Source organism: Apis mellifera, linkage group LG4 (assembly GCF_003254395.2).
Source record: "Apis mellifera strain DH4 linkage group LG4, Amel_HAv3.1, whole genome shotgun sequence".
NCBI classification, from domain to species: Eukaryota; Metazoa; Arthropoda; class Insecta; order Hymenoptera; family Apidae; genus Apis; species Apis mellifera.
In genome coordinates, this window is record NC_037641.1 from 11051958 (window position 1) to 11179547 (window position 127590).

Sequence of the window (127590 nt, forward strand, 5' to 3'; positions counted from 1 at the left end):
TTACAAATCCCGCGGCCCGTCCCGCCGCGTCATTTCCCTTAGACGATTATTATTATTCCTGGAATATTTCGTATTTCAACGAGCTCACGTTTCAAACTCAGTTCACAACGAGTCTCGTCCAATCTATTTGATCATCGTTTAATGAGAGGAACCGATTCCCGCTCGATCGAAGAACACCCTGTTCCCTTGTTCTTTCACAAAGCCACGCGTTCCTCACGCGTCTTTAACCGCGTGATTATCGCGCGTTTGTCACGACGCGTGGCGCTAATATCGCGCGCTCGGCCTCCACGCACGTTGGCAGCCTTTGATGCGCGGCAGGAATTCACGGCATTTGATCTGAATTAGTACACGCTTCTCCAACACGGTATGCGTATACCATCCAATTTCTCTTGGCTGCCATTCAACGCGCTTTCAACCGCGTGGATAAGTGCGTCGCGATAAACTTCAATTAGCGATATCAACCTTGACGATCGCGTTGTTAATTTATCGCGTCGACGCGTGCGGCGCTGTTGTCGCTCGCTGCTCTCCGCTGATCGTTCCGTTCGACGAAACGTTTCGTTTCCACAAAATAACGATGATAATAATGAACGAAACGAGGGGATAAGAAGAGAGAGAGTCATCGTTTGTATTTGAGATCGAAAAGTGGCAAATGGTAGCAAGCTAGGTTAATGGTGTGGTATCGAGCAATGACGTTGAACTAATTTATTGAGGTTAAAGCCTCACCTTGTCCATCTATCGTTTCGAAACGCAACGTAAACAACGGTCGAGTCGAGATTGTTGGATCGATTACTTTTACAACTCGATATATCGCGGATATTACTGTATATACCGTGTAATACCAACCCCTTTAACTCGCGAGACTCGCGTCCTGTCCATGGCTCATACAAATCTTTCCCCGGGGTACTTTATCTCAAAGAAGGCATCGCTCACTAGTCACGGGAAGTGGCTCTCGCAATCTTTTCCTTGAATGCCGGTCGCGAGTCCGCTCGACATTCACAGGATATTAAATGAAAACATTGGACGGTTTTTCTAGTCGGCGGAACTGCTACCTAATATTTGCCAAGAACGATATCGCAAAGGAACCATCAGCAGACACGCTTCTCTTCCTTTCTCTTTTTCCCTTTTCCTTTTCTTTCTCTTTCTCTTTTCTCTTTCCTTTCTTTCTTTCTTTCCCCGCTTGCTTACTCTCCAGCTCCCCAGGCCGAGGAATACCCAGTTCCACCGAAAGGGAGGGGGGAGAGGCCTAACTTATACCTCCCGGTTAAACGTAAAAATCTCTGGAGAGAGAGGGAGAGAGAGAGACTAGAGAAAAAAAGATCCGAAAGGAAGGAGGCACGGGAAATCGCATAAGACCGAGATACGCCTTAAAATAATCTTGCCATTTCGCTGGTACGCGCCGCATAATGCGGCACAGACAGCCACGGTACACTCGGCTCGAGCCGAATAAACCGAGAGATGAGCAGATTTTATCGCTATCAATTTACAATACGGCCCTACACCGGCCGCGCCACGACAGGTTTTACGGTCCTGTTCTGGTCAACTAACGCAAAACGGATCTTATCGACCGTACCTCCCGATTGTTTGCTCAAATAGAGAGCCAATTTTATGGTTTATACATTGCCGCGAGCTATGAAATGAAATGTTTTCATTTCCCTCGAATTAACGAAACATCCTGGACCCCTTTGGCTTTTTTTTTATTTATTTATTTGTTTGTTTTCTTCCTTTCTTTTTTCCTTTTTTTTTTACCCCTTCACCTCCTCCTCCTCCTCCTCCTCTTCTCTCTCCTTTTGTAATATTTTTCCGCTTTTGTTTTCGCTACTCGAAAAGCGTCGATTGGAAATTTTACGCGCAACAGATTAGCACGAGTCTGTCCCCCGCAAACGATCAAAGGGTCGAAACAATGGACAACGCGGAAGCGTACATATGCGTACATACATATATGCGTGCGTGTGTGCGTATTCGATCGAAATTTTATAATAGTCGGTACATCGGTCCATTTATCGACCGAAATGTTTTTTCGAGCGAATTCGTCCGTTCGCGGGGAAGAGGGACGAGCATGGAGCATGCAGCGAACGATGATCCGGCAAAACCATCATCGCATTTACGTATCGAATATCAAGACTCATCATCGGCAATCAACGCGCAACAAAATAGAACGATGTGGAGATTGGATCGATGGAGATGGAGATGGATAAACAACGAAACTCGTTACCCTGATTTATACGATCCGTAACGTAACGTTTCCATTGTTTCGCGTGCGAACATTGTATAATAAATCCGAATGAATATAAACTGGCCCGTTACGACATTGAATGCTGCACGGATCGAATACGTAAGGATTCGTTCGACGAATCCTCCGTTCTCTCGAACGTTTTCTTTGACGAACTTCGTTAATTATTTTCGCACTTCGGAAGCATGGCTACGAAAGTTTTCCTGTAAGTTGTCGAGTGGCTCGGTGCCACTCGGAAGAAGAGTGGGGGGGATAGGAAGATTATCAATGTTAACGATGCCATTCTCGATGGCGAGATATGGCGTCGTACGCCATACGAGTCTACGGGAGAGTGAAAGCACCGCGTATGTTGCCACGTGGGTTACCTGTAATTAAATCGACCGACCTCTCCCCCTCCCCCCCTCGACTAGACTCTTACCCGTTTATTAATTAACGCGTTACGTTACGAAATTATTACCATGCGATAAAAACCGTCTGGGGATGGGAGGAGGGGGTGGTATCGCGACGTTTTGTTCGGCGGTTATATATTTTCGATCGAAAATCTGGAAAATTGTAATTAATCATCGATGGTTAAATCCGGTACATGGTGGTTGTGTTTATTGCAAACGGCGCTTACACCATTCTAAAAGGTACACATGGAATTTTTCTCGACGGAGTGCAAACTCGAATGAAATTATAATTTTAATAATTTTCGCAATAATTGATATCCCTTCTCCTCGACGATTTGTTGGTGCACGTGTGGAGGGTGGGTGACTTGCTGGCGCAGAAAGTGACCGAGGACATGGATTGGGATGATCCAGTACGGTTGCAAACGTCTAAAAGTTTCTCGATCGATCCCTGTATTATCGGCTTAAAGCCGCCGATAGCGCACGCGCTTCGAAGAATCGCCTTCTGGATCGCCTTCTCGGCCTCTTTCCGCTCGTTCTTCATGTATTCGATCTCTTTCCGCAATTGATACACCTACGAACAGGTAATATTTCATCGAGATTCGCGAGGGGAGAATCGCGAATCGAGCCGATTGACTGATTTCGTTCCGATCCAAAAAATTCTGACCGAGCAACGAAAAAATCGTGGCTGGGTTGATTTCACGCGGAGTCGAGATTTCTTTTTTTTTTTTCTTTCTTTGCACGAATTCGACGAGCGAACGAATCCTGGAAAATCAGCCAAACGGTCGATGGACGGTCGAAAATCATATCTCACTTCGCATTCCAACTTTTGAATACGATTGCTCTCGCATTTCGGGCATCCTATAGTCGAAATTTTACGCTCCCTCTCCGGACACGTTTTCGGCATACATTTCGACAATTGTTTCGACACGCAGGCCGACACTTGCGGATATTTCACTTGAGATCGTTTCGAGGAGGGGATCTCCTGCCTTGCTAATTTTTTAGCTTCTGGACACGTCACCCGCCTTCCATTTTTTTGAGAACACGGTACATTTCGTATATATTTTCTAATCACTTGCTTTTGCGGGCATGATATTAATTGGGTTGGCATCGCCTTCCGTCGTTTCTATATGTCTACAAAAATTTTCAAATTTAATTTTGATACATGATTTCAAAGTTTGATCGGTCGAAGATTGAAGTCCATCGCGTGAATATGTCCCCTGTCGATAATTCGATGTGTCGCTCTCTCGAATCGTGTCAACGTCATGTTGATCCCCCCTTTATATGTAGAATTTTGTGTATGTACAGAAATGCGAATGTCCACGGAGAACGAAGATCTTTCTCATTTCTTGGTGTCCTTCTTCTTCGAGCTTTTCAACAATTTCATACGTATTTTCTTCTTGGCCTTCGCCCCATCGTCCGATACGTTCTTCGATCTCGATGCTGGGACAACATCCTCGTCCTCATCGTCATTCTCCGGCTTTTGCAAAGAAACACGCTTGCTCGTTTCAGGTTGCAGGCCGCGATTTAACGAAGGGAATTCACTGGCGACGCGCGTCGCGCCACTGAAAGCCGCCAGCCGGCTCTCGTATCCGATACTGTCGCGTTTCAATTTCGAATTCTCGTTCTCCAATCTAGCGATCTCTTTCTCCAGTTGCGCCATGCGTTTGTCCTTCTCGTTGATCTTCTTGATCTTCCTGTAGATCTTGCTGTTCCCCGTGGACATCGCCGGAAACGGTGTGGAATGAACGAGCCGGTGATTAAAATTGTTGTTGATGCCGGTGAGATCTGAGATCGATTACATTTTTCATGGCGGAAAAAGGTGTCGCCACCTGGCGCACCTTGGGGGGAAAAAACAATGAAAAATCCTCCAACGTGGCGAACGCCTGCTTGAAAGTCGTCTTTTATTGCGTTGCCAACCATGCCAAACTTCCATCCGAAATCAAATCCGTTTTAACTCTCGTAAATACACGTCACGCGTATTAAATATACACATTAAACGATATCACGCTTTTCGCGATATTGCGAAAGCGCGTTTTATTTTCCCCCTCGACGCGTATCCGCTCCTCGCGGATCCACCGGTGGCGAAGATGGAAAGAATGGGAGGTTGGTGTTCGTCGAAGGGGCAAATCCCTCATCTTCCGTCTGAATCGTCCGACTAAATGAAACGGGTCCTTCCTCCCTCTCCCTCGAAAACGTCGCAATATTTTTAACGCGACCCCGTGATAATAATAATAATAATAATAATAATAATAATATCTCGTTCACAAGCGAGAGACGGGAGAGAAATCGGTACTTTCCTCCCCGGATCTTTATTCCATTAAAAAAAGACCCGGCAGCTCTTTATATTTCCGAGCGGAAACTCCAGCCAGCCAGCCAGCCAGCCAGCCAGCTAGACAGATTCCGCTTTCCTCCCAATTCTTCTCACACTCTTCTCTTCCCTTCTGGTCGTTACTCCTTTTTTATCCGGATACCGTAACGACCTGTTGCCGTTACCGATATTGAGGATGCTTTAATGCAGACCTCGGCCGCATTAACGGCTCGAAATATCGTGGCGAGATTCAATTCGGAGAAAATAATTCGCGACTACCTTTAAATATTTATTAAAAGCAAAGCCGAGCCGAGTGGACGGATCCGGTTTTTCTTTTTTCTTTTTTTCTTTTCTACTTCCCTCGACCGTGAACTCGAGCACTCCTGAGCCTAGGTAAATAAATTTCCTCCGAATTCCGTTTATCGAATTTCTCGTCACACTCCCCCCTCCCCCTTGTTCAATTCCAACAACCCTTTGCAACAACACGACAGGAGCAGCAGCAGCGGGACGGTTGGGTTCGCCTTTCCTTATTGCCCGATCACCGATGCGTGTCGCGGTCCACGAAGGCTCGTCCTACTTTGTGGACACACATGGTAGACAGAGCGAAATTTATTTAACTCAATTAAGGAGGCCCGTCGAGAATGTTCGAGTGGCTGCACAGCCAATTGAAAGTTACACGTGTTTTTGTCAGCTCTCGTTTAACGGGAAAGCTTGAGGAGAAGAGGCGAGGTGAAACCAGATACGCCACAGTCGAGGCAGGAGTGATTAAAAAGAAGAGGAAGAAGGAGAGCGAACGAGGGAGGGAGGGTGTGTGCGTGCGTGTGTGTGCTCTGCAGTAAACGAGTAAATGTCCGCTCGAATAAGAAAACCCTCCCTCCCCCATCGACGACGAAGAAACCACCGAACGCGTCTCCTCTGTATATATATATATATATATATATATATATATATATATATATATATATATCTCGAGGAAGCGGATATACTGTTTCGAGATCGTCGCGTGAGAAGATCGATCGACTTTTCCCCTGCTTTTAATTAGTGACCCGTTAGGTAAAGGGATAACATTGTGCCGGGGTGAGAGTAATCAATTCGGGAAACGAGGCTTGGCGTGGTTTTACGAGCGCATAAAGGCTCGTAAATGAGGGACGAAACGTTCGAGAGGAGACGTAAAGGGATACGAGGTTTCGCCCGAACTTTCGAAATAATAATATATTAATGTGGGTCTTTCCATCTCTCAAAAAAATTTTGATTTTTTTCGATTCGATTCACGAACGAACGATCATTAAATTTTACGTATCGCGTAACGGGTTTTTCTATCAATTGATCCTACGGAAATCCAATTATTGCCGCATTTGCCACGATACGAATTGGACTTGGAGCGCTCGGGAGTTGCATCTATTTCGCATCAAGTGGAAGCCAATTTTGCAGTCCATGGCAATTGCGATCCCCTCCCCCTCTCGGGAGTTCGATAGCTCTCGGTTAAATTATTATAATGTCGAGTGAACAAAGCATAACTCGCCGGAAATTCTATGCTAATGAATTACGAAATCGAATCTCCTATCGAGTACGATAACGTTTGCCGCGGCAAATATTACTTTTGGCCTCCCTATTTAATTACCTTTGTTATCATAACGCGAATAATGTACTCCCTCGCGTTTCGAGGAAATTTTCATTGAACGTTGTAAGCGAGATTCTTTGATTGGTAATGGAGATGTTTAAAGAAAGAAAGAAAAAAAGAAAAAGAAAGAAAGAAAGAAAGAAAGAAAGGGGAAAAAAGAAAAAAAAATAACGTTGCTAAGATAGAGTCTTGACGGTAAGAGAGCGTTGTTGATATCCAGCTCCATCCTCTTCCGTACAACTCGTCAATTACGGAACACGTAATGAATGAGCGCCTTCATAATTCGCGAAAAAAACTTATCTCCTCGCCCCTTTAACGCATCAACGGGTGCCGTCAACAGGCGCCCGTACGCTTGGCTTAGCTCGGGACGTAGTAATGATTCTACGGAACAGAAGTAAATGTAGAAGACCCGCCACCTTCGTGTCTCCGCTATTTCTCGTCGCGACAGACCGTATAATGCGAGCACGACCGTGTCGCGACACAGAGAAAAAGAGAGAGAGAGAGAGAGCGAGCACGCGTATAGAATGTGTTTCACCGAAACCTCGTCTCGACGATCCTTGACTGAAATTCAGAAGTTGCGTTTTCTTCTCCTTTTTCCTCCCTATCGTTTCTTTCCCATTTCTGGTTTCCTCTTTCTTTCTTTCTTTTTTTCTTTCTTTTTTTTTCTCTTTTTCCCCCCTTCTTATTTTGCAAACATATAATAGTACTTACGCAGCAAACGATAAGGGTTTTATGCGTGAAAATATAACGCGAAGAAGGTGGGAGGTATATATACTTCCTCCCCCTCCTCCTCGGCCGTATTCACATTCAGAGACACGAACGTTATTAAAGATGCTTGTCGCGAGCGAAACCGAATCCCGGCTTAATGGATTCAACGCCGAAGGATCTCATTTATCCAACCGATGTGTAAGTGCGTGTTTTGATGGCGAACGGACGATACAGCGCACGATACGATACGTATAGAAGAAGGAGCAAAATTTCAGGGCGTTGCAAAAGTTTCTCCCGGGGGAGGAGCCCAATACGGGCGAGCTAGACTTCGTATCGTAATCCATGGACGTTTTGCCAGGAGGAGCGTGCGTACGCGGCCGCGTAATATTCCAAACGCGTTTATACTATATGCGTGCAATATGCAAGAACGTTCTCACGCATCTCTATATACCCTACGAACCTTCCCATTGCATCGTGCACTAATCACGGTAAAAGCCGTAGCTCGCGCCCGTTATATCCGTTATCCGGCTGTGTCTTGCCTTACTTAATGGAAATATGAGAGGCGTTACACTCGTCTGGTGACACGTCTATCCCGTTTTTTTTATTTCTAGTAATACCGCGGGGACATTGTTCTACAAACACGGCCACCGTTGTAGCAACGCGCCACACCGCGTCGACGTCTCCCGACTCGTCGTCTCGCGCCACCTTCGCCGCAGCCTATCCCAAATTGTATTCCCAAAAGTCGTACGCGACATGACCGACCAAGAGGGGCCAACGGTGCGATCGACAACCGATTCTCCTCGCCTATAATGGTGAAAAAACATATATCATCTATCGATCTGTCTAAACTTATCGGATATTTCCGCGCTAAAAATCTTTGTCACGATCCTGATTGTCGAGAGCGCGAATGATGCCAAAGCCAATTAAACGTGTGACGATCCTATGTCGTTTCAATTTTGCACAGCAATCGAGCGAATGTTTTCGAGGATTCGAGTACAGCTAGTCGCGTCCACCTGTGAGCAGTAGAGGGCAAATTGTGATTTATGCGGCCAACATGTTGCCGACTGACGAAAGAGAATTGTGGACGTAATGAGTTATGGTGAGTTGCGGCTTAATGCAAATATATGGTCCGTTGCCGTGTAATCAGCCAGTCGGTTGACATCCCGCGCGTGTGTCCACGACGGAAGAGAGCGCGTTTCAAATGTGTTCTGCGATCACGCTTTTTCTTTTCCTTCTTCTTTTTTCTCTCTCTCTATTCTTCTCCGTGCGAGAAATCGTTCGACGGAGGCGCATATACCCGATCGTCGGCCGCATTTCCGTTCCTTAATGTTCGTCGGCAATCACCGTCGCCTACCTACTTTTATCCATCCCGGGATCCCTCCATTCAAACAACATTGGCATATTTTCCGCGTAACTTCAAGGGTAAAGACCTAGGCGCCCCCTCGCTACTACATACTACAGAGAGTGCGCCTTATTGACGGCAACCCGTAGAGATCAAACACGAGGCGCCATGGTTACCGTGTTATTAATTCACAGATAATTTTCTCCACGCCTATTAGACGACGTTTATATTCTTACATTGATTAAATATTCGACAGACTGCGAATGACGCATGGAACACGCGTATCCTAAATTACACATTGATGTATTAAAGCATGCAGTTGGTAGACGTGATATGTAACGCGCATATATTTTTACGTTCGATTTATGACACGCGCATCTCCCCGCAAACTCGAAAAAACGCCTCGACGATTCGATAACAAAACCCGAACTAGTTTTCGAAGGGCGGCCGCGCAGTCTCCTCGATAGCAAGGGTTAGTCTAGGGCTGTGCGCTCGTTGAAACCAACCCTTGATAGGTGCACTTTTAGGGTAGCCCCCTACGCTAGTGACTGTGCTTCAAGCCTCGAGTACCCACCGAGACGCGCAAGAGCGAAGGGCTATTGCGTGTACCGACTGTGTCACGAGACGAGCCACATCCAAGATGAAATTTCAAATATGTACTATATGCTTTTATAATCCTTTTTTTTTTCTTTCTTTTCTTTAAGGAAAATCCGTTCACGCGAATTCTCGAGAAATTTCCACTTGATTAAACGCGGCAATCGCAAACGCGTTCAACTTAAATACTCGGTTGAAATTCTTTTATCGAACGGTCGAAACGGAAAGGAGTTTTTAGACAGGAAATCAGGTCAAAGGAACAGAAGATATATTTTTTTCATTCGGACGTTTTTCCCCGTACGGAAGCTATAAATTCGTTTCAATATTATTTCAATTCGGCACGGAGCCATGCACAAACGCGGTGCAAACTCTCGCTTTATGGTTGAAATATCCATACCGCAAATTTATTCTTTATGAGCCTTTATGACTGAAATATAAACGTTCCTCGCGTACGCACTACTTTATATATGGGCTGTCGAAGAGTATCGGCCAATGACACAACGCCACCCGTAAGGCTCGGCCTTTCAGCCGAGAATTGCCTATGCTTTTGCGCCGGAAGCACACATGTTTCAAAGGCGGTTCCTCCACAAAGGGCGGGGAAAAAACAGGGCCGCGACCGCCACGCTGGATTCCCATCTGTGACGGCAGCGTCGCCCTCGGAATCGCGGCGAGACGAAGAATTAGACGAAAATTACTTAATTCGTCGCTCTCGAAAGAGGGCGAACGAACTTTGAACTTTTGAATCGCGAGAGAAGGAAGCCGCGGTTTTTCGACAAAAGAGCATCTATCGATTCAGCATCGATCATCGGATTCGATTTCTCTCTTTACGAAGCCGCTTCGTAAATCCAATCCAATTCTGAACGATGCTGTTACACGTAAGAACACGTTTTTATCCTTAAAATTATCTCCATCTTGTTTCTTTGCGAAAGGAAGAATCCGGGAAATAAAAATTTTGTCGAATCATCGCCGATGTCGCAGTTTGTAAAAAAAGTGATGATAGGCGATCGTGCTAAACGCGCTACATCATTAACGCCATATATAAAAATGCTTCTGCAGTCCCTGTGCAGCCAGTTTTGCACGTTTCATCGAGCCGTGCGCGCGTGAAAAATAATAGCGTTCCGCCGCGGTGTACGCACACGCGGGGGAGGAAAAGGAGGGAAGGGAAAGGAATGAACGAGTTTAAATGACGGGGTAATTAAAAAACGGAACGTGAAATCAGGCGGGGTTACAGCTCATTAGTTTTCAGCGGCGGAGAACGATGACAGAGGCCGCGAAAATGCCGGTTGAATGCCGGATATAGCAGACGCGTTATGTCATCGGGCGCAACACGGCCGCGTGTACGTGTCCCGCGGCGGCGTTAATTGGCTCCGTGATGAATATTACAAAATACCGGCGGCTGAAAGGAGAATCACCGCTTTAATTACGACATAATGCGTGTCGGTCGAGCTTCTCCCGCGTGGAGCACGGGATACGCTTCCTTCTCACTCGCGTTACGCGACTACCGGCAACACCTTTCAACCGCTTTCATCAAATCGCTTAATATGGAAGTCGTTCAAGAAACTTCTCCCCTCCCCCTTCTAGTGGGATACGTTCAGGAGGAAGGACGAGATGCTGCCCAATTGTTTCGAGGATCGCGCGAAAATGGTAAAATCAAAGCACAGTGAAACGAGAGGTTTGCGAAAAAATTTTGAAAAATTGTAGGCTTTTCACTACGCCGATGCGGAGAAAAAGGGATTCTTGAGCAAACGGGAATATAAGATAGCGATGACGGCTGTTTTTGGATGCCGTCCGGAAAAAGTAAAATTTTATTTTTTAAAAGGTTAATTTTTCCCCCCCGAGAACGATTTATACCGATTTTCAGACGGAAGTGAAACAAGTGTTTCAATCTACCGATAAAATCTCATTCGAGGAGTTTAAGTTATGCGTGTCCAAGAAAAGTAATGCTGATGATTCGCACGTTGACGCGGAAGTGTTATTCACTTTATTGGATAAGGATTGTAGGTATCGATTATTATTTAAAAAAAAAAAATTTTTAAACGGTATTAAAAATGTTTCGTTGCAGATAAAGGATATTTAGTATTGGACGATTTCTATTCTGCAAGCAAATATGTGAATTTGAAAGTGTCAGTGACGGTGTGGCAAACGATATTCAAGGAATTAGATCGTTATAAAAAAGGATATATCGATTTCGACGAATTTTTACGTATATTACCTACAATAAGTTACAATGAGGTAGTCTGATTTAATACAAAGCTTAGACGTAATAAACGAATCAAATAAATTTCATATTTTATCACAATCTCATAAAACGTTTACTAAATTAATACATTGTTTATATCATCCTTATAGATTAAGATACAGTATTCTCATACGATCGTATGAAAATAATTATAATTTATAAGACAAAATGCAGATTTCTTAATGCATATTTCGTAATACCGCGTTTCATTATATATATATAAATATATATACAGTAAAAATAACTAATACTATGATATATTATAAAACTATATACTTATAAAAAATTTATCGCGTAAAAAAAAAATAAATATTTTAATCGGAAGATATATATATATATATACATAATCACGATTTTCATTCGTTATCTGAAAATTCTTGACTTAGAACCAAATGATAAAAATAGGAATCGATATTCTGAATCAATAAATTTGGTTCTTCGAATTCTAGAACTTCTCCATCTCCCATCACAAGAACTCTAAATGAAAAGAGTACATATTAAACATACTTATTTTGATTATAAATCGTAAAACTAACGTACCTATCACAATACATAATCGTTCTTATTCTATGTGCTATAGTCAATACTGTAGCAGTTTGGAAAGAAGATTTTATTGTCGCTTGAATGAATTTGTCTGTTTCTTGATCAACGTTTGCCGTTGCTTCATCGATACAGACTATCTACAAGAAAAAATTAATAATTGAAAATAATGCAAAATGTAGAATTTATTTTGTAATTGAAAAAAATTGATGAATACTTTAGCATTATGTAAAATTGCTCTAACCAAGCAGAACAATTGTCTTTGACCCGCGCTAAGATTACTACCATTTTCATCCAAACTAGCACCAAGCCCTCCTAATCGATAAACTAACGAATGAATTTTGCATTTCTCCAATGCTTTATATATGAGCAAATCAGGATACTGATTTAATGGATCAAGATTTTCTCGAATCGTACCCGAAAATAAAAATGGATTTTGAGGTATAATAGCCAATCGAGATCTGAAACCATTTGATTCCTTATTTCTAATTGCTGATAAGCAGATATTTTAAATCAAAATAATTAATTTAACATATCAGAAAATACCTTATTGCATTTAATTGTAAACTTTGTATATTCACATTATCGATTAATATGCTTCCAGAATTTATTTCCGTTAATCTAAATAATGAATTAAATAAAGAACTTTTTCCTGCACCTGTACGTCCAACAATTCCAATTTTTTCTGCAGGTCTTGTAACGAATGATACACTATTTAGAGATGGCACTAAATGCTCTCTAAAAGATTTAAAGATTGATTACAATACTGAATAATAGATTTCAATTAATTGCGTGTAATTAATTACCTGTATTTTAAAACAACATCCCTGAATTCAATTACACCCTGACTTGGCCAAGCATATGGTGGATTATCACCTTTTATAGTTTCTATAGGAACATTTTCTAAATATTGTTTTACACGTTCAACCGCAATCATTTCTCTTTCAGTTTCAGTAAATGCATTTACCACACCAGATAATAATCCAGTCACAGATAATGTGTAAGTAATAACGAGACCTATTAATCCAGGATCCGCAATGTTATATTGATGTTGTAAAACTGCTATATTGCTCACTCCCGCTAAAAGTGCCACTCCAATGAGTTGTAATCTTAATGCAAGCCATTGACTGACAGCAAATGATGCAAATTGTGTTTTTTGACTGATTTCTAGCAAAAGTTCATTTTCTTGTTTAAAACGAGCTACAGTTCGAAAAGCTCTAATAGTAGATAATCCATATAAAGTTTCATTAAAATTTGCATATAACGGTGAAAGTGCAGCACTAGATAGACGTTTCAACTCTCTTGATGTTAATCTGAAAAATGTTATTAAAGTAATATTATTAAAGTACATATTTTGAGACATGTATATATATATATATATATATATTCAATCAACATACCTATAATGATTTTGAATCCAATGATAAACTGGTATCAATGGTGCTAATACCAAAAGTATCCACGGTAATCCATAAGCTATAATAATAATTGTGGCAATCAAACCAAATAATTGAGCAAATAAAATATTAGCGATAAAGGGAAGACTATCATCAATTGTGTATATATCGGATGAAAATCTGTTTAGAATTCTACCAAATGGTTGTATGTCAAAAAATACAGCTTTAGCCTAAAAAAAAAATATTCTGTAAATTTTATTTTGATATTTTTTATTGTTATCAAATATTTTTTGTAAAATATATTTACTCGCACTATAATCTTTAAAAGCTGTTTGTGTATAGAAATTGCTGCTTGAATTCCGCCATATGCAAACATAAATGCTCTCATTAATGTGAATAATGTATTAAAGACAGCCAAAACTGTATATACAGTTAGATAATAATTAGTACTCATATTATAATCATCAAAAAAATATTCTAATCGCAAAGTTTTTGTGCTATCTGTGATATTAGTTACAGTTGTATTGGCATGAGTAACCCAATAAGATAGCCATAAATCCGTGACATTTTTCGAACTTTGCATTAAGAACATCGAAAGAATTATTGAAATTGCTAAATAGTAACCTATTGCTTTTATATAACAATTATATACTCCAAATCGTACTTTGCCTTTTTCTTTATATTCTTCATCAAGTAAAGGATCTCTTTCATCTTTATTTGCTTGATACATTTCTTTTGGTAAATCACTTATAGAAATGGTATTTAATTCAGATTCTATAGAATCTGAAGATAATAAATAATCTTCTAAATCAGATAAAACTTCACTTGGTTTACCCTGATTGATGATTTTGCCTTTTGACATTTCTATTACTAAATTTGCATACATTAAATATCGAGTCTGATGAGTACATAATAATCTTGTTTTAGTATTTAATAAACCCAGAATAACGTGTTTAAATATATAACTAGCAACTTTTGGATCTAAAGTCGCCAAAACATCATCTAATAAATAAATGTCTTTGTCGGCATATATAGCACGCGCTAAAGAAATTCTTGTCTTTTGACCACCACTCAATGTGTTTCCCGCTTCTCCAATCAATGTTAAATCTTTTTTAGGCAGAGAATTTAAATCAGCACTCAGAGCACATGCTTTTAAAATATTCCTGTTATATATAATATATAATAATGTTATACATATATATATAATTTTGTTTAAAATATATATTTATATATATATATATATATATATATATATATTTCATACACACATATATTACATAATTCAATACTTACTTATATCTATTATAATCATAAGATTTTCCAAAAAGAATGTTGTCTCGAATTGTACCACGTTGTAACCATGGATTTTGTTTTACATATGCAAAACCTTTTTCAATATCATTTACTCCTATTGTACCATGAACTTTAATTATTTCACCTAAAATACCATTTAAAAGTAATGATTTTCCACTACCTACTTCTCCCATAATACCAACCAAGTGTCCCTAAAATAAAATATATAATTTATAACATTTAATATTGTTAAAAAGCTAATTATTTTTTATTACCTTTGGAATTGAAATATTAATATCATATAGATTAAAAATATCATTATTTTCAAAACTGATAGTTTTTTTAGATTCTGAACTACCAGATGGGCTTAAAACACCTTTAGGTACATTAAGACCATTTTGTTCTATATTTGAATTTGAGTTTATACTAAATATTACATTTTGAAGCATTAAATCTATTCCAGATGGGGATTCTGAATAATATGATGACATGTCTGCATCTGGTAACTGTATTAAGTTGAATTAATTTAATACTTTTCAATAATTTTTAAAATCATAAAATAGAATTTTAACTTACATCTAACATTCTCTGAATTCTCTTAAGTGATACCCAAGCTTCTGTAAGACCATTCAAAACCCATGGAAATGCATTTAATGGAGCTATTAGCATATTTAATAATGCCATACTAGTAAATACTGTCTTTGCATCGAGTTTATTTCCAAGAAGTACATATGTAGCAAATGTTAATATAGAAATTAAGACAGGTGTTGTTGCCCAAAAGTAAACACATAAAGCATCAAGATATTTTCTACCACGCAAATATTTAATTTCATTTTCACGTAATTCTGATCAAAAATATAAAAATATAAAAAAATGAATAATCAAAAATATATTTATATTTTTCAAAGTATACTAACTTGATATATTTCGCAAAAAGTGATCTTCCCACACATTTAATTTAATAGTAGTTATTCCACGTAATATTTCTCCTATAAGTCTAACCCTTTGATCTTTACATTCCATTAATTTTGTACTAAATTTTCCAATTTGATTTGCTATTACTTTATTTATAGGTATAAGTACTATTGCAAAAATAATTCCAGCTAGAAATGAAACTCCTATTTGCTTATTCAAAAGATACAATGTTATAATTAACTGAAAAATACACAAATATAAAACATGAATATAAAATATAAAAATATAAAAAATATGAACAGCTTTTTAATGTTAAAATATAATATAATAAAGAATCACCTGTAATGGTATACTCCAAAATGCATGAAAACTTGCACAACTATTAACAACCCTATCATTATCTGTAGTCATAAAATTAACAATTTCACCAAAATTAAATTGTTGCTTAAGTTGCACATTTGAAGAATGTAAAATTTTTCTATATAACAATGTTACAACAGTAGAACGAATTTTTAAACCAACTACAGACATCCAAAATGTGAAATGAGTATTACAAAATGCTCCTAAATAAAGTAAAAATTATTATAAAAAGATTTCAACAAATATTAAAAATCATGACAAATTGTTAGTACTTGTTAGTACTTACCTATTAAAGCACTTACAAATATTAATGATGCATATAGATATCCATACATAATAGGTTCATTTTTATCTTCAATAAAACCAATTAATTTATTTAGTAATAATGGTCCCATAAATGAAGTGGAGTCAGCAATAAATTTTAATATTCCAACAGAATAAAACTCCCAACCAAAACATTTATGTAATAATTTAAATAAAGTTATTTTGTTTGTAATTATATGAACATGTGTTCCTAATGTTGATTCAGAATTTTCCAATGTATTAGTTGTATCATCAGCCTACAATATATTATTATATATTATAGAATATATTATTATGGATTTAAAAATTATTATTTTCATTCTTATATTTACCATATTTTGCAAATGCTTATTAATCTTCTGATTAATTGTATTAGTGCTAATATATTCTGGTAAGTCAAATAAATCATCTGAATGATTTAATAAGCCATGAACACCCTTTTCCATTAATGAATTTACCCAATGAAATATAAGCTTAGAAGTTGCAGTTGCATCCTCCATAGCAGTCCCAAGATATATTGGGTCCTGTTCTTCAGGAAACCTTACATACGAAGAATTAGGACTACTCAATAATGCAGTCCGTTCTCCTATCTATAAACATATTTTTCACTGACTTATGATATCTGTGTTTACTTAATAATTCATGATTTTAGATATCATAGTCAATTTAGTAATGTAGCAAATATATATTTAGTAACAGATGTTTGAAATCTCTTATACTGATAAGCAATTGGAAAATACTAATTATGATGATAATATTATGAACTAGTATAGTATATATTTTATGACTTACTTCATTATATTGAGATGATCTCATGTCTCGTAGACTATTGTGACCTGGTATCAGTGTTAAAGCATAAAGTATTAGTAGAGTGACTACAATAATACTAAATCCCAATGATAAATTTGGTAAAACATCATTTTGAGGATTATATTTGATATGACTTCTTAACAGCAATGAAGAAATAACAATTAATAGAAGTATTAATGCCCGAATTGAAACAGGACCACGTGGATTAAAATCTCTTCCTTTTTTTAAGCTTAATATAAAACAAAGATGAACAACCCATGCTAATCCCTCAGTACCTGCCACAAGATAATCAATAGGCTTGGCAGATGTTACTTTATTTTTGATTGTAGTAAATATTGGGTTGTACTCTTGTGCAGTAGTAATAACAGAAGATTGCGTTGTATTTTGAATACTGTTCTTTGGAAAAAGAATTGATTTTGCAATATCAATAGTATGATTCCATTCATCTTGAATTTGATGTAAGATATTTGAACTATTCATAGATAATAATTCTGGTTTTTTAGTTGAAGTCATAATATATTTCTGTATAGAATTATCGCTTGATGGATCAAGAACAGTATTAGTAACAATAATATATGCTCTGAGTATAGGAAGAATTACAAGGCATATTGTAATTATAATTCTTAAATTTATAAAATAATTAGAGCCATAATGACGTATAGAATATACATTTCTTTTTCCACAGTGATAAGCAGAAATTATAGCAATACAGGTTAAAACTGGAATCTGAAAAATATAAAATAAAAAGCATAATAATAAATATTCATATATATATATATATAAGTTTTTTGATATTGAATTACCTGAAGACAAAGTTGTTGAAAACAAACATCAAGATCATGTGTATTTGTATTTAAAGGTTTAATACCTCCATGATATCCACATAATTCTGTCCAATTCCATTTCCACATTTGTTCATCATTATTAATCAACCAATTATCCATCTTTTAAATCTACAAATAATCTCAGAATAAAAGAAACAATATGTAGCAACTTCTTAAAATAAGATAGAAATTTTGTTTTATTATCTCATAATAAGATAAGAGTATGAAATTTATGTTACACTTATTTAACATATTATTTAGTGCAATAATTATTATTTTACGAAATTTTTATCTATTATTTCAAATATAATATTTATTTGAAGAAAAATAAAATAATAAATGAAAGACATCCACAATAAATAACAGATTTGTCATAATATAAATATACTATAAGTACTTACTCATAAATATATATTTTAATTTATAGAACAATATATGTACACATACATGCATATGTATATATATGTATGTATTATATATAAATGTGTCTTAATATTTGTCACAGATTTCGATATATCATGTTTCAAATAGATAGGTTTACGTATCAACGCAAACTTATTGGTTAGGTTTTTGATGACAGTACCGATGACGCATGTTGTGTAAATTGTATAAGATTCATTAATTTAATAATAAAAACAAAAATATTGTATTAAAAATATTTTATATATTATTAATAAGTGCTGAGTTATAATATGTAAGATAACATTAATAAAAAAATTAATTATATTGATTTAATTATGCTGAGATTGTAATTATAAAATAAAATTTGGTTAACATGAATAAGAAAAAAGATGTACAAAATTATACATCAGAAATGATTGAAGATGATAAAAATAAAATTAGTGATAGGCAACTAATTGTTTCTAGTGAACAGGATAAAAATTTAGAAGAAGAATTATTGCGTTATGTAGCAAAGAGTAAGGCAATTTTTAAAAGTCAACAAAAAAATGATCCAGATTTAACTTTTGAAGAAAAATTAACAATTGCTCGTAATATTCTTCAAAAAAGTAATTGTTTATTTTTGTCTAAATTTGGTCATTATATGAAAAAAGAACATTTAAAATTATTTGAAAAAAGTAAAGATGAAGATTATGAAGTTGCTTATCATTTTAACAGATTACAAAGATATTTTAATAATTCAACAAGACAAACAGATGTTAGAAATAGAAGATATCAAGCATTAAAAACTTTAATAGAAGAAGGAGAATATTTTAGTGAATCTGAAATGATGAAAAGAAATCCATTGTTATATGAACATTTAATTGGACAATATATGACTGAAAAACAAAAGAAAATTAGAGATAATATAGATACTAAAAATATTACTTTTGTAAATTTATTGATGGAAAATATTGAAAGGGATAATTTAAAGAAAAAACAGAAATTACAAGAGGAAGAAGAACAAAATGTACTAGAAGAAAATGATTCAGATGAAGAGCAAATAGATATATGTGCTTCAAAGAATAATGAAAAAGAAGAATATTGGGGTAAAACATCTAATTTCAAAAATATAGTACAGCATAAAAATGAAACATTAAAAAATTTTCATTGTATTTCAAAGACAGAAAAACAAATACTTAAACAAGAGTTTGTAACAAACATGTATCAAAATTTTTTGGATGGAAAAGATACAGATTTTGATTATAGGTATTTATAAACATTTAATTTCATTAATGAAATAGTCTTTTATTATTTATATACGCATATATTTTATTTTTTTCTAGCACTGTTGATGATAATGAAACATATGATAATATAGATTTAAAAACCCAGGATGAAGAAGATAAATATTTTGATTCAGAATCACCTGAAACTATAAGACCAACTGAAGATCCAAATGAAATTGAAAGTGAGGATGAACTGGATATATATATGAAATCATTGAAGGTTAATTGATATTTCACAATTTATGATCAGTTCATATTAAAAGTTCTGATTCATAAATAGATTATTTATTCAATAGGAACAGGTTTCTACAGATAAACTCAAGCTTGGATAATCTTATATGTGACGAATACTCTCAGATGTAGTCTTATACATGTATATTAATTTAGACGCAATATTTATAAATAAAAATATATAAAAATTTAAATATCTATTTATTTTTTAAAATTAAAAACATAAGAAGTATATCAAAATAATATAAGTAAATTTTAAATATTCAATTTAGTGTAAATAAATTATTTCAATATTTATGATAAAATATATATTGATGTAGATTAATAATAAAAAAAATATATGTAATATATTTTTTAATAAAATTAATTTTTTTGTTGGAATAATATTATTTTCTCTGTTTAATATATATATAATAAGTATATATATAATAATCCGTAATCGTATAGAGTGCGTCATTTTCAACGGTGGGTGTTTCAAGTGCAGGAAACAAGTGTTTAGTTTTTTAAAAGAAAAAGAAAATGGTAAATATAAAATTAATTTCAAAAAGCATGTTAAACCCTTGCTTATAAAAAAAATTAATTGTACGCCAAATGAATTAAACAGAAATTTAAAGAATTATTCTTACCAAATTATTTCAATATCATGAAGGTTAATTTGTCGTAAAAATTTTAATGTTTATGTTTAACAATTCAATGAATATTTAAAGTTAATTTAACATTTCCTTTATTTTTTTCCAAATATAAAAAAAAAGATTTAATAATACTTTTTTTTTATTCAGTCACATTTTATAATAAAATTATAACCTTTAATTTTAATTTAAAACGTAATGTATTCAATATTATATTAAGAATTGAAAATTATAATATATCAAAAATATTTTAATTGCAAAATCTATTTATTACATTTAATACATTTTAACATGAATGGACTTTTTGCTTTTTGCATAATTTATGTAATATTTTTCTTTTATAAATATTAATTAGTTAGTTTATAATTGTAATATGAAGTAGAATAGTTTCTCTTTGCTTCTTTTTTTATCATGAAAGCATAAAATAGTGCATGCTTGCATTGAGTGGCTTACCTAGCATGGTACTACCTGGTGTTCCTGGTAGGTATCTTTATTTTTCTCACAGCCAATGACACCTGCTATAACTGGAGTTGAAGAACAAGAAAAACTACTTGAGGATGCAATTGGTGTAGTCAAAGTGCAAGCTTTTCAAATGAAACATTGTCTGGATAAATCCAAATTAATGGATGCATTAAAACATGCATCTACGATGTTAGGAGAACTTAGAACTTCTCTTTTAAGTCCAAAGAGTTATTATGAATTATGTATCCTTAATTTAAAAAAAAAAACTATGTAGGTTTCATAAAATATTTTTAATAATTTTTTTTATAATAAATTTTATTTTTTCTTACATATAATTTTAGATATGGCAATTACTGATGAATTAAGACATTTAGAACTTTATTTATTAGATGAATTTCAAAAAGGAAGAAAAGTTACAGATTTATATGAATTAGTACAATATGTTGGAAATATTGTACCTAGATTGTAAGTTTATTATAGATATATCATGGTAATATATCATGATAATATATTTTTCTTGTAATATTTAATATTGTTTTTTTAGATATTTACTCATCACAGTAGGATTAGTATATATCAAAACAACACCTGGCTTAAAAAGGGATCTACTAAGAGATTTAGTAGAAATGTGTAGAGGTGTTCAACATCCTTTAAGAGGTCTTTTCTTAAGAAATTATTTATTACAATGTACTCGTAATATTTTACCAGATGTTGCTGAAGAAGATGATGAAGATGGAAATGTATGTTTAGAAATGAACAATATATAAAAAGATCAAGTTTATACTTTGTATTTTTTTTTAGGTCCGTGATAGTATAGACTTTGTCTTAATGAATTTCGCAGAAATGAATAAATTATGGGTACGCATGCAACATCAAGGTCATACTAGAGACAGAGAAAGAAGAGAAAGAGAAAGAGAAGAACTTAGAATTTTAGTAGGAACTAATCTTGTACGACTAAGTCAATTGGAATCAGTTACTTTAGAGAAATATAAAAAGGTTACTTTTAATATATTTAGTTTATTAAAATTTTGCAAAATAATTACTTAATAACAATCATTTTTAGCTTGTCTTACCAGGAATTTTAGAACAAGTGGTCAGTTGCAGAGATGCAATTGCTCAGGAATATCTTATGGAATGCATAATTCAAGTAAATGAAAAATAAATTTTTAAATTTATAAATATTTAAAATTGTAATAAAAGAAATGATTATTAATAATATTCATATTTTTAGGTTTTTCCTGATGAATTTCATCTACAAACATTAAATGCATTTTTAAAGTCTTGTGCTGAATTACAAAATGGTGTGAATGTAAAAAACATAATTATTTCATTAATAGATCGTCTTGCAGCATTTAGTCAAAGATCAGATGGTGTGGGAGGGCCAGGAAGTCCTAATCAAGTACCAGGAATTCCACAGGATGTAAAACTTTTTGATGTTTTCAGTGATCAAATAGCTATAATTATACAAGTTAGTATGATTTATAAAAAAAAAAAAAAAGAATTTATATTATTAATTCAATTTTATTTAATTTATTTCTATGATGATCAGATACTGCACAAATTTGATAATAATGTGATTGATACTTATTAATATTCAATATCTTTACTTATATAGTTTAAGTCTGAAAATTTTTCTTTATAATTATTAAATTTTTAATTATTTTTTATTGTTATTATATTTGATTATTTTTTATAGACAAGACAAGACATGCCTCCAGAAGATATAGTTTCTCTTCAAGTGGCTCTTATTAATTTAGCACATAAGTGTTATCCTGACAGAGTAAACTATGTGGATAAAGTTTTATTAACGACTGTTCAAATATTCCAAAAACAGAATGTTGATAAGTATGTATAATATAATATGAAGTATAAGTTTTTATATATAGATAAATATATAATAAATTTAATAAATTTTCTAGACTTGAGTATAATAGTGCTGTATCAAGAGAGTTAGTGAGATTAATGAAAATTCCAATAGATAATTATAAAAACATATTAACTGCTTTAAAACTTGAACATTTTGCTCCATTACTTGATTATTTTGATTATGAAGGCAGAAAGTTGTTAGCTATTTATATAATAACAAATATTTTAGAAAATGAGACTTTAATACCAACTCTAGAACAAGTAGATGCAGTTCTTTCTATGGTATCTCCATTAGTACAAGATCAATTAGATCAACCAAATATAGAAGAAGATCCTGAAGATTTTGCAGAAGAACAAGGTCTTCTTGGTAGACTGATTCATCACTTTAAGTCAGAAACAGCTGATCAGCAATACATGATATTAAGTGCTGCTAGAAAACATTTTAGTGCAGGTGGAAATAAAAGAATAAAATATACTTTACCACCAATTGTTTTTCAGGCTTATCAACTAGCTTATACATATAAAGGATTGAAGGATCAAGTTAGTTGTTATTAATTTCTTGTTATAACTTATACAAATTATTAATTTCTTGTTATAACTTGCAAAGAATAGACTCTGTTATTTTTCTTTGTTATAGGATGAAATGTGGCAAAAAAAATGTCAAAAAATCTTTCAATTTTGTCATGCAACTATTACAGCTTTAATGAAGGCTGAACTGGCTGAATTACCATTGAGATTATTTCTACAAGGTGCAATAGCAATAGGTGAAATTCGTTTCGATAATTTTGAGATGGTTGCTTATGAATTTATGAGTCAAGCATTTTCAATATATGAAGATGAAATAAGCGATTCTAAGGCACAATTAGCAGCTATTACATTAATCATTGCAACATTCGAACAAATGAGTTGTTTTTGTGAAGAAAATGCGGAACCAATACGCAACCAATGTGTTTTATATGCTAGTAAATTATTAAGAAAACCAGACCAATGTAGAGGTATCGCTACTTGCTCTCATATATTTTGGTCAGGAAAATCATTAGCAACTGGCGGAAAAGAGGTGAATGTTATTCCTTTTTTTTTTCTTTTATTTACATATCATTATATATATATATTATAATAAAATTATTTAAAAATATCTTAATTTACATATTTTTTTACTAAGATGCAAAATGGATATAAAGTATTGGATTGTTTGAGAAAAGGTATTAGAATAGCAAGTCAATGTATGGATACTTCAGTTCAAGTACAACTTTATGTGGAATTATTAAATCATTATATATATTTCTATGAAAAAGGCAATACTATGGTAAGAATTATATTTCTATTAATATATATATATATATTCATTTTTTTTTTTTTTTTTAGTTTACTGTTGATATTATAAATCAAGTAATAGCAAAAATTAAAGAAGAACTTCCGAATTTAGAAGTTAGCGAAGAAACAGAACAAATTCAAAAACATTTAGCTAACACACTAGAACATTTAAGGAATAGAATGGAATCTCCAGAAGCTGATGGTGTATCGTATCAAGGACTTGTCCTCTAATGTAATTATTGTAAACAACAATTTTGTACATAAAGCAATCGCCAATTATTTTACGAAATGAATATAGATTTTAAAAAAACGCTTATTAGATATAAATTATCATAATTTAAATCATATCAATTTACATGTAAAATTAAATTGTTAATAATGATGTATTATATTATTTGTTAATAATTCGTAAAATATAATTTTTATATTTGTTTTGACGGAAATTGTATTAATATTGTTGATTTTTTAATTCAAAAATTAAAAAATATAATTCAATATCTAAATGTTTCAATTTCACTACATTTAATGAGAAATAGTGGAAGTAGAATAGAGATGAAGAGAAAAAATAAAAATTCGGGAATCAATACCATTTCTAGAGATATTATACATGAAAAAAAATATTATAGAGAAAATAATTAAAAAAAAAGACCAGAGATAAAGAAAAATATTAAAATTAATGCCATTTCTAAATTGAGTCAAGCATGTATATATAAATAAGTTTTTAAATTGTCAAATACATAAAGTATTGAAATGAACATGAAAAAAAGACAGTAGGAAAAGTAGAAAGAATTAATCAGCGTCATCTTTTGAATACTTTTAAAAAGATGTTTTTTTTATATAAAATTTATTCAAGTAATGGCGCTATTCTTCAATTCTTTACCTTACTTTTAAAGAGATGTCTTTGGTATTTAAAAGATGGCGCTGATTTCCCAATTTTTACGTTATCTCTATTCTTTTTTTCCTCTTTTTGTGTATATTTTTTCTACAAAATTTATACACTCAATAAATAATTTCGATATCTAATTAATTTTGTTTTCTTTGTGAAATCTACTAATTAAAAATCTTAACAGAAATTATTTAATTAAATTTTCGTATGCAAGTATATATATATACACATATATCTATCTTTATATATCTTATGTATATTTTATATTTATATTTACATTTTCATATCAAAGTATATATTTTATATGTAGATAAATTTTTTATTTATACATTATAAAGAATTTATATTTTTTATATATAAATTAACTTTTCTATGTATGTGTAAAGAATGTATATTTTTTTTGATTTTCAGTCTGTCCATTAGAAGAAAAGCTGTTGTATGAAATCCCTAGAAATTTATAGTGTTCTTCATCTGTCACTCCATCTACAGTAATCCTTATTCTGTATGAGTATGTAAGTCTTTACTCCGTAAAACTGCACAAGCACAATTTTGTCGATGATATCATATATGGATTAACAGTTTTATGAAAATGTGGTAAGTCGATTAATGCAAAGTACCACTAGTTATATTTCTCGGATATAGATTTGTTTACAAACACTATGGTGACATAACCTCAATTCAGACACTTAACCTGTTAACATAAATATTATATATACGTATACACGCAGTTTGTCAATATAATTTATTACTATTTATTTTGAAGATGCACTTATCAGGAAATGGCACGATGGTCGACTGTATTATCTGGGGTATTCCTGGCCCTTACTATGATTTTATCCCTTGGCAAACTTTTGATGCTTGTCACCGGAAATGCAAACAACGGAGATCTCACCGAAGCAGATCAATGGCTTGCCGAAATTGGACTGAAACAATATCGACCTCTCTTCAAAAAGAAAGGTCAGAATTCTCTTAGTTATTTTCTTAATTCCATTTTATTATTCTTATATTATGCATTGCATAATTATCAAATATTCATATAAATGTTTATAAATAAAAGAATTTTTCAATTTGTAAACAATTTACGATAAAAGATAAAACAATCAGTTTTAATATATAACTCATTCTATTTGGCGACTTTCTAAAACGATTACTGCACAATAGATTCATTATTCAAACTTGAAATTCATTGTTAAGCATGTATTATCGATTGATCGTTAAATTACGGGTCTTTGTACGATAATGTGAATTTAACGAGCCTTTGCAAACGTCATTCATTACTACATCAAGAATTGTGATGCTTCGGGATTCATTACCATTTCAAAGAGTTATGTAAGAGCAATTCAAACTCCTGTGTTATGTGTAATTAATTTTGCAATATTTTTCTTTATATATTTATGTATCTATGAAAAATATTTGTAAAGATTTATTAGATGAAAAACAGAGAAATTTTTTTATGTAAAGCTCTAAAATGTTGAATGAAAAAAAAAAAAGATTGAATAGAAAGAGAAAATATTATAAGATATGCGCAAACTTGTACTTCAGTTTTTATCGCAGCTTGTTCCTCCGCATGTTTTTCTTATTAGATTCAAAAACCAAAGCGAAGCAAGCTGATAAATCTGCGTCAGTGTCCAAACTTTTATCATCTTGGCCCTGGCTGGTGCCAAGGATATAAGCGCTTGCGCGAATGTTCCTTCGGAGTTAGGCTTTTATACCTCGGTATTGGTGGGATGAACGAATGGATACGAAGTTCCCAGCTGCGGCAATGTCACTGCGCGCTGTTTGCACTTGAGCCAATGGGGTGGGGACACTGCCCCTGCTCTCACCCTTTTCGAGAGCAAACGTTTTGTATGTACACAATCACCTTTATTGTTTTTTAATCTATCCATCACTGAACATTTACGATCGGTCCTAAAGCACTCGTATATTGGCAATAAATTTTAATGACCCAATACTTTTATATTCGAATAATCGTATCTTTATCCCTGCTGTATCAATTTAAACGAAATTGCGCTACGAATCATCCAAATAACTGACCAATTATATATTGTTATATTATTTCGTTCATTTCGTGCAAATTTTATATTACATAACGCAAATAAATTTATCATCGGTATTTATTTTACACTAATTTTTCGCGTTGATTTAATCACTTTTAGCACATGATAAAAAAAATAAAGAGATCCTTTAGAAGCTTTGAATTCCGTTGACACGGCAGAAAACAAGATTCTCTCGTCGAGAGCGAACTAATGATCCAGTCAGCAAGTAACTGCCCTCAATAGTTACTACATCCTATCCGGATTTCTTATCGATCATCAAAGTAGATCGTCAAAGATTAAATATGACTACTCGTCGAGAGCGCTCAACGCGAACATTTCTTTACGATTGAACGACGAGTGCGCTGCAATTACTGGAAAAATTCAAGGCAACTGTTAGGACCAATGACGAACTCGAGTCCGTTTAAAAGTACCATCGAAAGTTTTTCTTTTTTTTTTTTTTTTTAATTTTTAAACCAAATTAATCTATTGCGGTAGCAAGAAAATGGATCGCCCCGTCTTATATTTGGAACGATTCCATAAAACGTAATGGAAAATCAACCCCTTTCTCCCTCTACCTCTTTCATTGATTTCCAATTTTTCCCGAAAATGCAGATTTTTTAGAAATTTTTTAGAAACGAGACTTCTTTCTTTCGAACGTCTACAAAGAGTAGAATTTCGTGGGGGGGAGAGAAGAGAGGGAAGTAAAGGAGTGAAATTTCGTTTCGTAAAAATGATGGACAACGATGGAGAAAGAAAAGAGGGAGAAAGCTGGACGTGAAGCTAAACCGATACGCAGAGGCACGGGCAAAATGGTGATGGGGATTCGATTTTGGAAGAAAAGGAAGAAAGCGAAGTTTGGCTGGCGTGGTCTTCGTAGCGTGGTGGGAGTAGTGAACGGGTGGCAGAGGGTGGCTCTGTCCGCGTAATCGTATCGCATGCAGTCGTCTAGCGTGAGTCCGCGCGAGTGGATCGCGGAGTCGCATCGCTCTCGGCGTTAATCGGGTGTCGAGGCACTCGACTCACGGGGGGAAACCCTTATTACCCCCCCTTGCTACGTCCCCTTTCGCATTATCTCTCGCGGAATCCCGTTGAATCGCGCGAACCAAACGACGTGAGCATTATGCGCGCAGCCAGAGGGCGCGTACGCATGAACCACCATAAAAACGGAATCCCTGTGAACGATGAAATCGTGAACGAACCTCGGATGTTCGCGCGTTCGCCGAGGCTTTGACACATCGGCCCGCCTCACCCTTAGTAGACGCGTTCGAAGTCGGTCGTAGAAAGAGCTCGCGTTTTTACCATCTACCCCCGATATACTATACCCCTCTCTCCTTCCCCTATTCTCCAACCCCTCATTATTATTCGCGCGTATTCTCGACTTCGGGACGCGGTACATACATCGGAAAGACGAGCATCGTAGAACTCGTCCCTCTAGGTCTCACGTTCTCTCTCACCTGTCGCCGAGGACATACGAGTACTCCTCCTGTCGCTTCATCCTCTACCCACGTAGATAACAAGTAGCGAGATCGTAATTAATATCGTAAACAAGTGCGACGCGACACTCTCCTGTTGCGAAGGGGTACGATTTCGTTCGTTGCGCCCGAGGACCGCAATTCGAACAGCCGCATATTACCTTTTTCGCTGGCAACGCTCCTCCCACCTTTCCGCTGGGTTACCCGCGATCTTTTATCCTCCACCTTCCCCCCCAACTTCGAGTCGCCGAACACCGATCCTCCGGCGGAAAAGCAGTCTTCAGGTGACGAGAAGTCGTTTCGAATCCGTAAGTTCACTTCTTCTTCTTCTTCTCTTCGACGAACATTCGTTTCTTACGATCGAATATTACGCGCACGCTTATTATTTTTAATTACGAGAAGAATCAGTTGAAGTACAGTCGAACTTTATCCTTTTGCTAATTTTGCACCGCCCCCCGATAGAAATTGCATGCTTTTAAAAATTGTGCAAAAATTTCCCTTAAATTAAGAGACAATGCGAACGTTTGCTTGAATCTCGCGGAATTTTTCGGGGGATGAAGGGTTGAAGAGTTTCTCGAGGGTAATCACAAGGATTCGTCACGAATTTCTTTCTTTTCCCTCTGAAATTTGGTCTGATCGCGTAGATGTTGTTGTTGTTGCGACCCGTTTCAAGGCTTTGTTACTCGGGGCCGCGCGAGGTCACGGAACGTCTTCATCGCGAAAGACGTTGACGTCACGACGCCGCTCTCTCTCTCTCTCTCTCTCTCTCTCTCTCTCTCTCTCTCTCTCTCTCTCTCTTCGAGCATTTTCGAAAAGTAAGGGATCGCCTAAAGCGCGGCGAACGCGTCCTGCATTGCGACACTTTGAGCGATGGGTTTTTCCCACGAGCATCGTGATCCGGGGGAGGAAAAGTTTGCCGGTAATGCGTTTTATCGGCTCGATGTCGATGCCGTGGAAACTCGCCGTTGGGGAACTCGAGAAGATTGGAATAAAGAAAATTCAATTCCCAACTTTTCCCAACTTTCTTCTCTCTCTCTCTCTCCTATATATATCCATGTATTCACCGAAAGATAAACGTACGGGATATAGGATAGCTCGAGTTATGGTAATTCGAAAGAAGGGAATAGCGAGTGGAAATAAATAATGTAAATATAATACACGAAGAAATGCGCATAGAGAAATCGTTTAGAAGAATAGATGATGATATTCCTTATAGGAAAAAAGAAACTGTTTGAAAGATATTTGTTTCGATATTTATTTGAAAACGTTTTTAATCATTAATCATTACTCATCCCAGGCTAAAATCGATATAATCCGCCAGTACCTCGGCCATTTTCCACTCATTGTCCACGTGTCGTAATTTATCACGGGCCATTTTCCGTGTCCCGCATTGTTCGAAAATGATGAAGCGAAACGAAATTTTCGGGGGATGTCCGCGGGCGAATAAATCAATCCCGTCGAATCCTACGAAACTTTTCGCGCTCACATTACGAGGGAAAGCGAGAGCCTCGTAAAACGAAAGAAGTGGGAAGATGATCCGTTGGCAGATTGATCGATCGATCGATCGATCGGCAAATCGAGCGGGTTTGGCAACACGCGCGCGGAGAGACAAACATATAGGATGTCGGTGTACAACATGATGCGAGTAGGATTTAATTGATCGCGGTTAAAATTGATTTTCCCGGTTGTTGCGTACGAGTAAGTTTGCACGAAGCAGGTAAACGTCGGCCGATGGGAAAAGTATCGATCCATCGTGACCTTAACCTTTCTTAACGCGGAAAAATTTCCCGTCGAGAACGAGTCTGAAAAAGGCCCGAGTTGACTCACAGTTGACACGCTTCACTGGCTCTGGTTAAATATTAATTTGCTATTCTACCAAATGCGAAATGCGTAATTTCGAACGAAGAATCGGAAATTCGAGAGATAACCTGTTTTAAATAGTCCTTTAATAAAGGGAGGTGAGTTTTACACGAGCATAAAATCGCGTTTCGAAATTACGCTAGTTTAAATGACGGTCGTTGAAACAAATTGAAAGCAAAAAATTTCTTGATCGAACGAAACGGGTATTACAACGGTGTTATAATCCTCTTCGACGCGATGAATCTTGCTTGGATATATTTTATGAAAAAAAAAAATACATATATATCCGTGCGAGCGTTATTGCTTTCGAGAATGATGTAAATGTTATCCAACTCTGCAATAAGCTACGCGAATTTAACGGTGTTATCCATTTACGTGCGACGCAATTCCGTATACCAATTACGTTTTACCGCGCCACGAGCAATTAATCATTCCACGAGCGTATCCTCTACTCATCGTATTTTTCTACGTTTCTATCGATGAAAAAACAAACAAGCAAAAAAAAAAAAAACAAATCGACGAGATACAAATCAATGTATATATATATATATATATATATATTACAGATATACTCGAAACCCTCGATTATCTCGTTTAGATAGACGATCGAAATGCGCATACGAATCGCATGGGAAAAGGAAGCGTATGTACAAACACTCTGTGTTATGTACAATATAACACGCTATCGCTTCGACTCGATCGTATATCATATTACGTATACATTGTACGTGAATCGTGTTTCATATATCAACGATATATTTTCCATAATCGTGAGAAAAAAAAAGAAATTGAAATATTCGTCGCAAATATTTGCTCGAATTTACACAACGAATAGCACGCTAATAAAACTTCATCGCTTGGCAAAAAGAATTGCGTATCCCTTGTACCTTGGCTCGAAGAGGAAGACAGTCTGGATAGGCACACACTCGAGTCTCGAGTAGCCGGCAAGATTTTAATTAGCCCGGGAAACAATCGCTCGTTCTCGCGGGAGAATAGTATTCATCGCGCTTTCGTATCCTTTCATTCGAGCAGAAACCTGATCCCCGAGGGTCCTCCTCCGAAAACTTCTTTTCACCGAAACTTATCGCTGGCTTCTTACAATTTCGAAGGAAAAAAGAGCGAAGGGGAGGGAGACAGTAAGAAAGAGAATCGCGATCCTACAAGTTAGGATCGTTTAATCGCTTCGTCGTTAAGAAAGAAACGTCACGCCGCCGTGCACTGGATTCCATTAATGCGGTAACACGCCATGGTGGTGAAACTGTGTCACCAAGTTTGTTTCTCAACCTTCCCCTCTCTGTGCGCGGATATTCCCGGAATACCGGTCTCGAAATACGAACGAGGCGATAAGAGAGGGGGGGAGGAGAAGGGAAATTTTAAGCAGACGAGAAGGAAATGTTGCAATTCGGCGCAATATCGCGTCCCCCCTCGGTCAAGTAGAAGATAGACACAAAAGCGGGCAAATGTGCAGGAATCGATCTGCCCTACCTTCATAATACCGGCAACTCTCTCTCGTGCATAATCATGAGAATGTATGACATACGAGAATGTATGCCCTGGTTTTGCCTTGCCCACCACCACCTCCGCCGCCATTACCTCCTGCCGCTGCTCCAACCCCGTTGCCGTTCCCCCTCGCCACCGAAAGGATCGTTAGCACGAAGTAATGCCAGTGAAGGATATCCGTTCGAAAAGGTCAAGAGTCCACGTCGAGGCTGCCGTGTTCTACGCGGGCTTGATTCTCTCATTGTTCCCATGCTTGCGTCTCTCCTCTTTTCTTCTTCTTCTCTACGTTTCCGTTTCGACCACGGCCCAGAAAAAAATAACCTAGGGAAAGGAGAAAGGTTGGGGGGAGAGAGAGAGAGAGAGAAAGATCTGAAAAACATCGAGAGCCACCGCATTCTTCTTTTACCTTTGAAACATTACGAGCTTTGATGGACTCGCTAATGGAACGTTTATCCCTCGAAGTCCTGTAATACTTGATGGGATGAAATGGTCCGCGAATTTTTCCATTACTTTTTTTTTTTACTTGGGGAGAGTGGAAGATTTAAAATTAAAAATACCGCGATTCGATCTTTAATCACCGCCACCATCTCTTCTCGATGTAATCTCGTGTCCTTGTTTCGTTTCGAGAACTAACCACTTAACGATTATTAAAAAAAGATGGAAAAATCGGGGAGGAGACACGCGTACCGTTTCGTCCAATTTGTTCTACGTATGCCACAGATTATACCTTGAAATGCAATCCTATGTTTCGTCCTTCCAATCGTTCTTTCTTTCTTTTTTTATCGGCGGCAATTGACACGGTACACGTCGGCCAATAAATTGTGCAAGGGAAACGAGACGAGCGTGGAAAACACGGGTACGATAACCCCGGTTCGACCTCGAGTGGACTCTTGACCCGCTTTCAGGACCCGTTTAATTCATGGTAACGTTCCGTTGTAGTTGATTAAATCGCCACCCTATCGATCCGCGATCGCTTTATCGGCATATGGTTAATCGAGCGGCATGAAAGCGCGCGCCGATAGAAGAATCCGTCGAAACAGTTATCAATCTCTTTATTCGAAATCCCCGTACCCCCGGATCTGGGTCAACGCGGGCGAATGTATATTGTACATCTCCCTTTTCTCTCTTTTTTTTTTTTTTTCCTTTTTCGATTGCGCCCCACCGAATTTTTTGCGATCGAATAAGTTCAATCCTTGAACCCTCGACGAGAGCCGCAAAGTCGATTAGAGAAAAAGTTTCGAAAATTACGAAATCCCCTTTCTCGATTATTCACGACGAAATGGTGTGCACGTAACGCGGAAAGTATCGAACGAATTTTTTTCACTCATCATCCTAGCAAATGTCGTCGAGCAAATATCATTACCTCCGTCTCCATCTTTCAATTCTTCGCGAGAGATTGTACAATAGCTTTCACCCTTGTAATTAAAATTAATCGCGTGTCGTTGGAGCGAAGCCGCGATGCAAGATCTTCCCTCTTCAAGAAGAAATTGACCCATGCTTCGCCTCTCGTTACAAGCTTCCCTTTCTTCTTCCCTTTCTAATTGCATTCGCTTCGTTGCAAAAAATACACACACACACACATATATATACACTAGCTGCGCACTAACCGTTTGTACGACAAGCGAAATATTAAATATCAGCTTGACAATATCGTCACGTCCCGCACAATTGTCAATGGCTGCTATTCGTCATTCAATCATCGCGGCAATCGCACTTTGCAGTCGCGTGGCAAGTCGAAAACAAAAGGTAGAAGTTTCATTGTTCGGCTCGGGTATAAATTTATTTTCGCGCGATTATCAAAGAAATATCTCGTTTTCGAAAATCCTTCGCGCCCAAAAAATCAAATTCGCGAATTTATCATTGTATGTTCGGCCGCGGAATCGTTCACAAGATTAATGAGAATGAAACGGTGGTGTAATGATGTTTCGAGAAGATGACCTCGTGACGAGCGAGCGATGCGACGGTGAACGAAAGAAAGAATGCTTCGTAGTCGGTAAAAGTTGAAGAGAGAACACCGTGGAGGAATTATGCCGGACAAAAATCGAGGCTGTCGAGATGGACAACGCGACAAAGATTTCTTTGCCGACGAGATATCGTCCATCGGCATGTCGCTACGGCCCAGCGGTAGCGCTTCTTCCGGTAAGTAAAAAAAAAAAGAAAAAAAAAATCTCACGTTGAAAATAAACATTTTCTTTTTTCAATCCAATGAATCATTCTTGCGATTAATTTCGTCGTAAAAAATAAGTATTCCTTCCGTACGAACGAAGGTTGGAGGAACAAATTTCCCAACACAACGGTTTGCCTTTCAAAAATTAGAGACGATTCATCTTTACTCGTAATTATTATTTATATTTTCGATCCTGAAAAATTCTAATTTAATTCAATAAGAAGCTTTTACAATTTTTACCTCCTTTTTCCCCCCTTTTTCTCTCTTTTTTTTAATTCATTTTCGTTTGACGGATATAGAAGAGCAATTTCTTGATCACGTTCCCGTTGGTGAGCTGATGACGATTCTCGGCAGCTATGCAACTCGTCAATTGGTGCCTCTCGGGGGCACATTGGTCGATCGTGGAATTCGATTTCTCGAGACCTGTTCGAAACTGATTGAACAAATTCAGGATAATGCATTCTTTCATCGAGACTTCCGACTCGGCCACGCTCGTGTCGCCGATGGCGCACAGCCAAAGCAGCTTATCCACCCATGCTTCCTTCTCGCTCTCCCCGTCTACGTAGTTCACCCCGTGGTCCCGCATCCACAGAGTTAGCTGTAATTTCCGAATCGATAAATAAACCGAATCTAGCAACGTCCGTTTCATCGCAGATCCTTGAATTTTGAAACGAGCAATGAGATTCTTCTTCGAAAGAGACTTCGACTTTTTATTCTATTCGGGCTCTATCCTCTTTCGCTTACCTTTCCCCGACATTTGAAAGTCAGAGGATTGCCGGAGAAGTAGACTTTGTCGACACCGCCGGGCAACGTTGAAGGTTCCAGGCAAGCTAAACGATTCTCTCGGATGTCGAGCCGCTTGAGCAACGGTATTTTCTCGAAGATCACCGGTTCGATTATGTCGATCCTATTGAAAGACAGGTCCAATTGCTCCAGGTAGACCAAATCCTTGAACCACGCCTCCCTCACGCGCGTGATGTTATTGTTCGGCAGGCCGAGTTTCCTCAAATTCACTAAACTGCCCAACCCATCCAAATGAATGTCGTTTATACGACAATGGTGCATGTTCAAGGACTGCAAATGTTTCGCGTATCTCGCGAAAGCTCGTTCCGGAATGTACCGCAAATTCGAGTTGAAGATCAATATGGACCTCACCGAGTCCGCCGTCTCGTTGAAAATTGTTTGTAACGTGACGTTGGAGCATTGCAACCGATCGACCAACCCTCCTCCGTTCCCTGAAACATTTGTGCACATTTATCGATTATTCGATAATATTGGAGAGAAATTTCTAAAAAATCGTCTTATACTCTTTCTCTTCTCGTAAAAAGAAAAAAAACGTGAAAAAAACGATCATCGAGGGGAGGAAGAAAAAAAAAAGGAACGGTGTCCCACTTTTTCCGATTCCGTAAACGGAACAATTGAAAATTAAACGAGCGAGCGAAGAGGAAAAAGTTTTTGCCTCACCTTCTTCGTGTTTGTTCACGATGCATATCGTGAGCGCAAACCCGATGCACTTGAGAATGCACAGCGGAAAGACGAGGGACGACGTACGACGCATTTTTAAGTGGCTTACACAGTTTGACGATTTTACGACGAATGGCTGCGCAATGAAAATTAGAGGAATCAGCTCCTCGCTTCGAATTTTATCAGGCCTCGTTTCCTGTCATTTTCTATTCACGGACTACCAACCGTTATCGCAAATTCCTCTGATTGAGTCTCTAATTAAAAAATGATGATGATGATGATAATAATAATAATAATTTTTGTTCGTCTATAATAGCTCGGGATACATATAATTCTTTGATTAATTGCTCGACCATTTCCTTTGTTTTGTTTTTTTCTTTTCTTCTTCTTCTTCCCCTTCTTCTTCCTCCTTCTTTTGCGAGATCATAGAGGAAGGAAATGATTCGAATGTTGCAGGTATCTCATCCCTTGCGAGTTGTGGCGAGGTGGACGCGTTGCCGGAATTACCAGCCCAGGACGAGGAACGATTGCAACGCGCCGCACGTTTGTTGCAACAAAGGCTCGTTTTGCGCCAATGGCTCACTGACCATGGCTTGCACAGCCATTATCAAAAGTGAGCAGAATATTTTCCATTTATATTTAATAATAGTTATTTTTTTAATAATAGATATTCTAAAAATTTCTATGGACGATTATTTGTTATTTACGAATATTCTCGGTCGAAAGGAGAGATCTGTTTTTCATTTCCTTTCCTTCTTTTTTTCTTTTTTTTTCATCAGATTAATGCAGATGGAAGTGATGTCTCTGGAGGATGTGTATTGGGTGGAGGATAATGCGGCACGGGCAGCCCTTGGCAAGGATTTACCGCGATGGACCCAGGCCAGACAGACGTTGCCTACTTCAAAGGAAGATTTAGAAACCCTCAAGGCTGATTTGTGGAGCGCCGTGGTGAAAAATAGCCAGCATCAAGACGCTTGGACATGGGGTATGATTCTTTTTCATCGTTTGTTTTTCTTTTTTTTCTTTTTTTTTTTTTTTTTCGTAAAATTGTGTACACAACAATGAAGAAAACGCAAGGTTTCAAGGAAGAACGATTTGAAAGATGAATTTTTCCTTTCCTTCCCTCGTACCTGGCAGGTGGAATGTTGGTTGTCTCCGTGTCAGTAGCAGGGTTAGTGACCCTGGCTGCTATGACACAGCCGGCTCTAGCACCAGAGGCGAAACACTCCTTGTTGCAATATGTGACGGGAAAGTATTTACTACCGAGCAATTGTCGGGTTCATTTTGCATGGGACGAGCCGCAACTTGTGGGAGAAACTATGACGTTTACAGTGAAGGTATATAAAAGTTTTTAAAACGGATAGATTTTGAAAGCAAGCGTGGTAAAAATAAAATTTATTTCTTTCCATTTCGAGCCAAACTCGAGCCGGCCAATTTATTTTTATGACGATCGTATTTCATTTTTTGAAAAATGTTGATTTACAGTTTTATCAACGCAACGGCCAACCGTACCCAATCTGTGACAAAGACAATCTGATCGTCGAAGTCACTGAGGGTACACGAAGAGTAGCTACCCTAATAGAGTTAGGAGGCACTGATCCCTTAGCTGCGAACACTGCAGTTGTAAAGTTTACTGTCCGCCATGCTGGACAATATCGAATAGCCGTACTTATCGGTTCGTGCCACGTTCACGGCAGCCCGTTTCTTAAAAATTTTCTTCCCGGTACGATTATCCGAAAGATAATATTACAGAATAAGATATAGAATTACAGCCAATTATTTATATTTATATTTCGTTATTATTCAGGCCCCCCAGATCCGAACAAGACCGTCTTCGTGCGACAAAGTTCAACGGTCGTTTGTACAGCCGGGGTCGCGCATTCTATGACAATAGAGCCGCGAGATGAGTACGATAATCTGTGTATATTTGGACCTGGCGATAAACCAACGGAGGGTTATCAAGTTAACATTACTCAGGCAAGTTGATGTTGGTTAAAAATTAAGGTCTTGATAGAATTTGCGCGATTAAATTCTTCTTTTTTCGATCGTTTCAATTACAGATTGGCAGTACGATGAACAAATCGGCTATCACAAATTGCAGTATACAATTTGACTATGACTCTCCGAATCAAAGGATCCGTTTAAAAGTCAGCTTTCCGAAGGGCAATTGTTACCATGCGACAGTCAGTTTACGCGGGCTGCAGCTACACAACGGGGATTTCGACATCATTGTACTCGAGAGTACGAAAGATACTTTTGTTCTTTAAATTTTGTTTTTGTCCCGGCAGTTTTATCCTTCCGAAAGTTTTATTTTTACGGTATTTATATCTGTTAGCGTAGGTGATGTTGCTAGAATGGTGCATAATAACGTGGCCTCGAAAGATCCCAACATTTGTTACGCGGCAAAATTGTTGGGCATGCAAGGAGAAAAATTTTCGAAACCGAAAAAAGTTGTCTGCTTTATTTCGCCTAAACAGCTCACTATCAAGGAATACTTGTTGAGAATAATACCAAAAAGGCTCGTTACTTTCAGGCTTTGCCCCTCGACCAAAGTAAGTAATTCAATTTCTCGGAAGGGGGAAAAAATTGAAATTTCCTTTTCCCTGGATATAACACGTGCAATAATTCAAAACGATGTCTTTCAGTTCCATTTTGATTGTTCAAATAATCAATACGATGGTTACGACTCTTTTTCTATCGATGATGGATGTCAGCCACCCGTTGAATTAATTTCTCTCTATCGAGATATAATAGCCGCTACATTTACGTTGTTTTTGTTGAAAAATATAGGTGGAAGTGAAACTTTTGCTGACAAACAAGATTTCTTTTATCACGAAGTTCGAAAGCATCATCAAAAACATTACCACGAAAAACTTCTGGTGAAAGTTCAACGCGATAAATTGCTAGAATCGGTAAATATCGAGTTATTAATTAAAACAGTGTACATATTTAGTCAAATTGATTATTCTTTTTTTTTTTTCTTGTTTTTCCCCTTTTAAGTCTATGAAATCTACAAAAGGATTCTCTGTTAGTGATTGGTGTAGAAATTTTGAGATCAGTTTTCAAGGTGAACAAGGTATGTTCCTTACGGAATACGATAATATTTCTCATTATTGAAAGAGACACGTAATAATAAGATTTAATATTTAATTTCAGGCGTTGATTGGGGTGGCGTTCGACGAGAGTGGTTTGAGTTAATTTGCGCGGCTCTATTCGATTCGGGGAACGGTTTATTCGCATCCTTCGGAGAATCACAGCAGGCACTAGTTCATCCTAACAGTAAACGGCCTTCACAGCTTAAACTAAAGCATTATGAGTTTGCAGGGCGAATAGTGGGCAAATGCTTGTACGAATCTGCTCTCGGTGGTTCCTATAGACAGTTGGTACGTGCAAGATTTACGAGATCGTTTCTTGCTCAAATCATAGGCCTCAGAGTACATTACAAGGTATAATTTTTTTATCAATATGAAAGAAGAAAATTAGGAAAAGATAAAAGACAATATTTTTATTCTTCTTACAGTATTTCGAACAGGATGATCCAGATTTATATCTGAGCAAAATAAAGTATATTCTTGAGAATGACGTCGAGGAAATGGAACTTTATTTTGTCGAGGAGGAATATGACAAAGATGGTCAATTATTAAAAGTAAGATCATGTCATACATTTATTTATATTACCTTGTTTAAATTCGTTTATTTATAGGTAGCTGAATTAATTCCCGGAGGTAGTAAGATTCGTGTGACAAATGATACGAAACTTCGTTATTTGGATGCACTCGCACAGCATAGGCTCGCTAGTTCCGTACGAAACGAAGTAGAACATTTTCTAAGAGGTCTAAACGAACTTATTCCTGATAATCTTTTGGGAATTTTTGATGAAAACGAACTTGAAGTATATAATTTATATTTATCTCTCTCTCTTTCTCTCTTATTTTTAAACATCTTCCACTTACTTCATATGTATTTGTTATAGTTATTGTTGTGCGGTACTGGTGAATACAGCGTAGCAGATTTACGTGCGCACCATATAGCTAATGGAAGCTCGCCAGAGTTTCTTCGAGTTCTTGATTGGTTCTGGACTGCAGTTAGCAACTTCACGCAAGAGGAGATGGCCCGACTATTACAATTTACCACAGGCTGTTCGCAATTACCACCAGGTGGATTTCAACAATTGAGCCCACGATTTCAAATTACAGCAGCACCAACTTTTGCTAATTTGCCTACAGCACATACTTGGTAGTAGTGTAATTTTATATTATATATTTTAATCAATAGTAGTAATTTTTCAAAATAATAATTATTTAAATATTTTTACAGCTTCAATCAGCTCTGCTTACCCGATTATGAATGTTACGATCACTTTGAGCGAGCTTTGTTATTAGCGATTAGTGAAGGTACTGAAGGATTTGGTATGATTTAAAGATTAAATGTCAATTAAGTTCTAGTCTTATCGAATTTTACTATTTATTTATCTTCTCTTTTTTTTTTTTATTTGTAATTACTACAATTTTATTTAAATATGTATTATTTACGAGATCAGACAAAATTATCTCACATTTTTATACGTAAAAAAAAAAGAAAGGAAAAAAAATTTTCTTTTTTTTTTTTTTTTTTTGTTTTACGTTTTGGCAAAATGATGACTATCAATATAACAATCCAATATATTTCAAAATAACGATATTAATATTTTTACTGGCTTGTGGTAACGTTTTTATAAAAAGGTGATACAAAGAGCAATCTTATAGAAATATCAAAATTGCTCAATTTAATGTATCAAGATTTGTTATAGTTTAAAATATTCTAAATTTTATTACTCATAAAAATAGTTACATACACGTTCCTCAAGCCATCAAATTCGATATACTCAACTGTACAATTTATTAATACGCAATGAAACATTTTTTTATAGTTGCCGAATTAGCTAAAGTTAGTTATATATATATATATATTATAAAGTTTGAGAAGGTCGTTGTGAGATTTAGGTCATTCACCTAATCAGTATTTTTTGTCTTTTATTCTTCGCTATATAGAAATATATAAATGAATGAAGAAAAAAATGTTTTAAAAATGTATTATTTTTTCATTGTTGTCTTTTATTTCCTTCTTTTTATTTTTTTTTCTTTTTAACTCTGATATTATAGAGCAATCAAAGATGAGATTTTTTTTTACATCCATAAGTACAATAATTTTTACAAAATTGTTTTTATTGCAAATAAAAATGCACCAAGCATTTTTTTTTTATTTCCATGTTTCTCTAATAAATTTTTGAGGAGTAATAAATCAATGAGTATGACCGAATTTCAAGATTGTAGGGCAACATTTTTTGTTGTCAGGATTAATCTATGCATAAAAGATGTTTTAGATCGTCTAGAAAATATTACATAAAAAAAAATTACCAACAAGAACAATTCAAATATAAAACGATTTTGTGATAATAAGAACGAATCTTCCACTGAAATTTGTGCCGTATCTTCACTTACCGTACGAAAGCCTCAAATATAAGAAAGGATGTTTACTAATACTGGCAGAAGCATAAAAAAAAATATACCGCAGAAATCATATTGTTATCGAACAAAATGAAAATCAATGTTATCTTGTACTTAAGTACATAATAATAAGAAATGTGATCAGACACGTCGTATTTGTGTCACTCGTACGTGGTTACTTAGATTTTACGATCTATTGTAACGTGTTTTTTGAAAAAAATATCATACCATGAGTATCGCTCTATTACAAAAATTTATTTTATCTCTTATTGAAAATCTGTACTTAAAAAACGTTACGTAAAATACGATCAATTAAAATTATTAATCAATTATTGAACGTATTTATTGAAATTACACGATAAAAAGAAATAAATCATCTTCAATTGAGTGATTCTGACGGTATCTTATTTTTATCATTTTATCATGTTACGCGAAAAAAGGATAAAATATAGATTTAAAAAATGTACAACATCTGCATTTATTTATCCATCCTCAGTTTCGCAGAATAGTTGTCTGTATACTCTATAGTATCGTAATATTAGTATAATATCATAGTATTAGTAACTCTTTTTATAATATATCATTTCTTTCCAATTTAAAATGCTTATATAGCTTACGATATCAGAAAGTATATGAATAGAAAAAAAAAAAATATAAATAAAAAAAATATTATAATTTCGATGATAAAAGTACCCGGAAAGTTTACTACCACTTTGAAACTGATTTTCGTTCCTTTCATCTCTGTGCGATCACATATCTCTTTTTCCTCAACTCTGTAAAATCTCTTTTCACAACGTAAAAATCTTCCCTTTCTCCTTCTTCTCTCTTATCGAACAACCAACATCAATCACCCTCGAAATTCCATTTTGTTTAACACTTTGTTTAACGCAATCACGCTTGAACAAGAACACCAACTAAAAAAAGAACAGACAATTGTTATCCTCTTATTGATAGATATTTGTAATTTTGTGTGTAACTTACCAAGCTATCTTTAGGAAACCAACACCGGGCCCGATAATAAAGTACGTAATATAGCCCTTGGCGCTCGTACAACGCTACCAGCTAATTGCAACATTCTACTACTCCATCCCCCTTCTTGAGATTGACGTATTAAACGTTCTCTCAATTCATTCAATTCGGTTCTAACATTTTAATTTTAAATTTTAAATAATATCGACTCAAAGAAGAAGAAGAAGAAAAAAAAAAACTCTTACAATTGCGAATTATACGCTGCTTGCATATTTTCTAAGGCTACCTCTCGGTCGACCAATTGCGCTTCTAAAGAAATGGCGCGCATATTTAGATTTCTCCCTGCATCTTCGGATGATTTTAAACGCTTAAGCAACTTGTTTTTCTCGTCCTCTTTAACTTTCAACTCCCTACAAAAGAATTTATTTATTGGAATAATGTTCACGTTTTACATACACTGGATTTACTTTGAATATCGTTTTATCTGTTCCTGCGAGGATTCAACCATAGCAATCTGTGTGGCAAGTTTCATCTGTAAATCCTCCACGATTGATTCGGCTTTTTCTGCTCTTGTTCCACGTTCCGCCGCTAATGTTTCGCTAGCCGTTATCTGAAATAACATTACATTTTTTTTTTCATACGTGTATTATATAACAAATCAACATAAATGATTATTCTATTAAGATAAAGTTGAATAAAATTCAATCAAGAATTATAAAAATTAAAAAAAAAAAATCTACTATTATTTCTTAATATTGTATCACGTAAACATAATATTATCACGAGTTTTGTTTTGATTCCATATTCTCCAAGCAAGAATTAATAGGTCAAGTAATATCGATTGCTTTTCTAGGTAAGAAAGTAGTATTATAATGTTATTGAGTCACCGATAAGGTAGAAAGAGTATGACTCAACCACGAACTTCTATGTCCTTTCGTGCATTGACCTATCTAAAGTAAATTTAAGTACATAGAGATACTCTTATTACTATCCATAGATATTTAAAATGTGATAATAAAAAATAAAGATCGAAATAAAAGAATTGTATCACAAGAGTTTGAAACATAAAAATATATTGTAACCAATGCAGTTTAGATTGATCGTTCTCTAAGCACGAAAGGGTGAACGAATGACTCATCCGTTCATAGAAAAAAAAAAAAAAGCTGCATTGAAAGAGAATTCACCCTTTGCAGATTCGTTTCTCGCGAGCATAACAATGACTCACCAAGTAAAAATCAATTTTTACAATGGTATAATGTATAAGCTTGCATTTATCGTTAAAGATAATTTATAAATTATAATACAAGAACTGTTCTAGCCTTTTCCAAAAGTATCCTTTTGTCCTCTCGTAATTTCAACAACTTTTCACGATCCTTTGACATTTGCTCGTCGACCGCTTGAAGCTGATTTTGCGCGGTGATTAGTTCGTTTCGCATATTCTCCGTTGAAACTTGCCTCTCCTCGGAAAGCTCGGTCAAACGTTGGATCTCCTCGTCCAATTTTACTTTTTCCTGAAAATAAAACGGTGAATCGCGAATTTGCGAAAAACTCAATTGCTAAGTAAGTTAAAACTTCGTAAGTAAATGTTCGAAAGTATCTAGAACCAGTTTTATCTATGCTGTGTCGTCGCGATACAGTTTCTTCTTTCGCTTCACAATTAGCTGCTGGACCGATGCCAACTTCTCGTTTACGTATATAGTATATACTAATTAATGACTCGACTACGACGCATGTTTCCATTACATTTCGCAAAATATAAATGCATGTTTGTGCATTTATAAACGTTCGAAATATCGTAAATATTTAGGGCAACAAATTGTTTCTTTTTAAATATTTAACGAGAAAATGAATTTGAATGAGATGGAAAGTAAAAAAATTTTTCTCGATATAAAAGTAACAATTATTGAACTTGTTTGAAAGATATTTTTGTTTATCCAAGGAATGCCGAAAATTCGATCGTCTCTATAACTACATATATTATTGCGTGCCCCAAAAGTCGTATTGCGAGCTCTTATGCTAGCGTCATCCCTCTAGTTAGATACACGTCATTGAACTCTCATGTTCATCGTCCGCAAGATGTTGAATGTATAGCTCTTATTCCTAACATGCGCGCATTGTTACTATTTTATGATAAATACATGAAGATGTTACTTTTTTTTTCAATTAATTAATCATGTGAAACACAATTGTTAAAAATTATAAATTTTTAAATACGAGATCGAGAAGATTTACCGATTTCAGAGTATTCCTTTCTTTCAGTACTTCGTCAAATTGCATTTTGGCACGGTGAACATCACCGGTCAATTTACTGACACGACTGTTCTCCGTATCGAGCAATCGACGCAAAACGACAATTTGCAAATGCAAATGTTCAATTTGCTGGCTTAAATCGTCAATTGTGCTGTTAAGATACTGAACATCGCTGCGTCTCCGTCTCCACGCATTTAACATAAGCACGTGACACACCAAAATTGCTGCTTTCTTTGGATTTTGAAAGAATTGGGAATACGATTCCTCCGGTTCTGATGTCACGAATCCATCCATCCATTTTTTGATACCGATACCGATACCCATCTCATTGCCAATAGTATCTTTCATTTTATCACTCTCGTCAAGTTTTTCTATAGTTGAACTACTGTCCGATCTATATTGTAAAAAAAATTAATTGTATTCAAATTATTATAAGTTATCCGTAAACTTTACCTAAGATCGCCATATTCAGTGTCCATTATTAAAGGTGAAAAGTCAATCATGGATAAACTCTTTTTGTAACGTGACGCACTGATTGCGCGCAATATCGAACATGTTGAACTGTCCGGACAACTTTTCGCCGTATTAATTGTAGCTGTATGATTGATGGTTGTGAGATTCGCCAATCTGAAGGAGGTCCTTGGCGGACGATAATATCGGCTGGGCTTCTGACATCTTATGGGAAGTTGCGAGTATGTAAGAAATTTATGTTGCATGCATCGCGTCAATCTTTTCTTGGTAAAACATTGGTTCGATTCTTCCCTGGAGCTTATTGAAACACTCAGGGAAGACGAGCTTTTCGGAGTGATCGCAGTTTCTGGCATCACGCTTGCAGTTCACGAGTAAACTCTTTACAAAAATTATTAATGTTGTTTGTGCTCTTGTCATGGAGACAAAACGAGTGAGAGACAAGACGACAAAAAAGCATCGTAACTCTTGCAAATAGTAACAGTAATATTTTTAACCAAATAAAGAAGTCACATTGTCAATGATGAATGCTTTCCCCATTAATCTCTTATTTTAACTACTATAACTTATGAATTAGTCGTACGATTGCGTGTCTACTTCATAGAATTGCATAAATTGAATACACCTACAATACGATGAGCGTAAGGAGCGATTAAAACTTATGTAATGCATCGTAGATCTGATTTACAGTATAATTGCAAATTACAAGCAAGTAAATTTTATTTGCATTCTAAAATGTTTCAAAAATTCAAATTACTTTATATATATAATGTAATAAATAATTTACGAAAATTTTTTAAGGGTGATTAAGATAAGAAAAAAAAATGTAATGAAATTGATTTTTCCAAAAGTAATATAATATAAAAGAAATATAAATAATAGTTATCGAACATAATATTTACAACAAATAACATTTTATATAATTTCAAGTAAATAGATATGATTGATTATCTAACGCTCTACAATTTCACATGATAAAACAGAATTATGTGACGTGTCTGCATGACTCATCCGACATCAAGTACCTAGTTTCTGGTAACCTATCTACGTCCCTGAAAATTTTAATCTACATATGATAAATTCGCTGAACCTTAGACACAAATTTATTTTAGATATTTAATACGTTTATGCCAAAGAACATACGTAATTTATTAGTGCTTTTCAACTCAAGCTTAAAAATATGCAAGAACAAGAAATGCAATCAATATAAAAGATAATATGAAAAAATATGAAGAGAATTAGAATTAAGAATTAGGAATTAAATATTAAAAAATTCGACGTCATTAGATCTATGGATTTCAAGGAAATAATCGAAAGGTAGTATATCATGTTAACACACGTTCACTCACTTTGAATTGGTAGTGAGTATAGAACCGTCAGGGTACGCGTACTTGCGCGTATCCGCGAAGCATATAGCATATTGCTTTGCTTCTACCATTAAAAGCAACGGACATGTCAGTACCGATACAAAGTCCGAGCAAAATGTTATACCGCATAAAGTCTTGTCTCTAGTCACGGCCGTGCATGCTTTTATGTCGCGTGCAAATAGTGTGCGCAACAATATTTGACAAATAAAAGAATTTCAATTATAGATCTAAACATTAACACATCGCGTTTCTTCAATTTATTTAGCACAGTGCGTGTTTTATAAAAAAATTTCGGGAATATAAGTATTTTCTACTAGGAGAATTATCCAAAACAGTGCGCGTGCTTTCAGATTCGAAAGTGCCTTACTATGTTGATCAAGCTGCAGGCAAGTCTTTCTCGTCACATTGTCCTACGATAGTTTAATTATAGCTGCACGGCTTGTACGAAGCTAGGCTTTCCCAAAATAATGATTGGATCAGCATGGCATCCCTCCTCACTCTCTACTCTCGTTTCTCTTCCCTTGGGACTTGGGACACTTGTGTGCAGTGTCTTTAGAAGTATACCTGTGAACAGCTGTCGTTTCGCTTGCTAGAGATTTAACAAATTTTTATCCATGTTCATTAATATGTGTTTGATTCACTCGCTAGTGTTAATCAAAAATTACGCCTAACACGTTTTATATCAATCATCATCTATACGACATCTTTTGCGACATAAATATATTTTTCTACCAAGATGAACGATTCATGAATTTATGAACATTCAATTTTCTTTACATCAAAAAAATTGATCCCAAAATCAATTTTCCTTCTATACATTTTATTTCTTTCTAGGTATTTATTATTGTCCAATTATTATATTTCCATTTATCTTAACTAAACGCGCGCGAAATTTTTTCTATATAATGTTATGAAGTTTCTGTCAAGAGTTAGATCATGTGGTTAATTTTTGCTCTCACTTTGATGAAAGTGTTCAAAATATGCATAAAAAAATATAAAAAATTTTTTCATATATTGTTACTTTACAATCATTTTATATTCTATATAATTATTCTAATAGAATTGTTAAAAAAATTTTGTATAATATTAGAAATACAATAGAATAGAATAGAAATAGAAATTATTTTAATAACATAAGATGATAAAAAATCATTTTTCAGATGACTATTGTTCAATGTATTAAACAATAAGAGGCATGGAACAATTCCATGATATGAGTGATGGAAATATACATATGAGTGATGTCAGTAAGTATTGAAAATTTTATTATATTTTTACATAAATTTCATAAATTACATTTTACATATTTTATTTCATAATTTGTTTATATAGTTGAAGTCATTGAAACTGATACTAAATATAATGGGAGGGAAGATCAAATCCCAAGAGAAATGAACACAGAACGATTATTGCCTTATGTTGAAATAATAGAACAACCTGCAAGCAAAGCTTTACGTTTTCGCTATGAATGTGAAGGCAGATCAGCTGGTAGTATACCTGGTGTAAACAGTACATCAGAAAATAAAACATTTCCTACTATAAAAGTAAGAAGAAAAAAAAATAATATACAATAATACTAAATAATAATATACAACTGATATTGATTACAGATAGTTGGATATAAAGGTCGAGCTCTAGTTGTAGTATCATGTGTAACAAAAGATCAACCATACAGACCTCATCCTCATAATCTTGTTGGAAAGGAAGCATGTAAACAAGGTGTTTGTACAGTAGAAGTTTCATCAGAGAATATGACAGTTACATTTGCAAATCTTGGGATTCAATGTGTAAAAAAAAAAGATATTGAAGAGGCGCTTAAAATAAGAGAAGAAATTCGTGTAGATCCCTTTCGAAGTAAATTAAAATTCAGTAGATTTATTTAACTATATTTGGCACAAAACAAATCACATTTAATTTTTTAATAGCTGGCTTCGAACACAAAAGACAACCTACTAGTATTGATCTCAATGCAGTGAGATTATGCTTTCAAGTTTTTTTAGAAGGATCACAAAAAAGAAAATTCAATGTGCCACTACAACCAGTAGTATCTGATCCTATATTTGATAAAAGTATGTTCAGATTAATTATATTTTATCAAGATATCAAATATTCGATTATATATTAAATAATTAAATATTAAATATTTAAGAGGCAATGTCAGATCTTGTGATATGCAAACTCAGTCATAGTAATGCATCAGTTGCTGGTGGTATGGAAATGATTTTATTATGTGAGAAGGTTGCAAAAGAAGATATACAAGTTAGATTCTTTGAAGAAAAAGATGGACAAGTGCTTTGGGAAGGATTTGGTGATTTTCAACCTGTTCATGTACATAAACAAGTATGAAATTGGATTTTTATATAAAATTATTTAAATTTTGTATCTTCATTAATATTAATTTGATAAATTGATTTATCTTAATAGACAGCAATTGCATTTAGAACACCGACTTATCGTATGCAGCAAGTGGAACAACCAGTGCAAGTATATATTCAACTTAAAAGACCATCGGATGGTGCTACGAGCGAACCATTTCCTTTTCTGATGTTACCTCTCGGTGCAGGTAGGCCTGCTTTCTGGTCTTTACGGAAAGCATTTGCCAGGAAGAAAACAGATTACTCTTCATTTGGCAAAATTTTAGCTACTGAACCGACATTGTTTTCAAACGTTACTCCGAAATTTCCGCGTAATATTGACGAATATAACAATAATGACCTCGATACAAAAAAATGGAATAATAAAATTTCTGCGTTACGTGCTTTGAATGATTTGTACAATGTAAAAAATACATTAGATTCGTATAATGGAAGTATGGAAATAAATCAAAATATTGCACAAAATATAGATCATGCTAAAAACACTATTATAGATTACCGAAATAATGATTTATCAATCAATGAAGAGAAACGAACTATAGAAAACGAACAATTAAATAGAATGTACAAATCTTATCCCAATTATATAGACAAAGAAACGAAAGACATGAATTTAGAAATTTCAACTCGTCCTAAATCTAATACTGTTGAAAATGCATGCGTATTAAAAAATACAGAAATATTTAAAGATAAATCTGATTGGTTCGATTATTCTGAAGTGAGTAAATGGGTACAAAAAGGACAAATATGTCTCAAAGAGAAGGAAAATGAAATAGATTTTAAAATTGAAGTGACAGAAGATTGTAATAAGTCTTTCAATGATTTATTAACACAAGTAGCAGAATTAGATCAAATTTATGCCGATACACATGCAAAGTTAGTGCAGGCAGCATTTGAACAGAATACAACCGATCAATCTATGGATATTGATGTTTGCGATAATCAAACTTATACTAGTTTACAAATGGCTATGAAAAATCCTATTGAATTTACCGATTTATCGAACGAGAGAAAGTATGAAGATGTGTGTGTACTAAAAACAGATACTAATCAATCTTGTCCTTCTCCACCAGTGACTACGAAAAGAGATGGAACGCAGGAAACGGAAGAAAGATTACCGCCTTTACCACCGAAACGTATCCGGAAGATGCCTTCTATGCCTCTTTTACCTCGTCCTATATCCTGTCATACTACACCAGATTCTTTCATTGAAGCACCAAATAAAACTTTACCTTCCTTACCTAGTACTTTAACTAAAAACTCGAAACAAGGATTATTTTCAAAATTATTTGCAAAAAAAGTAAAAAAAGATAAAGACATAATTTTAAATGTACCTAAAGAAAGTACTCAATCTTTGACTACTACAGGAAACGTTTCATATTTGACAACAAATAATACATCAAATAATTCACAATTACAAATTCCAAGAGCTAGTCTAGTAAGTACTACTAGCGTAAAATCACTTAGATTGGAAGGAGATGAAACACCACCGTATGGAATGGAATTAACAGAAGCTGAACATTATGCATTATATACTGCTATGGCGCCGCACGCAACTGCTTCTGAATTTGATGAAATGTCTTTCTATTATAGTCCTGTGGAAGATGGAAAGATTTATTCTGAAAAAAAGGAGACTTAATGTGTCTTAATATATTTTTAGCCTACTTCCATTTAAGAGTGATATTTTTTTTTCAAATATTATAATAGAAAAAATGCTGATGTTATAGCAGATAATTGCTAATTTTCAGAAACAAAAAGCATTATGATTGAATGAAGTTACTTATTTACGATAATATGAAATTTTTGTAACTTGAGTGTGTTTGCGTTCTTAAGATATATTTTATATTTTTTTCATTTTTTAAAAAAAGTACATGTAGCAATTTTATTATGCTACTTTAATTAATATACTCTGAAACCAATGCAGTACTATTTTTTCTAGTCAGAGTACAAATTTGTTATTTTATTTCTATATAGTCTTTTATATAAAAAAAAATAGCTGAAATATAAAATCGGCTGAAACTTGTTATTTATCATCAGAGTTTGTGTTTCTTCTAGTCAAATTTTATAGTGTTGCTACTTATTATACATATCTTTAATCTTGTGCATTGCTTTTTACTATTTATGACACATTGTTAAGTTTTTATATAGTGTTCCAAGTTTATAGGCATCATTTTGTTTCTAGTCTTAGAATAAGCACTTAATTTATAGTTAAAATTAATTATTTATATTTAAGATTTTTTATTTGTTTGTAACTTATACTTATTTTGAACCACTGACTTAACTATTTGTTCAGATATAATATTTTTAAAAGTTAAAAAAGCTTAGATCAAAATTTATAGGTTTGTTGTCTTCAGAAAAAATTGATATTTAAAAGTCATGTGGTTAATATACAATCATTTATAGATGATCCTGATTCATTAAGGCGAAAGAGACAAAAGATTAATAACAGCCAAAACGCGCTAGTTTTGAGACATGTACAGGCAGAAGCTGAGAAGCGTGAGTATTTTTTTATCAAATTGTCTTCAATTCTACAGCTTTGCCGGGAGTGGGTTTAAATGATATCATTAGCATCGTCGCAACGTCAAAATTTCTAAATGTACATTGTGCTACATTTATGCGAAATTGCTGATTTTACTTCTTTGTAATTACTAATATTCGCGTCCACATTTATTTTATATGCAAGAAAAAAAAATTAGCAAGACTTTGTGATGCGAGTCATCAACATGTTATGCATTTTTCTGATGGGTTTTATCAACCCTATTTGTTGTAATAATAATTGTATTGATGAATCTAAAAAATTTGTTGGAAGTCCCAAAAATTTGGACTAACTTGTACATTTGGAGAATGTTTACAGCATTTTTATGAATCACGAATATATATTTATCGAAATATCTATGTTTCAGCGCTCTTAAGTCACGTCATACTAACTATATAATTAATCTAATATCTTTGCACACTGGAAATATTTAAATTTAAAAATTTCTTATATTCATTGTTATATATTTTGTCTGTTGAATTTCGTCCAATAGTGCCTAATAATCTAGAAGATTAACATAAAAAAATGATAAAAAATTTCCGTTGTGCAAAGATTGATATTTTTTCATAAATTAGAATTTTCATTGTATTAAGAAATACTATATTCATATATATATATATACATATATATATATATTTTCACGCACTGAAGAATCTTGTTTTATACTTTTTTAAAAACGTATTTTGTATAAATAGTTGGAATTTGTACTTAAATTTTTGGATGGCAATGGCCTTGTACATTTGAAGAGAAAATTGTATTTTTGTAATTATTACTGATGATTGCACGAATGGATGCATTTTTTATATCCATTAATGCGACGAAAAAAGTATGTTGTTAATGATAATAACGTTGACAAAAGCGGGCTTAATTTTTACAGTTTAAATAATATACAAGTATCCTGCTCTCGTATTAAAATATTGTATTTAAATATTCAGCAATACAATAATAAGAGCGGAAATTATGTGCAATATTTGTATGGCAATACAAATTTTTATAAACTGCTTTGAAAAAGAAAAATCTATATAATGTATGACTTATACATATATACAGAATATATTGATCTATATATATATATACATACTTATTTAATGATAAAAATTACGTGTTTTTATTTTGCTCCCAATCAATTTCAGATCAAAAGAATATTATATATAAAAAATATTCAGGTACGACCATAAAAATATTAGTTTAGTTTGTTAATATTTGTTAATCATTGACTGTATTTTTTATTCTAATAAAAGATATTCAATTTTTTACGAATAATGTTTGAAGTGAAAATATATAAAATTGCATGCATCTTTTGTAATTAATCCTTCGTTTTTACTTCAAACTTTTGCTTTTTATATGTTGCTTGATCATTTCCATTTTTATGCTTCTAAAATTTTTATATGCTTCTTAATCATTTTATGTATTTTTTTTTTTTTTTTGATTCATTTCGATAATATTCAATTTAAGCATATTATATATTTATTAAAATTAATAAAATTAATATAATATATATTGAAATAACATTCAAAAGAAATCGTTTGTACTAAATAACAAAATGTGAATAATGAACTTGTGTTATTTTAATTAGTCTTTAGTAGTAATAAATTTCTATTTGTTTTATCACAATTGTAGATGCTGCAATGTTAAATCAATACAATTTTAATATTATTAAATCAGAACCGACGGAAAGGATATCTCCTTACGGATATCCAATTGGAAGTGGAGGATCCTTTCCATCCTTGTATCCGATGGCAACAACTTCTCCACAATCGCAATCTACTATACAAACGTTGAGGTAACACAAAGCTTTGTATCATTTAAAAAATGAGATAATATGCAGAACAATGGATCTGAAGAAATTTTAATACGTTGTACAGGCCACAAGTATCGCCAGATCGTACATCGCCAATGGAGTACAGATTATACAATCCAGCACTTATTCAATCACAACCATCACCTCAATATCCATCAACAAGCAGTCATATCTTACAACAACCATCAATCAGAACGTATACACAACAACAATTTCCATATGTACATGACACGTTACAAATACAGCCGCAAGAACAATTAACGTTAAGCAAAGTAACATCAAACTATCACGAAGAATTTCAATCGTTGAACAATGCTGGTAGTATAAGTGTTTATTTTCATTATTATTATATCAAACTATACATCATTGTAATTTTTAAATAATTCATATAGTAGGTGAAATGGAAGCGACAAATGTTACAAATATTTTAAGTATGGACAACACGCAGTATAATCTTGATTTGAGTCTTCCTCAACTTGATTCGACAGAACTCGCCGATCTTGATATTAGTCTTTCTGAAAATCTATCCAGTGGATTATCAATTTCAGATTCTACCAAGGTACGTGTAATATTGTTATTAATACAAATTTCTATTTATCATTTACTAATAAATAAGAAATTAAATCTATAATTAAATCTAGCCGGAAACAAGTAAAGGAATAAACGCAGAACCAAGCAATATTGAAGAAAGTAATAACATGACCGATAGTTTTACAAGAATTGCTAATAACACTATTCAGGAATTATATACTTTAAATAATATGTATAAACCAACGCGGGAGGTTGACTAAAAAGCTGTATATTTTATTAATCTTCATAACATTGTAAAAAATATGTTATATAAATATTATTCTCTGAAAGAAAATTTCTTTGCATGAATATATCATGTAATTAATATTTAAATGGTTGTGATTGTATCGCAGTATATTACTGTGTAATTTTTTAAATTACTTTTTCATTCGATAAGTTTTAAACATTGTTAATATTTTTATATGATTTCTAAAATTCTTTACTTTCAATATTACGAATTAAAAATATTCATTTAAGTATACAAAATGCTGTGACTGTGATCAAAATGTATCGAAATCTATGTCTTGACATGCATGCAAAATGTCTCAATATGAATTATTATTGTATACAATACAATAAAACTTATAAATGAAGAAAATACTGTGTATATATTGTAAGACAATCTGCATGCAATATTCGTACAAATTGCTTAGCTAAAATAAATATTCGCAAACATTTCTGTTACACATCTTATACTCTTATACAAATGTTTGATTTTTATTTTTTACACATTTATATATTTACTACAAATTCCTTTGTAAGTGGTATGTTATTTTTATATTAGGGGTAATATCCGAGTGCTACCTCTAATAATATGTATCCAATTAAAAATTTCCAATAATACATATTCCGTCCAGGTACGTTGATTCACATTTAAAAAAATTTTTACCTTAAATTTTAATATTATGTACTATGGTTGCATTCCATCATAGATTTTACACATATTTGTAATATCTTGTTATCAATTACAATTTACCTGGTATCCAGTATCATTATCTTAAAATCACTATTAATTACAGAAATTATTTTATAAATAAACAATATCAGATACAAATAATATTATGCTTAAGTACATATTTTTACTTTATATACAGTTACATCTAAGAATACATTATAATTTTACATACAATTATACGTGTAAATAAACATAGATATTGAAATTCAATAATATTTAATCTTGTGTATCACATATTACGTACATATTCTATTGTAAATTGCTATTTTATATTTACATAGTATAACTACATAATTCTTAATTTATATGTACATAGAAGGTACGTAAAAACAATCTTAGTCTAAATTATCTTCGAAAAAATAAATTGTCGATTAATTGTCAAGTATTAAATAGGGAAAGACGCGTTCCTTCACAGATACGTGAAGAATAAAAAAACATCTGTTGTTTTCCAAAATGTATTTACTTAAAAATACAATGAAAGTTCAATTCTGATGGAATGGGCAGAAATATAGTCTGTGGTATCGGTTACTGTTATGTCGAAAGTGATGATGCGATGGTATCCTGTACAAAAGTAGTTTGAACAAGACTTATGAACACACAAACCAAATTCTTAGCCTAAGATTTTGTTTACGTTTAATCGTATGACATGTTTCATTACCAGATTCATTAAGATTCTTAAATTCTTCTTTTTATGCTTACCTAACAAATGTAGGGATGTAACGGTATCTGGGCGCTCAGCCTGATTGATTGTAAGACCCGTTAGCACCAGTAAATAATTTTCAGAATCACGTCAAATACTGGAGCAGAGAAGAGTTCCGTGATCTCTAGCTCAAAGTACACAACGTAAGTCCATTTTCATATTTTTTGAACATGTTGCAAACGGGGCTTGTATTGTATTAATAAAATTAAATGGACCTATGCTTACAGTGTATTATTGTATACTATGAACGCTAAAGTACTCATTTTTGCTCAGGCACCTGTACTTTAAGATAGTTCTTTGTCAACATGATCGTCAAGGTACTATCTTGAAGTCAACACGTGTAAATACAGCAGCAGATTGTGTATAAAATCGTAGAATAACAGAGTTCTGGAGGTGGTATGGTCTGTAAACAATGCAATAAATTGCTGTATGACTTACGTATCATTATATACGGAGTATATTTAAATTTTGTTATTTCTTTCATTTAACCAATTGAATAAATTGGATTTATCGTACAAGTGTGTATACAGTCCATCCCATCTCCTTGGATTCAATGTAGCAGGATTCAGTCCACAAATAGCAGTTTTCTTTTTTTTATTTTAATACTGCTATTACTGTAATTTGTTTTCGGAAGTTAAACCCATTACTACTTACGAGAACGAATCATTTTCTCTGATCTAACTGCGTTTTATTTAACTATCTCATTCGAAAATATTTGTACATTAAAACGTGGGACATCGTCTCGCATTCAAATTATCGTTACCTTTATTTATTATGCAGCTATGGTACAATGGTATCGTAACCGCAATGTCTCTTCACCCGTTTCTTGTCTACCAGTCTCCCGAAATAAGTGATGGCATGGACCATTCCATTTGCAAAGATCCACTGACACTAACACAAAGAGCATATTTCAATTGTTGATAATCAGTGAAATGTGTAATTCATCAAAAATTATATGATACCATTAATAAATCTGAAAATATGTTTTTAATAAGATACTAATCACTGTATGTAGGATACTGTCATATAAGATTACCCGTTCTACGACAGTCAACGAATCATTGCTTGAGTAGTCCATGTCAATGAAGTCAAAATAAAACCACAGTACATAAAATACAAATGAATTACGTTCAAATGAGTGCAATTGAATAGGGAGAGTTTTCTCATTAATTTTTTCAATCGTCGATAATTGTTGTATTATATTTTCAACGATTTTTGAAATGCGCTACGTAATTTCGTTTTGAAATCTTACGTAAATACAAAAAAGGATATATAATAAAAGGATATGAATAAATGGAATATTCATTTTGGAGAAATAAACAAATTATTTGTATCATTTATGTTTTATAAAATAAAAATTCTCTCCCTACTCTATATACTCGAAGCCTAAATTGTAACAACCTCTCCACAATACATTACGTTACATAATATTATCATTAATAATAAAATGTTTCTTATTCCATAACTTTATACATACTATGTATAATTATTATGCAATGTTAAGAACACACATGACTCATCCACACTACTTAGCGCGAGCGTTATATTAATCTTAATTTTTGTTCTCGGATCAAACAGGAGCACGAAGCAGAGATTTTAAAGATTAAAATCTTTTCTTTTTTTTTTCATTTTTTTTGTTTTTTTTTTTTTAATATACAAAGAATGTCGAGAGATGTCCAGTATTTATTTATTATAGTATTTATTTATTATTTTTATTTCTTTACGCACCACTTGATCCATTTTATTTTTATTTTTTTTTTTTTTAACAGCTCGCGCTCCTACAAAATCGTTGCAAATACACATATAGGTCGAAAAAGAAATCAATCACGCGCACAAGGTGAGAGACATTCGTTGAACTACAAACGTAAATTTGATTTCAAATGTAAAAAAATCATCACCCACAAATGTTCATTTTACATTATTTAAATACAATAGAGCTTTTTATCTTAAATAAGTTTTCGTTATAAAACTGTCCCGCGAAGAAAGCCAAATGACAGCAAATACCAGTTAATAGATGGTTTGGATAAAACAATAAATTCGTCTTGAGAGTATATTTAACGTACCAAACGTACGAGTATGCACGAAGGACTTAGATATTAAATCGACACATTCAAATCTCACACGACGAATATATAGTTTTCATTCAAACTATCTAATAGCATTTGGTGATGGCTAGATGACCAGAATTGCGAAGAGCCAAGACAGTAGAATTGCGGCTGCCTCTAATTTGTGTCAGCCCACCACAACTCCGGTAAGGTGGTAATTTTTATTCGTAGGTCGGGAGGCAATAGGGTCTGGGCACGAGGTAATCAACATTGCTACCAACCACTCAATATGAGAGTAAGTGTTTGCTGAGAAAACTGCCGAAGATCGACGATGGTACCGTGTGCCTACCTCCTTTCTTACTTACATATTCTTTTCCCTGTTTTCATTATGCGTCTTCTTCTTCATCTTCTACTTCTCCTTCTACTTCACCTTCTGCATCATCTTCTTCTTCATCTATAAATAAGAGAATTTATATTTTTATTCAATGACTTAATAATTGTCGATATTATTGCTATACGAATTTATAAAATATTAACATTTTAACGCTAAAAAATTCCATAACTCACCCTCTCCTTCTTCTAAATCTTCTTCACCTTCCGGTATATCATCATCTTCATCATCTTCTTCGCCATCGCCATCAACTTCTTCCTCCTCTTCAACTTCCTCTTCTATTTCTTCTTCTTCCACTTCTCCATCGCCATTTTCTTCTTTCTTCTGTTTTTTTGTTTCATCATTTTTTTCCTAAAACATAATAAATAAATAAATTATATTTCATATAATTATTAAAATATTTATTTCAATTTTGTTTGTAATTATATAAAATCATGAAATATTCACTGAATATTTTTTTTAATTCAAATAATTAAAAAAAACATTAAAAAATAAATGTTTTAATTTATCTTCATTTAAATATTCAAAAAATAAAGAAAAGAAAAAAATGGATAAAGAAATTTTTTCCCGCCAAGAAATATAAGGATATGAGAAGAAAAATGAAATATTTAAATATGACGAAACAAGAAGAAAAATAAAAAAAATGAATTTTTGATAAAAATTTTTAATAATAAAAAAAATTTTTTTGATAAAAAAAAGAATCTTAAAAATCAAAATTATAAAAAGATAAGTAAAAATAAAAAATCAAAATATAAAAAAATCTTGAAATTAAAATCGATATAAATATATTAAATATTATTTGGCATAAAGTTCGATAACATAATTAGTTTAAAAAAAATTGCGATATATAAATATGTAATAAAAAAAAAAAAATGAAAAAAATTATTTATGTAACAGCTTAATAATATATGTATATTTATGTTTAATTCTTTATACATATTTAAAATAAAAGCCTATCGTAAACCTCAATCTTATCAAAACTATATTCATGTAAAACTAGAGACATAAATAATTTAAGAGGATGATATCAAATTTTATTTCAGATAAAAAACACAATAATTGTATGCTTCACACGATTCTTGAAATATCGATACCTTAACTCGTGTTCATACAGCTTTACTCGTGACCAGGGTAGATTGCCATAATGGCATACACGCGCTGTGTCTATCGGCGGTACGAGGAAAGCAGCATAGAAAACTTGCAGAACTGCATCATCCAATCAAAGGGACGAATGAACTAAGACTAGATGGTGGGAGAAACGTAGGGATTGGCAGACGACTACGATACATGTTTGTAGAAGGGGATGTGTTCGTGCTGCGTAAAGCACACGAAAGAGAAAGAGGGGAAAAGAGGAACACGAAGCAGCGTGTCCGGATATCGTACATAGAACTTATAGACGTTACATATAAATAAAAAATATTTATATATATTTTGTATATTGTATCTTAAGTAAATATATATAAGAAATATATATATATTTAAATATAGAAATTCTACTAGATGATCATGAAAATTTTAACATAGTCGATACGAATTGTTTCAAGGTAATCGTCTCATCATATGTATTATCAAATACTTTTATCAAATGAAACGTAATATCTCATTTTATAAATTTAAATACTTAGTATAATATATAAATATTAATATATATAAATTCTTTAATAACAATCAATAATTAATATTTTTATAATACTGACTAAAAAATTATAAAATATAAATATATATATAAAAGTTTAAAATAAATCATTAAATGATAAAAAAGAACTAGCTATTCATAAAAACATTATCTCGGATACTACGATGTTATGACTGAAATTTGAAACGCTTTCTTCGAATTCAAATCTGTTGACTACTACTATTACTATTATTATTATTATTACCATTGTTCTTATTACTTATATTCATGGCATTAGCGGGTAGTTTACAACGAACAACTGACAGTGACATACCGACAATGCCCATGAAATTTTGTTTGTTATCCTACAAACACGATTACCTATCAACTTATTACTAATCACGAGGTCTTTACAGATAACCTAACGTTCATAACCTATCATATAAACTTATTTCATTTCTCTCGCCTGTACGACTAAGTCATGAACAATCGTTATATAATTCTGTAACACGCATTAATTTGATCATATTGAATTACTAGAAGTATTTTGCTTGCCAATAAAAAACAAAATAAATGAACCAAAAGTAAATTTATTAAGTCATTAAACCAAAATAAGATTATAGATGATTAATTTCTAAAATAATAATTATTTTATTTTTATAATATTATTCTTGTTAAATTTGAAATTGAATTTAAATATTAAAAATATATATATAAATTATAAAATATAAAGAACAAAATATTGTGAAAAATATTACTATTCCAAAAATAATAAAATATCAAAAAAAAATATTAATTTATTATTTAAATTAAATAAAAATTCATCGAAATTTAAACATTATTTGAAATTCCCGCCTTTTTCTTTACTGCCATATTCTTTATGATCTATATGCGCTTGCGTCATAAAATCTATGAGATTGAAGTAATATATGTTGCAACAATCATAAATACATTAATATATTAATCTTAAATGAAAATGAACTTCATATGTATATAAAACTAGCGAAGAATTAATAATTCTTAACTTAATTGAAACGAAATAAGAAAATGAATACTATTTTAAGATTTTATCTTTTTAATAAACGAACATTATAAAATACAATAGGGATAGGGATATTATAAGCATTTTAGAAGCACACAAATATGATCGTACTTTCCACGTGACATACTATTGCTGTTGCGCGAAGACGCCTCCACGACTTTCTATATAATATAAACTGAAAACGTGGATAATCGGCATTTTTGATCACGAATTTCACCTTGTAATTTCCATAGTAACAGACGTATAATGTATTATCGACTAAAAATAAGCAGCTCCTATCACAACGCCGAATGACGGTCCGATTTAAGATGAAAAATCGCAACGATGTTTTCTCGAAGGTTCGTAACACTACGCGGTATACTACGAAAGAACAGGGAGGCAGGAGAGACATGGGTATATAATACATGGCGTTACTGCTGGCTGCGCGCGTGGGGTTTTTGATGGAAAGAGAGAAGAGAGCACCAACAGAGTTGAAGGTAGAGGGGAAGAGAGAGACTGAGAATGAAAAGGAGAAAGAGGGATAGAGAGAGAAGCAAAGCGAGAAAGGAAGCCTTCAGCGCGGTGTTTATGCACGCAGATCGGTAAACAATTTCAGAGCAACACGTCGACCTGAAAGAGATATGTGTGTCTATCGATCGTCCGTCAGACACGATTAACCCTCTTACAACGAATTATCGATCAATTACGACAGAGAGAGAGAGAGAGAGAGAGAGAGAGACAAAAAGAGGAGAGGGAAGGAGAAGATAGAAGGAGTAAGCGAGAAAGCACAACGAACGCGGGCTTGGTTTCGGGCGCCATAATGGAAACCCACAGCGGTAGTGGTGGCGGCAGCAACGGCGGTCGGAAAAATGCGCGGGATGCTCGCTTTTCCTATCTATAACACTGATATTCTAGATAAAAAAAATGGCGTCCATTTTGTAGAAAGAATGCCAAGTAATATAAACTACGCTTTCAACAAAATTTTCACAAAATTGTACGGAGTTACAGAACGCTTCGAGAATGCACAATATGAAAATATATGAAATAAGCACATGGCGTTAGTAATTGAGATCCCGCCCGAATTTTGCATTCACAAAATAAAAACATAAGAATATTGAATCTGATTTTAATTAGATCGATAATTATAAATGGTACTAACAATAAGGGTGATCAACTAAACCATCGTGCTCGTGGCAGCCACGCGAAATACGATGGCGTCCCTTAGCTTGAATCGAGAAAACATCACAATTAGACAATTTTTTATCATTTAAAGAAAAAATATAGAAGCAAATAAGTTTCTTAATATTATAAAAATATCAATTCTAATGAAAATGCCGGCCGGCATCCTATTCTCTTCCATGCCGTCAATCGGTTGAAACGACACTCAACTGCCCGCCCACCCGTCTGTCCTCGAGAATATGATATTGCGAATAGAATACAAATTCATTACTCTAAGATATAAAATACGAACGATTTTCATAAAATTCGAAAACACGAAAATCTAATTAAAAGAATATTCACGAACTTCCATCGACTTATATAAATACGATTTTGAAATCGTAGACAATGCTGTGATCAAGCAGCGTGGCGCGGAAGCATGGTGTAAGCCGGCGTGTACGTGCTTTCATGTGTACGTGTATACCTACGTACAATCGTGAAAAAGGTCGAGAAAGTATTTTAAAAAATCAAGTAGGAAAAGCAAGACAACTCACCTCGGCTGGCCTCTTCATTCCTTTGATCTCACATTTCGCGTCTCCGGAAGCTTTGTCGTTCTCAGTCACCTTCTCCACAGCGACCTCGTTGTTTTCTTTGCTACTCATGATGGATATGTATGATGGACAAGATGCCTGCGTGTCTGCTTATAAACGATGAAAAAGGTAGAGCAATGTGTACACGTAACGATACTTCGTGCCCTCGCGCGGCGTCAGTTTCCGGCGAAATGCCCGAGAGAGCAGCGTCGTCAGGCGAAAACCCAAGGGGCAGAGGGAAAGAAAGAGGGGAAGGGAAGGTGAGACAGAGACCAACCAGTCAGGAGTGGAGAGCGTCGTGAACTGACGACTGTGGCGCGAATAGCGCAAAGCGGACTACTACCCGGTCTCAGCTCGCTCCTAGCACATCCAACCTGGCTTTGTTCAAAAATGAAGATGGCGCGGGTTTGAAACTCGATAAATGTCTGATTGGTTGAAATCATAATATCCTTTTCCGACGTGCCACTGCACCTAATTGGAAAAGTTATAACACTACATGATGTTTTATTATTTCTTATGAAAGTTTTCCACGTAATCCATCCACCTGACGTATAAATAAAATTAGATCCTGCGGAGGACGAGGGGTTCGAGAGTTCGTGGCCTGAGTTTACCGTCTGGTTCGAGGCTATGTTGCTCGATTCAAATAAGTTTTATCGCTAAAGAACATTTATATCTTTTATATGTTTTCTTTATAAAAAAAAATTAAAACACATAAGAAATACAATATAAATTTTATATAAAGAAAATAATTATTTTATATATACTTTAAAAATTATTAATTTAAAATAAATATTTGAAATAACATGCTTTAAAGATCATGGCGGGAATTATCCTATACATAAAAGAACTAAGCTTTTTGAATGACGCAGACGCACACCTGTCACTCAAAATTCAACGTCAAATATATTACTATTATAGTTTATTAAATTTTTGTCTATGAAAAATATTTTTTAAATATAACGAATATGAATGAACTTTTATTTATTACATTAAATAAAAACAAATTATGATTATTACAAATTAACCTAATTATTTATACAATGAATTATTCGTTTCCGTAACCAAAGACAACGTAACAAAAGAAAAATGATTACATATTAATATTGTTTTTTCTTTTATGTATTAAGTATTATTTTTTAATTTTAATATTTGTTTGAATAAATAGCAAAAATTTTTATTATAATATAGAATGATTCATTAAAGATCATAAATTGATTAAAAAACAACAGTAAAAGAAACATTATAACATATAATTGCTGTTATTGATTGAACGTCTTATATATTAAACCAATTTTGATGCCGAGTATTAATGGCGTATATGCAATTGAAATTTTATATTTAAACGAAATAAAAATATTTATATTCATTTTTACCATAATTTAATATGAAAGAAATTTTATAAAGTAATATTATATTAGGTATTCCATTAATATTTATATGTTTTAATAAAAAAAAACATTAAATTTCTGATTTTTTCACATAGTCTAATACGCGCATGCGTAAATATATATGTATATCAATTTCCGGTGTATATTCCAAGTATATTTCCTTTTCTTTCTAAACGTCCAACATGGTAGGTAAATCTTCAATTGAAAATATTCATAATTTATCCATAATTTTAATGATAATCTTATAATAATATCACATATAGATTTAAATTTTATTACATATATTGTATTTGTAAAACAATAATATAAATATTTTATAATATTTATAGATAGAAACAAATGTTATAATAATAATAACATAACCTCTAAAATGACATTATGTTAAAATATCTTTTAAAAATTAAAAGAAAATAAATTAATATTAATAAGGATTAATAAAAAAGAAATATAAATCGTAAAAAATTATGTAGCATAAGAAAATTAAGATTTATCATTTTAATTCTTTTTTAATCTATTTTAATCTATCTTTTTTAATCTATTTTCTTTTAGAAAATAAAATTGTGTTATATCGTGAATTCTTTATATTTTTAGGTAAATGTGCCGAAACAGAGGCGCACTTTCTGTAAAAAGTGTAAAGTACATAAACCACACAAAGTAACACAATATAAAAAAAGTAAAGAACGTCATGCATCCCAAGGTAGAAGACGTTATGATCGTAAACAACAAGGTTTTGGTGGACAAACTAAACCCATTTTCAGGAAAAAAGTATATTTTTAAATATATAATGACAAATATTAATGTTATTAGTATTTATTAGTTATAATTTTTGATAATTTCATATTATTTATTTAGGCAAAAACTACAAAAAAGATTGTATTAAGAATGGAATGTACAGAATGCAAATATAGAAAACAAATTCCTCTTAAAAGATGTAAACATTTTGAATTAGGAGGTGATAAAAAACGAAAGGTAAATAATATATTATATATAAATTTTTTTTTGCAATATTTTATATAATTTATTCATTAATTTATAATAATAATGTTTCATTGCAGGGACAAATGATTCAGTTTTAAGATGAAATTATATATATAAACTTATTAAATGTATTTAATAAAATATGAAATAAATCTTCTGAATATTTGTATTTATATTATTTTATTAATTATGTTTTATAACGTAAAAATGTGTCACATATTTTTTTTTTTTAATAATCAATTAGTATATTAAATTTAATATAACTAAATATTTAATCTTCTTTATCCTTATCATTTTCTGTAGATATCTGCTTAGAAATTACTTGTTGGGATTCATTGCTGATGTAAAAAATAATATTAATGTTAAAGAATTGTAGGCATAAAAAATATCTAATATGAATCAAAATTAGAAATATTTCATTGTAAAACTATCAAATTGTTATTTAATTATCTATATTTACTTTAATATAATACAAATGATTAATTTTTATATTCTATTATAAACTTGAATATTTTTTCGATATGAAAATTTTAAAATATTTGATAAAACTTACTCTAAAATAGACGAGTTTAATCCTTCTTGTTCCATTTTTAATTTGACAGCCTCTTTTGGTACACCAAAATGTATCATTTTCAAATATTTTTCATAACGTGAATCTTTGTTTATTAATTGTTTTTCAGTTTGTATATCTTCAGAAACATCTTGTTTAGTATTATCAGGTTCATTTATTTTAGATACATTTTCTTCTTTACTATCATTATTTTCTGTAGAATTTTTAGTATTTTGATTTTGTTCCAAACCAGGAATTGATGATAACTATGAAAACATAATTAAATTATTAAATATTATCAATATTTTTTTTTAAATTTATGTATATAATTAAATAAAATATTACATACCCAAGATTCTAAAATTTCTAATGAAGCCTCTATTCTTTGTAATTTATATTCAAATTGCAATAATCTTTCTTCACATGATAATGTAAATTTATTAAGAAATGTTACAGTATGCACAATAAAGTGATTAATGAAAGAAATCGTTCTTTTCTGATTAATTGGTGGAACCTAATAATAAAAAAGTATTAAAAAAAATTATCTATTATTATATATAAGTAATAAAAAAAAAACAATAAAAACACTAATGTTTACACCTTTGTACAATCGATAGTTGGCTCGATTATTGGAATTTTGTAATCATTCATGGTATGTTTCAAATGTTATTTCTTGTTTGTTGTCCAACTGTCAAACGTCAAACTTTTAACGCATTGCTTCCATGGATCATGTAGGACTTACGAAAGTATGCATTCACTAAAAACAGAAATCCTTCAGCTCTAGCACATATACATCTTCTCTACGGATAACGTACAAACGGCGGGATATTTAAAGGTGTATTACGTTACAAACTATTTGAAAATTCCAAAGTTATAAATATCAAGTAAAAATAATTTAAATAGACCATGATCAAAATTCAGTCATAATTTTAATATGTGTTAGTACATTCCATTTTATAACTATATATATAAACAGTTGATATACAACTATAGTTGAATTGTGATTGATAAACGTATAATAGATAATATAATTTTAATATATAGGTTAATGATATAAACGGAATCACGTAAGAAAGAAGATTTTTTATTAATGATTATTTTTAAAACTGCATGTATTCTAAATTATTTGTTCAATTAAGTTTTAATAGATATTACTATTTGCTGTAAGTCGATAAAGCAGAATATGCGCTGATAGTGTGAACAAGAAACTTTTTGTAGTTGTACAGGTTGGATTTGGAGATCGGATGTAACGCGGTATAAAACGCGAGTGATTTGTTGTCAGTAGGAATTAACTGTGTGTATGGCTATTACCGGGAAAATAAATATTTTTTGAAGAATGGAGTCTCCGCCTGACCTGGAAACAGTTTACCAGGCTGTATATTCTTTATATAATAATTCAAATCCTTCGGGGCCAGGAAAAATATCTCAATGGTTGGACGAATTACAAAAATCAGTAAGTTATTTGTTAACGGTTTTTTATAATTATTATATATTTTTGAACTTTTATAAGCATTGTATCTTGCAAATTTTTTTGCCATTGGTGATATAATTTTTAATAATTTTATGATATAAATGTATAAAATTCTAAATTAAAAAATATAGATAATCAAGTAATCTCTAACCTTATGTATAAAAGATTTTAATTTTATATTATATTGTTTTTATATTATTGTAATTTAAAAATAAAAAAATATAAAAATAATATTTTTAAAAATAATATTTATATAATTTTTTAGGTATTTGCATGGAAAATAGCAGATGAAATGTTGCAACAAAAACGAGATTTTCAATCTTGTTATTTTGCTGCACAAACAATGCGTACCAAAATACAATTATGTTTCCAAGAATTACCTCCAGAAGCTCATACTTCTTTGAGAGATTCTTTAATGAATCACATATCACAAATTAATGAACATACCAACTCTGCTATTGTTACACAGGTTTACATATAATTTTTTTTTTATATTACTTATATATATATTTTTATATATATGATTACAATAATAAAAACTATTATTATAGTTGTGTTTAGCATTAGCAGATCTTGCATTACAAATGTGTACATGGGAAAAACCAGTTGTGGATTTAATTAATAGATTTGGCGGATCAACTGCTAGTTTATGGCCATTACTTGAAGTAATGACAGTATTACCAGAAGAAGTGAATTCAAGATCTCTTAGGTATTTAAATACACATATTTGCAGATATTTATAAAAATTTTTTTTTTAAATTATATATAATTTTATATAGATTAGGAGCTAATCGCAGACAACATATATTGCTTGAACTTAATGCAAGTGCAGATACAGTGACAGAATTTTTGGTATGTAGATTGAAAATATATATTTTTATATTAATATTTTTTATTCATATTTTTATTATATCTTTAGAAAATGTGTTTAAAAAATGGCGGAGAGAATGTACAAATCCGTGTTACAATTCTTAGATGTTTTACAAGTTGGATTGCAGTACATGCTATACCTCTTGTACCTACAAGTGATGTTATTGTATATACTCTTCAGGTATATATTTGTCAATATTGATATCTGATAATTCTAGATAAATATCTGATGACTTTAAATAAACTTTAAATAAAGTATTATATATCATTGTTTAGATACTTGGAAATCATATGACTGGATCTCAATTACACGAAGCAGCTGCAGATTGTATATGTGTAATTCTGCAAATTTTGGAAGAAGACAGTAATAGTAATCAGGATAATAATAGCGAATCTAATATACAACTACAACAGTTACAATTATTTCTTTTTACTAGCGTAATGACTTTAGAACAACCATATCATTTATCTGTTGCACATGAAGATATGGACAAGTAAACTTTATTTCTTCTATGTAATTAAAGAAATAATACAATTTTTAATTATTTAAAATATTTACTTAGTCATTATATAAATTGTTTAGGTCGATAAACTATTGTCGAATTTTTACGGAATTAGCTGAAACCTTTCTAGAAACCATAGTAAATGGTTGTGCAGGAGGAAAACAACATTATGCTATTAAAATTCTTGATCTTGTCTTAGTATGTGTTGGACATCATGATTATGAAGTAGCACAAATAACTTTCAATTTGTGGTATCGTTTATCTGAAATTCTCTATCAAAAAAATAGTGATGATCTTAATGCAGTATTTCGACCTCATATTGAAAGATTAATTGGAGCACTATGTAGGCATTGTCAAATGGAACCAGATCATGTTAGTATTTTTAATATTTAAATGAAAGGATTTAAATATTTGTTTCTAAAGATGTTCTATACATAATTTTTTTTAACAGTTAGGTCTAGTAGAAGAGGGAGCTGGTGGAGAAGAATTTGCAGATTTTAGAAATCGTGTTTCAGATTTAATAAAGGATGTTGTATTTGTAGTTGGAAGTAGTCATTGTTTTCGACAAATGTTTTCATCTTTGACAGGTGGTCCAGGACCACAAGGTCAGCCTAATCATGTACCTACATGGGATTCAACTGAAGCAGCTCTATTTGTGATGCAAGCAGTGGCAAAAAATATTTTACCGTAATTTTTTGATATAATAAAAATTTTTATATGTTTAATTATAATAATATTTTTATTATGATTCAATAAACATAATAATATTTGTATACAGAAAAGAAAATGACGTAGTGCCGAAAGTAGTAGAGGCCATTTTAAATTTACCAGAAAATACTCATATAGCTGTTCGTCATACAAGCATTCTATTATTGGGAGAACTTTGTGAATGGATAGACAATCATCGTCAATCTCTAGGTAACATTTGAAAATAACTATATTTTAATATATTTACAAATAAATTATTATAAATAATTTAAAATTAAATTTGTAGAACCTGTTTTGAATTTTCTTTTGACCTGCTTAAATCAAAAAGGTTTAGGAAGTGCAGCTTGTGGTGCATTGTTAAGTATATGTACTGCTTGCCCATCACATATGGCTTCACATTTTCCAGGATTATTACAAATAGCACGTTCTCTTGATAATTTTGCTATCAGTAATGATGCTGCTATTGGTTTGCTTAAGGGTAAGATAATATAATATAAGTGCTGACAAATAAAAATTTTAAAACATTATAATATATCTATTATTTTAAAACAGGAGTAGCAATAATTATGTCAAGCTTACCACGTGAAAAACTTACACAAGCTATGAAAGAATTATGTTGGTTTCAAGCAAGACCATTGTGTGAGATTATGGAACGTAGAATTCCCATCGAAGTAGGAACTAAGACTGATCCTGTGATATGGCTAGACAGATTAGCTGCTATATTTAGGCATACTGATCCTCCAATTGAAGATAGTTTTGAACCTCATCCTTGTCAAAGTGCTGTTACTGAAGTATGTCTTTAATAATAATAATATAATTTGAATATCATAATAATTCATGACACATACACTTTTTTATTGATATTATATAGATGTGGCCCATATTATCAAATGTATGCACAACATATCAACATGATGCAAAATTAATGGAAAGATGTTGTCGTTGTCTAAGATTTGCTGTTCGTTGTGTAAGAAAACATTCCGCCCATCTTCTTGAACCGCTTGTAAAACAGGTATTTATTATATATAAATTTTAGATTATAGAATTATATTATTATTTCGTAAATTTTCAGATTGTGCAATTATACGCAGCTCATCAACATAGTTGTTTTTTATATCTCGGTTCAATATTAGTTGACGAATACGCTACAGATTCAGAATGTGTCTCTGGTTTGTTAAAAATGTTAGAGGCATTTATTGGACCTACTTTTAATATTCTTCAACAACAAGATGGATTAAAAAATCATCCTGACACTGTAGATGATCTTTTCAGATTATGTGCTAGGTATATATTTTTATTAACAAAATAATCTTGTTCTAAATATTAAAATTATATTTTTAATAATAGGTTTCTTCAAAGAGCTCCAATACCTTTTTTGTGCTCTGTTGTCATAGAAAGCATAATTGACTGTGCCTTAATGGCCTGTAGCTTAGACCATAGAGACGCAAATGTATCAGTAATGAAATTTTTTTATGATTTGTTACATTGTGGTCGAAATTATGAGGTAATTTAAAAGAAAATTTGATTTTTTATACTTTGATATTAATAAATTTGTATTATTGTTTTTATTTTCAAGAATCGAACGGATTATACAATACGGCGGGAATTAGTACAACGCGTATTAAAAGAAAAAGGACAGACATTAGTCATAAGGTTACTTCATGCATCTGTATTCTCACTATCGTCCTACATGTTATCTGATGTGGCAGATGTTTTTGTTGAACTTTCTTTAACTAATAGACAAGTAAAATATAATAATTTTTTAATTATTTATTAATTATTATATTCTTGTATAATTAAAATATTATTAATTATTTAGCTATTATCTAAATGGTTAGAAGAAGCCATTAAAACCATGCCATCACAAAATGCAGGTGGTTCTCCTACAGCACAACCTGAACAATTGTTTGAATTTCACAATACGGTTACAAGGTACATTAAATATGTAATGTTTTATACTATTTTATATTCGAACAATTAATAAAAGAAATTTTTACATGAATTTATTAAATTTTAGGGCAGAAACAGCAAAATCTATAAATCATGCTTTACGCAATTTTGCGCGTTTGTATCGTTGATGCATTTTAAAATTTTAAGATCAAAAATATCAAAATTATAAACAGCAAAAATCTTCTAGGATCCTTCATATAATTATTATATTTGAAGGTATTAAAGAAAAAAGATTACTGTGAAATGGTAAGTCTATGCTGTATAAATATATTAGCAAAAGTTTTAAATTTTGTATTTGTTTACTATCTACACATTCCTTTACAAAGTATGTAAAACAAATAACATAAACCAATCATCTTATAAGATATAATTTTACATACAAACTTTGTGTTCTATAAATTTTTTTTATAATAACTAATATATACATTTTTGCCATATGAAAAACTAAATATAGAACTTTATACACTGCTTGCTTTTCAATTATTTATGTTATTATTAGTATAGTTAGATTGTATTTGTTCCGTGTAATTTTTGAATATATAATATGAAGAAGAATATCCGGATTACCTATTAGGTATGTATCTAGTCAACTATTTCAAATAACATTGTGCATACTTTGTAGATGAAGTGTAGATAGTAAACATTAAAAAATCAGAGTGATTATATATTTTTGTGCTTTCCATCTTATTTACACGGACAATTTTACAATGGAATATTATTAAATTATATAACAAAGGAATATGTGGTATTCGATTTATCATTAAAATGCACTAGGTTGTACAATATTATCTTAAAGTTACGTTTTTAAAGCTTAAGTTTAAAGCTTAAAGCTTTAACAGATTTATTAAGTATCACTTTCAATAACAATTTTTTTTGTTATTTTATATGGTTATAATAATATGGAGAGCAAACAACATACTTTGCAAACAGATTTTTGATAAACATTTCTAAATGAAATGTAAAAAAATTATTTGTGCATACATATTACATGAAAAATATGTATGAATTTTACGTGATAAAATAGGATTTATTGACATTTCTGTATCTTTTTCACATGTTTCGCAAAATATATAATTTTATATACATGTAGAACATATTTAATGAGGCGTGTTATATGATAGTAATGTTTGGAGACAAATGTGTCCAACATTCTCATTGTATGAACAGACATTTGAAAGTAAAGTGTTCAATAGTTTTAAACATGTCAATATTTTCATCAATTTGTGTCTCAAAATACAAGTCTAATCGTATATTCTGAACCAAAGTAAAGATGCAAAAATACAAATTTATATACATACAATGAAAATACAAAAAAAAAGTTGTATGCTCATTTTACAATTAACTTGTACAAATATATTACGCAATTGATTTCTTATAAATTGTTAATGTACAGATGAAGTATTAATGAATATAAACATTCATATTAATAAGAAAAATAATTATAATGTAAGATAAAAATAATTAAACTATAAGAATATTTTAATGATTAGCATTATTTTTAGCATTTACATTATCATTTCATTTTATAACAAATATTTCTTATATATTAAACAAAATATTTTTTTTAATATATATATCTATGTTTATTTATTTATTCTTTTAATATATAAATATATGATCATAATTAAAATGACAACAAGAAGGTTTGAATTATAAATAATAATAAAATAGATATTAGAATACAGATATATTTACGAAATTAAATTTAAAAACTTTTTAATTAATCTTTTTAATATCAAAGGAAATTTAATGAAAGATATAATATGGAGAATATAATATCATTTTGGGTTAACGTTAAAGTTATTAATATTATTTAAATGATTGTTGCAACTTTTATATAAATAATGCGGCAGTATTAATTTTATATATATTATTCAGATAATTGAAAACGTTATAATAATTAATTTATATTAAAGAATTAAGAAATTTTATTTTTTTAATATCTTGCTCAATTGATAAATTATTTATTAATTTTCATGCTATTAGGAACTTATTTGAATGCATATCTTATATAAGAAACAGGAATTCGATAATTCTAACGATACTTATGATTCAGATTCGGATGCCACGTCTTCTGAAAGCATTGCTAGCAATCTCAGGATCTGAGTCACTAAGCAGTTGTGTTATGAGTCACAACAGTCGAACCTTATTAAAGACTAAAGGAATGCTGTTGCAATATACCCGAATAAGCCAGCTAGCTGATAAATTTTTTTCATTTGTATTAAAATTTTAATTTCTATTTCCAATTAATTTTAATTTTTAAATAATTTTAAAAATGATTAGAAAGTGCATATAATAATGATCATATCATCGCGTACATCTCATAAATTTAGAAAAATAGTTTTTAATAAGATATTTCTTTCCATAAACTGTCTTTCAATAAACTGATATTATTATACATATCAAGCATTCAATGATTACTATATTTTTAGGTTTATTACAGTACAGAAATTTACACCGCATTTCATTATAAATTATAATGAACAACAAATATCAGCATCCATATGTATATCATCTATCAATAGAAGGGCTTTAACTTGCCTAACTATTGACTAATAAATATCTCTATATGCATATTGAAGCGCATTGTTAACCAATATCGTATTTCATATTATCGCGCTATCATTCACGACTTTCTGCAATATGTATACATTGTGATTTTATCCAATGTTGATTTGAATTTGGCAAAACAATTCCTCTCATTAGCTAGAAGAAGAAAAGAAAAAGTCTATAAATATAGATCATTATAATAAATTAATCCAACACTTAACAACTGTATATTTCAATATTTATATGTATATATATATATATATATATCAATATTTTTCTGTACATTGTTTTTCCATCTTCTTTTTATCTGTAGAATAGATTCGTGAAAATCCTAATTTTTTTTAAAGTTTGAATATTAATATAAACTTCATTTTATCGATTCATCTTTCCAGTTTGCTTGTTAAAATATTTTATCTCTTTTGTATTAACTGCAATAAATCTTACATTAAAATTTTTGTGTGCTACTTAATTGTTCTTTAAAATTCCTTTAGTTGTTAAATAATAATAATAAAACTACAATTAAATTATTTTGAAAGTAAGAATTTAAACAACTCATTTATAATATATCTATATTTTTAATAGTATAATATATATAAATCGTTAATTTAAAAAAAATATTAAATTAGATACATAGATAAAAAAACTAATTTATATTTCATTTAATTTCATTAATGTCTATAAGTCATCTAATAATAATAAAATAATAATTATTTGAATTATACTGCATAATATTACAAATAATCAGATTCTATTTTATCCATAATACCAAAAGATGATGTTAACCAATATGTCTCTTACTAGCCTATAGTGCTAACATTTGCTCGTATAGGATGCAGCACGTAACTATCGCTGAATCCACCCTCTCTCATCGACGGCAACGGGCAGCGGCGCGTTGCTGGGCAACCAGACAGTCAGACTGCTGTCTGCCGATCTGCCAGGGGCGCGGAAGGCCACGACGAGACGAGAAGAGTAGACACAAGCACACACAGTAGAGGAAAATCGAACAGAGATAGTACGATAGAAATGAAAGGGTGGGGGACAACGGGTGTAAAACAGGTGTAGAGGGAGTAAGGTCGTTGCTGGAGGGGTAACGCGACCATTTGACCGTAGGACGAGAAGAACGAAAGCTCTACCACAGAAAAAAAAAGGAGAAAAGGGGATGAAAAGAGAAAAGGGTAAATGTGTATACAGAGAGAGAAGTTGTATTTGTGTTTGTACGAATGGTGGCCTTCTATGTAGTGGTGGTATTCGATGTCGCGATAGTGGGGGATCAGTGGTATGAAGGTGCATCAGAAGGATCGGGGTAAAGCTGGTGGGAAACAGTGCGGCGTCAGGGGCGACTGGGCTAGACGAGTCGAGGTCAGTTATCCGCCACGCCCGACGCCGACGCCGTCGTTCCGGCACACCGCATTGCATTTTCGGCGCCACTGCTGCCGCTGCGTATCACTGCATTGCCAATGGTCTCTTTTTTTCTTTCTTTCTTTCTTGCTTTCTTCCTTACTCTTGCTCTTTTCTCTTTATCTTTCTTCTTGCCTTAACTTTTTATCTTTTCTCTATTATCTTTCTTTCTCTATTTTTCTTTCTTTGTTGTTATAAGAATGCTTGCTGTTGCGAGAACTCTTTATCTTTTTACTTTCTTTGCAGTATTTTTGCTATAATATAGTAGGTTTTTGCCTACTTATCCATTGTTGATATTGAAACCACGTTGCACAATTCAATAATCATTTTGAAATAATATTAACCGAACCAAAATTTGTGAATTTTTGGAATAGAAATATTCATTCTATGAAATTTTGTCATTCAAATCATATGTCATAATATCTTTAAACTACGAATGTTGTAAATCATGATAAACAAGAAGAGAAGAATGAATATCAAGGCAGCCATTTTATATTATTCGCGCGCATGCGAATATTTTTCAGAAATATTAAATGAAATGATTACAGATTTTCATTCTTATCGTAGAATGATTAAGCTTTTTATGCATGTAAAATATAATTTAATAGCATGTACAATTTTTTAATTCGTTAGTATCAAATGCGATGTCACAATAAGTAATATATAAAGTTGTTAGAGTATTTGTGAAACGGTTAAGCTGTCTCGCAGTTGTCTGGCCGTCTAGTCCGACTTTGTCAGGGTCGTTCCAAAGAATGAGTATCGTGACGATTATTTCACATTTGTTCTTTCACTTAAGTTTGAAAGAAGTGTTAATAGGATAAGAATATCCCTTTCTATGGTCTTAGGATAGATAGGTAGATATATCAGGAATAGTACGTTCCAACATTTCTTTTGAGCAAGAAAAAAATGAAAGTTATTAATTTATCTTTCCAGATATACATAAAAAAAAGAATTACAATTAAAAAAAATTAATTCTTTTACGTAACTTAAATTGTGTAATGTGTACTTGTCGTATATATATATATTTCTTTTTTATATTTGTTTTTTTATAATTATTGTCACATTAATAAATTTTGGAAAGACTATGAAAAAGATTTATATTTTCTCATAATTAAAAAACATTAATGCTGAATTAGTGTGAAAATGTGAACGGATAATTCGTAAAAAGGTTATGCATGAGAATTATGTCCTTAGGCAAAGAATAATAAAAAATATTGAATTAAACATTATAACGGAAATATATTCTCAGAATTTAGAATTATTGCTTTTATATTTTTTCTTTTTTTTAATTAATTGAAATTAATTTTTTAATATTTTTCATAAAAAGAAATGATCGATTTATTCAACAATATATTTTTCTCATTTTTGTAGAATATAGACATCCATTTTTAAAGAATAATTATTAATTAAAATTAACATACTTCCTCGATCTGATTCACATTTTTTCAACATTAATTTTTTCAAATTATTTTTACTTTTTATTAAAAAGCTTCGTTATTTTCTTCTATTAATTTTTTTTTATAATTATGATATTATAGTAAAAATACAAAAATAAGAAATTCTTGATTTAAGCAAAATATATTTCGCATATTTTCCCGTATTTTTACTATATTATATTTTTAGTATCAACTAATTGCATTTAACACTATGTTTATGAAACATACATGAGTTGCACAGAAATATGTATAAAAATGAAGTTGCACATGGAAAAAAAAGAAGAAAAAAATAGAATATATAAATGATGTTTCATTTCAGAGAAGAGTTTTTTGAAAGATGGAATGATGATCGTGTTCAAATATACTAATCAATCGAATAGAATAGATAAATGCAAATATTTTTTTGAATATCTCTTTAACAAATATATATATCAATATCTGTTGCCAAAATTTATTTTATTTGAAAATTTGCATTATATTTATATTATCATTCTATATCTTTGAATTTCTTTTAATTCATCATACGAAATGACTAATTGCTCTTTAATTATGCGAGTAATTCATCATTGTATCATTGTCATGTTATTTTATCTAATGTCATAAATCGAATTATAAAATTTCATTATAAAAATGATATATGAAATCTTATTTATACGTGGAATATAAATATAGAGATGAGAGTGCGTTATTCGTATACGAATAACGTAGGATTTTGTAGGAGCAGGGTGCGTTGATCGATGAACACGGCCCTGCAGACAGTACGTATCCCTTTCCCCTACCAACGTCGGACTAACCACCAAACCTTCACCACATCTCCCATCTGCCTTGGTACGTTATTGGCACTGGCTAATGGCCGATGCGAATTTGCCGTGGTTCGACAGAGAGGGACACTAGCAGGAATCACGATAAAGCATGTAGAATAAAGAATACGAAGAAGGAAAAACAGGAAAGAGTAGAGGAGTGTTTTGTATCTTCGTTGCACATTGTTTCGAAATAGAACAAAAGATGTAGAAAAAATAATCACGAATAAAAAAAAAAATGTAATTAACTTAACTTAAACCTCGTTTTGAGGATACAAAATTTTTAATTTATTTTTATAGTATTTAACAAGTAAAATCTAAAAATATAAGTTTTAATGTTAGAAAATACAATGTAAGAATACAATGTATTTCCTAACATGTAACATAAATATGTTATTATTTCTAACGTATAACATATAAATACATTAATAAAAATTATAAATATTTAAACATAATTCTATTGTTAATTTAAACCTTTTGAAATGACACGTATGATAGATTTAAGTAAAAATTTGTTTAATTTGTTTTTATATTTCTGATAATCAAGACACTTATGATAGAAAATGGCAGAAAAATATTTCGAAAAATATATAGAAGCAAGATAAATAAAATGAATAATAAATGAATATAAATAATAACTATATATATATATATATATATATATATATATATATATATATATATATATATATATATATTATATGATTGCTTTCCATATTACGCTGCCGCAATCTATTCCATCTAGTAATAGCTAGTTTCCAGGGCAAATAATTGCCTAATGTACAAATTTCAGCTTTGATTGCCATTAACTAATCAACGAGATTGGCCCAAGTTCCTTTTGAACCTATTTACTGGAAAATCGACCTAGAAGCGCGATCAAAGAGCATGGTTTCGTCTGCGTTTATATTCCGTACGAAAGAAGTAGATGTGACCTACGTTTGATCAGCCATCAATATACAATTTCTATTCGATTTGTCATTGTTTTGGCTATCTATAGGGTAATGACCATCGAGAAAAAAAGACAATTCAATTTTACGTTATTATTATATTTCAAGTGGACCATATCCAAATGTCTTCGTCTGTGTTCGAGATAGTTGATTTCATTGGCGCAATGGACACGTGAATCATCGGCGAATAAAACATTAAATCGAGATGGTATAATAACGAAAGCATTTACAAGGTTTCACGATATTATTCTAAGACTTAAGATGTAGAATTAATAATGCTCCTGTATAATAATTTCATCATTTTAAGATTTTAAAAAGTTGCATTCATTGTCATCGTAGAAATATATATTTATGCATAAATATATTACGTTTCTCTATATAGTTTGGAAACAAAATATTTTATAATTAGTGTGTGCATAGAATGAGATACATTCTTGTTGTTTGACGAATATTTTTCTCAAGAAAAGAAGACTATGATAGTGCGCGTAGTGCTGAATTTAACGACGAACATATTGCTTGCTCGAAAATTATCAATAGAGGACATTCGATATCTCTTTCAACAGCTTTATTCTGGTCAGATTCTATAAGCACGTATTATCTATTTTTCAGGAACGAACGCATATACCAACACATTTGCATAAATCTTAATCTTCCTTTAAGAAGTCCAATCATTTCTCGGAATAGAGAACTTGCTTCATGCTCACGTTGCAACTTTTATTTCGCGACAATAACTATTCGTATTTCTATCTGGATGTCTGGACACGTAACGAATGTAGAATGTTATCAAGCTTGAGAGGAGTCGTATGAATATCTGACTTCTGCAGAGTATTCACACGATACATTCGTCAGTATAGCATAGCGGGCCGTGGAGTAATTACTAAATGAGATCTCGTTCAGGGGATAAGCTTCTCCGAAAGACGGTACAGGTGTTAAAGAGAAGTGAAGCTTGAAAGTTTTATACGAGAATGTGTGGTAGTTGATTCGTGATGGCGATAGTGTATGCACGGTGTCAAAAACTGGATAACGGTATAGTACGAACGTTGTATGTAATGTTTCGTGCATTGTGCCAGATCAGTACGATAATAATCGTTCGAAGTAGACTGGCAGCCAAGCAGTCCAGCGGTAAGCAAAACGCAAGTAGCAGCGCCGGCTACGAGCTATTCGTTCAGTTCGTTCGTCGGGTGAAGGACCCAGTCTCTCCCTCTCTCTTCTCCTCCCCCCTCCACTTCTCTCCCACATTCCCCTTCCACGGGAAATGATCGTTCTCTATCTAGCCTGCACGTATTTCTCTCGATCTCTTTCTTTCTTCCTCTTCGTTATCCATTCGTCCCTTTCTTGCTTTCTCCCGATGCCTCTCTCTCCGTCTGTCCCCACTGCAGACCCATCCCCCTTGTCACCTATCTGCCTCCAGTCATCCTCTCTCCCTCCCCTTGGCACCCCACTGGTCCGTCCTCCATCACCAGCCATCTCTGCAATTCTACTGCCGCAGTCCATACACATCAAACGATACCACCTGGTTTCTCAAATTGCGACGTCCACTGGATCCAAATGAAATTACACACAATCCTACCAGCTCCCACTAGCTTTTTCATTTTCTTCTTGCTCTCGCGGAATTTAGACACGTTTGAACTGGCAATGAAGATTTTTCACGGTTTTCACGATTCGAGCTGCTATTACCTTTTATATCTTTTTCGAAGAAGTCATTAAAATTTGTCGTACTTTTCGTCGATAATCTTCGCAATATACTATCTGATTATTGTCGCAAAAATAAGGTGCAATTTTTATCTTCATCATTTTAAAGTCAATGCGAAGAAAAGCTTCTATCCATCTTTATTGTATTGATATACGCGGTCTTTCTCTTTTTACAATGCATCCAATGTTTCCTTTTACATTCTCTCAAAGTGAATCGGCTATTATACTTTTGTAATCACTCGACATCTATGGGTAGAATGCTGTAAATTCGTGGTCGTAAAATTATATTGCTAAATGAATTCAGTTGCACGAATAAATATGACTTCAAGTCGCGTGCTGCATAACGAGACAAAAGAGTTCCTTTGTACGAAACCGATTTGTAAACTAAAAATCTCGTCAATTCGATTGGCTGATTTATTAATTGATATTCAATGAAAACGTTTTGATTCCCCGTGACTCTTTAAAGAACCCCCTCTCCTCTTTGCGTCAAAAGAAGTTTTATATTACGCTTATAGCTTACATTTCCATTTAGCTTCGATTTCAGAACACTTTAAAAGTTCTTCGATAATTGGACGCACAATATTCCTGAAGATATAGGAAGAGTAAAGTAATATCAAAACCATAATACGATAATATTACTTTTGCGCGCGTTGCAATTTCTATGAGGCAAGAAAGAGATTGGCGCCGGGCGCTTCCAATTGCACCAGATCGCGTAATAACACGACTAAGGACTACGTGCATATATCCGTGCATGTATACCGCAAAGTCTTCAGAATATCGAAGCATTAATACCACGACGAAACGAAGCCCTCGAGTATGCGCGTTTCGCTGCAACAATTTCCTTGATCGATAGTTTTGCCAACAAATAGAAACGTTCTCTATATCTTCCTATTCGCATAAAAATAAAATTCCAGCAATCGAATCGATTATTATAAATCTTCATTACTATTTAACTCGATTATTATTTAATCTTATTTAATAAAAATAATTGTCGCGGTCTAAATTAGTCTAAAATTACCTTAAACATCGTTAACATTTACGTCGTAAAAAAATGGCAATTAGTATGTATGTACATAATTTCACTATGCGAGAAGATGTTTCATGATTTCTGAAAACAAGCTAAATTTTGGTGTATTCCGTAGTAGTCGATGGTCCCGCGACACTTAAACATTCGCAAAGGCAGGACCGTGAATTGCACGCACGGATAAAGGCGCGACCGTGGCGATTCCGACAGGAATTCCCGATGAGATGGGCGGAAAGTACAAAGGTTCGACGCGCTTCGGCGGTTCTCGGTACGGTGGGCTTCCGGTCGAATTCGGCTAGCTCCGATCGGCCTCGTGCGCACTCGTCTAGGATCGGGCCGCCCAGTGGGATCTACATCGTCAGAACGGGTAGTAGCGGCGCGCCGCGAGACCGGCAGTTTTGCGCCCCGTGCAACGGCCAATCGGCCAGTTCGTCGCCGGCTGTTCGTGAAAGAGGTATTTTCGCACATCGTTCTGCGTTCGCTCTCCAATCGGAGATCTTTTGCATCATCGTCCATCGTCCACCGATTTTGTCTTCGCTAGTTTTTTCCTACTTGTCACCCATCTATTTTGCATAGTTTCCTAATTTCTAATGCTCCTTTTTGCACGTACAATTCTTTTTTCTTTTTTCTTATTGGTTCTGCGAATAATGGAATCTAAATTTTTTTTGTAATAATAATGTGCTTCATATAAATGACGAATATCTTTTTAAAAGTCTATCCGCTCTATCATGAATAATCGTAAGTGTGTATTATTCGTTGCCACGTATATTGGTATGCGAGCGAATTGTCGAGTGTTTGGTGACGTGTTAAAATGCGGCCATTTCCACCGGCCATGAACGAGATAGAGAGCGTGCTGCGTGAGATAGAGAGTGAGAGAGAAAAAGGGAGCATATGCGTGTGAGAGAAACAAAGAAAGAGCTTAAAAGACATCGGTATTTTGAATAAGTTTATAACTCCGAATTTCGCAAGTTCATCATCAAACACAGCATGTTTGCGAAAAAGACAGATTTACGGATTTCCCGATACTTTTCGTTCTATTATCAAAATCTGCTTTCTTTCACTTCACTTTTTCTTCTTCTTCTTCTTCTTCTTCTTCTTCATCATCATCATCTTTTTTCTTCTTCTTCTGCTTCTTTTATCCTAGTTGAAGCAGCATGAATTCAGAGATTGAAAGAAAGAACGATTGCCAATTGTCATACGTTCAGGTGCTGGAGGGTTAATTCGATTGGGATTTTTGTGGAAAGTTTTTCGTTACATATTTTTGAAAATAGTGAAACGCGCAATTAAAGGAAAAATAAATTAAAAAACAATAAAAAGAAAAAAATAACGAAAATCAGATTTCTTAGTATCCGGGGTACAAATTACGTCGAGAAAAAATTTGGAGTCGCGACTGTCACGCGTGCCGGCTATTGCTGGTTCAGGCCCGCATATCAGTTAATCTTGCAGTCTTTTGATTTCAATTCTTCAAGAAGAATAGTGATTCAACAGTTTTTTTGGTGATGTCGACCGAAATTCAATAGAAGAAATGGCGATTGATGTGGCGAAAAGAAATGAGGAAACGTCACGTAACAGTGGTGCGCTGCCGGCTAACCTGTCGGTTAACCTCTTTCTCGCTGCTCACCGGAAGAGACGAACACGTGCACTTCAGTCAGGTAAATTATTCGCTTGTTTTCGCTTTATCATTTTATTGATACAAGCTTGTAATTTTCATGGGTCTTCGATATCGATTCTTTTGATATTATATTGTTGAAACATTACAAAAATCATTAATCGTTAACGGATGGTTATTTAAGAAACCAACTTTAACGATCAAATGAAAGCACATATTTTTCATAAAAATTTTGAAATTTCTTATTTTATTTTCATTTTCTTATTTTGAAATTAATTATTTTTCTAGTTTTCTTTATTTTTCATATTGTAAATTATCTTTTATTCTTAGTTACATTGGTTTATTCATACATTCATAAGATTATAATTTTTTCAATTGTTTTTATTTTCTTAATTTTTATATAAAATTGATAAGATTTGAAATACGATCGATAGAGAAAGAATTATGAAATTATTTTTAATAATTTTCTAATAAAAGTAAAAATGTGCGGTTCTCAATGCGATGTTATGAAAAAAAGTAAAATATAAAAAGAAGATTGTTCGATAGTAAAGTACAAAAGACTATTCTGCTGCACGATTATTCGCTATACCACTTAACGGTCGTTTCCTCTTAACACTACTCCCCTTTGCTATTCGTTGAAAACTTGAACCAACCATATTCTTCGTTCTAACATATAACATGAGTATTATATTGATTTTACGTAACAATTTTAAATTTAGCAAAAATTTAAACTGCTCGAGATAAAAATGTATAACACAGATCAGAATTTAGTTTGTACTATTTCAATTTTCTTTTCTTCTTGAACTTTATGCTTCATTTTCCTGGCTATATAGTAATATATTTTTCTGTGCATGTGAACCTAAAACGTTAACCGTTAAAAGCTTAATCGTAGGTAAATTCAATTCTCGGTAAAGTAATTTGCTAAATGTAGTTTATAAAATTATCAATTTCTGAGAATTTCAAAAAAATAATATATATAGAAATTTATATGTGACGGGAAAATATTTGTTCGTCCCGAACGTTATTATTAATTGCTTATCAAAGAATTTTTAATTTTTTTTAATAACATAAAAGCGCATGCGCTTTTTGATTCTACTTTCTATTATTAAAGATTTTTCAAATAATTAATGCTGATAATTAATCATTGTATATTAACAAGTTTTATATCATGCTATCTTTTTGCTCATTTTATTATTATTATTTTTTTCTAAATCATATTATTTATTCAATTTTTTGAATCATTATTATCATATTTTTAATTTATATTATTAAGAATTTTGATTTTCGAGTTATCACAGAAATAATGATAGTCAGTAATATAAATTTGTTGTAAAGATGTTATTGCAGGTGCCAATACATTCATTAACATGTTGACACATTTCGTGAACACCTTTTACAAAACATGTAACTGCGTATATTCATATGTTTATAAAAAATTTGTTAATGTTTATTTCTAATTATTTTTTTCACAATATTTCTTGTTATTAGTTTTCAAATAAAAATAAAAAACAAAATTTAGTATGATTGATCATTTTACATGTAACAAAGTTAATAATTTGCAATATCTAATTTATATTTATTATATTATATACTATATATAATTTTTTGATAAATTGCTTTTATATTTAAATTAATTTTTGTATATTCATTATTATTAAAATCTTACTATAGAAAATTTGAAGAGTGAAGAGAAAATATATTTTATAAGATTAAAAAATTGTGTGCATTTTGTTAAAAGTAAGTTTTTATTTAGACACATTTTTCATTAATTGAAACATTTTTCGTATCTGTTTAAATTAAATACTATCGAAAAGTCAATATTTTGGCGATATTTATAGATTGCACGATTCGACGATTTCCATATAAGGAACATGATTTGATTTAACATTCCTACTAATCGTACGATTCACTTGCGTCATTATCAAAGTCAAACTTTAAGTAACTTTTCACATCTTCCCATTTATCTCTTTTATGTTCAATTATTTCAAATTCTCTTACTATCATAAAATTGATACTTCGTATTTCACATCTTTATTTCCTATAAAAAACTTTTTACATATAAATATTCGCCATTTTTTTTTCTTTTTCTTTTTCTTTTTTTTTTTTTGAATAAAAGACCGGTTGAATTTCGAATCACGAAGAAAAAACAAAAGAAATACTTTCTCGAATCGAAGGCTAGAGTGGTCTCGGTGAAGAAAGGCAGAAAAGGCAGGGAAACGGGTAGGCAGCGGCCAGCCGACAGCCGGCGAGTCAGTCATGTGGGCCGAGAGAATTCGCCGGTTCGAAGGCGTGCGTTCGGTACCGGGACGGCCTCGTGGTACGCATACACCAACGATGCTTCTATTCGATGTATCGGTGCGTAGAGAGACTCGTATCCATCTCTTTCTCTCTCTATCTTTTATGAGTACTCGAAAAGGCCTCTTATACATGTGCGCGCTGATGTCAACGCCTGGTGGGTCGCCGTGCCCGACGCTGGTTTTATTTAATCACGCTGCTCTGCCCGGCTGCCGGCAGGCCTGTTGCTAGGCACCCTTCTCCGTCCTACCTCCTACCTCCTTCCCTCGAGCGCGGGGCCCTCCGCGACATGCCCCGCCCCTGTCTGCACCCCCTCCACTCGCTCGTTTCCCGAACATTGCCATCTCTGTCTGTCTGTCTGTCTGCTGTGTATATCCATATACACGTTTTCTTTTTGTAACGATGTGTAAATCGTTCCTCGCTACGTCTCTCTTCCATTTCGTACATTACTGGACACTAGAGCATGGTCATTGGAAAATCTTCTATTTCACGGTGAATCTCTCTATCTGTTCGTTTATCTTTCTTTTTCTCTCAAGCTTGCGTGTATACACAAGTATGTGCTTTGTGTACGTGTGTGGTTTCTTCTGGCCAGTGTGCAGCTGCTTTCGACGTCGCGGTCTGCCGATTCGTGGTTTTACGGAGATTGCTGATCCTAGGATTTTCCAATTGCCCTCATACTGCATTGCCGCGAGTTCTCATTATCGGGAGTTCTCATTATTTAATCAGAACAAAAGCATGTTTCTTTCTAGAATTCTATTCATACATTGTTTCGTTCAGAAACTTTGGAATCGTATAATTTTTTTGCATTAAAGATTTTATTTCGTTCTTTCTTTGCGTTCTTTTTGGCGATCGTACATTTTGATATTTATGTGATTATGCAGCGTTTACGCAGTTATGTTTTCCTCTGTATCTATCACATCAACGGAATATTGGTATCGAGCTCGTCCAGATGCGTAACTTTCCTAAGAATGCGGGACAACGATATACAGCACGACCAGAATAAAACGCATTTCTTTGTTCGGATTACATTCTCTCTTTTACATGCGTGTCGTGTATATACTTGGAACACCTCCCCCTTTCTGACAAAGAAGCTGACTGTAACCAACGCGATCAGGATGCACATAGATGAAACGAGTTTTCAGTAAGCATTTAATTGGAATGTTTTTGCAACGAAGCACTTAGATCAACAGATTATTTATTAACATTTTAAATGAAAATGAAAGATGGATAAAATTTTTAAATTTCAAATAACAAATATAATATTTTCTTGCATGAAAGAATATCTAATGAATTAAACGAAAATCTTTGAAGAGATAAAAGATAAAAATTTTTCGTTGGTTTCTTCTCGAATATTTTTCTATACAGTCTCGATACGCGTAGACTCCATCTGGACAAAACGAACGGAAATGGTATGTGAATCTCGATGACGTCAACCATCGCGTTATGAGAAAGAAAGGAGAGTGTATATTTAAGTGGAAAGAGAGAGGATCGCGTTAGGGAGGGGGGGGGATAGTGGAAGGAAGAAAGGGAGAAAGAAAGAGAGAAAATGGCGAAATAGCTTGGGCTAAAGAAAGAAAGAAAAAAAGTAGAAAAAGAAAATTCCTAGATCTCTTTCTTCTTGCAGCCGGTTTCGCATAGACGTCCTTGAAATTCGTGAGATCGGAGAACAATCGACTATAGGCGTTCATCCGTGCAGGATGGTCCAGTGGCGCCGACTAGTCTCGATTGCGCCCCTCCATATCCATCTCGTACTTCGTTAAGGACCCCTCCATTCGGGGAGGCAGGTTTAGTTTAAGGTCTTCTCTGTCGTTTGCTCTCTGCTCCTGCTGGCTATCGTGAACCATTCCGACCGTCAAGGACAGTTCAGTTCAGTGTCGGGTAAAGAGGGTCAGGCACGTAGACGAAAACTTTCAAGGGCAGACGAGACCCCTCGATTCTCGCTGTCGCGTAAATTCTCCGCCTGTGCTGTTGGAGATCGTTTGTCGCGTATGTGTACGTGTTCGTATACGTGTCTCTTCTCTTCATCTTCAGTAAGTCTTGATTCGGAACCATTGCACAGTGGATTCTCTCTTGCCAGGAATTTCTTTCTTTTCATCTTCTTTTTCTTCTTCTCCTTCATATCTGACTGACTCATCGTCTCGAAATTAACCGATTTTCTACTGGTTCGGATATAATTAAAGACACGATTTCTCGATACTTTGTTCGTCTTCCTACTGTGCGATCGTTTACAACATGCTGTAGCGTTTACAATGAAAGAATCATTCTTTGTCTTGTGCACAATCGTCGGTTTTAGTTTTTTTTTTTTTTTTTATGTAAATATGGACGTTCATCATAGAATCATCATCATGGGATTTTTGACGTGTAAATTAAAATGAGAAATAAATAAAAGTTTCTTGCTGTTTCTAATTTGTATATATTAAAAATATTTTGCCAGACTCGCGGACTTTTTGTGGAAAAAATAAAGAGAGAAAGAAGCTGGATGAATTACTCAAGATTATTCTCTTATTTTATTTTTGAATATTTTCCAATATTTTAAAACAAATAATAATCGTTGATTCGCGTGAATTTCGCTTGTGTGATTCTCAAGTAGTAACCGATCACTCCTCCATATTTGAGGGAGGAGGGTAGGCTGAAAGAAGCCCAAGTGAAATGATAGACGATGTGTGCGCGGAAAGAAGCATCGAGAGAAGAGAGAACGGCTATTTTTAACTTTCTGCCAGTCTTTTTCTCTCTCTTTCTGCACGTTTTGGAACACTCTGCGTTCCTCTCGTTCAAATAGCAGTGATGTATCGACTAGTCGAGTTCTTGAAACTCCTAAGTTTGAACTTATTGAAAATATTGCGAATCAGAAATCAATATTGAAAATACGCAAGTCTTTCTCAAATGATTTTATCGCGTGATATTTCTCAATATATATATATATTTTAAATGGAATTCGCGACAAAGATGATAATAGTAAATTCTCTTCATCGATGTTATTTTGTCGTCATTGATAATCTCCGATCAAATCTCAAGTAGATGTGTCAACACTTTATTAAAATCTTATTCTTCTTCTTCGATCTATTGAATCTTTCTTTATCCTTGAAATGTAAATAGAACAGATATATCGTTATCGATTTCGTATAAGAAAAATAAGAATTGAATGGTAAAGTTCTATTTATTTCTCCCGTAAATTACTTTTCGCAAATACTATGATTATCTACACGCAAGAAACTTACTAGATATGTCTAATTTCTTACTAATTTTACCATTTTACGAGAATTTCGCATTCACTTGAAATTGATATCGTATGCGATAAATCAACTTTACGCTTAATTGATGTTAAACATGTTAACGGTATCTATCATCCATAATTCAAGACTTAACAGAATATTATTTCATTTCCAGTTGAATATTTTCTTAATATTCACAAGACCGTCAAGATCGTCTAACTTATTAATAACTAAAATTCAAAAACATAAAAAAATCTCACAACCACGGGTTCGAAATCAATATGATCGACTTTTTTCCCGTCATCATGTCAACGGAAGTTGACAGAAAACAAACGTCGGATAATGGAATTTTCCATTGTTCCAGTGTCGAGTTACATCAGCAAATATTGTCCAAAATCGAGCTGCCTACTCGAAGAACTACGCAACGTTCCTTTCAAATAAGAAACACGATTGGTAAACGTGTAACGGCCAAACGAGACGCGAAAGAATGTACGATTCGCGAAAACAGTCGCATTGCCGTTAGATGAGTCACAATTCTCGACAAACGCCTCTGTTCAACGAATGCATCGACTTTCACGGATGTGTATAACCGCGCGAGTTGCGAGTTTTCTACGGAATCTTGACTCATCCACCGGACTTGCAGCGGAAGTTTCTTAACGGTCGTGACATATACGCTCATTCTCCGCGGGAGATATATAAGTACACGGTCTCGACGTCACACTTCCGGTAAAGATTAAGTCGAAAGGTCTGTTTTACCCGTTAAGTGGGATCATCGAACGTGCGTGTACGCGATCGATTTTCACACTATCGGACTCTGACTTCACGCGCTGCACGTAATTCAAATTCCAGCAGAAGCTCAGTTGATTAGGAAAAAAATTTCATTTATTGGTAAAGGTTCGATACTGGATCGATACCGATATTAGATATCGCAAGGAGACCATCGTGCTGCGTTTATCGCGGACTAAGCTACAACCGGTTTTGTACTTTGGCCGAGGAGAAATAATTGCGAGACACGAAGTACGAATTCGCCATAGAGATTCGGACAGCATTCGAGCAAGCAATCGAGATTATCGACGGCGTATAGTATGTTAGATGGTAACAATGTCGGAAGGAGTGGCGGCGGCGTTATTGGCGTCGATGAAGCCGAAACACGAATCGGGGATCGCAGAAATGCCATTCAGTCGGCTAACAATGGATCGATGCATTCTCTATCGAATAACGAGGCATTCAAACGACAAGACTAGTGGTATTTTCGCGTTAGTTGATACGAAGGATCATGGCTTGTCTTTTCGTCTCGATAAAATTCGTTCCTTTTTAAGAAATATTCGCCTAGAAAAATTTGCGTGTCTAAAATATGCCGGCTGGTGCAATATTCTAATTATCCTCTACAACTGTTCGTGACTGTATCGGTGATCAAAGGTCCGATGACTATCTTTGAAATAACCTATCGTGAGGAATAATACTGCAGTTTAATATCGAAGTGCTTCGAGTACGATTTTTTTACGTTACGTATATATACTTATCGGAAACATCACGACAACGTTATTATTTAAAATCACCGCTTAGGTAAAGTTTAGATTAGACCGCGAGTTTATCGATTAAATATATCATTTGCGCTTTCTTTTATGGGAATTTTTCGGGTAAGACAAAAATCAAACACGTATCCACAATTTAAATTATTTTAAATCGAGCGTCGGAAGGGAAATTTTCGAGAAGAACTTCTATGTGTGATTGAAATAATGTACGAGAATAAAACGTGGAAAACTTTCTAGAGAAAATTTCTTATCGATACAATTGTATTTATTAAAAATATTTAAAAATTCCATTCACTTAAGCGTTTCTCATTAAAGTAAAAAGCGTGATGACGATCGTATCATCACGCTCGTAATTGTGATACTATTTATCGTACTATGATTGTATGTTAGTGGTACGATAAATAGAGAGAGAGAGAGGGGAAGAAGAGCAGTTGGAAGAGAATTTCGAACGAAAAAGACGAACAGTTACACACGTCGTATTGTGCGTCGTCGTAGTGGTGTAAACGTGGTGGTTGCCTTCTTGGTTGCCGGCGTCTGCAACCTTGCCCTCTTCCATCCCCCTCCCCCCGACTTTCATCCCCTCCATACACCCTGCAATCCATTCGATCCTTTCCCCTTATCTCGATCCAACGCTGTCGCGGTTCTCTTCTTTCTTCCCTCCCACCCTCTGTCTGGCTCCTTCGCTTTGATTCATCGAAGTCCTCGCCCCTCGCCCCTTACCCCGCAATCGTCGACGTTTCCCGGCCTATTATCGTCACTCGTCGACGAAGAACGGGAAAGAGGGAACGCGACGCAGGAGGGGAGACTTTCCTTTACCTCCACCAACGAGTGTAGGAGTTTCAATGTCACGATGCGTCGGCCACTGCGAAGGAACTACCGCTCCAGGAATATTACCATTCATCAGAAATCGTGTAATCTCCGTGCACGTTTCTTGCGTCGCCCCGTCGTTAATTGGCTTACACGCATTCCTTCATCGCGTTCTTTTTCATTTCGTTCCAATTTCGTTTCGTCCCCTTTCTTTTTCCGTACGAAGAAATCGTACGGCGACGAAGAATAAAAATCCTGTTAAAATCTAGTGCTCGGACAGTTCTGCTTTGTTATCGGGAACGATCGAAACGTGTTAACGATTTGGTTTCAAAGGTGGTTTCAAAAATTCTAAGGTGCGAAATTATCAAGTTTAGAATCTTATCTTTTATTGACTTTTGTGAATTTCTCGACTATCTTCCAATTATCAAGAAGTTTCTGTAACAGATGATATAAGTTTAATCATCGATATGATACACGTTAATGATATTTGTGTGAAAAGTTTACATTACTACAACCAGTGATATTTTATGTGACAAGTTTAGATTAGCAATTACCGTTGTGAAAATTGAGCGTATAATATTTGTTAGAGATCCAAAATGCAACGATTGGATTTTATGATCGAATTATACGAAAGTGTATAATGTTGTGTAACGATCGGGAGAAGAGAAATCCAAGTAACTAAGCAGCTCGAGTATATTAAGAGACTTTGACTCGTTTCTTTGTACGTGTTTGTTAAACGTTTTTCTCTCGATGACGTTTCCTTCGAGACATTTACAACAACTCCTGTCATCAATCGGTTTATTTATACAACGAATTAACTGGAATATCATAATGTAACAAGTCTGTGTCGATATGTGTTTTCTCTGACGTGTCGAGTAACGATGAGTAACGAGCAATGTCATGTCACAATTCTTATTGGGACGCCAATGGATTAGTTATCAAGTTCATTGTAAATCTATGAAAACTTTTTTCCGCGATATAAATTTTATTTTATACCATTTTAAAAGATATAAAATTTTAACGATGTTCTATAATTATCATTCACGAAAGAAAATATTTCCTTAGAATCGCGTATTCCACTTCACAAAATTTTTCTCTCCGTCCGTTTCCCGAATATCTTCTGTCAGTTTATTTGAACAAAATTTTAGTGAAGCGAATTCCCGTATTTATTCAGGGACTAAAAAGAGATATCTTTCACGTCGTGTTTCATAGAAAAAAATTTTAGAGATTTTTTTTTTTTTTTTTTTTTTTAGAAAATTTTCAGCTACCTGCCACGATACAACATCTGCCATCTGTCAAGTTTTCTTTTCTTGATAAATCCTGCACACTGGTTTGTAACCTCTATTGGAAGGTCTCGATTTATTGTTAATCTTTTACGGTACTTAGTCGTTTCCGATGAATGCGAATCAACGTTTGCGGAAAGAATTTATTGTCGGTTTTTCTACAGAAAGGAATTTTTCACTGCTACTTGCTGCGAACATAATATTATCATTTCAATCTTTATACTATTTCTGTTTTGTTAAACGGACAATAACGGACCACCTCGTAAATCGTACGTCTTATTGTCACTCAGCTTATTTCTTTTAGTCGCGATTGAACTATCGTTAACGTTTCTTAGCATGCGCTCGAATCTTTATTTCAAAATGCAGGACACGCTGTCGTAATGTGGCGCTGCAGTCGCGTAATTTATCCGCGACAGGATTGTTCAGGAGGAAACGTTACTTGTCGTGCGCAACGCGCGTTACTCGGGTACTTTAGGCTGTGCCAATTTCGAATCAGTCAGGTACCTGAAGTAGCGCGCGCTGCGGCGAAACTGGATCATCGCTTTTTTTCCGCTGCTGCAAAATTCAGTCACTACCGAGGCAAGAAGGGAAGAGAAGAGAAGAGAAAATAATGGAGAAAAAGAAGAGAAATGCGAACAATCTGGAAGAGAGGAGGGAAGAACTGGAGGCTGCATGTTAATTGTACTTCATCAGGTGCTCTGGTGAACTCGATACCCGGCACCTGTTGGAGCGCAATTCATATGACTGTGCCCTGCTACCTTATTTCGTCGTTGCAAAAAAAAAAAAATCGATCATCTTAAACGAGGATGAAAAATACAAGTTCGATACGAAATTTTGATCGTTACATCCAATACGAGAAGAATAATTATTGTGAATGTTCAAATTTCGAAAAATATGTATATAAGTTTAAAAAATCGGAATACGATTTATCGATTGCGTAGTTGAGCAATGATTACAAGGAACGCGACTGAATAATAGAATTATTTCCTATTTCCCGATTATTACCATCCGTCGAAAAATGCGATCGTTATTATCGATACAGTGTCGGTTAATGGGTACGATTTAATTTTGAACGCGATCCTCGTTTAATCGGGAAATAAAATTAACCGGCGCCCTGTTGTTACGTGGATGAAACATTGTTAGACGAGAGTATCGTTTCTCTCTCGATGGGCAAAGGAGAGGAACCGTAGCCTCGTAATGTCGCGAACTAATGGGATAATGACGTTACGTGGGGTCGCGTGGCAGCGCACCGAGCGAAAGAAACGAGAGAGAAGATAGAATGGGAGAGGGAGAGGGAGGAGAAGGAACCGAAGTAACGCAATTATTCGTCTATTTGCACGGTTCCGATAGAAGCGTCGAAAAGTGCCTATTTGTACCGACATTACATTCTTTTTTATTTCGGTCAATAAACTTCCAAACTTCTAGTCACAAAATCACCTGCAATGCGTGAAAACTTCCGAAAACATCCGAGAAAACTTACCTTCGTTCAATGGCGCTTCTCGCGTTTGTTTATTTTTAATTCGATATCCTGATGATCCCTTGTTATTTCAATGAATCTTGAATGACATTTTTATAGCAATATGTCATCTATAATTCATATCGGTAACATGTGTCGGTAAAGAAGAATCTTAAAAGATCCGATGAAGTTGCTCTGCAAAAGAAGTGCTATTTATCAAAAAATTATCACGTTTTATTTTTAACGAATGGTATAATTTGTACACGAGTTGTAATACACGAGTTATGGTAAACGTGTCAATTTTTTTCAATGCTTTAGTTATTATACCTGATGGATAAACATGCAAATATACGTAAGAAATATAATCTATAAGCATATGTAATATATCTGTACAATTTGATACAAGACACACCCAATTTTTAATTTTATCGTCGAAAAAAAATTAAAAACTTGACAACATGGATAGATAAAGCATTGAATCATGTTGTGTCACCCGGCACAACACTTGATCAGTAAATATAACTAATGTCCGTGAAAGACACGTCTACACGTATGAAATAAATTAAAGTGGTATTAAGAGTCAATAGACGATGCAGAATCGTATCAATAAGCTTTAAAAACCGACAGGTTATATAAAGACTCGTGTCCATAAAAGAGTTTTATATCGTATTTCCGGTTTATTAAAGACAGATTATGAACCGTCGCCCACATTTAATTTTATGATCTTGTTCTTTTTTCCCTTTTAATCGTTCGATAATTTGTAATTATAATATACAATTTATCAATTTTGGCGAATTGACGAATCTAATTTATTTGGTTTATAAGTTGGCTTTTGAAAACAAAAAAGAAATTTCGTTGATTAAATTTTCTCGAAATATCAAAATATCGAATATTATTATTAAATAATTGCGCATTATAAAGAAAACTGTTCATTATCATACTTAACAACAATATAAAATTTTTAAAGAGAATTACAGTTTTTTTTTTTAACATATAAGTATATTCCTTATGCAAAGCTATGCGAATAAAATTTTGCATAAGAAAAAAACACTCGATTAATGGTAGAAATAACATTAGCATTAACGAAGCGTAAAATTCGATATTTTGTGTTAATTCTTCGCAAAAGCGTGTCTCATCTTTGCGTTGGAAAAAAAGATAGGGAGAGGAGTACATAAAAGCACATATATTGAAAACGTATAAAATCGTTGTTGATAAAAATTGTATTCTTATAAATAATATTGTACACCTTATACAACATACACGGTCATAAAATGTTTAATTTACAGATTCTTAATAGCTGACTCTCTGGTCAACGAAGGGAACCATCGGTAGCTGAATAAACCTTGAAGAAAAAAAAAAAAGAAAAAATCTACAACAGTATTTGCAAGAAAAACTGAAACGTGACACAAACGTTCTTCCGCTGTGAATGATAAAGTCGCGCAGTGTCTCTCAACTCGAATACTTGTATCGAATAGTAACGAATAAACTTGATTAAAGAAGACAAATGAGAAATTCATTTCACTGATCGTATTTACGCGAATGTATGTGTTTGTGTGTGTGTGTGTGTGTGTATGTATTCGTGTGTAAGCTTATGCGTACAACATTCATTCCATTTCATTCGAATTTACCTATCCTTTTTATGGTATTCCCTTTAACGATACCATATCGTTATTACGATATATTTACGATCATATTTAAAAACCTTAAAGAACGTTCCGTTTAGATCTAAAAACGTAAACAAAAAAAAAAAAAAAAAAAAAAAATTATTTTACGATCAGCTCAACTGGCGTATCGGCGAATGTAGGAACGCGCCGTTTAAATTGATCCTGTTCAACCTTGACTCGATAGCTTTCAAGTTATTTTCACGTTGCTTAATGGGCTCGACCGAGGACGTCGGGCCTTTCGGTGTTCATCACGCTCGAAACTCACCGTTTTGCAGTTCACCGTGTACAGTTCGCTAGCGCGATCAATAACTCGTATCTCTGGTTCGTGTGTCTCGGTTGGACCGGCTACAAGCAACGTATGGTCTAAATAGATTTCGAGTAAAGAAATTTGTCCTGCGTCGAACAACACGCATGATATCGCATCGACTTAGCGCGACAGACTTACGCTGTTACATATCATTACATGTATCAACAACGCATATCGTTATAATCTGGTTAAAAATCGTTTCTAAAAACAGCCACGGATTATATTCGAAAAATCGATGAACGAAACGACGCTGACAACGAACCGCAACTTCTCGTCGTTTCTCCACCGAGGAAACTCGATCTCGGTCTCGCGATTCTTTTCTATCATATTGTTACGGAATAAGTTATTAATTCGGGATGGGACGTGCACGATACTTTGAACGTTGCCAATTTTCGAATCGAAAATTTTCCCGAGAGAATAGGATTCGTTCTCGGTGATTTCTCTGACGAATGTTTTCGTAAAATCCGAATCTTTCGATGGATTCTCGCTTTACCTCGCGTATTTTCATTGCAAGCGTGAAAACCGCGCGAGCAAACGGGGAATGGGAACATCTTTGGAGGAAAAGGACAGAGGAGATGATCAGAGGAGGAGGAGGAGGAGGAAGAAGACGAAAGAAGATCGACCACCGCCCTTGGTCGACACCGGTGAACGAGCGTGTAAGAGAGAGAAATATAGGGAAGGGGGAGGGGGAGGGAGGGAGAGGCCGTCGCCGTCGGCGTCGGCGTCATTCCGGGCTCCTGCTGCAAGCCTTAGTTCGAGGCGGAGGGCGTCTTGGGAGGCTGGAAGGGGTTCCATTTCAGACACTCCGGATCGATCTCTTTGTAGACGGGTCCTCGTCTCTTCACCCTCTCCTTGTAGTCGTCGATCACGTCCTGAAATTATTTCAACGGTTCTCCACCGGTTCGCTTCTCTCTCTTTCTCTTTTTTCTTTTCTCCCCCCCCTTCTTTGTCCCGGGACTCGACTTCCTCTCGGTGGAAATCGTTCGTTTTTACCGAAACACCTCTCCAACAATCGCGCATCGGGGAAACGGTATCCTTGCACTTTTGATCCTTTGACGATTGACGTTTCAACCCCTATTAGCATTTTACCTCCGCCGAAAGGCGGCGAAACACATCGAACGGAAGGAGGAAAAGGGAAGGATCGTTCGTAATCATGCGCAATACCGTTTCTCCGTTGCATAGCGAGTTGTTTCATTCCCTTTCGTGGATTCAACGATAATTTATACCCCTGTTCAACGTAATTTATATATATATAAAAGTTTGAACGCGAACCTCGCCCGTGATTTCGTTACAAAATATTCGTGAACGATCCCTCTCTCTCTCTGTCTCGAGGTGGTCGCCATAAATCACGTGACACGATGACACGGAGCAGTTGAAAACGGGGAAAGGGGAAACGCGAGACTCGCCATCCCCTGGCACGAGGGGAGAGGAGGAATCCATCCCTGTTTCCGTTACGTCCTACTGGAAAATTAGAATCACAATGGACGACTTACCTGTTTCTTTAGAATGATGTGCTTCCCCTTCCAATACTTCATCATACCGAGGGCCTGTAGAGTGCTCACGATATCGTACGAATCGATGGCCATCTCCTTGCTGATATCTGGAAAGATAATAAGCGCGTGACGAATGAATCGCTTTAACGAGAGGGGAGGGGGGGGAGGAGGAGGAGGAGGGTCTCTCTTAAATGTCTCTCTCGAGTACGATCTCGAGCGAGACGGGGACGGTTTCGGTTCCGCGCCGCCACTCTTAAAATAACGCGTCTTGTAAATCGGTCAAAAGCGTGCGCTGCAAAGGCGTGTTGCTCCGCATGGCCGGTATTGTATTACCTTTGACGGAGAGTTCCTTGCCCCCGAAGTTGCAGAGGTACTGCAGCAAAACGTCCTTCCAGTAGCTGCGGTACGAGATCAAGCCCAGATCCGACAGAGGTTTTTCGGGGGAGCCAATCTTTTTCTCCACTCTGGTCAATAAGTAACCTGCGCAAAACGCAGTGTAAACGTTGAATCATATCATCTATCTACGAAATTTTCCTCCTCTACGTGATCGACGAGGGAGGGACGCGGAGGGAAAGAGGTCAATAGACGACAGGTGAAACGGTCGTCGATCGATCGCGCGAATATTCTAATCGATGACGTTCTCTCTCTCTCTCTCATAGTCGCGAGCCAATGAATTTCTCCTCGTCGCGTAGGACAATGCGGAGGATTTCTACGAGATTGTTATCATTTCCTCTCTCGTAATATCCCCTCGTTACTTTGCCCCACTACATTACGCCCTTGCGCACGGACCACTAGACAGACTATGAAATTCCAATTGCACGAGATACCGGTGGCCGTCGAAGCCGCATAGGTACAGAGAGAGAGAGAGACCGTGCGCGCGTGCATTCGTGTGCGCACACATAATACACGTCTCTATCCTGAATCGACGCCACCGCTATAAGCCATTTCTAGTGTCAGTGACCGACGAAGGATGAAATGCCGCGGCGCCAGTGCCGTATTGAAAATAATTTCAACTTCGCCTCGAACACCAATCTATCTCCTTCCGAATGAAATCTTCGCCAATAAGCGTATTATGTACGTGTGTGTGAGAGAGAGAGAGAGAGAAAAGATGACGGGTGATTAGGGATTAAATTTGCCACGTGATAAATTTTCCGAAAGGAGATAACTGTGGGAACCATTTTTTCGAGTATACGGCACTGGCGATGTCCGGATGCTTCTGAAGTCTGGTTGAATGCCCGTCACGCCTCGTTCGCTCGATGCTGTATCCTACGATGCTGTATGTACGATTCGCGGAAAAAAAGAAATAAATAAATAAAAGAAAGAAAGAAAAAATTGTTAGGACTAAAAGAAGAGAAGAATCGATTTCGAATCCGTCCCTACTTTCGGCCGTTGCAATTAGACCATGTCCGATGGCGATACTTTCGGATTATCGAACCACGATATTCGAGTTTCGTAAAGGGGAAACGTATAGAATGGACGAAGGAACATATTCGCGACGGGCGAGTGGACGTTTAAGGTTTCTCATTCCTCGCGTATGAACTAATTAACTAATTAAATAAATTGCATCAGCGATGCGGGGACTAGCCTAAAGAGATTTCTCCGTTTATGGGTCATCCGTTATATTTGTAAGAAGCAGACACGCGCGGCTTGTATTGATTTCGCATTGGTATGCCGTTACTCTTAAAAAGACACGCGAAAGCATTGATCCGAGAATATTCCAGCTTCGTCGTGCTCGTTTCAATGCCATTTAGCATAGGCAAGTTTAGCGTGGAAAGTGCATAAATGCGAGAGAACTCGTGTGGAAAAAAACGATTGATACATATATATATATATATATATGTTTGAGAGTGCGTGTTCTGGAAACACTCGATACAAACAGTTCGATACAAAAATAAAATACGAGAGTGCGAAACGAACGACGTTTTTTTTTTTTTTCCACCGAAAAAAACCGATCGATTACGGTTCTATTTTACGCGTGAGATAGCGATGACTCTTCCGTTTCTCAGACACGTCGATGTCGGTTTCCAGAACATCCGGAAACCGTAAAGTTCAACGACCAGCAGTGGCCAGGCGAAATCCTCGCGGAAGCATCTCCAGTGAACAGCAACGTTCCCGAAATAACCGCGGAATTCTCATTACCCGAATAATCGAGGTCGAGACGATAACAGTGTCTCGCGATTAAAGGGGAAAGAAAAAGAGGGAGAAAAATGGAGACGCAGACGGGAGGGAGAGGAGGGAGAAAAAGCGAGGAAGAAAGATCGCGTACAGCCAGGTGTCGGGTAAGAGAAGGTAAAAGATGGTAAAAGGAAGGCGAGACGATTTTTACGGAGTGTATCCATGAGGTAGTCCATGAGGACCGGTCCTGCGCTGGGATTATTCCAGGATGTCCCGGAGGCTGAGGGGTTCAACGACCATCCTTTTCCTCCTCCTCCAGACTCCTGAGCCAGCCGCACAGCCTTTCACGGACAGAGAGAGGACAGTCTATCCTCGCCACCCTCTCCCAATTCTTTTCCACCACCTTCTCGTTTCTCCTCCCTCCCTCTCCCTCTTTCTCCCTCCCTCTCCCTCTTCCTCTCTCTCTCTCTCGTTTTTCGCGTCCCGATTCTACTACCAGCACGCGTTCTCTGTTTCCGAGTGGCGCGACGATAGGTTTGGGAAGGCAGCGACGCATTCATTACGCGTTCGTTCAGTTTGCAGAGTTTTGGGATCGGCGCGGAACCGGTGGATGGGCGGTGGTTGGAGGTGGTGGTAGAAAATCGAGCACGAGGAGAAGGAACGGTGGCTGGGAAGGACGGCGAGAGAAGAAGGAGGAGGAGGAGGAGGAGGAGGTCGAAGAGGAAGCGGCACTAGCGAGGCGAGTGGTAGTAAGCAGGGGAGGGTGGACGGACGGATCGGCGTGACAGCGGCCCGATAGGGGAAGCTTCGCGGACTCTGATCCCTCTCCTCCGCGTGGCGGCTGCCCTGCGAGGAGGAAAAGGGCGTCGGTAGCCCTGCCTGCCAATCCTACGCCCTACGTGGCTCCCGTGGGGCGAGGTCATCGGAGGTCATACGATCGCGAGCCCTTCCAATCGAACCAGGTGGAAATCGCTCTAGGGCCGACCCCTGTTGCCTCCCTGTTACCTGCCTCCTCCCTTTCCCTTTCTCCTCCTCGAGGACAACCAGGGTGTGTCCGACCAGACGATTCCGCTTAAAAAGTTCGCGAGTCCACCGATCGATCGCTCCTATCTCCTCCAACCGTGTGTACCGAGATTCACGCGTAACATACATTTGCTCGGATGTAGCGGCAGCCGCCACGAGACAGGCGAGCACGTGGCCCGCGTCTAACGCCCCGATTCGATCCCCGATACTCCGCCAGAGAATCGAGGGAGAGAGAGAAAGAGAGAGAAAGAGAGAGAGAGCGCTTTTTCGCTCCTCACCCTGCTTTCCCTACCGGATTTTATTCCCGGGCAAATTACGATTCTTCGTCCAAGTTGGAAAACTAGGAATTTTTGCATGGAACAAGGTGCATCGGACACACCCCGCACGCTCACCAGACGAATCTCGCCCGCACTCGTCTGTCTGTCCGTGTGTACAGCATAAGCCAACAGCAGGTAGAGCGCGTACGGGGTTTGTGGGGGTCGATCGATGTGGCGAGACGCCGGGCGTCGCACTTTCCGCTAACCATTCCACTCCAACCCACGTTCTCCACTATCCGTCACCACTACCACCACCGCCAATCTTCCCACCACCCTGCTACCATTTTACCACCACCACCGCCGCCGCCACCACCACCACCACCACCCGCCGTCTCTAGCACCGGCAGCCACCACCACCGCCGCCGCCGCCGCAGCCGCCGCCACCACCGAGTCCGTCCAAGCAACGTCTCTCGCGCCGCGGCGGCATCCCCTGCGGAAAACTTGGCAGGGCTAAACCCTCCCCCAACCCCTACGATCCCCAACGACTCTCGTACGTCGACCCACAAGCCCCGTCCCTTCCTCCACCGGTTTGACGCGCCACCCCTGTACGCGCGCGACCCATACCGCTGCCTCGACTCCTCGGCATCAATGAAAATGACGTCACGGCAAAAAGCCCACGTTTAATTATCAACGCTACGCTCCGCGGTGTACACGCCCGGCCCGCTCCGGACTCCCGGAGAGGGCTTTCGAGTCGAGCGACTTTACGCCAACGGAGACGCTCGTAACTCACCGCCGTTGTACTTTTCCCCCCCCTTTACTTTTTCCTCCTTTTTCCTCCATTTTTTTCTTCCCTCCTCTCCTTTCCACTCTCGTCCTTCCCTGTCCTCTCTCTCTCTCTCTCACTCACCCGCAGACGCGCGTAAATAAGGGACAACGAGGAGAAACGAACCGTTCTCGTTTCTTTCTTTCTTTCTTTCTTTCTTTTTCGAATCGAGTTGAGGATTGTATCGAGAGAAACACCGGAGAATCGATCGTCTTAGTTTCTCTCTCTCTCTCTCTCTCCCCTCCACATCCTCCTCTACGACGCGTCTACTTCATCGTACCATTGACTCCGATCATTCCTCGTTATCGAGTTAGACGAAAGAAAAGAATCGATCGCGCGACCCCTTCCTTCGCTCAAGATCTGTATCGTTAACTACGCGGTGTTGGAGGATGGTTGAATAAGCGTTTTTGAAAAGAAGGATCGAAGCGATGGTGGTTTGAAGGCAATGGCGGGGCATGAGCCGCGGCGGCTGCGGTTCTTTAATAACGGAAAACCTGGACGACGAGAGGCTCGAGCAAGAGAGGATCGAGTCGAGTTTGTGCCGGTAGCGCGTGCCGGACAAGGCCTTTCAATCGCAGCGACCGCAACGTCGACGAGAGGCCACGCCACGGAAACCACGGAGGCGTTCCTACAAACTCCGGTTCCTAATTCGACCATCCTTTCGATTTCATTTGGACGGATGTCGTCATCCACCGGTCTCCTTGCTCGCGCCAAGGCTGACCGATTCGAGGAACCGCTCGCAGGAGAGAGAGAGAGAAAAGAAGAAAAAAAAAAAAGAAGGCGCGGCGTGGTATACTCACTGAAGTCGATCAGCAGCCTGCCGTATCCCTGGCGTTGATAAGGTGGCAGGGTCAGTATGCAGGACACGTTGTAATTCAGGAATGAGTTTTTCTCCTGGAAACATAACGAATGGCAATGTTACGCATCCGATTAAAATCGTACCGATTTCTTTCAATGTCGATCGTTCGCGAAACGATCGTCACTTGGATCACGGCCGCGAAATTACGATCCAATCATCGTTCACCGTTTCGACACGGTTCGAAATGATAAAAAGGAAAGAAGAAGAAACAAGGTCAGCCGTAAAATGGCATCCTCTTCCCGTTCAATGACGACGAGGCTGATACTCGACTGAGGCTGCACCTCAAAGGTCGAAACGTCGTCGTTTAAATGGAAAAGCGAAATAATATTTTCGTACGTACGGTTAACACACTCGACACGCTTCGTTCGGCCGGCCCTGCAGACACAATCGGCCACCATTGTGACGCGTTACGAACGCGTCGACGAAAATGCGTCGCGACCTTCGTCACGCGAAAACGCACAATGGGCTGGCGATATTTTCGATGACGCGACGTCTCGCTCGCAAGGAAGGCGTAATATGTTTTATTAAAAACGACTCCTCCTCCTCCTCCTCCTCCTCCTCAAACGTTCGAACGTCCTCGTCGAGAACGGCGCTCGATATTCGAAAGGGACGAATTCGATCGATCGGAACGAAAACGAGCGTATTACCACGGATGAAAATATCCCATTTTAAATATAGATGGTTCGCGCGCGTCAATTTTTCCACACGGGATATATTTTTATAGCGGGGCGCATCGTGGCGGCCGCCGTTCGTATACACGGTGTGCAAGCACGGTGTGTAATACGCATTCTACGTGCGTCGGCTTGTGTGAACGACAGCTTAGATAAACCTCGCGTGAAATTACAATCTACATCTAAATTCATGGGAGCGTAATCCGAATTCGAAGCAAGGAAATCGCGATACCCGCGACACGTGGACGAGTTTACACGCTCTCGTCCCCGATTTTTCCACCGTCTCCGCGCGTTTTCCGACGATTTTCGCGAATTTGCGCGCGGAGGAGGTCGAAAATCGGGGGAAAAAATTTAATTTTCGTTCGAGTGGGCTCGTTGAGAGGTAAAATAAAATGAAATAAAAAAAAAAAAAAGGGAAGGGGGAGGGGAAATGGCGAATACAAAGAGCGAATATATACGGCGAACCGGTAGTCGCGGCAAATCGTATCGCAGGAAGCCGGCTCCGTCGATAGATAACGGCCGTCGGTCGGGTCGCAAAGTAGAAAGTAAAAATCCCTCCCCCCTCCCTCGATCGTTTGCGTCGAAAAGATGGTCGATCTCTCGAAAGGTTGGATCTCTCCGTGCGAGCGTTCCCTTCCACGCGAGGGAAGAGTTCATTTTTCATCGAAAACCGCGAGCGGAGGATGCTGGAAGTAGAAATCAAGGTTTCCTTCCAAGGACGAATACATTTGGCCGCGTCGAAAATTACGGGGTTCTTGGGGGGCTTGATCGTTTCGGGGCCGTAGAATCCTTCATTAACCATTCTACGCTCCTCGGTCCCATTTCGTCGGGCAGCAGCGGACCCAGTATGACTCGAACACCCGGTATTTCCGGCCGTGGCAGCCGTGCTGTTGCTAACTGGCGAGTGGGGCAGCAACGGTTCGAAGGACACAAGTCGAGAAGACTCGCCCATGCTTCTACGGACCCGTCTCTACGCATTATATATATATATATATATATTTTATATATATATATATATATGAAACTTTCTACATATGTGTCCGTGGGATGGGAAAGGAGGGTCATATACAGGGAGCAGAGACGGAGAGAGGGAGGGTAAAAAGAAAGAGGGGGAACAAGTGTGGGCCCTGCGAGCGTGTATATCGTGGGTAGTCATCTGGATAGATCGATCGGTAGACCAATTGCTAAATAGTCAAAGACCATAGAGATGTGCCGATTCTATCGGGATGAACTTTTAGAGAGACGAGGATACGCGGTGAAAGAAACGCGCTCAGCGTTGTGCGCGAGCACGGAGAGTGGGACACGATGAAAAAGGAAGTGAGTGAGAGAGATAGATAGAGAGAGAGAGAGAGAGAGAGAGAGAGAGAGAGAGAGAGAAAAGCGCAAGAGTAGAATCTGGGCCCCGCGACGTCCTTGGGCCAGTAGTCTCTGCTCCACTCAGGGACGTCTCCGTGTCCCCACCATGCGAGAGTTCCACTCGAGAAACCCCCTTGCACATCGCTTTTCCTCCTTTTTCCCACTTTTTTCTCGTCTCCAATCCCTCCCTCTCCCTCCTTCGCGGAGAGGAGGAGGCTGCCGACGACGAGACGATTCGGCGAAATCGATCGGCCACACCGACTCGAGTCACGTCGTCGCGAAACGAGCCGTGTCTCCTTGAGTCTTTCCACTTAAGGAGAGGAAAATCGATTCGAGTTTCACTCGCTCGGACGGATACCGATCACTCCGTTTTTTTTTTGACGAAACTCCTCTCCCCTGATTTTCGACACTTGGAAAACTTCGAAAACGTTTATTCGGGTCAACGCAGAGAGTGGAGAATAGTAGCTGCGCTGCACAGCTTCTTTTATATAGATATATAGCGTGCAGGGTAATCGATACTCGGCCTCATCGCGTCTCCTTTCATCCACGAAACGCGGATACGACGTGCCGCGCGGATACAACAATCGCGGCCAGCCGAAAAATCAATCCTCCCTTTCCTTTCTTTCTTTCTTTCTTTTTTCTTCGAATCCCTCTTCGAACGAAAAATCCGCTTTCGAATCGGATGATAAATAAAAGAAAACCGTGTCCAAGGACAATCGCCTCACGATCGTGGTGGGCGCCAAAAAGCGCGCGATCGCTTCGACGAATTAAACGCGCACGCAAATTCTCCTTCTCCCCTCCCCTCCTCCGCGACTGGAGTCGATAAATTCGGTGGGTTCGAGCCGCGATCACCGATCACTCGAGATTCGCTCGAATCTTTCCGATTGTTTCTCGCGGGAACGGAATCGAGCGGCTGTGGAGGCGGCAAGGAGGAACGATAAGGAGGAAAGGAAGGAAGGAAAGAAGGATCGGAACCGCGGTCGTTATCGATCGCGGCCGTGGCCACGGAAAGGAGTTCTATGCCGCGATGTGGCGTGACGGTGATCGCAAAAGGCTTTCAATCGGTCACTATCCCCCTTCCTGCGCGTCATCGTCGCGCCATAAAGTGGCTGCAAGCTGGCACACGTGCGACGATACAGGCATCGGAACGCGACGCATAGGCGAGACGTCGTCGGTGCGCGGACAGAGAGATATACACACGCGTAGGTGAACGAACGTCTACGTGGCGGAGTAACGAGACCCGGCTAATAATCCTCTCCTTTCCTTTCTCCCTTGGCCAACTTGTCGCCACTCTTTGCTGCCTTTGTTTTTCACAGGAATCCCAAGAATTTTTCACAATTTTTTCACAATAGATGCAACGTTCTTTTCTCTTTCTTTTCTTTTCTTTTCTTTTTTCGCAGGAATTTGTATGGAATTGTAGGATGGATGGAGGGGATGGGGAGAGGGATCGAAGGATCGTTCGATTATTAAGGGATTATTTATTTAAGCCGCTCTTACGTTTTCATCTAGCTCGTGAATTATTCGGCTGCGATGCAGACTCGCAGAGGCGCGGTGTGAACGCCGCTTAAAGGTTATACAGCTCCTCGCGACGGTCACTTCTATATTTAGATGCACCGAGTTTCCTCCTCCACTTTCTTTATACCGAACAAAGCGTTCCTCTTAACATACGGGGTGTACGCGAAGTTCCGTGTACTTTGTAAGAAAGGTTGGCACGCGAGAGATTAGTTACTTTTACGAGTTCGCCTATAATAATAGAACATCGAGTCACTTTAAATACGCTCGTCGTCGAAGATGTTTCGAAATTGAACGCTGGAGGAAATTCTCCTTCTCTCTGCGCGTCTAAAAATTATGATTTATTTCGGATTATGAAAGGAGGAAAAAAAAAAATACAAAAAATATATATATATAAATATAAAAAACAGGGTGGAGAAACTGGAGAATTTTCGGTCGAACACGTTTCGATGAGGGCTGTCTCGAGGGACGTTGTAAATTTATCAATGGCAGGTACTCGGAAAAGCAGAGGGTCCAACGGTTCCACGGATTATCCCTGGCGCACCATCGACCCTCTAAATCCAAAGAGAAATTGTCACGACTCCCTGATAGCTCTCTCCTTCCCTCCCTCTTACCCGCTTACCCCATCGTCCCCAGCGCGAAAAATTTTGCGGACTTATTAATTATCCTCGACCCTTCGCTCCCCTGGCTTCTTTCGAGCGAACACCGCTTTCCTCCTTTTGGACCGAACCCAAAGCGCGTTCGACCGTTCGTTCCTACGCTCGAGACCCCTTGTACGTGTGTTTTCTATACGCGTAACGTTTAACGATAAATCGATCCAACCAACGAAAAGATTCCTCGCCTGACCATTAAAAGTGGAAACATCTGTTTCGATTAGAATAGAATAACCTTCGTAACTGGGATTAAAAAAAAAAAAAAAAGTATCGAAACTTTTGTCGTCCATATAACCGAGTATAGACGAGAACAATAACAATTTCAAGTTGAAGTCGAATAATCAAAATGCCAGAGGATTCCTTGGATACCTCGATTGAAAACGAAGACGAGGCATGGGCGAGGATGGAAAATTTCGAAGTCGCCATTTCGTGGCCGGAACAATAGGCTTTTGTACGATCACACGGTATTGTGGAAAGTAAAGTTGCGAAGTCGATATCTGATCAATGCCCGGCGACGATGTCTATTAATTCCACGGACGGAGTGTCGAACGAAGTTGCTGACGTATGCGTGTTTTAATCCTACTCACGCACAAGCTGTATTGGGTATAGGGACGCGGCGTGGACGTCAAAGACGTAGCTAGAAACGGCCGGAACACGAGCTTTCCCCTCGAGAAATGTATTTTTGTCATTGCCTCGTACCGTTCGCTAATCTCTCTAACTCCGTTGACATACATGGACTCGCGTACCGCGAGTATAACTCCATTTCTTTGTTCCGTTTCATCCATAAACATTTGACGTAAGAAAGGAACTTAACGAAGATGACTCGCGAGAAACTTCTCTCTCTCTCCCTCTCCTCTCTCTTTGCGTGGAAGAAAAATCTGAAAGATCGAAAAGCCATCGATGGAATCGTCGTAGGAGCGACACGTAGAGCCATGGAGAACCGCTCGGCTCAGGGAACACAAGTAGGAAACTTAGCCACGTGGATTTTTCTTGGCTGCGCGTAGGTAACCGAGTGAAGAGGAAAGAAAGAAAGAGAAAACGGAGGCGTGCAAAGGTGGGTACGGGAAACTGGAAACCACGACGGTACACTTGCGGCTCTCTGTCATGAGACACGACGAGGATAATGACATCGTGGTCGAGTACGCGCGAAAAGAGGAGGAGGAGGGGGAGGACCAAGGGGCGGAGGACAAGGAGGAACGGCAGGCCGAAGGAGAGAAGCCGAAGCAAAACTCGTGGCGACGACACGGCAAGGATAAGGAGGTGGAGGAGGAGGAGGCGAAAGAGAGGGGGATAGAGAAGAAGCAGAGCCGGAGCCGGAGCTAGAGCTAGAGCTAGGAGCTCTATCCTACCCCAACTTCTAGGGACGATGTGTATTCGGCGGGATTTGGTCGTGTGAACAGGACTGTCTGGCATCGATCGACCCCGGTCGGGTTTTGCAGGGAGGAAGGAGGAGAGGTCGAGGGGAAGTTCGACCGAGGTGGGTGGAGGTGGAGGGTTGGGCGAGCCTACCCCAACCTCTTCTCCAAGAGGCCGCCGCGTATCGTATCGACGACCTCTACTACTTACTACTCGTCCTCGTACTCCCATGTTACCCTACGTCATCCCTTTCCTTTTCTGCTTTCCTGCAGTCCCTTTCGCGCGCCATCACCTCTTCCTTCCTCCCCTCCCACCAACCACTCTCTCTCTCTATCTCTCATCCAATATCTCTTTTTCTCTCTGCCTCTCCAATTCCCTTTTCCAACTCGCACCGCGTCTGCGGGATATTTTTAAGGAAAATTGACCGACCCTCTGACTGCCTTTCTTGCACTCGCTTTTCCTCTTTGTCTCTTTCACGCCCACCCTTCCTTCCTTCCTTCCTTCCTTCTTCTCTTTTCTTTTCCTCCTCTTCGCGATTCCAACCTTCTTTCTCTCCCTCTTTTTCTTCGTTCCTTTATTTCGCTCATTTGTATCTCGTTCTCTCTTTTTTTTCTTCCGTTTCTTCCACCTGCCTTTTCCATTTTCTCCCTCCCCCCCATTTCATAGGCGGTTTATGATTTTTCTTTGAGAGCAATAGAGATTTCTTTGAGATGATAAATAAATTTATCCTCGAAATCAAATTTCTCTCCCATTCAAAGAGATCCTTCGGCATTTATATCTCGCCTCCACCCTCGTATCCCCCGCCTCTTCGGGGTTACTCCTCTCTCCGATCCTTTCCGTCTTTATATATACCGTTCGGGTATAAATGCCCCGGGTTTTAACTATTTACATATTATGTACAGCCCTTCTCCTCGTCCCTCGTCGAAAGGGTAGAAAGCGTTCATCTCGCTAAATTTCCTTACCGCGTTGATACAATAAAAATCGTTTTGATCCTAGTCGACGTCGTCCCGTCGTCAAGATACTCCATTAAATCCATTATATTCGAGAGATTACGCTCATTTCTCCGTCAAAAGGAAAGGGCCACTTGGAACGAAACAAAACGCAAAAATTTTCGGAACAACATCCAACATCCGTTTAAATACTTCACTGATCCTCCTCCTCCTCCTCTTCCTCCTCGTTCTCCGACGATTCATATATATTACTTTCTTTCTCTTTTTTTTTTTTTCTTTCCTTTGTCGCTCTTCTCATCTCGCGATTATCCACATTCCCTGCTCGCTTTCATTCGCTCTCGTGCACAGGTCTCTCCGCCGTATCCTCCTCTCCGCTCTTTTCGGAAATACGAACGTTGTCAGATCCTGTCTATTTATTGCGTTGCAAACATCGGGCCAACGTCGTTCTCTCGGACCTGCAAATCTGTCTTTCTTTTTTGCAAGCTCGGAGATGGAGCTACCCTCCCTCTTAATCCTTTTCTCCGGACCTCTCCTCTCGTATCCCCCTTTTACCTCTTTCGTTTCTCCTCTCTTTTTCCTCCTCCTCCCTCCTCTTCTCCTCGCTCTCCGACTCGCTCGCTCGCTCGCTCGCTCGCGTTTCTAGAAGATACCCGGCTCACTCCATTTCTGTATGCATTATTCAGGACATATACACTGGAACGGTTCGTGACGGGCTAACTGGCGCACCACCGGAAGTTAGGCAAACGAGTCCTGAGTGGCCGTGGATCGTCGCCACTTCCATGGATACACCGTCTACCGATTCTCAATGCCTTTTCCGCACAGTCGCTACACCTCGACTTCATAAAGCTTTCACAACTTTTCTTACCTTCGGAGAGCCGGGCAGAGAAATTATCATCGTAGCTCCTCCTAACTCCTCCAGCTATATACATATATATATATATATACATAAATATATTTACACACGATGGCACGAGCGGAAACGTTTCAATCGAATCGTTTCTCCTCCGTGTCTATTTGTCGAATTCGATAGCGTAACGTGATTGGAATACGCAAGGAGTCGGAGGGAGGAGGGGAGCCTCGCAGATTTATTCTCGCTTTTAAGACACTCTCTGTCCCTCCCTCCCTCCCCCCTCGGTCGAAAGACACTCTTTCATCCGTATCATGGGAGCAGGAAAGGACGAGAGTCGTTATTGTCGTGTGTAGGTGCCGGTGTTCGACATGCGTGTCGTGTTCCTCGCCGTTTTTTCCCCTCTTTTTCTCCCTTTTTTTTTCCTTTTTCTTTTTCTTTTTTTTTTTCCCTTCGTTCACGCGAGATCCTGTCTGGAATACCTACGTAAGAGGATATGCCGTCGTCTCGTTTGCTCGGAACACGCCGCATACTACGCTCAGTTCGCGTAGTATATTCTTTCCTTGCCCCCCGAGACTCGGACGTTTGAAACGTCTGGACGGGGAGACATTGGAAGCAGATACGTCTTCATCGACGCGTTAATTGGCGGAGGTCTCGTTTCCAAACGTGAGTATCGAGTTCCCGCCCTTGCGTTTCCTTCGTATAATTTTGCTCCAGAATTGGATTGATCTCTCGTTCAGAGAGAGAGAGAGAGAGAGAGAGAGAGAGAGAGAGAGAGAGAGAGAGAGAGAGAGAGAGAGAGAGAGACGTTTAAGCGTTAAAAATAAAACGAATTCCGTCACGGTCTCGAGATGGGAGCGAGAACGGGAAGGGAATTAATTGATTGGGCGGTTTTTCTTCTTTCTCTCTCTCTCCCTCCCCCCTTTGTTGGAAAATGGAAAAAAGAGGATGATGATAAATATACAACGCGTTAAGACGATATCCTCTCTCGATTACACGCATCGTTTATAATCCGATACGGTGGTGGATGATCGGTGGAACCGAGCACGAAGGCTATCGAAAATCTCGTTTTACTAGAACAGCCTGGTTGATCCTCGGACAGTGGAAGGTACAAGGATTTCAGGAGCAGGACAGGGCCCCGTTGTGCGTATCTCGGACCCGATGGCCCCGAAAACCGGTTCCGTCCGGATTTCACGTGACACGCGTTTCTCCTTTTTCGGGGATCCAAAGGAATACGGTGCCTCTCGAATGTATAAACTGTATTGCATTACGATTACGAGCTCCATTATCGTACGTGTCGTAAACAGCAATTATAAGCGTCGAGAAGAAACGTATTTTCGAGCGTTGCACACGACCAACTTCGTACATCTTTTCGTATATCCTCCCCGATATATATATATACATATATATATATATACACACTCGAACCGAATCTTTACTCTTCCTTATCGACCGGTACATTCGACCGTTTCGAAAACTCGTTCTTTTTTCTTCCCCTCCACCTCTCTCGTTTCTCTTTTCGTTGAACGAGCGCGAGGCCGAGCGGTATACGGTACTTAAGATGGAAGTACGAGGAGAGGTTTGATAGAAGAGGGTGTTTGGAAGAAGGAGGATGGAGGGAAAAGGGGGCTTTCTCGAAATTCGTCGGAGAAGCTTCTCTTCTTTTCATGTCTCGGTAAGCACGAAGGCAGGAAGCTGTAAATGTTCACGCCTCGATCCGACCCCCTTTTAATTTCTGCTCGGCTGCCTCGGAATTGATAAAAATTCTACGTCACACGCAGGATGAGCACACCGAGTGGCGCGGGTTTAATGTAGCAAAGGGAGGCGTGGACGGTGCGGTTAATAACGAAATTTATAAATTCAGTAGGTGCGCGCAACAGCTCCTCGTCCGCTCGCTCGCTCGCTCGCTCGCTCGTTTTCTACTCCCCTCGCGTTCGCGCGAAAACTTCCACTGGATTTCTCGCCTCGCAACCGTGTGTGCACCGTGTGTGCACATCGCCACGCAGGCCCCGTTCCACGAAACGTGGGGCGAATCATTCAAGGTCGCGGCTAGTCGCGCCCAAGGTCAACGTCTAGATCTCCCCGAGTTAGCCGCCTCCTCGATGCGCCGGGTCAATGCCCGGATTACTCAAGGTCAACGGCTGTCTAGCCCGGGTCAATGGCCCCCAGTCTCAAGGCCAACGTCCGGATTATTCGAGGTCAACCAAGGGGAGAACCGCAAGACACGAGGAAGAAACAAGCGGAGCAGAGAGAGCCCGTGGATTATTGGACACGCTCGATTCGCCAATTTTCCTTTCATTCGCGACAAATTCTTCCTACGAGAAAACGTATCGTATCTCGCTCGATGAAACGATTGTTGTTGCGCGAAGGCGAGACGACATCGTTCCTAATCCTAACATCTTGAGCAAAGCTTTCATCGTATCGTCGATATTAGCGATGTATTAACGCGATATCGTAGGGATCGAATAGGAAGACAAAGAGGTGATTGGCAAAGATCACGGCGTATCGTAATCGAGGCGCGTTCGAGACGATGGGAAGAGAAAGAAAAAAAAAGGACGAAAGTATTGGGATTTTGAATATAGAGAAGAGACGGCGAGAAGAAGGAAGAGGAGATCGAAGGAAGGAAGAAGAAGAAGGAATGGCGATGGTGCAGAGAAGAAGACGGTGGGGCGAGAGCGTGGAAAGACGTAAGAGAGACGCAGCAGCAGCAGCGGGAGTAGGAAGTGGCGGAGGAGGAGGAGGAGGAGGAGGAGGAGGAGGAGGAGATGGTGGTGGAAGAGGAGGAGGAGGAGGAGGAAATAATAACGACCCCGACGTCGCAGTGCCGCAGAAAGGTTGACGACCCGATGCCAGGCGACGCCCTCTCTCCCCTTGCCGCCCTACCATCCCTTCCCCATCGTCCTCTGCAACCATCATCCCCCTTTTGCAGCTACCACCACCGCCGGCATCCCCCACTCGACTAAACCACCCACCTGGCACTGCACGTCGTAAGCGCATAGCGTACGTACGCTAGAGCCACCACCCACCCCCGTCATCCCTCTCTCGCTACGTCGCCGCCGCCGCCGCCACCACCACCACCACCGCCACGACCACCACCCTACGACCGTCTGGCCAGGGTCGGGGTCATTGAACGTCTATAAAGATTTTGACTCCGCGTTACCGCCGCTGCCGCTGTACCGGCGTCGCGGCCGCCACCGCCGCTGCGGATGCAGCGGCCGGCTATCCGTCCAGTACTACGCCCTTTTGTAAGATGCGTAATGCAATCTATCGTGTAACGTATCGTAACTCTCCTTTTGTCGTAAGTCGATCGATGTAACAAATTAGATATCTAGATTTTCGCTATCCTCCGGAGGGAGAAAGGAAGGATTCAGAGGGATGATGAGCGTGGAATTTTGGTAGAAGAGATCGAGAAGAATTCAATGAAATATGTCAAAATAAAAGAACAAATATATATATGTATATATAAAGAGGAAAATAAAATTTGTGAGAGAAATCTTGTAAGAGAAATAAACAAACGTGGTGGTAGAACGTTCTCGTAGAAAAGAAGAAAAGGATGGAAGAGAGGAGCGAAGAAGGAAGAAAGAGGCGTGGAACGTTTGCTCGAGGTCGAAGAAAATTTTCCTCGCCCTCCTTCCTCCTTCGCGAAAGGGGGCGGCGGGAGGGTGCAGATTGGCGCGTCTTGCCAGGGTCAGAGGTCATTGAACGTCGGTAAAGATTTCGACTCCGGCGATGCTGTTCCGCAGTAAATAGGCGTGCGTAGCGGCCGCACTCTCTCTCTCTCTCTCTCCCACCGACATCCTAGCCAACCAGACCAGGAGTGCTGGGGTAAAGAGGGGTCACGGATACGAGACACCCTCTTCGCGATACACACCCTCGTTCGTGTAATCCCTACAGGCTACGTGAATGCCATTACGGCCCTAGTAAACCACAAAATAAAGACAAAAGCAATTTTTTCTCTCCCTTTGAATATAAATTTCTACGACTATCCTGACTGTCTTATCTGTTTTTCGATCGCGCCTATTCGAGAATTTGTTAAAATTTTTCCTCCCTTCTCTTAATTTAATAATAACGACCAATAACGATACAATCGAGTTTAATAATATAAGGACAAAGAGATTGTAGCGTTGAAATATTGTACAATTTTAACGTGGATAGAAAAAAAGAAAAAGAAAAAAAAAGAAAGAAGGAGTAACAAAAGCAAGATGAAATGTCACTTTTTAATAGGCTAAATGATTTTAATATTATCCACGAGGGTCGTACGATAGAAACGCCTACCACATAAACGTGGGCTCCATTTACGCAAGTGCTAACTGACACAAGTACAACGGGCATCATCGTTCACGCACAGTCGCGCACGTACAAGCACGTGCTCCGCATTAATATCGCCGTTGGTAACTTGTCGCTGCGAGATCCGTGCCAATAAGAAACGCCCGAAGAACTTTTCTTTTATGCCTAGCTTGATTTTATTTTTTAACTGCGTCGAACACAACCGACAAATGCACGGTTCATTGACATTGTTCACTTTCACTGTGCTGCAAATGTCTCGCGTCTCAACGTAGTTTTAGTAATTTTCCGTTTGGTAAAACCCATACCGGAAAACAATATCTCAAGCGATAAATATAATTTGCAAAAATATTTGTTCAACATTTCGCAATCATTCGTCCTTCTTTGACCTAGTTTATAATTCAACGTGTATTGCGCAAACGTTAATCGAAAGATATTATTTATTTGTTTGTACCATAAATATCAAAAATACATACACGTTATGCTCGAATAATTGATACCGTTTTATTCGTTTTTTAAAGTATATGTAGATTTAAAAACTCACCTTACTAAAGTATCCGACCGTGTGACAACCTTCAGAATCGCCAATTGTCATCACGTAAAAAAGGAAAGGCTCGACATCGTAATACAATGTCTTATGATCCAAAAAGAATTTTGCCAATAAACAGAGATTTTGACAATATTGCTTGTAACGTTTCCCGTCGACTTCCCAGACACCTATTTTATCTTTTCTGTAAAGAGAAAGAGAAAGAAAAAAAAATAAGATTCAATATATTTCTAGAAAAAATAATATATATATATATAAATTGTTCTAGTTATATTTATTTACTAACCTATACACTTCGTGACCAGGCGGATGTCTCCATAAACATTTTTCTCGATGCCTTCTTAGAACTTGACGACTTTTCGCATATCGTAAACAGTATTCGCATAAATAAAGTTTTGGAGCACGACTAAATTCCTCCGGGTATGGACTTTGATACCATACTTCCATTTCCCACTTTCCCATTTCGATAACTCGTGTACCACCACTATTTCTGCCTTCACCGTCGTAATCTAATTCTTTTAATTCTTTCTCCTACAAAAAAAAAAAAAATTGTAAAATAACATATCAGTTATTTGTAATTTACAATGATAAATATTTTTCAACTTACGATTTTTTCGCTTGCGATCGCTTGCGCTTCCATAAATAATTTTAAATCGTAGTCTGGCGTTAAATTTGTTAATCGTGGCTGACGATCTTTCTCGTTTCCCTGAAGTTCACAACTACTATCGCTTTCGTTCCCATCGCCGGTGTTTCCTTTCCATTTATTTCTCATTTCTCTCACTTTTAATTGATAATTGCGCTGTTCCGTTGTTTGGTGCAAGCCTTTTGGAGATTTTTTCGCCAAGCATGCTATCGCTTTTTTCCTATCTTCTTCGCGTTTTTTCCTCTCTTTATAAAATTCCCTAGAAAAGATACAAAAGAAATGTGTTTCAAATATGTCGGGAAAGCATAATGTTTCCTATATCGTATAATATAAAATATCACTTACGCGCAAGCTTGTGGCGTAGTGTTGTGATACAAAGGACAAGCTTCTAAAGTGAAATGCGAATCGAGTTTTCCAGAGAGATGGCCCCGAGAATCGCATGTTGGTGCTAGGGGACATTCTCTCTCCTTGTTTACGCGTGTGCGGCCATAATTGCCTTGTCCTGATCTTCCAGTAGTAGCATTTGATGTACCACTGTTCTGTGGTATTCTGTTGGCTGCGGACGAATGTCTGGCTGCAGTACTAGGTCCAGCACGTTTAACGGGCGATTTGCTGGTACTCCTCTTGCTCTCAGCTACTCTCGATAAATCACACCGGATCAGCGGAATTTGCAGGATACGTTTACACGCTACCGTTTCCGTACCTGAGAACCATACTGCCGCCGTAAGCAAAAAGACTGTATCTGCATCTTAGGACACCTTGGACATGCTTTTTTGTATACGAAATGTTTGTCCCATCGACCAGTGGATTCCTACGGGCCATATATATGTCCAATCCATCCATCCAGAACCGCAAATACTGCTTTTTTGTGTTAAGGAGGCAGCATAGAGTCCTAAATCCACCGCCTGCAGAAAATTCTCTACCCGCCTCTTTTCAAGATATTCATGCTAATAATTTCGATTTTATCCGAGTATCAAGTAATCGAAATGTAATTAGAGATATTTACTACGAGAGAACGGTGGTACTATAGTAATAATGTACCTAAGTGTAATAATGTACGTTGAAACTAGCAATCAGGTTACGATAAAAGATTGATAGGAGGAATTGAACTTATGAAAGGAGAAAATACGAAAATCAGTTCAATTTGTTAGTCTAATTTCTAAACTAATATTGTTCGACATGAAAACGAAATAAAAAGGGAAACAATAAATAAAAACTACTATGTATTAAGGATATATAACCAATAACACACATATTATGTAAAACATGTTAGATAGAATTTAAGAAATACCAATTTTTTAAATGGAAACATAATGCATAAAGAGATAAGAGGAAGATATAAGGTTAATAGGTAAAATTTCGCATTCTATGATTATTTCTACTATATATTTTATATATACCTGTATCAGATTCCGAATCGCTGGCTGCCTTTGCTTGTAGTTGAAGCAATTTGCTACCTTTTCGAGTCTGCAGTTTTCGTTTGCCTTTGATACTTGCTTTCGACGTGCCCGTTTCACCAGGTTCATCCATTTCTTTCTCACTCGCGGATGCATCGGCTTCATCTTCGCTTTTTATTGTATCTGATAATCGCAATAATTTTTTTTCGTTATTAAATTCGTTATTAAATTCGTTTAATTAAAAGCACCAACTATTACTTACTTTGTCTTTTTGTACACTTTTGTGGTTTTACAGGTGCAACTGCTGCGGATGGTCGCTTTGGTGGAACGTTTGTAGTGGCACTTATTGTTGTACTTGGTTGAGTATCTTTTTTCTTTGTTTGTGGTTGTGGACTTGTAACACTTTCTGATGATTCAGAATCTGTGCTACTATCTGTGGAAGCTGAAGAACCCGATCCTGCAGAACAGCTTTTCGAACTTGCAGAACTATCTGATTTTTGTGATTGTGCAGATTTAGTTAATAAACCTAATGCAATAAATTAATTCATTTAAAATTATTAGATAATATAATTTCATATAATATTTTGTATATTATGTCGCAATTACATACTAGATCTATTTGGAGCAACTGCTTTCTGTTTTGCATCATTTGGTTTTGGTTTAGATTGTTGATTTTTTGTGTATTTTGTAGAACTATTTATAGGCTTTACCGAATTAGCTTTTGTTGGAATACCACTGTCACTTTCACTACTATTCTCAGGACTGAATATACTCTTCTTTTTTAACTTTTTTTGTACAGGTTCAGAAATCGTTTTTATAGATTTCTCAGGACCTTTTCCATTAGTACTTGTAGAGGCTTTTAAAAAAATTATATTATCAATTAACGAATGAAAAATGATTTCCTCTATAAATAAAATTTGTTTTATATAATGTATTCTTACCACAAGGTTTATTTGGTTTGTTAGCAATTGTTTTCGGATTTGGTACATTTTTTTGTTGACCAGTAGTAGCCACTGATTTAGCAGGTAGCCTTTGTTGTTTAACAACAGGTGCTACTGTAGCAGTTGCTTTTGGTTTAGTAGGTGGCTTTCTTTTTGTTGTTCCTTTTACTTTACTTGGTGATCCTTCTGATTCTGAAGAATATACCACGGATCTATTCTTTGGTGGTACTCTATCTTTGTTTTTATTTTCTACAGAAGGAGCAGCAACTGTATCAACTTTAGATTTGCCATGTCTATTAGGTGGGAATGTTGTTTTCTTTTTTGTTCTTTCTGTATCAGATATTTTTTGACTATTAGCAGAACTGCTAGAATTTTCAGAATCAGATGAACTAGATTCACTGCCTGAACTTGAAGAACTACTTGATGAAGAACCAGAACTAGTTGTTGTGGTAGATTCTGAACTAGTGGTCTATCATTAATAATAATATTACATTTATTAATTCACATTTATACATAATATAAACTATAAAAGTAGAATAAACATATAACCTGTAAAAAATGTATATACCTTCCATTTTGGAGTCATTTCTACAGTGCTATCTTTTAAGTAAGCAGCAAAAGGTATTTAAAATCATTTCTGCAATAATATCTATATTCCTCCTGAACATGTATGGAGGAATTATTTACAATAAACTTAATTAAAACAACAAATCTTCCATTTTATACTTTGACTCACAACAACTCCACCATATTAACACATATCGTAATTCTGCGCAAAAGTAATGCGACCTTAAGGCTAATTTAAAAATAAGTAAAAAAATAATGTTTATTTTAAAATATTTTAAAATAATTTATAAATAATTGCTAAAATGAATTTTATTTAACATTAATGTTTGAAACTTTAAATTAATTTTTAATTTAGTAAAGAAAATTAAAAAATAAGTGATATGAATATGTCAATGTTCTATACTATATTTATGTGTTCTATGATTCGTACATATAGATGGCACTTGTATCGAACATCTAGATATCTCTAGACACATCTGATCATTTCTGACAAAATACCGGTGTAATACTTTCTCTAATGGCAGATCTTTAAATTTGATCTACAAAAGACATAAATTAAAACTAGAAAAATGACGGCATTTGAAGGTAAATATTTTCTAATTTATATCTTTTTATAACATATAATAATATTATCAATAAAATTATTATCTTTGATAAGACTGTTAATATTTAAAAATTTTTAAATATTAAAATTTTATTTAAGAAATGGGTGTCTTACCTGAAATTGGAAAGGCAGTTGATGAAATGGAATGGACGTAAGTAAAATAAAATTATGTATTATATAAAAGAAAATATTAAATATTATATATTTATGCAGATTACCAACTGATGTCCAAGCTGAAGCAGTTCCATTAATTTTGGGTGGTGGAGATGTATTAATGGCTGCAGAAACTGGTAGTGGAAAAACTGGTGCATTTTGTTTACCAGTTTTGCAAATTGTATGGGAAACTCTAAAAGATTTAGAGTCTGGTAAAATGAGCAGTAGTTCTAGTGGTCATCATCAACCTTGTATGTTTCTTTTGATATTTGTTACAAATTGTTTTATGCTTTTTTTATTCAACAGTGATAGCATTTTTATTTACAGCTGCACATTGGGCATTAAGTTTATTTGATAGAGGTAGAGCATTAGCTGTAACTCCTGATGGTTTAAGATGTCAAAGTCGTGAACAGAAAGAATGGCATGGTTGTAGAGCAAATAAAGGAATTCAAGGGAAAGACAAATATTTTTTTGAAGCTATAGTAACTGATGAAGGATTATGTCGTGTAGGCTGGTCTACATCTCAAGTAATTATTTTAATATTTTATTAATTTTTAAAAAATTTAAAAAAAATGATTGATAAAATATATTATAATTATTATTATATTTATAATTATAGGCTTCATTAGATTTAGGAACAGATAAATTTGGTTTTGGTTATGGTGGAACTGGTAAAAAATCAAATGCAAAGCAGTTTGATAATTATGGAAAATCTTTTGGAATGCATGATGTAATTGGATGTCTTCTGAACTTATCAAAAGGTGAAATTAGTTTCACATTAAATGGAGCAGACTTAGGTCCAGCATTTACATTAAATGCACAACAAAAGTCACAGACTTTTTATCCAGCTGTGGTATTGAAAAATGCAGAAATGTCATTTAATTTTGGAGCACAACCATTTAAATATCCTCCTCCAAATGATTATATAGCTGTTGCTTCGGCACCTAAAGAAGCTATAAGAGAAAATTCTATAAATAGTAACCAAACTCAAAGCAAAGAAGATGGCAAACCTAAATGTAATGCTCCTCAAGCTATAATCATGGAACCTTCAAGAGAACTTGCAGAACAAACCTATAATCAAATACAAAAAGTAAGATATTAATAATTATAATTGATGTTAATGTTACTTATGATAAATATGTATAATAATATGTATTAATAATGTTACTTATCTATATATCTTTTTAAAATATTATAATTTATAAAATGCGTATATTTCTAGTTTAAAAAATATTTGAAAGATCCAGTTATTAGAGAATTGTTGGTTATTGGCGGAGTTAGTGTAAAAGAGCAAATTTCTGTATTAAATTCAGGTGTAGATATAATAGTTGGAACACCAGGACGTCTAGAAGATTTAATACAAGGTGGCTATTTGTCTTTAACACATTGCAGGTATTATATAATATATTTTTTGTATAATACATTTATCAAATATAGTAGTAGTTATTGTATAATTTTTTTTTCAGATTCTTTATTTTAGATGAAGCTGATGGTCTATTAAAACAAGGTTATACGGAATTAATCGATCGTTTGCACAGACAGATACCAAAAATTACATCAGATGGAAAAAGATTGCAGATGATTGTTTGTTCTGCAACTCTACATGCTTTTGAAGTAAAAAAGATGGCGGTAAATATTTAAATTGTAATTTGTAATGTTATATAAGTTTTAAAAAAAAATATATAACAAATTTTTATTTTGCATATATTTGTATAGGAACGTTTAATGCATTTTCCAACATGGGTAGATTTGAAAGGTGAAGATGCAGTTCCCGAAACGGTGCATCATGTTGTTGTAATAGTAGATCCACAAAAAGATAAATCTTGGCATAATTTACGAAAATGTATAGAAACTGATGGTGTCCATAGTAGAGATAATATAAGACCCGGAAATAACAACCCTGGTGCGTTTCGAATTAAATAATTCCGCATAACTTGATAATTTTATAATTTATAAATCTAATAATATATTAAATATGTTTTATAGAAACACTTTCAGAAGCTGTAAAAATATTAAAAGGCGAATACTGTATTCGTGCCATCAAGGAGCATAATATGGACAGAGCCATTATATTCTGTAGAACTAAATTAGATTGCGATAATTTGGAACGATATTTGAAACAATCTGGTGGAAGCCAATTTTCATGCGTATGTTTGCATGGCGACCGAAAGCCTGCAGAACGTAAATCTAATTTAGAGAAATTCAAAAGACAAGATGTAAAATTTTTAATATGTACCGATGTTGCAGCTAGAGGATTAGATATTTCAGGATTACCTTTCAGTCAGTATATATATATTGTGCTAATATTTAATAAATTTTTATTATGATTTTATTATTTGTATAATTCTTTTTCTAGTGATTAACATAACTCTACCTGATGAAAAATCAAACTATGTACATCGTATAGGTAGAGTTGGTAGAGCTGAACGAATGGGTCTAGCCATTTCGTTAGTTAGTAAAGTTCCTGAAAAAGTATGGTATCACGGTGAATGGTGTTCTTCTCGTGGACGAAATTGTTACAATACTAATCTTACTGATAAGGGTGGTTGTTGCATTTGGTACAATGAACCGAACGTAAGTTTTAACATAGTACGAGTTGTTTACTTTTTTTTTGACTTTCAATTATTGGAGTTATTTTTTCCAGTATTTAGCTGAAATTGAAGATCATTTAAATATCACAATTCAACAAGTTGATCCAGATATGAAAGTTCCAATGAATGATTTCGATGGAAAAGTTATATATGGAGAAAAAAGAGCGGCAATGGGTATGTAAATTTTATACCGATATTATAAATTATATCTTAATATTTATAAATTTTTAGGTTCCAATTATCAAAATCATGTTCAGCAAATGGCGCCTTACGTGTCCCAATTATCCTCTTTGGAATCTAAAGCACAAATTTGGTATCTAAAAAGACATTTGGTGAAAACGGCGAATTAAAATGGTTTACACATGATTATATGAGAAACTTACTTACTATGTTCTAATTTAATTTAACTCTATCTTCATATATTATGTTTTAATATGTTATACTAGTGTTTGAATAGTCTCTTAATATTTATAAATATAGTGTACTTCCAAGTGTAATATATAAATTTGTTACAATTAATATAACATATTACTTCACGTAACAATGTGTCTCAACATTTACTTCATAATTAATTATGAATGAAATATTATATATTATCTCTAAAAAAAAAAAGAACATATGATTTAGATAGCACTTAGTATATGTGTATATAAGACATACGGTAAGTGTTTATTGTTTTTATAATCTTCATAATTGTACCATCGCTATTTTAGTTACACAAATGTATAATACAATGGCCTTGCAGTACTGTTGATTTTGTAATTTTCACAATATCTTGGTATGTTTTTTATTTGTATATGTGCATGTGCGCGCACGCGCGCATGTGTGATTCAGTTTTTTGTATAATATACATATATCTATATATTTGTATATACATATATATAGATATATATATCATATATATTATATACTCTTAAAATTTACTAAATGATCTTTGTTTAATTACACATAATAATTTATACACATTTCTCGAAATCAATAGTAAACGACTAAAGTTATACAGTATACAAATCATACTGTTTGTTCTCTGCATTCAGATATAGCGTACGTGTTCTCCCTTTTTTGTTTAAATAGTGTATATGATTCATATTGTAACACGCTATATACGAACATAACGCGTCTCTCATCGACACGAGCGAATGAGGCGCACATATTTTCACACTTGTAGGTGATTTCATTTTTATTTCTTTTGCACAATTAGTACAACACGAGTCGAATTGTTTATTCGCTATAATAATTTAATTAATTAATCAGCATAGATTCATGAAAACATTTCCTCTTTCCTTTTCATATTCAGACAGTCATCACAGAATGAGAATGAAATATTTATTTTATTTTTTTTTTTTTTTATAATTTAAAAACACATTTATAATCGTACGAGTCATTCTTCCTTTTTATTTTAATGCAATATCATTCACGCAGTCATTCAATCGTTTTAATTCAATGAATTATATTTATATCATATACATATATATTTATATAATATATAAATATATATATATATATTTATTTATTTATTTATTTATATATATTTGTATATCATATATACTACATGTCCACCCCACGATCCTTACTTAAATAGCTTCGACAACTAAACGACTCAGGCGATCAATACTTGTTCGTGTATTTTATATAGTAACCATATCTTTTCGTTTGATTGCATTGTACGCAATGTGTGTCGGCTTATATTTTTTAATTTTACTTTTTTTATTGTGCAGTTATATCGTGAATACTCGTTAGTCTAAGTATTTAAAAAAATTCTTCGTGCTCGTTCTTGCAGAGAGCACAACCTTTTTAATACCAAGAGTAATCATGGGGCAGACAACATTTAATTTCATAATTTCCTAACGAATTTTCTCGTGTTATTATTCATTTACATCACGCATACTTTTTGCTTTATATCTTTCTGTATATTTTCTTTTCCCCTCTTTATAACGCGTTATTATCCATTCACTCGCATAATTACCGCTTACACGAACATTACTCTTCAACGCTTTCTTCTTTTACTCTTAACTTCTGCGCCTGCATCGATCAGTAATCTTTCTTAAGTCTTCAGCTAAACATATTTCTAAGATACACGTAACAACGAATTCATTAAGGATTAGGGAGAAGACACGGGTCTTTTTTTTTTTTTTTCTTCAAGAAGTAAGGGGGGACGTACTTATTTACGAGTTGGTAAAACTCTTCTCTCCCTTTTTCTCTCTCTTTAATTTCCCAGTTCTCGTCCATTATTACATATTTATGCACGAGCAATTAAATGATTCGATTTCGTGTGACCGACAGAGATAAGATAAATTTCGTTCTCATTTTATACAATTTCCAATAAATAATTTTCAAATAATTCCAATAGAAAAACGTTCGCCAGTTTCCAAATTCGATTTCATCGCTATTTTTAACTACTGTATCTATCTTCATCCGGAAGTGTCTCCTATAATTTTGTAAAGCATCAAACGAACTCGTTCTCGTTCCTTCTTTGGATCCTAGCGAATGAATACGAGGACGACTAAGAAAAAAACTTCGGACAACATCGACGATCAATCATCGTACATGTATATTTTCATACAAATTAATCCGATACAATGTATATATACGTGGCGAGAAACCACAGTTCTTCCTATTTCTTGATTCAACGAACAGAATAGTTGCTCAAAAGCCTAGCTTCTTTCTCTTTCACATTTTTCATTCGGTATGAATTCTTTGAGTCAAATTGATCGTAATTCGATTCAATTGAACGAACGAAAACTTACGAAGATAACGAACGATTTGTCAATACAAGATCATGATTTTAATAATTCCGTTAAATCTCGATTTCTGGTCAAATGAAAATTCGATGAAAAATATATAGGACAGGCACGATCCACAATAGGGAAACGTTTGGAACTATGATGCGAAACAGTCAAGATGTTTAGTTAGATAGAAGAATAGTGGAACATTGTTTTATCGCCTGTTCGTAAATTCGAACGACTGGATGGAAAGATAGAGACGGTGGTAAGGGTTCACCTCCGAAAGATCGTGTTTTCACAACAGGATCGTATTACGTTTACGCGTCCACTCTAACGAGATGCTTATTAATCATGAACGGTTTCTCGAAATGTCCATTACAGGGTGATCGTTGAAAAATATTCAAAGAACGTCACGAGTTATATCACAATAATCGTCTGACGCAAGTGATTAATTCTACAAAACGTATTAAAAAAATGAGAAACACGATGAAAATAACGTGTATGTATCGTTATTTGAAATAATTGAATACGCTTACTCGATTCAAACGATCCTTGCTCTCCCGATCCTTCTTTTCCGATGGATGAAAATAATTGGATGAAATAAAAAAAAAAAAATAGCACTTTTACATTTCTTCACATAGAAAATGCACCGGTATTTATTCCCACGATAATCGTAATCTCAAACGATTGAACTTATTGACTTTCCATGCATTTGTATATGCGTCATCGATTTACTAATTCTGATAACTTTGAGAACGATTATTCAGTGTTCTTATGCGTGTGTATACACAGAGATGTGTATATGTCATTCACGAGTCGACCTTCGCCTTGCATTAAGACTTCTGAAAACTTCTTCGTTTCTCTCATTAAATCGTCTTAGAATTATGCGCCAACTCCGAGTCTCTGCTTCATAGAAGCATTTTGAAATTCTTTTTCTTTCTTTCTTTCTTTTTTTCTTTGATGATAAAATATCTCTTTATAAATAACCACGATGTATGAAAGACGAATATCTCTATTATTCGAAACGACAACCACAATATTCGAATATATAGCAATTACAATAATAATGTTTTCAATATGCGTATCGATCGTAGTCGTTTAAATAAATAAATTGCTCTAGATTAAAATTCGACGAATCTAATTCCTCCCGAAAAATAGCTTTTTAACAATGATTACAACGCGGTAATCGCTAATCACAATAATAAATGGTTAAAATATTAATAACGATGGTGAGAATGAAGATGATAATGACAATGCGACGACGAGGATGAGAATGAAGAAGATAGCAATGATGATAATAATAATAATAATAATAATAATGATAATAATAATAATAATAATAATAACAATAATAATAATAATAATGATGATAATAATAGTATACTATAACTACATCTTTCGCTTTAATAAAATCTGACTGTGTAAAGACAATTTTTTTTTTTTTATCGAGTAACAGTATAACGATAAGACGATCACAATAAATGACTCTGTATTCTTACAACATAAACGCGAGCATGATAGCATAAAACGCGTATTTATCTACGAGCAGACGTTCCGTGGCTTAGTTAGTAACGCGTAACGGATGATTCATTTTAATTTCGAATTTTGTAATTTTTTTCTCCACCAATTTGACGATTCTTTGGACGAATCAATTGGAACAACCCTTGAGAAAATGCAATACAATGTTTTCCGCGAAATTCGAATTCGAATTCATTTTTTCCATTCGTTCGCCAACGATGATCGCAACCAAAAAAAAAAAAAAAAAAAAAAAAAAAAAAGGTTGCAAACTTCGTTACGATTTGTCACATCTCTCTCTCTCTCGTTACGACGATTTCAACCATGCTCACTCCGTCTACCTTGACTTTCGCTTTTTTTTAAGGCAATACTCTCTCAACAACGTGGCCCACAAAGGGATGCGCTAACGCGCTTCGTGGACGACGTGTTACATCGTATTCATCGACAATTTCCGACTTGCACGAGGAGGGGGAGGAGAGGGGAAGGAGAGAGAAGGAGGAAGGGTGTCGTATCGCGAGGAAAGAAGAAATAGGGAGGGGGGAAGGAGGTGGATGGTTCGTTTTTTTGTATATAAAATGCGAAACGGACCGTTTTTGATTTTGTTGCAGCATCGAGGAGGATAAGAAAAGGAAAAGATAAAATTTTCTCCTTTATCTTCTCTAAAACAAGAATAAGTGGTCGCAATCGCTATCAAAAAAGACTTAAATGCACGATACATATTTTTTTTTCAAGCAGCGTTATGCAATTTACAAAATCGCCAAACGATAAAACACGTTTTATGGGGGGAGGGGGTGGGGGGACATTATGCGTAGCGGCGAATAATAATACCTCTTCATAAACCAAACGCACAGTTTTGAATCAATGTTTGTCAAATTATCGATGCGTCATTGCTTTACACCTGTATCTGCTATTATTGTATTTACAAATAATAATTACTTGCACCGCTTATTTTTTACATGTACATATTCACATGTCTGGTACATTGTACGTACGATAAAAGAGAGAGAAAAAAAAAAAAAAAAAAAAAAACTTGTGCGATCGGCATATGTATACAATATATATATATATATGTATATACGTATATATATATATATATATACATATATATACGTATATATAATGAATGTATGTATATGTATATATCGATATAATCGTGGCCACGTAATATTTTATTAATTATTTATTAATTCGGTATCCGCTTTGTTTCTCGCTTGTGTACGCGCACACAACAATCGATTATAATTACATTTACGAATTTCATTTACATTCAACAAGTGATTAGTAGCAAGTATTTCCTTTTTTTTTTACTTCTGCATTTATCCTTATTGCATCGCGGTCGACGCGAAAACGACGGTCAATCGTTCGAAGGAATACTTTTTTTCTTTTTTTTTTCTTTTTTTTTGAGTCCAGTTACGTATTTTTCACGTAGTTTTTATTCTCGTTTTTTTTCTCTTTTTTTCTTTTTTTGTTGTCCGATATCACTGGATAAAGCATTCAGAATTAGAACGAACGTGTTTCTCGGTTTGAAAAAGAAAAAAAAAAAAAGTAAAGAAAAAAAATTTGTAACGAGACACAAAAGACCTACAAATACTCGCAACAATACTACAATTATACACAATACTCGTTCATGCGCTGACATACACGAAATGATGGTTCATATTTCTTTGTGCTGGATGAACATTAAAGTTTCACGGAAGTTTCATCGACAGATAATATTTTATATATATATATATATGTATATGTATATGTATATATATATATATATATATACATATATATATACTCGCAGCACAGGCTCACTGTCTTTCACTCCTTTGCATCCTTGCTTTCACTCTTACATCTGTCATCAAGTTTTACAGTAAAAATAACACTTCGTAAAGTTATAAATACCGTTTTACAAACTATGACTTGTCAGTTATGTTTAGTACGATAGGTATACATATATATGTATGCACACGGGCCCATACATTGATATTACATGAGAATACATTTATGAGGGTGTGGGCTCGTTAGCATTTACGGAGTAACCATTTATGCAATGTCCGGAATTTCTATCCTCATCGTTTCAACAGCCACAATGTTAAACATGATTAGACGGAACATTATCGAGATAGATTGAAATCAATCTGGTTTATCCATTATACGTATATATATATATATCTGTGTGGATAAAAGCACTTTTTTTAAAAAACGACCGATATAAATCGATAGAAAAATAAGCTAGATTATATTATAAAAACTAAGAATGGAAAACATTCTCCATTTTGAGAAATATTTCACGAACGATATTTCCTTCTTATTTCTTTCCAACGAAGAAGAAATAATTATATATCGTGACAAATAAATAAGAAAAAGAGAAGGAATAAACATGATTAAATTTAATAAGAAAAATGTAGTAAAAAAAAAAAAAAAAAAAAAAAAAGAGAGAGAGAAAGAGAAAAGACGGACAATAATAAGGATAGCAAGACCGGATGCCCTAATATTTTATTTACGACGTGTTATATAAACCTTCGGAACGTGGCTTATTTCGTATCCTTATTTTTATTCAGTTTAATTTGACGTTAAACTCTTGTTATTACCTATTATAAAAAGTAAGATGTTACACTCGGATCGGTAACCCGGTTTTGTAATGTAGGGGGTACGAGCGTGTAAGTATACGAGTGGACGTGCTGCCACGAAAAAAAAAGGAAAGCGCATTGCGATTCGAGACGAATATTTTCTCTTCCCCTCCTCCCTATTATTATTAATATGTATATCAATTTATCAATTTAATTATAATTATAATAGAACGCGCACGTGTACGCACGTGCGAGATATAACCGCAATGCGCGTAGTTTCGAAGCAGTTCGCACACGCGTACAAATCCCTCTCGTCCTCTGGATTCTCTGGTGAGTGAAATTGAGAAGAGAGAAGAAGAAGAAGAAGAAGAAGAAAAAGAAAAAAAAAGGTACAACGAAAGAAAAAAAATATTCGATCGAGATTTAAAGGAAAATAATAGGAGATTTACCATATACAGGGTGTCCAAATAGTACAGATACGTGAGATAAGAAATTCACACATCGCACTTTGGTTTTCAGAAAACTTTACCTCCTAAGAAGTTCTGGATGATAACTGATTATTATTATTATTAGTATGCACCGATCGAAATTTGTACACGTTATCACGTTGCATACTCGTACGGGATATCGAAGCATTTAATACTCGAAAAATGAGACGCGAGAAAACGTTTGCGTTACGAAATCGAATAAATAAAGGAAAATATTATTACCTCCGTGTTTTATAACGTTTCACAATGATGTAAATTTGATTGTTTGACAAAGTTGGGAGCCTAACTAACTATAGTCAGAAGTGTACGTGTAAAACGAATTTCGCCACAAACATTTCTCTTGCGTACGTTTAGGATTCACATGTAGAAACTAGCTACAATAATGACAATATTTATGTGCCTAAGTACACGAATTAAAATAGTTCAATGGAAATCAGTAGAAACGATATCAACGAGGAATCTCGATTCATAGGAAAACGTACATAAAAACATGAATCCGTGGACGGT

General features: G+C 35.4%; 14 protein-coding genes, 3 long non-coding RNA genes and 2 other non-coding genes across 37 annotated transcripts; 10 read left to right on the forward strand and 9 right to left on the reverse strand.

The window, feature by feature from the left end:
• Window positions 1–2827: 2827 nt before the first annotated feature.
• On the reverse strand, window positions 2828–3729 carry LOC100576964. The gene is made up of 2 exons (XM_003250948.4): window positions 3431–3729; window positions 2828–3190 (listed from the first exon to the last, which is right to left on the reverse strand). Exons 1-2 carry the CDS (start codon window positions 3725–3727, stop codon window positions 2912–2914), a joined length of 576 nt encoding a protein of 191 aa, XP_003250996.1. The 5' UTR covers window positions 3728–3729; the 3' UTR covers window positions 2828–2911.
• A 4149-nt stretch (window positions 3730–7878) lies between these two features.
• LOC725962 (EF-hand calcium-binding domain-containing protein 11) lies at window positions 7879–11491 on the forward strand. Its single transcript, XM_016911722.2, has 6 exons — window positions 7879–8068; window positions 8221–8355; window positions 10774–10836; window positions 10894–10989; window positions 11054–11189; window positions 11255–11491. Exons 2-6 carry the CDS (start codon window positions 8353–8355, stop codon window positions 11431–11433), a joined length of 477 nt encoding a protein of 158 aa, XP_016767211.1. The 5' UTR covers window positions 7879–8068; window positions 8221–8352; the 3' UTR covers window positions 11434–11491.
• LOC725993 (multidrug resistance-associated protein 7) lies at window positions 11388–18432 on the reverse strand. 2 transcript variants are annotated; one of them, XM_001121775.5, is made up of 17 exons: window positions 18275–18432; window positions 17853–18002; window positions 17032–17775; window positions 16572–16829; window positions 16223–16496; window positions 15916–16139; window positions 15579–15816; window positions 15238–15506; window positions 14937–15167; window positions 14662–14873; window positions 13676–14531; window positions 13372–13598; window positions 12778–13284; window positions 12518–12709; window positions 12189–12432; window positions 11972–12111; window positions 11388–11908 (listed from the first exon to the last, which is right to left on the reverse strand). In XM_001121775.5, exons 2-17 carry the CDS (start codon window positions 17991–17993, stop codon window positions 11788–11790), a joined length of 4878 nt encoding a protein of 1625 aa, XP_001121775.2. In that variant the 5' UTR covers window positions 17994–18002; window positions 18275–18432; the 3' UTR covers window positions 11388–11787. The 2 variants fall into 2 exon arrangements, with proteins under 2 accessions (XP_001121775.2, XP_016767210.2); XM_016911721.2 differs by lacking the exon at window positions 18275–18432 and having other exon boundaries at window positions 17853–18104.
• A 3-nt stretch (window positions 18433–18435) lies between these two features.
• On the forward strand, window positions 18436–24537 carry LOC408796 (vacuolar protein sorting-associated protein 35). 3 transcript variants are annotated; one of them, XM_392327.6, is made up of 13 exons: window positions 18436–19520; window positions 19598–19760; window positions 20906–21104; window positions 21204–21327; window positions 21407–21602; window positions 21664–21858; window positions 21926–22009; window positions 22094–22330; window positions 22559–22707; window positions 22782–23268; window positions 23366–23785; window positions 23891–24034; window positions 24094–24537. In XM_392327.6, exons 1-13 carry the CDS (start codon window positions 18649–18651, stop codon window positions 24271–24273), a joined length of 3450 nt encoding a protein of 1149 aa, XP_392327.4. In that variant the 5' UTR covers window positions 18436–18648; the 3' UTR covers window positions 24274–24537. The 3 variants fall into 3 exon arrangements, with proteins under 3 accessions (XP_392327.4, XP_006567316.1, XP_006567317.1); XM_006567253.2 differs by lacking the exons at window positions 18436–19520; window positions 19598–19760 and adding an exon at window positions 20197–20293 and having other exon boundaries at window positions 20885–21104; XM_006567254.3 differs by lacking the exons at window positions 18436–19520; window positions 19598–19760 and adding an exon at window positions 20209–20293.
• A 779-nt stretch (window positions 24538–25316) lies between these two features.
• On the forward strand, window positions 25317–40499 carry LOC726045 (apoptosis-resistant E3 ubiquitin protein ligase 1). Of its 5 annotated transcripts, XM_026440013.1 has the most exons (17): window positions 25692–25885; window positions 26512–26773; window positions 33730–33935; window positions 35884–36040; window positions 36207–36412; window positions 36565–36764; window positions 36913–37150; window positions 37235–37404; window positions 37488–37668; window positions 37768–37979; window positions 38073–38339; window positions 38428–38503; window positions 38584–38873; window positions 38948–39073; window positions 39131–39319; window positions 39401–39663; window positions 39745–40499. In XM_026440013.1, the coding sequence occupies exons 3-17, from the start codon at window positions 33824–33826 to the stop codon at window positions 39845–39847; spliced, it is 2790 nt and encodes a 929-aa protein (XP_026295798.1). In that variant the 5' UTR covers window positions 25692–25885; window positions 26512–26773; window positions 33730–33823; the 3' UTR covers window positions 39848–40499. The 5 variants fall into 5 exon arrangements, with proteins under 5 accessions (XP_026295796.1, XP_026295798.1, XP_026295797.1 ...); XM_026440011.1 differs by lacking the exons at window positions 26512–26773; window positions 33730–33935 and adding an exon at window positions 25317–25522; XM_026440012.1 differs by lacking the exons at window positions 25692–25885; window positions 26512–26773 and adding an exon at window positions 27909–28744.
• On the reverse strand, window positions 34119–35613 carry LOC100576745 (leucine-rich repeat-containing protein 26). Its single transcript, XM_003250945.4, has 3 exons — window positions 35428–35613; window positions 34708–35198; window positions 34119–34561 (listed from the first exon to the last, which is right to left on the reverse strand). The coding sequence occupies exons 1-3, from the start codon at window positions 35519–35521 to the stop codon at window positions 34235–34237; spliced, it is 912 nt and encodes a 303-aa protein (XP_003250993.1). The 5' UTR covers window positions 35522–35613; the 3' UTR covers window positions 34119–34234.
• Window positions 40500–41161: 662 nt separating the features above from the next.
• Window positions 41162–44956, reverse strand: LOC100576894 (keratin, type II cytoskeletal 74). The gene is made up of 7 exons (XM_026440034.1): window positions 44586–44956; window positions 44115–44526; window positions 43202–43393; window positions 42350–42492; window positions 42128–42292; window positions 41895–42055; window positions 41162–41827 (listed from the first exon to the last, which is right to left on the reverse strand). The coding sequence occupies exons 1-6, from the start codon at window positions 44954–44956 to the stop codon at window positions 41905–41907; spliced, it is 1434 nt and encodes a 477-aa protein (XP_026295819.1). The 3' UTR covers window positions 41162–41827; window positions 41895–41904.
• Dl (dorsal) lies at window positions 43418–56169 on the forward strand. 7 transcript variants are annotated; one of them, XM_006567002.3, is made up of 12 exons: window positions 45909–46353; window positions 47128–47214; window positions 47300–47511; window positions 47578–47821; window positions 47893–48036; window positions 48117–48307; window positions 48392–48530; window positions 50746–50838; window positions 52544–52661; window positions 52744–52997; window positions 53072–53238; window positions 53321–56169. In XM_006567002.3, exons 2-12 carry the CDS (start codon window positions 47163–47165, stop codon window positions 53468–53470), a joined length of 1764 nt encoding a protein of 587 aa, XP_006567065.1. In that variant the 5' UTR covers window positions 45909–46353; window positions 47128–47162; the 3' UTR covers window positions 53471–56169.
• Window positions 54646–62101, reverse strand: LOC551774 (acidic leucine-rich nuclear phosphoprotein 32 family member B). The gene is made up of 3 exons (XM_625262.6): window positions 61689–62101; window positions 57517–57691; window positions 54646–57403 (listed from the first exon to the last, which is right to left on the reverse strand). Exons 1-3 carry the CDS (start codon window positions 61794–61796, stop codon window positions 57336–57338), a joined length of 351 nt encoding a protein of 116 aa, XP_625265.1. The 5' UTR covers window positions 61797–62101; the 3' UTR covers window positions 54646–57335.
• On the reverse strand, window positions 58434–61682 carry LOC107964291. Its single transcript, XR_001702716.2, has 2 exons — window positions 60109–61682; window positions 58434–58546 (listed from the first exon to the last, which is right to left on the reverse strand). It is a non-coding gene; the product is annotated as an uncharacterized LOC107964291 (long non-coding RNA).
• A 1102-nt stretch (window positions 62102–63203) lies between the features above and the next one.
• On the forward strand, window positions 63204–64259 carry LOC411515 (60S ribosomal protein L44). The gene is made up of 4 exons (XM_394987.7): window positions 63204–63297; window positions 63704–63877; window positions 63965–64081; window positions 64168–64259. Exons 1-4 carry the CDS (start codon window positions 63295–63297, stop codon window positions 64186–64188), a joined length of 315 nt encoding a protein of 104 aa, XP_394987.4. The 5' UTR covers window positions 63204–63294; the 3' UTR covers window positions 64189–64259.
• A 50-nt stretch (window positions 64260–64309) lies between these two features.
• Window positions 64310–66069, reverse strand: LOC726132 (WASH complex subunit 3). Of its 3 annotated transcripts, none has more exons than XM_016911935.2 (5): window positions 65952–66069; window positions 65241–65397; window positions 64990–65154; window positions 64644–64906; window positions 64310–64428 (listed from the first exon to the last, which is right to left on the reverse strand). In XM_016911935.2, the coding sequence occupies exons 2-5, from the start codon at window positions 65289–65291 to the stop codon at window positions 64362–64364; spliced, it is 546 nt and encodes a 181-aa protein (XP_016767424.1). In that variant the 5' UTR covers window positions 65292–65397; window positions 65952–66069; the 3' UTR covers window positions 64310–64361. The 3 variants fall into 3 exon arrangements, with proteins under 3 accessions (XP_016767424.1, XP_006567311.1, XP_006567310.1); XM_006567248.3 differs by lacking the exon at window positions 65952–66069 and adding an exon at window positions 65796–65918; XM_006567247.3 differs by lacking the exon at window positions 65952–66069 and adding an exon at window positions 65456–65585.
• Window positions 65611–73858, forward strand: LOC726159 (transportin-3). Of its 2 annotated transcripts, none has more exons than XM_026440016.1 (18): window positions 65611–65707; window positions 65859–66093; window positions 66377–66580; window positions 66663–66820; window positions 66891–66963; window positions 67031–67162; window positions 67258–67475; window positions 67565–67856; window positions 67936–68171; window positions 68263–68402; window positions 68479–68670; window positions 68745–68983; window positions 69064–69204; window positions 69265–69476; window positions 69540–69696; window positions 69769–69936; window positions 70012–70124; window positions 70210–71460. In XM_026440016.1, exons 2-18 carry the CDS (start codon window positions 65977–65979, stop codon window positions 70268–70270), a joined length of 2853 nt encoding a protein of 950 aa, XP_026295801.1. In that variant the 5' UTR covers window positions 65611–65707; window positions 65859–65976; the 3' UTR covers window positions 70271–71460. The 2 variants fall into 2 exon arrangements, 1 of the variants encoding a protein (XP_026295801.1); XR_003304503.1 differs by lacking the exon at window positions 65611–65707 and adding an exon at window positions 73522–73858 and having other exon boundaries at window positions 65855–66093; window positions 70210–70388.
• LOC102655817 lies at window positions 72683–73574 on the reverse strand. The gene is made up of 2 exons (XR_003304504.1): window positions 73491–73574; window positions 72683–72848 (listed from the first exon to the last, which is right to left on the reverse strand). It is a non-coding gene; the product is annotated as an uncharacterized LOC102655817 (long non-coding RNA).
• Window positions 73859–79317: 5459 nt separating the features above from the next.
• LOC102655676 lies at window positions 79318–93534 on the forward strand. The gene is made up of 2 exons (XR_001702774.2): window positions 79318–81641; window positions 93473–93534. It is a non-coding gene; the product is annotated as an uncharacterized LOC102655676 (long non-coding RNA).
• On the forward strand, window positions 91161–91260 carry Mir275 (microRNA 275). The gene has a single exon (NR_034288.1). It is a non-coding gene; the product is annotated as a microRNA 275 (primary transcript).
• Mir305 (microRNA 305) lies at window positions 91394–91483 on the forward strand. Its single transcript, NR_031524.1, has one exon. It is a non-coding gene; the product is annotated as a microRNA 305 (primary transcript).
• Window positions 93371–116667, reverse strand: LOC408793 (histone acetyltransferase KAT7). Of its 3 annotated transcripts, none has more exons than XM_026440196.1 (13): window positions 116453–116667; window positions 115885–116353; window positions 115554–115799; window positions 115206–115469; window positions 114947–115126; window positions 113892–114180; window positions 113511–113805; window positions 113190–113434; window positions 112901–113087; window positions 100669–100762; window positions 95984–96130; window positions 95651–95757; window positions 93371–95029 (listed from the first exon to the last, which is right to left on the reverse strand). In XM_026440196.1, exons 1-13 carry the CDS (start codon window positions 116468–116470, stop codon window positions 94907–94909), a joined length of 2664 nt encoding a protein of 887 aa, XP_026295981.1. In that variant the 5' UTR covers window positions 116471–116667; the 3' UTR covers window positions 93371–94906. The 3 variants fall into 3 exon arrangements, 2 of the variants coding, with proteins under 2 accessions (XP_026295981.1, XP_026295980.1); XM_026440195.1 differs by having other exon boundaries at window positions 113892–114249; XR_003304552.1 differs by lacking the exon at window positions 100669–100762 and having other exon boundaries at window positions 95001–95029; window positions 113892–114249.
• Window positions 116668–116876: 209 nt separating this feature from the next.
• LOC408794 (ATP-dependent RNA helicase Ddx1) lies at window positions 116877–120355 on the forward strand. Its single transcript, XM_392325.7, has 12 exons — window positions 116877–117036; window positions 117155–117206; window positions 117269–117459; window positions 117536–117735; window positions 117828–118298; window positions 118431–118600; window positions 118675–118837; window positions 118925–119111; window positions 119195–119488; window positions 119565–119782; window positions 119853–119973; window positions 120031–120355. The coding sequence occupies exons 1-12, from the start codon at window positions 117021–117023 to the stop codon at window positions 120147–120149; spliced, it is 2202 nt and encodes a 733-aa protein (XP_392325.1). The 5' UTR covers window positions 116877–117020; the 3' UTR covers window positions 120150–120355.
• The last annotated feature ends 7235 nt before the right edge of the window (window positions 120356–127590 follow it).

Coding starts and splice junctions, on each gene's coding strand:
- LOC100576964 (XM_003250948.4), bottom strand. CDS start 3,727: ATGCCAACCCAATTAATATCATGCCCGCAAAAGCAAGTGATTAGAAAA. Junction 3,191..3,430: donor TTCAAAAGTTGGAATGCGAA/GTGAGATATGAT, acceptor ACCTGTTCGTAG/GTGTATCAATTGCGGAAAGA.
- LOC725962 (XM_016911722.2), top strand. Junction 10,990..11,053: donor TTGGATGCCGTCCGGAAAAA/GTAAAATTTTAT, acceptor ACCGATTTTCAG/ACGGAAGTGAAACAAGTGTT. Junction 11,190..11,254: donor CACTTTATTGGATAAGGATT/GTAGGTATCGAT, acceptor GTTTCGTTGCAG/ATAAAGGATATTTAGTATTG.
- LOC725993 (XM_001121775.5), bottom strand. CDS start 17,993: ATGGATAATTGGTTGATTAATAATGATGAACAAATGTGGAAATGGAAT. Junction 15,817..15,915: donor TTTGGAGTATACCATTACAG/GTGATTCTTTAT, acceptor TGTATTTTTCAG/TTAATTATAACATTGTATCT. Junction 11,909..11,971: donor ACGATTATGTATTGTGATAG/GTACGTTAGTTT, acceptor CTTTTCATTTAG/AGTTCTTGTGATGGGAGATG.
- LOC408796 (XM_392327.6), top strand. CDS start 18,649: ATGAATAAGAAAAAAGATGTACAAAATTATACATCAGAAATGATTGAA. Junction 21,105..21,203: donor AAAGAGTTATTATGAATTAT/GTATCCTTAATT, acceptor ATATAATTTTAG/ATATGGCAATTACTGATGAA. Junction 23,269..23,365: donor ATAAAGGATTGAAGGATCAA/GTTAGTTGTTAT, acceptor TCTTTGTTATAG/GATGAAATGTGGCAAAAAAA.
- LOC726045 (XM_026440011.1), top strand. CDS start 25,708: ATGGCACGATGGTCGACTGTATTATCTGGGGTATTCCTGGCCCTTACT. Junction 37,405..37,487: donor ATCAAGTTAACATTACTCAG/GCAAGTTGATGT, acceptor TTTCAATTACAG/ATTGGCAGTACGATGAACAA. Junction 38,340..38,427: donor GCGATAAATTGCTAGAATCG/GTAAATATCGAG, acceptor TCCCCTTTTAAG/TCTATGAAATCTACAAAAGG.
- LOC100576745 (XM_003250945.4), bottom strand. CDS start 35,521: ATGCGTCGTACGTCGTCCCTCGTCTTTCCGCTGTGCATTCTCAAGTGC. Junction 35,199..35,427: donor CGTGAACAAACACGAAGAAG/GTGAGGCAAAAA, acceptor CAAATGTTTCAG/GGAACGGAGGAGGGTTGGTC. Junction 34,562..34,707: donor CTTTCAAATGTCGGGGAAAG/GTAAGCGAAAGA, acceptor CGGAAATTACAG/CTAACTCTGTGGATGCGGGA.
- LOC100576894 (XM_026440034.1), bottom strand. CDS start 44,956: ATGCCAGAAACTGCGATCACTCCGAAAAGCTCGTCTTCCCTGAGTGTT. Junction 43,394..44,114: donor AAAGGAATACTCTGAAATCG/GTAAATCTTCTC, acceptor TTTTATTTTCAG/GAAAAAGTAAAATTGGACGA. Junction 42,493..43,201: donor AAAGGATACTTTTGGAAAAG/GCTAGAACAGTT, acceptor ATGTTATTTCAG/ATAACGGCTAGCGAAACATT.
- Dl (XM_006566999.3), top strand. CDS start 47,163: ATGGAACAATTCCATGATATGAGTGATGGAAATATACATATGAGTGAT. Junction 47,215..47,299: donor TATACATATGAGTGATGTCA/GTAAGTATTGAA, acceptor TTGTTTATATAG/TTGAAGTCATTGAAACTGAT. Junction 47,512..47,577: donor AAACATTTCCTACTATAAAA/GTAAGAAGAAAA, acceptor TATTGATTACAG/ATAGTTGGATATAAAGGTCG.
- LOC551774 (XM_625262.6), bottom strand. CDS start 61,796: ATGAGTAGCAAAGAAAACAACGAGGTCGCTGTGGAGAAGGTGACTGAG. Junction 57,692..61,688: donor GAATGAAGAGGCCAGCCGAG/GTGAGTTGTCTT, acceptor ATTATGTTTTAG/GAAAAAAATGATGAAACAAA. Junction 57,404..57,516: donor AGATTTAGAAGAAGGAGAGG/GTGAGTTATGGA, acceptor TCTTATTTATAG/ATGAAGAAGAAGATGATGCA.
- LOC411515 (XM_394987.7), top strand. Junction 63,878..63,964: donor AACCCATTTTCAGGAAAAAA/GTATATTTTTAA, acceptor TTATTTATTTAG/GCAAAAACTACAAAAAAGAT. Junction 64,082..64,167: donor GAGGTGATAAAAAACGAAAG/GTAAATAATATA, acceptor GTTTCATTGCAG/GGACAAATGATTCAGTTTTA.
- LOC726132 (XM_016911935.2), bottom strand. CDS start 65,291: ATGAATGATTACAAAATTCCAATAATCGAGCCAACTATCGATTGTACA. Junction 65,155..65,240: donor CAACTATCGATTGTACAAAG/GTGTAAACATTA, acceptor TTTTATTATTAG/GTTCCACCAATTAATCAGAA. Junction 64,429..64,643: donor TTAAACTCGTCTATTTTAGA/GTAAGTTTTATC, acceptor TTTTTACATCAG/CAATGAATCCCAACAAGTAA.
- LOC726159 (XM_026440016.1), top strand. CDS start 65,977: ATGGAGTCTCCGCCTGACCTGGAAACAGTTTACCAGGCTGTATATTCT. Junction 66,964..67,030: donor ATACAGTGACAGAATTTTTG/GTATGTAGATTG, acceptor TTATATCTTTAG/AAAATGTGTTTAAAAAATGG. Junction 67,163..67,257: donor TTATTGTATATACTCTTCAG/GTATATATTTGT, acceptor ATCATTGTTTAG/ATACTTGGAAATCATATGAC.
- LOC408793 (XM_026440195.1), bottom strand. Junction 114,250..114,946: donor CGATTCGGAATCTGATACAG/GTATATATAAAA, acceptor TATGGTTCTCAG/GTACGGAAACGGTAGCGTGT. Junction 96,131..100,668: donor CAGGCTGCTGATCGACTTCA/GTGAGTATACCA, acceptor CGTTTTGCGCAG/GTTACTTATTGACCAGAGTG.
- LOC408794 (XM_392325.7), top strand. Junction 117,736..117,827: donor TAGGCTGGTCTACATCTCAA/GTAATTATTTTA, acceptor TTATAATTATAG/GCTTCATTAGATTTAGGAAC. Junction 119,783..119,852: donor TTTGGTACAATGAACCGAAC/GTAAGTTTTAAC, acceptor TATTTTTTCCAG/TATTTAGCTGAAATTGAAGA.